This window comes from Dasypus novemcinctus, chromosome 5 (genome assembly GCF_030445035.2).
Source record: "Dasypus novemcinctus isolate mDasNov1 chromosome 5, mDasNov1.1.hap2, whole genome shotgun sequence".
NCBI lineage: Eukaryota > Metazoa > Chordata > Mammalia > Cingulata > Dasypodidae > Dasypus > Dasypus novemcinctus.
The window spans coordinates 36,308,099-36,452,277 of record NC_080677.1 but is presented as its reverse complement, the minus strand read 5'-3'; the positions used below and the strand labels follow the sequence as shown (position 1 = coordinate 36,452,277).

General features: G+C 38.2%; 1 protein-coding gene and 2 pseudogenes across 1 annotated transcript; all 3 read left to right on the top strand.

Moving 5' to 3' along the window:
• The first annotated feature begins 53,965 nt into the window (after positions 1–53,965).
• KLHL7 (kelch like family member 7) lies at positions 53,966–132,203 on the top strand. Its single transcript, XM_004461335.3, has 11 exons — positions 53,966–54,282; positions 80,610–80,712; positions 82,079–82,172; positions 82,654–82,778; positions 86,988–87,163; positions 89,322–89,496; positions 106,926–107,068; positions 122,180–122,420; positions 126,137–126,338; positions 129,636–129,733; positions 130,753–132,203. The coding sequence occupies exons 1-11, from the start codon at positions 54,163–54,165 to the stop codon at positions 131,034–131,036; spliced, it is 1,761 nt and encodes a 586-aa protein (XP_004461392.1). The 5' UTR covers positions 53,966–54,162; the 3' UTR covers positions 131,037–132,203.
• On the top strand, positions 93,384–94,053 carry LOC101432417 (myelin-associated neurite-outgrowth inhibitor-like; annotated as a pseudogene).
• On the top strand, positions 124,657–125,540 carry LOC139439023 (small ribosomal subunit protein eS1-like; annotated as a pseudogene).
• Positions 132,204–144,179: the final 11,976 nt, after the last annotated feature.

Genomic DNA, 144,179 nt, shown 5'->3' with positions numbered 1-144,179 from the left:
GTTGACATATTATAATAGGCCAGATTTTTTAAACCCATTTATTAACACTAGCTATTTCAGACATTAGAAAATCCAACTTATATACCAGGCACAGAGAGCTTAGCATTTTGCCCATGGTCACACAATTGGGCAGTAACAGAGTCAGGATTCAAACCCAAGCCCATCCTGACTCCCTGCTCATGTTATTTCTACATACTCTCAAAGACCTATTTGGTGTTGGCTCATTTAATCTTCACAGTAGATCTGTAAGTTAGATACGATTATTATCCCCATTTTATACATAAGGACACTGAGGCAGAGACAGCTTGAATAATTTGCCCAAAGTTATTCAGCCACTAAGTGGCAAAGCTGGCACTTGACCCCACACAGCCTCAACAATAATGCTTCTTTAAAAATATCACTCAAGATTTGCCTGCTACGAAATTAATTTTGACTGTCTCCCCATGGTATTCAGTTTCGAATTAGAAAACATCTCTCATTTTTCTTCCCATTCTCCTTCCCCACATGGTTTGTTATCTGTAGCAGATTAGGTCATGAGCTTAGGTTGAGCAGTGCGCTATGGTCTTTAAGTGGGCTGGTTCTGAACCTATCAAGAGGCAACCAGCTGTGTAAAATTCCTATAACTTCTCTAATGCTTAGTTACCTCATCTTAAAAATGGGGATATTTATGTAATTGTTATGAGGATTAAATATATATTTATATGGAATGAATGTAGCTCAGTGGTTGAGCACTTGCTTCACATGTACAAGGTCCTTGGTTCAATCCCTGGTACCGCCAAATAAATAAATAAAAACAAATAAAAATAAAGAATATATACGTACATACATATGCACAAATATTCTCAAACCAGTGCCTGGCACATAGTTAACATTCAATAAATAGTAGTTATTATTGTTTGTGGTGTTATTATATTGCTGTGTCACTATTACATAAGGAACCTAAAACATGATGATGAGAGTGACTTGCCATTTTTTGTTATATATTTGTGTGCCATTTCTAAAGGGAGGTACTCACACTTCCGGTCCTGTAAAAGATGACTCACATTATTCTTTCTTCAAAAACATTTGGAGCAAAGTAGTAAGAATTTGGAACAAAAATTTGCTTTATGTGAAAATACCATGTACCAAGGAATGGCAGGCATATTTTGCAAGTGAAAGTCAGAAATTTGAATCCAACTTTTTGCATTATGCCATGGAGCCGTAGTGACAGGGAAGCATTAATTACAAAGGAGGATCTTCTCCAAAACACAGGCAGTGACCCAGCCCACGCAGGTCCACTGTTGTGGGCCTCCGCACAGACGTCTGCCGCAGACTCTTGGATCCAACTGCATACTTCTCTTCTGACTTGCTATCATAAAGCCAAACTTGTTTAAATATCAGGCAGAAACATCCTCAGGGATGTCAGATGTTGACTCTGGGAGTGAATCATAATCCAGCTAAACTAATCATGGCATTCTCATTTACCTTTGTTAGTCATTGGTTTAAGAATGAGAATGTGACCCAAGGGCTACGAATTAATTGTAACAGAATATCTGCCGAGAGTTCTGGAAAATTTCTTACTCTCTACTAGGAAAGAGAAGTATGAGAAGAAAATCCTTTTCTTCTTGCTGAAGGATGTCAGATCAGCATGCCTGGAATAGTGACAGCTATCTTGTGACCAAGAGAAGAAGCCAGGAGAAGTCCACCTTCATGTCATGAGTGTCCTAGTTTGCTCTCCAGTATATTCCCTAAGGAGGTTATTGATCTAAAGGTAGAAACAAATCTGATTTTCTGAAATACTCTTCAACTAGAGCCCTGACAAATACAGTGTCTAAGTAATAGCAGCTTTTGAAAAATTCATATGCTTTATCTCAATTGTTTTCCCTAATCATATCTTCTCTTTAAAGAGCCCAAAGCATCCATCTGGTTGTATGTTAGAAGGAGAGGAAGTATTAGGAATCAAAGAGGTAGAAATCAGCTTCTGGGAAACGAACTTTGGCCCAGTGGTTAGGGCGTCCGTCTACCACATGGGAGGCCCGCGGTTCAAACCCTGGGCCTCCTTGACCCGAGTGGAGCTGGCCATGCGCAGTGCTGATGCGCGCAAGGAGTGCCACGCAAGGGTGTCCCCCGCGTGGGGGAGCCCCACGCGCAAGGAGTGCGCCCGTGAGGAGAGCCACCCAGCGTGAAAGAAAGTGCAGCCTGCCCAGGAATGGCACCGCCCACACTTCCCATGCCGCAGACGACAACAGAAGCGGACAAAGAAACAAGACGCAGCAAATAGACACCAAGAACAGACAACCAGGGGAGGGGGGGAAATTAAATAAATAAATAAATCTTAAAAAAAAAAAAAAGAAAGAAATCAGCTTCTGACATGTAAACTAGGATTTTGCAATGAAACAACTGTGAAGCTGAAAGAGGAGATGTTTTCTTTGGCTTCCCCTTGCCATGTTAGGAGCCAGACTTGGCAAACCAATTCAGAACTTTTCCTCTTTTGCCTCTATCTCTATGCCAAGAAAACATCCTACTCTGTGATAGAAAGAGGATGTGATTTTAAAAATAGTAAAGTAAAAGAAAACACCTTCCTTCCGGTCCAGAGGATAGAGGGAAGGAAAAGAGGAAACACAGAGGGAAAGATAGATGGTGAGAGACTCATGCTTCAACATGGTGCTCCTGCATCTGGGACTCTGGGAAGAGCTGTGCTGAAGGCTCCACCTCAGCACGGGATGTCCCGGCATGGTTAGGAGACTGGAGTGCTGAGATTCCTGAGAGAGAAAGCAAGGCTTCATTTGCACTCCAAAGACATTTATTTCCATGTAAGTGTGGATGAAGAGTTAGAACCATGGATTTGCTGCGGCAAGAGAGGAGATGATCCCACACTGGAAGTGTACAAAATTGACGGCCAGCCAGGGGCTGGATGGGGAAGAGACTCAGAAGGGTCTGCAACCAGAAATTGCTGAAGGGAGGCCAAACCAGCAAAGGAGAGCAACTAGATGCAAACGGAATCAAGAAACAATAGAACATAACTTAAGCAGCCACTGAAATCTGTAGCCAAAACTTGGGAAAGGCATGCGTGAACTCCAATAGATACGAACCAGTGCACACCCAGGAACCAGGACAAGGCCATGGGGACCCTTCTCACCCCAGATTGCACAGTAAACTGTATCACTCTTCCTTGTACCTTTCAGATAAGTGAGCAATGAGGAATGAAAATCTGAGAAATCTGGGAACCTGAGAATTATATAATGAGATAGTTTTAAATTACATTTAAACCAGATTAAATTGAGTTTGTTGGGTTTTGTTTTCTTTTTCCCACTACCTGCTACATGGGACAACCTAATCAGTTAAAAACTAAATAAAGAAACTACATCTCTTTTGACTTTCTGTACCATGAGTAAATTTGCAACCCTGCTATAAAAACGCTAAGATCAAGTAATAAGTTCACATCGTATTGCATTTGACTCCACAAAAACAAGAGACTTGAACTACTCAAAACTTGGCTGTAGCTGAGATCTTTTATTTCTGAGAGACTTTTTTGCGTGGAGAATGATCACTGCTATTTGGGCTTTGTTGAGAATCTGATATTTTAATCTCGTGGATTTAAGTGTGGTAGATTACATTATTTACTTCCAATTCTTCTTTCTCTCCTCACCCTTGCCATGATTCACTGTGAGCAGAATATTGTTCTCCCTCCCTGTGATGTTGGGCTTGGTCATGTGATTTACTTTGACGGATGGAATGTAGGCAGAAAAGAGAGTGTGCCGGTTTTGAGCCAACAAGGCATCACATGGTTCCACTCTCCTCTCAAACTTTTGTGGTCTTCCATGAGAAGAGACCTGAGTAGCTGCTTGTCCCAGAATAGAAACACATGGAAGTACGTAATCTTACTTGCAGCTTGAAGAAGAATGTTCCCAGCTCACCTGCAGGCTCATGAGTATGAAATAAGTGACTGAAGGGTTGCTTTTTATACATCAATATTGCAGCAGAAACCTGATGGATATATCAAGCAATTAACAATTCTTTAAATATTAAACAATTATTATTCTAAATATTCACACATTATTCATACAACTGATAATCCAAATTACATATTTAACAAGTTAAATTTTTACATATTTAAACATTGATTATAAACTTAAACACTCTAAAAATAATTAAGATCACAAATCTAATATATCAGATTCTTGCAAAAGTTTTAAGCAACTTATAAAAGAAGCCAAACACATATACACACAGTATTATATTGAGTACCAACCTTGCAGGGTCTGGATGGTCAAAGGACTGCTTCTCAAATGGATTTAGAATCATATCATACAGTGTAAAATGATTCAACTCCAAACTCCTGATTGTTAGATTAAGTCCCTATTATAGTTAAAACTCGCTTTTACTTTTAATTGCCTTTCCCATAGAGTTTAATTTTTGAAACCTGATTTCTTGCTACAAAATGTATATTCCTTCCTGTTTTTATGTCTGCAGTACCTAATCAACACTGTTATCACTATACTATAACGGTCTGGCCTGAAGGTGTTCTTGGAGATTTCTGTCTCTTGAGTAGGGTATCTAGATCAGGTTTTAGAAACTTTAAGGTGCATACACATCACCTGGATATCTTGTTCAACTACAGACTCTGGTTTAGAAGGTCTAAGGCAAGGCCTGAGATTCTGCATTTCTAGTAAGCTCTCAAGGGATAGCACTGCTACTGCTTTTTGAACCCTATTTTGCACAGTAAAGAGGGCGAGATATCTTCTGGGTAGTAAGAGGTTGAGCTTTATGAAGTTAATTCTCTTTTTTGGAATGTCTGGCTCCTTTATTGTCTTGGAACATACTCTTGCTGCATGCTTATTGTGTATGCTGATTAACTGTCAAACCTCCATTTTCCTGGTTAGTTCATGTGACTGCTGGTGTTGATCAGCCTTCCTTGTTCTTGGAACAATATCTTCTTGTTCTGGAGTTATTTGGCTTTCTCATAGTTCCCTGTTTATACTTTCCAACATACAGACTTAGAAATAAGGACATTTGTGTGCTTTAAAAACAGACTCTCCAGGAAAAAATTATGGAAGAATTGGAAATAGGGAAGAAAAAATTAAAATATTATTGGCTGTCCTTACTAGCATACCTTTCTAGGTTTCAGAGTCTTTGAGATACATAAAAACTCTCTAAGTTGTGGAAAATTAATGATAAGACAAAAGATTATTGTCCATAGAAATACAAATTAATTGTGCGATTAATCATTGCCCTGTGGATAAGTTCATTTTGCATCCATTTGTAAATTCATAATTGCTTATTGCCTATATAGGTATGGTTCTTTGAATTCTCCTTTGACCCAGTGATAACTTTGTGCTGGTTCCCTCATTTATTATTTTATTATTGAGTTAAATAAAATCTTTCAGGGGAAGCGGATGTGGCTCAAGTGATAGAGCTTCTGACTACCATTTGGTAGGACCTGGGTTCAATCCATGGGGCCTCCTGGTAAGAAAAGAAGAAGAGAAAGCGTGCCCGTGTGGCAAGCCAGTGCCCACGTGAGTGCCCGCATGGTGAGTCAGTGCCCATACAAGTGAGTCACACAGCAAGATGATGATGCATCAAAAGAGAGACAAGGGGAGAGTCAAGAACAGCAGAAACCAGGAACTGAGGTAGCATAATTGATAGGGAACCTTTCTCCCCATCAGAGGTCTCCAGGATTGAATCCTGCTGAATCCTAGAAGGGAGGAAATAAGAAGAGAAGACAACACAGACAGCAAAAACAGCAGGGCAGGAGGAGGGAAAGGGGGGGGGAAATAAATAAATCTTAAAAAAACAACCTTTTACATGGGTTCATTTTACATCTATATGAGAGGGAGTCATATAGATAAAAAGCCTCTTTTTAAAATTATCCTTTATAATACATATAATTAATTAAAGAAAAAAATTTCTTGCTTTCTTACTAATTACTTTCATTAATAAATTAAATTGAGAAATCCAATCATATTCACCATTATTCTGTCTTACATCTACCTTTTTACCTGACACTATTTTAACTTTTTTATTTATCACTGTGAATTCAAAATAATACAAATAATCATTTGAATCTTAATTTTTCAAATTTTAGCCAATGGGAACCCTTTTAATTGGCTCATTTGTCCTTTCAGCACGGATCCTAATATATTTTTAAAGAATCCTTGTTTTCTGGCAGGAGAAGGATGTTTCCAGGCCCATTTAGATCCGCCCCTCCCCACCCCCCATCCCTCAAGTCTCAGAAGCAGCTGTAGTCCAAAGTGTCGGGGCTCCTCCTAGTGGAAAAAAGTATCAGAGACCCAAATCTGCGGGTTGTGAGAACACATGCAAATTGGTGGTGAGCAAGAGCTGCTGCTAGTGCTGCTGGGCCATTGAGAAGTCACAGAGCTGGAAAATCTATGTCTTTTGACAGCCTTCATATTGATTTTCCCAAGTACATTAAGTTGTTATGCCCTACTTTTCTATAGGCTGGGGTTTCACTGATCTCTAAAATTTTCTACAATGTTCCTGCTAAACTCATAGAAAAAATGCAGAGAAACGGGTTTCCAGATGCAAAGAGGAGGAGTTTGGGGGAGGGCTATAAAACCAAAATCCTAATTTGTTACCTTGCTTTAACCCTGCACATATGAGTACTGGGACATAAGCAGGGACAGAAAGAGAGTGGTGGGAAGCTACACGGATGTGGGCAAATAGCTTTGCAGACAGAATGAACCGTAAACAAGAAAATCTAAACATTCTATCTTAGGCAATCTCTATTTCTCTGGAGTTAAACCGGGTTTCCAGTTTGAGGGGAGAAGGAAAATATTCGCTTTAACTTCCCACTTGGCAGGGACAGAGAAGTCAGTGGTCTCTGAGGACACTGTAAATGTGAGTTACATTCCCCAAGAGCTTTCTCTAAAACAGGAAATACAGTTTATCCCACTGGGGATTTTTTCTCTTTGCTATGAAAATCTGGTACGATTTGATTCTAAAGATTTTTTTCTTTTTTTCTCCCTTTAGTTGCAGTTTTTGTCAGAACAAAATTGCATCCTGCCCCACCCAGGGAGCTAGGATGATGACTAATGCCAGATAATTGAATCCAAGCTGCTCCGGTAACTGTTAAGTACAGCCATATCTGAGCTGGAGGGCTCTGGCGTCCTTCCAGTCCCCTTGTAAGGCAGTCAGAGGGTGGAGAGTGAATATGGTTCTTGTCCAAAGAATTGGTCTTTGCCTTAGCACACAGCTCATACAACCTGGGGCTGACTTCTCTCTAAAGATCTAGATTGCTTCTCAAAGACAAACATTTACTATCTCTCTCTCACTCTCTCTCGCTTGCACACACGCACATACACATACAATAGTTAAATGCTGTTGTGTTACAATAAGATTCTTCCTCCTAAGTCTATTTCACAGATGCCAAGTAAAGAATATACTTGAATGATTTTTATACAGTTTGTAGCAGTCCCAAAGAGCCCATCAGCTGTGATTATTATATTTCAGTCCTGAAAAGGGCTTCTTCTCTACTTGTCTGAAGCAAGTATCAGTGAATGCCTAGCAAGTACAATACAAAGCAACAGATTTCTACATTCATTTCTGATCACTGCAAAGTTAATACTGCCCCCAAAGAAAATCACACTTTTTTTCCTTAGACAAAATCGTGTTACATGGCATCAGTACAATTGAACAGAATATCAATTTATTGCAAGGTGGGCTATACAGTGATGTGCCATCCTTTTGTCTGTGCGAGCTCCATTACTGGGAAAGTAGCTGTTGAATGTTTGTTCTTGCACCTTTATTTCCTCAAAATTCAATCCCTATTTCAGTTTTCCCACTTGCCTAGATTTAATGATCTGCCAGACTGAGACAGAGCAGGGAACAGCTGGATGTGACACACATCAGTGAACAGCTGTTCAAAGCAGCCATCATATGTGAAGAAAGGATCCAAGCACAAGAAAAGAAAACCTCCAAATCCCTCTAGAATTTGAATCAGGTTAATCTTTGCAATACATACTGAAAGGATTTCAAAGCAATTTGGGGTCACTTAAAAAGCGGCCAATGTCTTAAATGGTTATTCTTTGACTCCTTGTGAGCCAAATTTGAGAACACTTTGTTATTAGCTCTTTTGAACATTCCTAAGAAACACAATTTGGGGCACTTACCTTCACAAATGCAGGGCAATGAAGAAATTTATAGAAAACTTTACTTACTCAAAGATGTGAGGGCAAATTGCCCTACATTCTGAAAAGATACTGAAATTTGAATAGGCAATTCACAAATCCCATTTACCCAATTTTATAACATTCCAATACCAGATAAGCATCATCAACAAGAAGCATTTAGAGTCTAGTTAGGCTTGTATATGTTATATGTTTACTTAATTTAATGAATGCCTACTATATGCCAGGACCTTTACCAGGACTGGAAGTACAAAGGTAAAGAGGAAGAAAAATCCTTGCCCTCAAGGTTTTTCTTGACCCTGGTTTTACAAATAGTTCTCTGACCTTTGCATGTAAGAGAAGCAGCATAAGTTGTGAAAGCAGCTAGAACTAACTTTAGCCTAACTAGGACACAGGTGGGTATTAAGTAGTATGGAAATCCGTTTTCTGAGAAGCCAAAAAGATTCCCTGCACTCTAAAAATCATGGGCAGTATGCCTGGACAAGCCTCCTGGAGCCCATTTACTCCTACTTTGTACACAATTCTAGCAACTTTGGTATAGGATAAAGCTCACTCCCTTACAAAGATAAACTTTGAGAACCTCCAAAAGTTAATCTTGGAAGGAGACTCTCCAGGAGGCAGGTAGAGTCAAACCATGCAGCCCTGTTTGGCCCCCACCTGATTCTCAGGGGCACTGTAACTTTGTTTCCAAAGTATATTTGACTAACCACCCACATCTGATAAAAGGGTGCTACAGCCCTGCAAATTAAGAGGTTACCCAGAAGGATTTGAGGAGGTTTTATGAATTTAGAGCTTTTAGCGAAATCAGCCCCAAAGATATTGTGGTTTAATTGCTCCATAGAATGTTGACCAGTTTTTCATCTAACTTAGCAAGGTTTTCCTTTGTTAACTGTACTTGCATAAGCATTTCGGGACTGAGCCCTTTTGCCTATTTGTCTAATTCCTGGTCCCCTCATTAAGGTTTTAGATTTTATACATTCTAGTAAATGCCTTTTTTTTTTGTTTTTTTAAATTATTCAATTTATTTATTTTTAAATTTCTCTCCCTTTCCCCTGCTCCCCAGTTGTTGCTCTCTGTGTCCATTTGCTGTGTGTTCTTCCGAGTCTGCTTGTATTCTTGTTAGTGGCACCAGGAATCTGTGTCTCTTTTTTGTTGCATCATCTTGCTGCATCAGCTCTCTGTGTGTGCGGTGCCACACCTGGGCAGGCTGCACTTTTTTCATGTGGGGTGGCTCTCCTTACTGAGTGCACTCCTTGCGTGCGGGGCTCCCTTACATGCGGGACACACCTGTGTGGTATGGCACTCCTTGCACACATGAGCACTGTGCGTGGGCCAGCTCACCACACGGATCAGGAGGCCTTGGGTTTGAACCCTGGATCTCCCATGAGGTAGGCAGACGCTCTATCTGCTAAGCCAAATCCACTTCCCTAGTAAATGCCTTTGTTCAAGAATTTTGCTTTTAAAGCTCTGCACCATTCCACAGGTTATCTGAGATACCTACCTACCCTTCAGTCCACAAAGACTAATAGAATTCCACAGGTACTTGATTTATGTCACTTTCTCCTTAGATATTAGCCTGTTAACAGAAGAAGGGGGTCATCTTATATCCACCCCTGGCTATGACTTAACATCCACCAAGGCTTGGATTGGTCTTAAGTCCCTCAGAGTCATCATCTTCTAGAGGTAGAGAGGTGGAAAAAGAATGAGGAGGAGGTAGAAAAGGGGATGATGGGACATATAAATGTTAGCAGTCAGGGATTTTCTGGGAAATGCCAGTCACCCATGTCCCCTTACTACAACCTATGAATTAACATCCTAGAAGCTCTGAAGCAGGCTAGTAAGATGGGGAATCAATAGAAGGATCTGGAACCTGGCAGGAAGTCCATATGGACATCAATAACCCCAAGATGGTTGATGGAAGACTCATGTGAGAAATCCAATTCAGAATAAGATTTCCTCTGGAAGCCAGGGGAAACCCTGGATATTCTCCTCTGGCCTTATTATTGGGCCCTCCTATGGGACAATCAATCAAAATGTGGGACAATCAATCAAAACGGCAAAGAGTTGGGACTCCTCCCCTGCCATTAGCAAAGAGGTGGAATAATTAATGGTTTAAAAAGCAAGCATAAAGGCTGAACTCTCTCTCCCTTGCCTTTTGACCCCTGTTCTTTCCTTCTTTGTCCTGCTCCCACCATGTCCCCCTGCATAGATCAATACACAAGTAAAACCTGGGCATTTATAATCTATAACGGGAAACTGTAGTCTGTAAATCAGTCCACTTTATCACTTTTCAGCCCCTGCCTCTCTACCGGGGACTCGTGATCTGTTATTTTCTCCTATTTCACTTCCCTCCCTACCTTAATAAGTTACTGGCCTAACTAACCTGACGTGATCCTGAAATATATTTCTGCAGCATAGTCAAGAACCTAGACAGAATCCTGTTACAGCTCTCTTTTATTTGGGGAAGAAGCTGGGGGTCCCTCACTCTTGCTGGGCTTTTCAATGGCCTGGGTTCTCAATTGAAAGAGAGATAAATTGCCAGGAAAGTTTATGAGAGAAACTGGGGGCCCCAGCATCTTTATGCTTCACATCTTTAACTGCCTTTATTGGCCAGAAAAATGGGAGGATTAACTGAGAGATATGGTAAAGATAGAACTCCTTACCACTTTTCTATAGTCTGTGCCTGGACCCCTACTCGTCCTTCAAAACACAATTCTTTTAGTTTGGACACTCTCCACTGCCCCAGCTATGGGTTCTTGCTCTGGGTTCCTAAAACAAGGTATATCCATGCTAAAGCCTTATTACATTTTTATTTACATACATTTTCCCCATGCCCCATCACCAACACAAAACTCTTCTTATTGCCCAGGACATAGTAGATGTATGATAACTGTTGACTGCATGACCTACATCAACACTGGATTAGGCTGGTAAGGGTAGTAACCAAGTAGTCAAGAGCTAAGAGCTAAGCTGGATTCCTGACTTCTTACCCAGAAACAGGCAAGAGAGGAGGCAACAAGTGAGGAGTCCAACCAGAGCTAGAAGGAAAGGAGGGAAGGGATGGCTACATGGCGGGAACTAAGAAAGGGGGTTTTAGTATAGGGTCCAAAACCACTGAGGAACCAGACTCACTTGGTGGATGGGTGCCTAGAAACATTGGAGAAATGCCTGCCTCTCTATTTGAGGGCAGTATAATAGGGTAAAAATGAGGGCTTCTGGGGTCAGACTGCCTGGAGTTGAAAATTGGTGTTGCCACTTTCTATCTCTGTGTCCTAAGGCAAATTGCATAATCTCTCAAAATCTCAATTTCTTCATCTGTAGATGGCTATATTATCTACATCATATTTTATTGTTCCCATTAAATGAGATAATGAATGTGGATTGTTTAGCACAGTGCCTAGCACGCAGAGAGCACCCAATATCTGGTATCTGTTTTACTATTCTGGCCACAATTTTCCATCTGCCTTAAGGAGTAGTGCTATGCCCTTCACCACTCAATTCACTCAACAAGAATTCTGGCATCAACAATTTGGAAAGTGCCTTTTAGCACTTAGCTATTCAATATAATCAACATTTAAATGCCCACTGTGCTATGTAGTTTATGGCAGTAAACACTAATTATTTTATTAAATGAATTACTAAAATGACTTTGAAAGGAAAAGTTATTAGAAGGAAGCTAAATAGTTCACTAATGTATTCAACAAGAAGAGATTCCATTTGCAAATCAATTATAGTGCCTAGCCTAGCTTAGAGCTTTGCATAAATATTTATTGACTTGAATCAGGATGACTGAAATATTCTGTGCTGATTTTAAGTCCTCAGGAAATCCAGAGGCAAGCATTTGCACTCATCTAGAAAATCTGAGGTAGAACTAAATGCACTGGACTGAAATCCTTTCATAGAAGGATTCATTGTTGTGCTGTCTTCTTGAACTAAAATAGCATTTCAGTTACAAGCTGTGGCTTCAGTGAATTGGGACCCATAGGCAAAACAGTCAATTAAGCAATTATGAGAAATGAATTGACCTCCTTGGCTTTCCCCTCTGTCCAAACAGTTTCTTTAGGGTATTTGAGATACTGCTTTTCATTCCTGAGTCTTTTTCACCGAGCCCCTATGTAATTCGTATCTTTTCAGATGTGATTATATCTTGCTTTGTTTTTTCTTCACCTGATTTAGGAATCACATGAGTTTGGAAGAAGAAATTTGTTTGGGACTTTAAATGGGGGGAAAAGTTTGTTGGTGGGTGTGGTCACTTGAATTGGCATATTGGCATATGGACTGAAGCCCACCACCTTGTCAGTTTCCAAAAGCTTTTGAAAGAATGACAACTCCTTATCTTTTACTTTCAAGATCAGATTTTCTCTTTGAGATTCAGACAAAAAGTCAGCAGTTGTGAAGGACATTTTTCTACTCTTCTTGCCTATGTATGAATTTGTTTTTAGAGTATGACATTGGGAACAGCAAGGCAATCCAGTCACCCAGAAAGCCTCAAATTTGTAGAAAAAGAGAAAATAGTGCTTAGCAAGTGAATCCTTGAGAGCATAGGCCAGTTCTTCTGGCTTCTTCTCCCTTCATGTTCAAGGCTCTTCAGTCAGATCTAGGATAGAAGTAGGAACAAATAAAGTGTGTAGGAAACATGGGAAATGAGCAAAACAGATCTGTTTACAGCTAACAAAATAATAACTGCAACAACACACAGGGTTTTCTGATTGCCTACTATGTGCCAATACCACATTAGGTACTCTAATTCCCACAATAACCCTACAAGGTATGTGTTATTATCTTCATTTCCTAGCTGAAGAGCCTGAGATCCGGAGAGGTCAGCATGCCTAACATTACACAGCGAGTAAAAGTGGAAGCAGGATTGAATTAAGTTGGTTCTTTTCCATGATGATACCTTGCTCCTTAACATTTAAAGCAATGACAAAAACTCTTCATGAAGTTTTTCCTGAGATAAGGGATGGGCCCAGTTTTGTGGAGCCTAAAGTTTATATAATTTGGAGAAAAGAGCTTCTTTAAGAAAAATAATTTTTTAAATCTTTCTTTTGCAAATTTCACAAAAACGTGTGGGCCTGTAAACACCAGTCTTTTCTTACCCCTTGGGAAGGGCACATTAGGGGTCTTGATGCTTAAGCTTCATTAATGTCTTGGTAAATCTGCCTGTGGTGGGGAGTAAGCATTTCATGTTACTTTTGCCTGGTTAAGAGAGTGAGAGAAGGTATTTTCTGTGTTGCAACAGGACATTTTGACAGCACCAGACACTCCGCTTCCCTCCCCACATATTCATTACTGTAGAAAATTTAGAAGCTGCTGGGAATGAGGGTGTTGGTCAGAAGCCTCAAAACATTCCTCTTGGGAAGAATGGAAGTGAGAACCCATCTCTTTCCCCCTCAAATTCAAATGAATCAAAGTTTTTTGGTGGACTTAGGGGTTTCCAACCCAACTTCCAAAACAGTAAAGAGCAACAAGATCCCAGGGAGATAATTTACTGGGAAGATGGAAAAGAGGCCAAGAGATCAGCCAGGAAAAGTAAACCTTGTATCTGGACGCATTAGTGAAGCCACCCCCAATACTGCCATCCTGACAGCAACCTTGGAGCCTAGGGAGGTGTGAGCATGAATCATAAGAGTTTGAAGGTGGTGAGGCTGGACCAGTTTGGGCGTAGATCCCATTTGACTAAGAAGAATTGAGTATCCCTCCTCTGCACAACGAGGAACCATCCTAGCCTGGGTTGGGATCTGCAATATCGCTGGTGGCATTTATTAGAGCAGGTGGCCCACTTGAGCCTCAGCCATCTGGCTGCTTGGGGTCAGCAGAAAGCAACATGAGGTTCCGCTGGAGCAACAGTAGTAATGATGTGGGAGGTCGAAGGGCAATGAGAGCATGGCCTGGTCAAGGGCATGTCTTCAGACTGCCCAGGGTTCAGAAGGCAGTACACAGGCATTTTGGTCACTCTACCAGTAACATGTTCTTGAGTTACAGTACTGGGGCAGCTCTGAGTTCTCTATTCTCAAGACGGCATGTTGAGTTTTGGGTACACTAAGCGAAAAGCAAGAAAGACACTGTGACATAAATTAGCACCCCAAGGCCTTCCTGTGTATACTTGGGGAGGAGAATTAAAAAAAGACTGGACTTCTGGTAATCAAGCTTGCCACACTAAATTAGATAGTAAAAGGAAGTATGACTGGGAAGGGTCATCTGAGGACATGTTTTTCCAGGTCATTCTGAATATGTCTTTGCCTCTGCTGAATCCTTTTCCTCTTTGAGCTGTGTTTCACTTCTCTGCTTTTGCTCTTTTGTACTCTTTTCCTTGAAGACCTTGTCCTGCATCTTCAATAATCTACTGGACATTTTTACATGTACATTACCTAAATTCAATTTGTCTAAAATGCACCTTAAAGAACACCTACAAATCAATAAGACAAAAAATCCAAAAGAAAAATGGACAAAGGACATAAACAGACAATTCACAAAACAAAAACAGAAATGGCCAATAAACAGGTAAAAAAACTGCTAAATCTCATAAAGAATTTTTAAGGTAACACTGAAAAATCATATTTTGCCTGTCAAAAATGATGATTTCCAAAATCCAGGGTTCAAATGTCATAATTGAGATCTAGAGCTCTTTTTAAACAGGTTATCTCAATGGCTCCAAGCTTGTCCAACTGGGACTTTTCCCTCCTGGTGAATCATCCTTCCACTCATCTACTATCTTCACAAAAGGAAAAAAGGTTTTCTGATGTTTAGAAAACGTAACAAAACAACATGGGTCCAGCAAAATCAACTGGATCTATTCCAAGTTTTCATTCATTCATTCACTCCTGATAGGAACAGGGGCTAGAGATAATAAATGCTGAAAAGGCACAGTCTGAGAAGCACATAAGAGTCTCACACTCATGTGACTATTCTCACTACTTTACATTGTTTTATGCTTTCAGGTGTCTTGTGTTGCTAATTTAAATCTAAGCTTTTTTTTTTGGTGAGGTGAATGGGAGCAGGAACCATGTCATATTTCTTTGAATCCCCTACAGCATCTGACACATAGAAAGTGCTAAATAAATGTTTACTCATTTCTTGATTACCACTCAGTAGCAATATTTCCAAATTATATACCAATAATATATTCTTGATTACCACTCAGTATCAATATTTCCACCTCAAGGAGGCACACAGCATGACTGTTAAGTGCCTGAGCCTTGGAATTGAGCAGATTTGTTTTCAAATCCTGGCACCGCCAGGCTATATGTGACCTGGAGCCAAGTTTCTCAACATTTCCTAAACCTTATCTCCTAATCTGTAAAATGGGGAGAATAGTATTAAAGTTATTCGACAGAGCATAAACACTCAATAAATGCTAGATTTGAGAAGAGGCCTTGTAAAGAAGCTGTGATACTTAAATCTGTTGAATCTTTGGATGCTTTTCAAAAATAAGGCAACTCAAAACAGTGTTGTTGCTCATTTCTACAAAAGCTTCCATGACCTAGAATTCTATATAGATGGAATCATACAATATGTACTCCTTTTTGTCTGGTTTCTTCTTTTCACCATAATTATTCTGGTATTCATCCATATTATTGCATGTATTAATAATTTACTCCTTTTAAATACTGATTAGTATTCCATTGTATGGATATATCACTTTTTTAGAAATCCCTTCACCTGTTGATAGACATTTGGGTTGTTTCCAGTTTTGGGTCATTACAAATAAAACTGCTATGAAGATGTGTGTACAAGTCTTTGTAAAGACATGTGCCTCCATTTCTTTTAGGTAAATACCTAGGGATAAAATGTTTGAGTCATATAGTAGTTGTATGTTTAACTTTAAGAAACTGCCAAACTGTTTTCCAATACATTTTACATTCCCCCTGACAGTGTTCTTCCATATCCTCCCATACTTGATATTGTTGGTCTTTTGAATTTTAGATGTTCTTTTAGGTGTATCTTATTGTGGTTTTAATTAGTATTTACCTAACAAATATGATGGTAAGCATCTTTTCATGTGCTTACTTACGATCCAAAAATATATTCTTTGGTGAATAACCTGTTCAAATCTTTTGCCTGTTTTGTTTTCTCAAATGGTTTGTTTGCTTTCTTTTTAGTGAGTTTTGAGAGTTCTTTATATTTTCTGGATACACGTTCTTTATCAGATATGAAATTTACAAATAGTTTATCCATGCTGTAAATTGTGTTGTCATGCTTTTAAGTGTTTTTCTAAGAACAGACGTTCTTAACTTTGATAAAAGCCAAATTTTCTTTACCTAGGTCTGAAAGCCATGTAAAGATGGAGGGAAATAATATAGAGACAATATATAACAGTGATTGGCACATAATAAGTACTCAGTAAATGTCAGTGGTTTTTTTTTTTTTATATTATTGAAGGAAAAAATGACTTAAGATTTTAGTTGGCTTAAATCTCTTATATCTTTATTATTTGTAATTGTAAGCCATATTGGGTATCTAGGTAATTTTCTGGGTTTCTTTATACACACATACCTTTATAGCCATGGGTAACTCTCTTTCGTTGACAATGATAAAATTCTTCTCAGTAGACAAAAGCATGTACTAAATGATTTCAAAGCATTTTACTTTTAACAGATATAACCTAATGGAAACCATAACAGCTATTTAATATTAATCTAAATGATTGTGAAGTGGAAAACAGACCTTAGTTCTTTTTTTCCATTTTCTGACCTTATAATGAATGCAAATGAATTATTCCTGGTAGGGAAATCACTGGGTGTCAATTATATTTAACAAGAGACATTTAACTCCTATTCAAGTAATTCCTTTTGTATCATTTCAAATTCTTTTTTATCTGAGTCATTTTCTGACAGCTATAGAGCTATAGTAGCTAGTAAAATACAAAAAAAAAAAATAGAAAAAAGGCGTAATAGAAGGCACTATACATTATCTTTGAATCCTGAAGAACAAAAGGAATATTTATTTCCTGTCACTCCAGGACAAAAGGGACTAGTTTCACTGAAGAGGGAGGTATGTTGAATGATATGTGCTGCTGGGGTGCCAAATAATGTTTGAAGTTCAGGGCACAGCTTTGGAAACCCTGCCACTAACTCACCTCTCTCCTGGAATCCCAGAAGATAAAAGTTACCCATATGAGGAACAAGAGTTAAGGTGGAGAAATGCCAGTTATGAACAGCTGGGCAACCACTTAGCCCCTCAATGCAGAGCTCTGGTAGAGCCATACTAGGGCCTGGAACCCCACAGAAAGCCCAACTCCCTTCCCCTCTAACCTCACTCAGATTGGAAATGGCTGTATCAGAGAAGAGAACTCAGCCTGACTCACATGTCTAGTTGCAGGCTGGAAGAAGCTGAAATAGATCTGCCCAAGAGATCCAAGTCCTGCTAGAGTGTCTTTACTATTATCTCATAGAGGAAGAAAATGAAAGGGTGTGGGTTCTGATTGTTAAGTATGTTATGAACCTACCCGCTTGCAAAACAGGGCCCAGGACTCTCACTCTGACCAAGTTGATTAACTAACCCTCCTTCCTTGGAGTGGAGCTATTTCAGGAGTTAAGAAAAGGAGATGTTTGGGAAAGAAACAAAATGTTTTGGCTGAATGGGTAAGAGTACATAGATATGTTCCTCCTACCTCCAAAGAGCACCTTTTGGCATGGGCAGGTATATTGAAGCTGTAGCATTTGGTAGGAGAAAAAAGCAAATAGTGGGTCAGGGGACTAAAAATTAGAATGTTATCTAGTCCTACATCAATTTATCAAGTAACTTTGGTCTTTCTATGGTCATTTCCCATCTTTAAAAGAGAAATATAAAATATTGTAAGAAATAAATATGCAAATGTTTTATGAGCAATAAAAATAATATAAAAAATATAAGGAATATTATTTCTGATAGAGCAGACATATCTAAAGTAAATGTTGATTTGTGATCTAAGGAAAAGGAAAGCCCAGAAGTAGGTAAGTACTAGACCATGTAGTTGGAACTGAGAAAACTGATATAAACAAATCCAAATTAAAAACAGAAACAACTGAAAAAATATTTTAGATTCTGATCTATAAATACTCTTTCAAAAACATTAGCCTAAATGATACAAGAATAGTAGTGTTTGTTTTTAGAGTGGTGGGGCTTTGAGTAATCTTTCCTTTCTATTTTCTATGTTTATTGCATTTTTTGCTATAGTTTGTTTTTGTTTTATGCTATATAACTGCTTTAAAATTATATAAGGGAAGCAGATGTGGCTCAAGGGATAGAGAGGACCCGGGTTCGATCCCTGGGGCCTCCAGTGAAAATGAAGAACAGAAAGCATGCCTGCGCAGTGAGCCAGTGCCCACGCAGTGAGCTGAGTGCCCATGTGGTGAGAGGGCCGGCGCGGTGAGCCAGGGCCCATGCAAGTGAGTCACACATCAAGATGATGACGCAACAAAAGAGAGACAAAGGGCAGAGTCAAGGTGTAGCACAGCAGAAACCAGGAACTGAGGTGGTGCGGCTAACAGGGAAACTCTCTCCACATCAGAGGTCCCCAGGATAGAATCCTGGTAAATCCTAGAGGAGAAAAAATGAGAAGAGAAGACCAAAAAGAGAAATAGACACAGAAGATCACACAGCAAATGGATACAGACAGCAAAAACAGCAGGGCAAGAGGGAGGTGGAGGGAAAGGGGGGAATAAAATAAATAAGGGAAATGGACTTGGCCCAGTGGTTAGGGCGTCCGTCTACCACATGGGATGGCCGCGGTTCAAACCCCGGGCCTCCTTGACCCGTGTGGAGCTGGCCCATGCGCAGTGCTGATGCGCGCAAGGAGTGCCGCGCCATGCAGGGGTGTCCCCCGCGTAGGAGTGCACCCTTAAGGAGAGCCGCCCAGTGCAAAAGAAAGTGCAGCCTGCCCAGGAATGGCACTGCCCACACTTCCCGTGCCGCTGACGACAACAGAAGTGGACAAAGAAACAAGACGCAGCAAATAGACATAGAGAACGGACAACCGAGGGGAATTAAATAAATAAATAAATCTTTAAAGAAAATAAAATAAATAAATCTTTTAAAAAACAAACAAAAATTATATAATAAAATGTTTTAAACATGCAACCTGCATCACAAATAACCATATGATATACCTAGCATCCTGCTTAAGAAAAACAAAACAAAAATACAAGCATATTACCAAAACTGATGAAGTTCTACATTTTCTTATCCAAAAATTTATCTCTCACACACAATTAAACATTACCCTAATTTGTTATTATAACTCTCATTATTATTTATAATTTTACTATATGTGCATTCCATAAACAATTTGTTGATTTGTGTATTTTTCTGCATCTTGCTTTCTCTCCTCAACCTTATATTTGTGAAATGCGTCTATGTTGATACTTGTGGCTCTAATTCATTCATTTTTGTGTTGCAACATAATTTTTATTGTACAAATACCCATTCTTTTCCATTATCCTATTAATAGAAATTTAGGTTGCTTCCACTTTTTCTATTACCCAAAACTGCTGCCATGAACATGCTATTGCTTTATGTTTCTTCTTGCATATATGCATAAGATTCTATATGGTGTAGATAATTAGGTATTAGGTGCATACATTGTCAAATTTACTAGATTTTTTTCAAATTACTCTCTGTATTAGTCAGAGTTCTTCAGAGAAACAGAACTCAGGAGAAGCTGGCCGAAGTACAGGAAGAAGTTCTTTCTGAAATCCTCAGTTCTGTCTTTAAAGACCTCCAATGGATAGAATGAAGAGACTCCCCTCATTGCTGAGGGTAATCTCCTTTGTGGATTGTAGATGTAATCAGCTATAGATGCAATCAACTGACTATAAATGCAAATCCAAACACAAAATACTTTCCAAGTAACAATTAGGTTGATACTTGCTTCACCAAACAACTGGACACCAAAACCTAGCAAAGTTAACACATGAAATTAACCATCACACTTTCCAAACTGGTTGTACCAAATTATATTCCTACAAGCAATGGATAAGTGCTCAAGATCCTCAGTAATATTTAGTATGGTAAGCCTGTAACATTTTTGCCAGATGGATGGATATGAAAGGCATGCAACCTGTGTTACAAATAGTCGTATACCTAGCGTCCTGCTTAAGAAAAAACAAAACAAAAAATACAAGCGTATTACTGTTGTGATTTTAATATGCATTTCCCAAATAACTAATAAACATTCTCATATGTTTACTGGCCATTCCAATTTTGGTTTGAGTAAATTTCCTATTATATATTTTGTCCTTTTAAAAATGTTTTCTTAATTGACTTTTAAGAATTGTTTACATAAACTAGATAACAATTTATTCTTAGTCATATGTACTGCAAATAGTTCACTCAGTCAGTCTTCACTTTTTCAATTCTATTTAATAGGACCTTACCATGAGGACATAAAGATAGTTTCCATTTCCTTCTAAAGGTTATTTGTTTTACCTTTAACATTTAGGTCTTTAATTCACTTGAAAATGGTTTTACATAGGGTGTGAGGAAGGAATCCATTTTATTTTATATTTTATTTGGATAAGCATTATCTCAATATTGGTTATGGAATTGCTTATCCTTTCCCCACTGATCAGCAGGGTCAAATCGGTACTTTATCAATTTTCCATAAATGAGTAGAACTCTTTCTGGGTTCGTTAGTCTGTTACATTGATCTGTTTATTTTAATTATTTTATCATTATAATCAGGTTTTATGTCTATTAGGGCAAACCACTCACCTTCCTTTTTTTTTAACGTTTGTTTAAAATTTGTTTATTAGAGAATTGTAGGTTTACAGAAAAACTATACAAAAAATACAGAGTTCCCATATTACCACACACACATGCACATGCAGTTTTTCCTATTATTAACACTTTACATTAGTGTGGTAGCTTTATTACAATTGATGAAACAATATTACTACTATTATACTATTAACTATAGTCCATAGTTTGCAATAGATTCACTGTTTTTGTCTTCAAGGTTCATCCATGCTGTCACATGTATCAGAACTTCATTCCTTTTTATGGCTAAATGATATTCCTTTGTATGAATACATCACATTTAGTTTATCCATTCATTTGTTAATGGACACTTGGGTTGCTTCCATCTTTTGACTATTGTGAATAAGCTGCTAATAACATTGGCATCCAAATATCTGTCAAGTCCCTGCTTTCAACTTTCGGGTATATACCTAGTAGTAGGTTTGCTAGGTCGTATGGTAATTCTATACTTACATCTCTGAGGAACCACCAAACTGTTTTCCACAGCAGCTACACAATTTCACATTCCCACCAAAAATAACCAAGTGTTCCTCTTTCTCCACATCCTCTCCAACACTTGTTATTTTCTGGTTTTTGTTTGTTTGTTTTATTTTTTTAATAGTAGATATTCTGGTGGGTGTGAAATGGTATCTCATTGGAGTTTTTATTTGTATTTCCCTAATGGCTAATGATGTTAAGCATCTTTTGCTAAAGGAACATCTTCTTTGGAGAAGAATTTTGCCCACTTTTTAATTCAGTTGTTTGTCTTTTTATTGTTGAACGGATAGGATTTCTTTATACATTCTGTGTGTTAGTCAGCCAAAGGGGTGCTGATGCAAAATACCAGAAATCTGTTGGCTTTTATAAAGAGTATTTATTTAGGGTAGAAGCTTGCAGTCACAAGGCCATAAAGAATAAGTTACTCCTTCACCAAAGTCTGTTGCCATGTATTGGAGCAAGATGGCTGCCAGTCTCTGCAAGGGTTCAGCTTGCCTCTTCCTTCCAAGGTTCTGTGGTCCCATCTTCTTCTAATCTCTGCTGTTGGCTAGCATAATATTTATCTCTCTCCCCAGGACTCATTTATTTCTGGACTTTCTTAGATGTTCAGGGCTCTGGTCTCTTCAGCTGCAAACTATCAGGTGAACAGCTTGGCTCTCTTCCCCCAGGTTCCAGGGTCCCAAACTAAACTCTTTGTATTCTCCTTCTCTGTGTATTTACTTCCCTGTCTTTGATTACACATCCGTTTATACAGCCCACAAAGGGCGAGATGGCAGGGACTCAAACCCAGTCACCCTAATGATGTGGTCAAATAAAAGCCCTAATCTTGATTTGATAAAGTAAAACTGAAACCTCTGAATCTAATACAATCTAATACTCCCAGAGGAACAGACCAGTTTACAAACACAATCCAATACCTACTTTTGGAATTCATAAATAATACCAAATTGCCACATTCTGGATGTTAAAACCTTATTGGTCATGCAGTTTCCAAATACTTTCTCTAATTTTGTAGGTTGTCTGTTACTCTCATGATAAAGTCCTTTGATGCATGAAAGTTTTTAATACTGATGAAGTTCATGTATCTGTTTTTCATTTTGTTGCTTATGCTTTTGGTGTAAAGCCTGAGAAACCATTGCCTAACACAAGGTCCTAAAGATGCTTCCCTAGGTTTTCTTCCAGAAGCTTTATAGTTTTGTTTCTTATATTTAGGTCTTTGATCAATTTTGAGTTAACTTTTGTATAAGGGGTGAGGTAAGAATCACAGCCTTTCTTTTGCATGTGGATATCCTGTTTACCCAGCACCATTTCTTGAAAAGACTATTCTTTCCCCATCGAGTGGACTTGGCACCCTTGTCAAAAATCAATTGAGGGGAGTGAGCATAGCTCAGTGATTGAGGGCCTGCTTCACAAGTATGAGGTCCCATGTTCAATCCCCAGTATCTCCTAAAAAAAAAAAAAATCAATTGACCATGGATGTGAGGGTTTATTTCTGAACTCTAATTTGATTTCATTGGTCTATATGTCTGTCCTTGTGACAGTACTATGCTGTTCTGATTAACGTAGTTTTTAGTAGGTTTTAAAATCAGGAATTGTGAGTCTTCCCACTTTGTTCTTTTTCAAGATAGATTTGGCTCTTTGGGGCCATTTTCCATTTCTTCAAAGAAGGGTGTTGGAATTTTGATTGGGATTGCACTGAATCTGTAAATCACTGGGTAGAATTGACATCTTAATAGTCTTCCAATCCATGAACATGGAATGTCCTTCCATTTATTAAGGTCTTTGATTTCTTTCAGCAGTGTTTTGTAGTTTTCTCTGTAAAGGAGTTTCTTTACACCTTTGGTTAGATTTATTCCTAAATATTTGATTCTTTTAGTTGCCACTGTAAATGGAATTTTTCCTTGATTGCCACTTCTGATTGTTCATTAACAGTGTATAAAAACACTACTGATTTTTGCCTGTTGATCTTGTACCCCACCACTTTGTTGAATTCTTTTATTAACCCTATTGGCTTTGCTATGGATTTTTTGGGATTTTCTATATACAGGATCATGTCATCTGCAAATAGGGAGAGTTTTATTTCTTCCTTTCCAATGTTGGGTGCCCTTTATTTCTTTTTCTTGCCTGATTACTCTGGCTAGAATTTCCAGTATATTGTTGAATAACTGTTGTGACTGTTTTTCTTTTCCTGATATTTAAAAGGGTAACTTTTAGTCTTTCACAACTGAGTATGATGTTAGTTGTGAATTTTTCGTATATACCTCTTACTGTATTGAGAAAGTTTTCTTCTATTCCTAGTTTTTAAAAGTATTTTTATTAAGAAGGGGTGCCAGATTTTGTGAAATGCCTTTTCTGTGTCAACTGAGATGCCATGTGTTTTTAAAATTCTTTTAATAGTGTGTATTATATTAATTGATTTTCTTATTTTGAACCACCCTTGCATATCTGGGATAAATTCCACTTGATCATGGTGGATAATTTTATTAATGTGCTGTTGGATTTGGTTTGCTAATATTTTGTTGAGGATTTTGGTATCTTAGTTCACAAAAGTTATTGATCTGTAATTTTCTTGTGGTATGTTTGTCTGGCTTTGGTATGAAGGTGATGTTGACCTCAAAGAATGAGTTAGGAAGTGTTCCTTTCTATTCAATTGTTTTGGACGAGTTTTATCAGGATTGGTGTTAATTCTTCCTGGAATGTTTGGCAAAATTTAACTTTGAAGTCACCTGGTCTTGGGCTTTTCTTTGTTGGGAGGTTTTTAAGTACTGATTCATCTATCTACTTGTTATTGATCTGTTGAGACCTTCTACTTCTTCTTGAGTTAGTATAGGTAATTTGTGTGCTTCTAGGAATTTGTCCATTTTAGCTAGGTTTTCTAATTTGTTGGCATACTATTGTTCATAGTATCCTCTTATAATCTTTCTATTTCTGTGGGATCAGTAGTCATGTCTCCCCAATTATTTCTGATTTTAGTTATTTGCATCCTCTTTCTCTTTTTTATTTGTCAGTCTAGCTAAAGGTTTGTTGATTTTATTGAAATATTCAAAGAACCAATTTTTTGTTTCATTTATTCCCACTATTGTTTTTTTTTTCCCCTCATTTCAATATCTCTGCTCTAATCTTTGTTTTTCCTTCCATCTGCTTGGTTTGGGTATTATTTTTTTTTCCTTCTTTATTTTCTTTTAAACATTACATTGAAAAAATATGAGGTCCCCATATACTCCCTCCCCCCTCCCACCCCAACCCTCTCACATCAACAACCTCTTCCGTCATTATGGCACATTCACTGCACCTGAATACATTCTGGAGCACCACTGCACCACATGGACAGTCGTCCACATTGTAGTCCACACTCTCTCCCAGTCCACCCAGGGGGCCACGACAGGACACACAATGCCCAGCATCCATCCCTGTAGCACCACCCAGGACAACTCCAAATCCTGAAAATGCCCCCACACCATATTTCTTCTTCCTTCTCCCTACCATCAGCAGCCACCATGCCTACCCTCTCCACAACACTATTACAATTTCTTCCCTTACTAATCACAATAGTTCCCCAGTAGAACACCAGTAAGTCCACTCTAATCCATACTCCATTCTGTGGACCCTGGGATGGTTATGTCCAGTCCCCCTCTACATCAAGAGGGGGCTTAGATTCCACATGGATGATGGATGCAATTCTCCTGCTTGCAGCTGTAGGCACTCTTGGCTCCCTGGTATGGTGGTTGACCCTCTTCACCTTCTTGTCAGCTGGCCAGGGTAAGTCCAAGAAACCAGAGGGCAGGAGCTGCAAGTCTGCTGAGGCCCAGGACCTGGACATCACATGGACAGTCCAGAGATTCAGGTCTCCTGAGTATACACCAACCCAAATATCAACCACAGGTCCGGTAAAAGTAACAGAAGAGGCATGTGTAGAAAGGTCATATCTGAGTCCAACTCCATCACATTCAGAAACACAAACTCCAAAGTAGGGCCAACTGACATGGCCCTGAACTCCAGAGCCATCTGCCATGACCATAGAACCTGTGGGTCTCTGCAGCCTTCAGGAGAACCAGCACCTGGGTTTCCATCTACCTTGGCTGTCTCTGGCACCCTGCTGAGGCATACATAAGCATTACCCCTCTGATGACCTCCCAACTCTTTTTTGGAGACTCAAAACCATATAAACTCACTTGTCCTTTCCATTTCTCCTTTTTATCCAAAGTCAAAAAGCAGTTTTTAACACCTGATATTACATGTAGGCTGAGATATTCTGCTGATCTGAGTTGACCTCTTTATTCAAGGTCTTTTTCTAGTTACATCATCAGCTGGTGCTTGGTAGTAATCCCTCGGAATCAGGGAAGCTCATCCCTGGGAGACATGTCCCATGCTGGGGGGAAGGCAATGCATCTACATGCTGAGTGTGGCTTAAAGAGTGGCCACATTTGAGCAACATGGAGGCTCTCGGGATGTAACTCTTAGGCAACCCGCAACTCTAGGCCTAATTCATATTTCAAGCACACAGGCTCATAATCGGAGCCATCAGTATCAAGGGCTCATCGTTGGACCATTCATCTTTGTTGGTTTTTGCCATTGCACTTGGGGGATTGTTGCTGTTCCATTGGGGAATGTGATAGAGCTCCCCTGCCCAGGAACTCAGCACTCTCTCAGCTGTCATTTCCAACTGAAACCACTATGAAAATAGCCAAACATTTCTATGTACCCTGTATACATGCCCTGGAGAACTCCCTCCCAACCGTGTGCCCCCCACCAATAACACCCCACACAAGTACTCCTCTCTTGCCATAGTTGAACCTCTCTGTAGTCCAAAACTTCTTCAAAAAGGAAGCCCAATATATTGCCAGGTTCCATTAATAGTAAAATGGAATATAGTGATAGGTTTAAAGTTAGGTATAGAATATATAGTAATTTAGAAAAATTAAATAAAGGAAAAATAAATTGGGGTATCAAAAAAATGGAAAAATGAAAAAGCTTTGTTTTTGACATTTTGCCTTTTATCACTGCTATCGGTGTTGCCCTGTATGTACAGTGGCAAGGCAATTTCTTCCATTTCTTCCTCAGTGTCTACCTCCTTTCTTTTTTTCTAATTATTTTGTCTTCACATAAGTTTTAGATCACAGAAATTCACATATACAATATATGGTACTCCCACTGGGTATTCTTTTTTAGATCTCTGGTTGTGAGGTTAGGCCTCTAATTTGAGCTCTTTCCTGTCTTTTATTTTTTTATTTTTTATTTTTTATTTTTTTTAAATTTTTAAAATTTCTCTCCCCTTCCCCCCCACCCCCCCCAGTTGTCTGCTCTGTGTCCATTCGCTGTGTGTTCTTCTGTGTCTGCCTGTATTCTTGTCAGCTGCACCCAGAATTCATGTCTCTTTTTGTTGGGTCATCTTGCTGCTTCAGCTCTCTGTGTGTGCGGCACCATTTCTGGGCAGGCTGCACTTTTTTCATGCTGGGCGGCTCTCCTTATGGGGTGCACTCCTTGCGCATGGGGTTTCCCTATGGGGGGGACACCCCTGTGTGGCACGGCACTCCTTGTACACATCAGCACTGCATGTGGGCCAGCTCATCACATGGGTCAGGAGGCCCTGGGTTTGAACCTTGGACCTCCCACGTGGTAGGCGACGCTCTATCCATTGGGCCAAATCTGCTTCCCATCTTTCCTGTCTTTTACATGAAAGGCTTTAGAGCTGTAAATGTCCCTCTCAGAAATGTCTTTTGTCTTTTTTTTTTTTTTTGGAGGTACTGGGGATTGAACCCAGGACTTGTACATGAGAAGCAGGCACTCAACCACTGAGCCACATCCAACCCCCAGTAAGAGCTGGCCCTTTCATTTGTTTGTTTGTTTTTAGGAGATACCAGGGATTGAAGCCAGGACCTCACATATAGGAAGCAGGTACTCAACCAGTTGAGCCATATCTGCTCCCTTGGTATGTTGTATTTGAATCTTATTTGCCTCAAGGTATTTCCTAATCTTCCTTGTAATTTCTCCTTTGATCCACTGGTTATTTAAGGGAATATTGTTTAATTTCACATATTTGTGAATTTTCAAATTCTTCCTCTGTTATTGATTTCTAGCTTCGTTCCATTGGGTCAGAGAAGATACATTCTTTGATTTCAATATTTTTAAGTTTATTGAGAATTATTTTGTGACCTAACATATGGTCTATCCTGGAGAATGGCCCATGTACACTAGAGAAAAGTATGTATTCTGCTGCTGCTGGCTGAAGTGTTTTATATGTCTGTTAGGTCTATTAGTTTATAATATCTTTTATTTATTTATTTATTTATTTATTTATTTATTTATTTATTTATTTATTTATTTATCCCCCCCCCCCCATTGTTTGGGCTCACTGACTGCTCTCTGTGTCCCTTTGCTGTGTGTTCTTCTGGGTCTGCTTGTCTTCTCTTTAGGTGGCTCTGGGAACCAATCCTGGGGCCTTCAGGGGTGGGAGAGAGGAACTCAATAGCTTTTACCACCTCAGCTCCCTGGTCTGCTATGTCTCTTAGTCCCTTATTATCTCTCCCCTGTCTCACTCTCTCTCTCTCCCTTTTTTTTTCATCATCTTGCTGTGCCAGCTCTCCACATGGGCCAGCACTCCATGCAGGCTAGCTCTCTGCAAGGGCCAGCTCACTGTGCAGGCCAGCTTGCCTTCACCAAGAAGCCCTGGGAATCAAACCCTGGACCTCCTATATGGTAGATGGGAGCCCATCACTTGAGCCACATCCTCTTCTCAGTTTTTGTATCTTTATGCATTTGCATTTTAGAATCCGTAAGAAGTAAAAAGTAGAGTTACATACCAAAAAATACATTACAATAAGACAGGTGCTTAAAATTACCAAATTGTGTTTCATTGAGCTTCTTCAATTTGTTTTGTTTTGTTTTTTAAAGATTTATTTATTTATTTAATTTCCCGCCCCCCCCCCCCAGTTGTCTGTTCTCTGTGTCTATTTGCTGCGTCTTGTTTCTTTGTCTGCCTCTGTTGTCGTCAGCGGCATGGGAAGTGTGGGCGGTGCCATTCCCGGGCAGACTGTACATTTCTTTCACGCTGGGCGGCTCTCCTTACGGGTGCACTCCTTGCGCGTGGGGTTCCCCTCCACGGGGGACACCGCTGCGTGGCGCGGCACTCCTTGCGCGCATCAGCGCTGCACATGGGCCAGCTCCACATGGATCAAGGAGGCCCGGGGTTTGAGCCGGGGACCTCCCATGTGGTAGACGGACGCCCTAACCACTGGGCCAAGTCCGGTTCCCTGAGCTTCTTCAATTTGTATATTCATGTCTTTCATTAATTTTGGGAAGTTTTCTACCATTATTTCCTTAAATATTCCTTCTGCTTCTTTCTTTCTTTTCCTTCTGGGACTCCCAAAATGGTATGCTTAATGGTGTCTCACAGTTCTCTTAGGCTCTGGTCAGTCTTTTTTCTTTCTGTTCCTCAGCCTGGATCATTTTAATTGTCTTGTCTTTGAGTTCACTGATTCTTTCTTCTCCCAGCTCCAATCTGCTTTTGAAAGCCTCTAGGGATTTCTTCATTTCAGGTATTATGGTCTTCAACTTCAGTATTTCTGTCTTGCTCCTTTTTAAAATTTCTATCTCTTTATTGATATTTTCATATTTATCATTCATCATTTTCCTGATATCCTTTAATTCTTTCTCCATGTTTTCCTTTATCTCCTTGAGCATATTGTAGATAACTTTTAAATATTTTTGTCAAGTATGTCCAGAGTCTAATCTGAATTTTTATCTTGTTCCTTTGGACAAGCCATCATTTCCTGTTTCTTTGTTTGTCTTGTAATATTTAGTTGCACACTGTACATGCCAATATTTTAAAGTGTTAACTCTGGGATTTAGTCCCTGGGGTCTCTACTCCTTAAATTCTATTCAGACAATGATATGACAGATATTTTCTTGAATGACAGTAGCTGACAAAAACAAACACTCCAATGCAAACAACATCTTTCTAGTCTTTTGCAAATTGGCTCTGTGTTGGCTGGTACTCTTCAACAGAGTTTTGCCCTACTACCAACATCAGCCTGAGGTGAAAGTAGAATTCAGAGTCCTCTCTATCTTTTCTGAGACTGAATCTTATCCTGGGCTTGTGCACTCTCATGGCCTTATGAATTCCACTGTTTATGGGAATCCAAATGTCCCCTCGATTTCCTATGAAAGTCTCCCCACCCCCACCCCATATACTTGTGCACTATCATATATCTTAAAGGTGGTAATTCCTTACCTCAGATCACTTTAAGTTCATTGTTTCCTATACTGCCTAAGCTGCCTGCAAGTTGATTCTGTCTGCAGGGCAAGTTCTAGGACGGTGAGCCAGAGAGGAGTTTCCTGGTTCAGTCTTTCATACTTCCACCATTAAGTTGGCATCAACATACAGGTCCCCCAGTATGCACACAGCAGCTACTCTGCTCCCTCTAGAACAAGGCCAGGGATTCACAGTGGAAGTGCAGGCTGAGTTTGAGGGAAGGGTCAGTAAGAACACCACAGACTTCTGCTATTTTTATAGCTGCATTTTTAAAAAATTTGGCACTCACCTAGTTACTGCAGCTTTTAACTGTTTTCCAGAGTTTTAAGGAAGATGGTTCAGCCAATTTTTGCTAGTTGTTCAAAGACTCTGTTGGGGAAACAGTATTCTGGAGCATCTTACACCACCATCATGGTTGACAGACACTCTCCCCTTCTTCTTCCTTTTTTTTTTTGACTTCGAAATTGACTATCTATACTTGGATTTGCTCTTTCAGGTACATTTCACAATAAACTTGACAAAATTCAAAGAAGCTGTTCTTGAGCGCATAAAGGAATATGAGGAAAATGTATTGGAAGCTGGAGGGAAGAGGACTCTTTGTTATGTACTGGCACAAAGTTTGGCAACACGTTGCCTACAGGAATTTAGAAAATAGGAAATGTATCTATTGAACTCATGATCTAGCTAAATTTCTAGGCAGAATATGGAAAGTGCCATTGCCTCCTTACTAGAGCCTATGGTAAAATATGAAAGGAGAAAGGTATGCTAAAAATTACTTAAATATAACATATATTTAATATATGTAATATAAATACAACTGTTAATATAAATTTGCTAAGTTTGAAAGTAAAACTGTTTTTCATTATTACCCTATCCATAAGGAAAACAATGCCCAAGGTAAGAGATGCCTTCAGAGAAGACATCAAATCAAGGGTGCTATGAAGAAAGACTGTGCATCACGATCCCAGCAACCCTAGGGCCCAACGGAGAGGGCGGGGTGGAGCAGACAGCTATCTAGGTGTCCCTGAAGTGCCCCACCACCTTCCGTGGGATCCAGTTCCCCGTGCTTTGACCTAGAGACCTACCTGCAGCAGAACTGTGACTGGGGACCTGGAAGTGTCCTGTCTGCAAGACTCTTGCTGGAGAGCCTGGAGGTAGATCAGTACATGCTGGTGGTTCTTATTTCTATTCAAAATTTGAACTACCAGGAGATCTCTACAGGTCAACCCCGTGTGACTGGAAGCCAGAAAGTATGAAGCTGGACCTGCACTTGAAGGAGGAGGAGGACGGATTGGTGCTGAAGCCTGCAGCACTGTGAGCCAGGCGCAGAGTGCCAAGGAGATGATGGCAGTCCTGGGTCCAACTCCTCCTCCTTTGCCCCAATCTTTAGCAACTACCCTTGTCAGGGTTCTGACTTCTTGGGGTCTGCTCACGACACCCAGTACCCCAACCCTCCCTGAGTTCCCCCTGGTGTCCATCAATGTCCTACCAGTCCAACATTCCAGCAGCCTCCTGACTACAAAGAAACCTGCTTCTTGCATCCCAGGTGGGATGGCACGTGGGGGCCACTTGGATCTAGCCCATAACCTCCTCCCTCCACAGGGCCCCACCTACACCACCAGAATCCTCCCTGGGGCACATGTGGCCCACGAGCATGTCAGGGATGGGAACAGGCTCTGGACCTGCTCCAGGAACTGACCAACCCCTATGAACTGCTGTCATACCTGGGCCCGCCTGACCTCACAACAAATAGCAAGAATGACCTAATGTCACTCTTGAGTAACACCTGGTAGACTCCATGTTCACCCCAACCCCACAGACTCATGCTGGCAGATCCAGAAAGGCCGTCTCAGCCCCAGATGGGCACACGGTCATCCTCCTTATTCCTCCTCACATGCACACACAACCCAGGTGCCAGCTGCCTGACCACTGCCCCTGAACTTGGAATGGTCCGACAACCATCGCAGGGGGCTGCCCGACCGGTAGCTGTCCCTTGCCTTGTTCCTTCCATCATCTTTCTGCTACAGAAATTATTTTTGTTGAGGCGTCCTGCCCTCCCCTGCTTGCCCTGCCTCATTCACACTCTTGCTGCCACTTCCCCTACGTCAGGGGCCCCAAACCACATCCTGTTATTCATGCCTGCTATCGCCCAGGCCCGCACAGTGCTCCACCATCAGCTCTTCCCTTGACTCCTTTACTGTGTCAGAGCCAGCACGCAGCCAAGCTTGCCCTGGCCAGCGGCCTGTAGGGGCATCGGATGGCTCCTGGCCGAAGCCCCTATGCACCAGAGCCCCTTGTCTGGGAACCATGTTGAATCTGGGCCTTTTTGGAGCACTGGAGCTCTCCCAGCCCACACCATATGCAGTGTCCTCCTGTTGTTCTTCCCTACCCTAAGCTTAGCTTGCTGGTGGTGCAGAGGGGCTATAAAGCACAACATTGTACACAGTGTAGAAACACTACAAACTGGAAAAAAGGGGACACACTATGCAAAGGAAGCAAGCCCCTCTCTTGTATAGCCAGGATTTTCTGTGCTTCTTCCCCTGTGCAGACAGTGCCCAGGGGACAGTGAGATGTGGGGGTCTTGAGTGGAAGGGTGTTTTTTGCATATGATAGAGATGTAAATTGTTATAGCCAGAAAGAAGACTGCAAATTGTATTTTCCAAAGATGAACACCATGATACGTCCCATCACACAGGTTGTTACCACATGACGTTGACACTCCTCCCATCAAGTGGTAAGGTCTATGTCCTGTCTTTTTTTTTTATGTCCTGTCCTTTGGACCTTTGTGAATGGCTCCATCAACAGAATATAGTAGAAATGATGCTTTGTAACTTCTGCAGCTAGTTCACAAAAATGTCATGTACTTCTGTCCTGTTCTTTTGGGACTCTTTATCTTGAAACTTAGCCACCATGTAGTAAGGAAGCCCAGGCAACACAGAGAGGTCATGTGTCATGGATGACAGCCCCATTAAGATCCCTGCCAAGTGCTAGCATCAACCACCTGATCTGTGAGGAAGACTTTAAGATGACTCCAGCTCTATCCAACAACTGATTGCAATTGCCTGAAAATCCCTAAGTGGAAACTTCCTAGCTGAGTCCAGTCCACCCTCAGAACCATTTGAGATAGTAATAAAGTGTTAGTCGTGATTTCAAGACACTAAGTTTTGAGGTGATTTTTTACACAGCAGTAGTTAGAACATATTACATATGCATTGCCTTATTAATGAACATGAAGAGGAATTTTGCCACTGGACCACTTCTTTTTTTCAGCCATTTTTCTGCATAGGTGGTAATTTTGCATGTTGATTTGTCTTGGTCCTGAAGACTTTATCAGGACATGCTATATTGTATCTGTTAGACATCATCTAACATGCTAGGATGCATAAAACATGAGACATCATATGTAGACATACTTACTCATGGTAGTATACTACAGGTTTGTGCCACACAAGCACAGTAATTCTGGTACTTCTATTTCATGCAACACCCTTCAAAAAGGAAAAATGCATAGGGCATTTATAATTTTTAGTAATAGTTTTAATGAGATATAATTTGCATATCATTCAGTTCACCATTTCTAAGTGTATAATTCAGTGGTTTCTAGTATATTCAAAAAGTTGTGCAGTGATCACCATTACCTAATTCCAGAGTGTTTTTGTCATCCCAAAATAAACACTATATCTTTTAGCAGTCAATCCCCATTCCCATCCTCCATCCACTTAGTGGCAAACACAATCTACTTTTTGTATCTATGAATTACCATGGCATTTCCTATGAATGAAATCATAATATGTGGCTTTTTCTGTATGACTTCTTTCACTCAGCAAAATGTTTTCAAGGTTCATACACGTTGAAATATATATTAGTGTTTCATGCCATTTTAGGTTGAAAAATATTTCATTGAGTGGATTATACCACCTTTTGTTTATCCAGTCATCCATTTTTAGACATTTGGGTTGTTTCTACTTTTTGACTATTATAAATAACGCTGCTATAGACATCGTGTACAAATTTTATGTAAACATATGTTTTCAATTATCTTGACAGTATACAAAGGAGTGGAGTTGCTGGGTCAGATGGTGACTCATTTTCAACATTTTAAGATAACTGCCAAACTGTTTTTCAAAGTGGCTGCAGCATTTTAAAATTCCACCAGCAATTTATAAGGAAATCAGTTCCACCATAACTGGTGATACTTGTTATTATTCTTTTTTTTAAAATTATAAAAACCCTAGTGGGTACAAAGTATCTTGCTGTAGTTTTGATTTGCATTTCCCTGCTGACTAATGATGTTGAGCATCTTTTCAGATGCTTATTGACTATTTGTATATCTTCTTTAGAGAAATGTCTATTAAATTGTCCATTTAAAAAATTGAGTTATTTGTCTTTTTATTGTTGAATGTAAAAGTTATTTCTGGATATCTATTAAGTATAGCAGATACATGATAAGCAAATATTTTCTCCCATTCTTGGAATGTCTTCATTTTCTTGATGGTGCCCTTTGAAATACAAAAGTTTAATGATGTCCAGATTATCTGTTTTTCTTTCATTGTTGTGCTTTTGGTGTCATATCTAAGAAACCATTGTCAAATCCAAGGTGATGAACATTTATGACTATCTTTTCTTCTAAAAGATTTATAGTTTTAGCTCTTACATTAGATTTCTGATCCACTTTGAGTTAATTTTTGTATATTGTGTGAAGCAGGTGTGGTTATCCAGTTATCCCAGCAGTGTCTGCTGAATATATTCCTTCCTCATTGAATTTTCTTGGTCCTCTTGTTCAAAGTCAATTGATCATAAATCCAAGAGTTTATTTCTGCAATTTCAAATATATTCCATTGATCTATATTTCTAGCCTTATGCCTGTATGACATGTCATCTTCATAGTAAGTTTTGAAATCAGCAAGTGTGATTCCTCCAATTTTGGGTTGCTTTTTCAAGATTGTTTTGGTTATTCTGTGTTCCTTGTATTTCCATATGCATTTTAGAAACAGCTTATCAGTTTCTGGGGGGGAAAAGTCAGCTAGGATTTTGATATATGAATTATGTTGAATCTGTAGATCAATTTGGGAAGTATTGCTATATTAACAATATTAAGTCTTCCAATCCATGAATGTGAGATCTTTTCCTTTTATTTGGGTCTTCTTTAATTTCCTTCACCATTGTATTTTTCAGTGTACAATTTTTGCAATTTTTTTTCTTGAATTTATTCATAAATTTTCATTCTTTTTGATGATATTATAATTTCTTAATTTCATTTTCAGATCATGTCATTGGTTTTACTTCTTGCTTTCCAATATGGATGCCTTTTATTTCTTTTTCTTGCTGAATGCCCTTGCTAGAACCTCTGGACAATGTTGAATAGAAGTGCTGAGAGCAGACATTCCTGATCTTAGAGAGAAAGCTTTCAGTCATTAGCTGTTAAATATAACATGATATTAGTTGTGAGTTTTTCAGAGATGACTTTATGAGGTTAAGGAAGTTCCCTTCAATTCCTAGATTAGGTTTTCAGTTTGAGAATTTTATTTTTTAATATAGGTGTTTGCAGCTATAAATCTCCCTATAATTGCTGCTTTGCTGCATCCATTAGGTTTGGTATGTTATAGTGGCAGATTAGGTTATGTACCCCAGTTTTTAAAAAACCACACAAAAACATGTTCTTAATCTTAAAGCATTCTTGTGAGTGTGAACTCATTGTAAATAGGACAGTTTGAGGTTGTTATGTTTAGTTAAGGTGTGTCCCAACTGAATGAGGTTGGGCCTTAATCATATTATGAAAGTCATATGGAAGAGCAAGAAGCTGGAAGTAAGTGGAACCTGGAAGAGAAAGGAGAGGACATTGTCATGTGATAGGAAAGCCAAGGAACCCAAGGATCACCAGCAACCAGTACCAGAACACCAGTCATTGGGAAGAAAATATCACCATGCTGATGGCTCGCTTTTAGACTTATAGCCCCAAAACCATGAGCCAATAAATTACTGTTGTTAAGCCAACCCATTATGTCATAGCAGCCATGTATTTGTCATAGCAGCAAGGAAACTAAGGCAGTTTTGTCTGTTTTCATTCATCTCAAAATATTTTCTAAATTCCCTTTTGATTTCTTCTTAGACACTGTTAATTTAGGAGTGTGTTGGTCAATTTCCACATATTTGTAAATGTCCCAAATTTCCTTCTGTTATTTATATATAATTTCATTCTATTGTGATTGGAGAACTACTTTGGATTATGCCAACCCTTTTAAGTTAACTGAGACTTATTATGTGGTCTAACATATGGTATATTCTGGGAAATGTTCTGTGTGCACTTGAGAGGAACATGCATTCTGTTGTGGCTGTGTTCTATAGATGTCTGTCAAGTCTAGTTGGCTATAGTGTGGGCAAGTGTTTTAAAACTATCTTAGTTTCCTAGGGCTGCAGTAACAAAGTACCAAAACTGGATGGTTTAAAACAACAGAAATTATTGTCTCACAGTTCTTGTGTTAGAAGTCTGAAATCAAGGTTCTGGCAGGACTATGCTTTCTCTGAAGTCTATAGGGTTTTTGTGGTGGCTTGCTGTCAATCCATAGTGTTTTCTATTTCTGTAACATGGTTGTCTTCTCCCTCCATGTCTGACTGTCTGTGTCCAATTTCCTCTTTTTACAAAACACTGGACATACTGGATTAGAGCCCACCATAATCCAATTTAGCTTCATTTTAACTAATAGTATCTTCAAAGATTCTATTACTAAATAGAGTCACATTTACAGAACACAGAGTGTTTCAGTTTCCTTGCTGCACAGGCAAATAATATGCAATGGGTTGGCTTAAACAAAGGGAATTTATTAGCTCACAGTTTTGAGGCTAATAAAAAGTCCAAATCAAGGTTATGCTTTTTTCCTGAAGACTAGCATTCTGGGGCTGGTTGCTGGTAGTCCTTGGTCCTGCGCTCCTCTGTCACTTGGCAATGCACATGGGCCTCTCCTGGCCTCTCCCTTCTCTTCTGAGTTCTGTTGACCTTTAGCTTCCTGCTTCCCATGGCTTTCTCTCCATATGATTTTTATCCTCTTATAAAGGGTTCCAGTAATAGGATTAAAACCCATTCTGATTGAACTGGACCACACTGAACTGAAGTAACCTCATCAGAAAATCCTACACACAATGGGTTCACACCCACAGGAATGGATTAAGTTTAAGAACATGTTTTTCTGGAGTACATACAGCTCCAAACCACCACAAGGGTTTAGAACTTGAACGTATCTTCTAGTGGAACACAGTTCGAACCATAACAACACCTTTATTGATCTGCCTAGCTTTTCTATGCATTATTGAAACTGCGGTATTGAAGTTTCCAACTACTGTTGTTGAATTGTCTAATTTAAAGCAATCTGGTTCAGATTAGTAAAAACTTAATTTCAATAGTATATAAAAACTTTGCTCCCATAGCTCCATTCCCTCCCTTCTCTTCTGTGCAATATTGCCATTTAAGTTACATCTTTATGTAAGTCCAACAACACAGTTTTATACTTATTACTTAAGAAATTGTCTTTTACATTAGATTGGAGAAGAAAGTAAATATACACTAAAATATATTTATACTGTCTTTTATATTTACCTATGTAATTACCTTTGCCAGTTTTCTTTATTATTTCATGTGAACTTGGGTCACTGTGTAACGTTCTTTCATTTCAGCTTTAAGGACTGCCTTTGGTATTTTTTTATATGGCAAATCTGAGAACAACAAATTCTCATTTTTTATCTGGGGATATTCTAATTTCTCCATTTTTTACAAACTTTTTATTGTAGTAACATATATACAATTCAAAATTTCCCATTTCAACCACTTTCATATGTACATTTCAGTGGTAATAATTACATTCACAATATTATACTACCATCACCAATATCCATTATCCTAACTTTTCTATCACCTCAAACAGAAATTCTGTGCACATTAAGTAATAATTCCCCATTCCTCTCATCTCTGGTCCCTGATAACTTGTAATCTACTACCTGTCCATGTGAATCTGCTTATTCTAGGTATTTCATGTAAGTGAGATAATATAATATTTATCTTTTTTAATCTGGCTTATTTCACTCAACACAATGTCTTCAAGGTTCATCCATGTTGTCACAAATATTAGAACTTCATTTTTTGGTTGAATAATATTCCATTGTGTATATACCATGTTTTGTTGTTTATTTTTTTTTTTTTTTGATGAATCTTTGGGTTGTTTCCACCTTTCAGTTATTGTGGATAATGATGCTACAAATGTTGGTGTACAAATATCTATTGGAAGCCTGCTTTCAATTCTTTTGGGTATGTACCAAGAAACGGGAATGCCAGGTCTATGTTAACTTTCTGAAGAGGAGCCAAACTGATTTTCACAGTGGCTATACCATTTTAAATCCCCACTAACAATGTATAAGGGTTCCTATTTCTCCACATTCTTGTCAACACTTTGGTTATTTTATGATTAAAAAAAAAAGAGCCATCCTAGTGGGCATGTTTATTGGCCATTTGTATCTTTGGAGAAATGTCTATTCAAGTCCTTTGCCCATTTTAAAATTTGGGTTATTTTTATTTTTTTGTTTGTTGTGTTGGATCTCCATTTTTTCCATAAAATTTTATTCACAAAATTAAAAATATTATAAAGTTAATAATTGAGTAAAACTTTTTGTAAGATAGGTCTATCTGCTAAAGAGAAGAATGAAATTCTTTTTAAAATAATATTTTTCTTAATTGGAGTTCAAACTTAGTTTTTACTATCATCAAAATTGTTCGCAAATGCTCATCTCAATGTAAATCTGCAATGAGATTTTGTGATTTCTCTTTGAAAATATCTCTCATACAGGTAAGTTCTGTCACATACTGATGATACATGAGCTTGAAATTTTTTAATTGAGACAAAATTTATATAACAAAATTTACCATTTTAAAGTGTACAGTTTATAATATAATCACAATGTTGTGCAACCATCACCACATCTAATTCCACAATATTTCTATCACCCCAAAAAAGAAACCCTGTACCTCCAAAATATAAGCCTGTAATTTTGCTGAGCATATTCATCACATAGAAGGCATTTATAGAATTCTAGTAAAGGGGGAAGCAGATGTGGCTTAAGCAATTGGGATGCTGTCTACCATATAGGAGGTCCAGGGTTCAGTTCCAGGGGCCTCCTGGTGAAGGCAAGCTGGCCTGTGGGGTGAGCTGACCTGCATGGAGAGCTGGCCCATGTGGAGAGCTGGCACAGAAAGATGATACAACAAAAGAGACACAGAGGAGAGACAATAAGAGCCACAGCAGACAAGGGAGCTGAGGTGGCAAAAGAGATTGAGCACCTCTCTCCCACTCCAGAGGGTCCCAGGATCAGTTCCCAGTGCCACCTAGAGAGAAAGACATGCATACACAGAAGAACACACAGCGAATAGACATAGAAGCAGAAAATTATGGAGGGGGGAGAGAAGAAAGAATAAATATTTTTTTAAAAATTGTATGAGATTCTTCTCTTGATATTTGCCTTTTAGCATGTTATTACATTGCAAATTAATAACATCCGACTCAAGGTTAGGTAGATTCTCATCAATTGTACAGTTAAATGGAAATTTTATTTGCATTGAGGTCCAAAAGAGAGTTCTAGAGCTATAATTTGAATCTGGAAAATATATTTACTGAAAATTTGTGTAGGAATAGAAATCACATTCCCTTTTTATCAATTTTATTGATACATATTAATAAAGCATACAATTCATCCGAAGTGTACAATCCATCCAAAGTGTATAATCAATAGTTTTTTATATAATCCCATAGTTGTGCATTCATCACTTCAATCATTATTAGAGCATTTTCATTATTCCAATAATAATTTTAACAATAATGATAAAAAAAAAACAAATAGAAAAGCCCTACCCCTTAATAATCACCTCTCAATCTTTCTATATTTCCCCTGCTGTACATAGCTGCTATTTTGTTTCCATCTTTCTATTTGTATTTGCATTTTGTATAGATGGAGTCAAACAATATGTAGTACCTCTTGTGTAGTTTCTTTCACTTAGTATATTTCCCTTTTTTTTTTTTACCCTTAATGGAAGATTATTAATATATTACTATACCCTACAGTCTGTATTTTACTTTGGTTGTATTTTTGCCTAATATTATTAAGATTATTGTACATTTGTTAGGTTTTATTCCACTGATCAATGTGTCTGTCTGTTGTGGGAAAACAGTAAGGAACATGGTTTGAAGTTGAAACGTTTCCATAATGCAGACAAAAGGTGCAGGCTTAAGAACACTGGGCCAGCTATGATCCCTCGTAGCTGGCCACTTGTTGTTATTGATTTAAAGGACTATTTCTTTACAATACCTTTGGCTCCCCAAGACTGCAAGAAATTTGCATTCTCAGTGCCTTCTTTCAGTAACAAAGAACCTATGAAACAGTTTCAGTGGAAATATCTTCCTCAAGGAATGCTTAATAGCCCCACCATATTTCAAAAGTTTGTAGCTAAAGCCTTAAATCCAGTCAGATTTGCTTTTCTTTCTTGTTATATTATACATTACATGGATGACATATTGTGTGCTGCTTCTTCTTCCCAGACTCCAGTTTTAGCATATCAGGCCTTAGAAAAGAATTTAACTACAGCAGGGTTAAAACTTGTCCTGGAGAAAATTCAAAAGATTGTTCCTATTTCTTATCTTGGGATTATTGTTGATAAAATTACAATTAAGCTTCAGAAGGTTCAGATTCATAGGGTCGCTATTAAAACTTTGAATGATCTGCAGAAATTATGAGATATAAATTGGCTGAGGCCCAAAGTGGGCATTTCCACATATGAACTGTCTAATCTTTTTTCCCTATTACAAGGAGATCCTCAATTAAACAGCCCCCAGTTCTAACAAGAGAAGCAGAACAAGAATTAAAATTCATAGAGAAAAAATTTCAAAGTGCCCAAATTGAGTGCATTAATCCAGAACAGCCACTGCAACTGATTATCTTGCCTTCCTTACACTCCCCCACAGGAATCCTTATACAACAAAATCATACTGTGGAATGGATATTTTTATCTAACAATGTTAAAACTTTATCTCCTTATGTGGATTTTATGGCCCAAATTATACTTAAAGGCCATGAACGCACTTGTGCCCTTCACGGACAAGACTTTCTCATATCATTCTTCCATTTTTGCCAAGGAAATTGAGGCTTGCCTACAAAATCACTTACAATGGCAAATAGCCTTTGCTGATTACATCGGACAGATAATTATTACCCTAAAAATCATATATTACAATTCATAAAAAGCACTCAGTGGAATTCACCAGCATAACTAAGTTTCAACCAATATTTGATGCCCCTACAATATTTACTGACGGGTCTGGAAAGGGTGCAGCTGGGTATACTGGGTATAAAACTAAGGAAATTCCTACTGGATTTTCAGCTCAGCAAGCTGAATTAATAGCAGTACTTACTGCTTTGCAAGACATACCAGAGTCCATAAACATCCTTTCAGACTTGGCATATGTCATCCAAGTTACTCAATTGATTGAAACAGCTCTTATCAAACCTAATGTAAATCAATTTCTTTACAAGCTTTTTCACAAACATCAACAGATAATTAGAAATAGAAAAAGTCCATTTTTTATCACTCACATTCGATCTCATTCAAATTTACCTGGCAATAATGCTGCTGATAAGTTAGTGACTCCTGTTTTACAAGAAGCTGTTCATTTTCACAATCTAACCCATATAAAAGCAGCTGGCCTCAAAGCTCATTTTCCTTTAACATGGACACAAGCTAGGGACATTGTTCAAACTTGTCCATCCTGTCAAATTCTTAATAATCCAAAACAACTGGAACCTGGAGTAAATTCCCATGGTTTAACTGCTAACTCACTGTAGCAAGTGGATGCAACTCATATCTCCTCCTTTGGAAAATTACATTATGTTCATGTCTCTGTAGATGCTTGCTCAGGATTCATTTGGGCTACAGCTCAGATGGGAGAAACTGCTCGACACATAAGACAGCATTTGTTAGCTTGCTTTGCTGTAATGGGACTCACCCAGTCTCTAAAACAGATAATGCTCCTGCTTATACCAGTGTCCCCCTTAAGAGACTTCTAGATACTTGGAGTATTTCACATATTAAAGGATTTCTGTATAATTCCCAAGGGAAGCTATTGTGGAGCAAGCAAATCAAACCCTTAAACTGATGTTACAAAAACAAAAGGGGGGAGAAACACCGCAGGTGCAGTTATATAAAGCACTATTCACTCTTAATTTTCTTAACTGTGGAACTACCATAGAAGGGACAGCAGCTGAAAGACATTTCCAAAATAATTTAAAAACTCAAACCCAAACTCTGTTTGAAAAACCTTTAATTTGGTGGAATGATCCACTGACTAATGAATGGTCAACAGGGAAGCTATTAACGGGGACAAGGGTATGCTTGTTTCCTCAGAAGATGGAAAATATCCTGTGTGGGTACCAGCTCATTGAATAAAACCATATTATAAATGCCAAAAGATGATGAAAGTTCCTGTGGAACCCAGAACCTCCAATCATGCAGATAGAGGGAGTGATACTGGAAACCACACAGCTGGGTTCCACTCTGAAAACCAGAGCAGCTTCACCCCCCCACATGGGGGCAAATTAAACATCCTTGTCAAGAAGCCTAACAACAGTTGGGAAAGGAGAAATTGCCAGTTACTGCTACTAGTGTGCTGGTAGCTATGCTCACCATAGTAACAATAACATCCTGAGATGCATGCAACAAACCCTCTGGGGTATGAAATAGCAAGAAATCACCGAACGTGCCATCACTGCTTTGCAAAAACAAAAAGGAGGAATTGTGGGAAAACAGTAAGGAACATGGTTTGAAGTTGAAACATTTCCATAACACAGACAAAAAGTGAGGGCTTAGGAACATTGGGCCTTGACTGGATAGAACACCCTCTGGTCGGCATGAAAAAATGTTTGTGTGAGGAGGCATTTGAGCTTTGTATAACCTATACCTTATTATTGTAAATGTTGCATCTGTCCCTTGTTATAGGAAACAACAAACAGCTGCTTGTTAGTTCCTAAATAAATATGATGTGGAATATTTATTATTTATTTAATATTTATTATTCCTAAATATTATTCCTAAGTATGATTTAGTTCCTAAATAAATATGATGTGGAAACTAGGGTTGAGGCTCTCAGTTTCAGAAGCTGTGAGTCCCTTAGTCCCATCTTTATTTCCTTTCTTGTGTCTTTCTTTCTGTCCTTTTATTTCTTCAGTTTTGCATCACCTTCTCTTTGTGCAAACCCAGTGCTGAGCTGGTCTCAGCATCTGTCTTTATGCCAATACCATGTTTGGCCATTGTAGCTTTGTAATATGTTTCATGGTCAGGTTGTGAGAGTTCTCCAACATTGCTCCTTTTTAAAAGGATATTTTTGGTTATTTAAGTGCCCTTTCCCTTCAAGATTAAATTTCATAATGGCTTTTTTATTTCTTTAAAGTAGGCTGTTGAGATTTTTATTGGGATTGAATCAAATCTATAAATGAGTTTGGGTAGGATTGACATCTTCATGATATTTAGTCTTCCAATCCATAAACATGGAATGTCTTTTCATTTGTTTAAGACTTCTTGGATTTTTTTTTTTAGCAGTGTTTTGTAGTTTTCTGAATATAGGTCCTGTACATTTTTGGTTAAATTGATTGCTAGGCATCTGAGTCTTTTTGTTGTTATTTTAAATGGATTTTTTCCCCTGATTTCCTCCTTAGATTGGTCAATACTAATGTATAGAAATATTACTGATTTTTGTCTGCTGATCTTATATCCTGTCACTTTGCTGAACTCATTTATTAGCGCAAATTGCATTGTGATAAACATTTCAGAATTTTCCAAACACAGGATCATGTCATCTGAGAACAGTGAGAGTTTTTCTTCTTCTTTTTTAATTTGGATGCTTTTTTTTTTTCCTTGTGTAACTGCTCTAGCTAGAAATTCTAGTATAATGTTAAATAACAGTGGTGACAGTGGGCAAACTTATCTTGTTCCCATCTTGGAAAGATTTTAACCCTTCTCAATTGAGTACAATGTTGGCTGGGGGATTTTCATATATGTGTTTATCATATTGAGAAATTTTCCTTCTATTCCTATCTTTCAAAGTGTTTTTTATCAAGAGGGTATTGGATTTTGTTGAATACCTTTTTTGCATCAATGGATGATCACATGGTTTTCCCCTTCAATTTGTTAATGGTATACCTCTTGTGTATAACCACCCTTGTATACCAGGAATAAATCCCACTTGGTCATGGGGTATAATTCTTTTGATATGTAGTTGGATTCTATTTGCAAGTATTTTGTTGAGAGTTTTTGCATCTATGTTCATTAGAGAGATTTGTCTGTAATTTTCTTTTCTTGTGGTATCTTTACCTGACTTTGCTATTAGGGTAATGTTGGCTTCATAAAATGTAATTTTATGAAGGGTAATTTTCTCTACTCTTCAATTTTTTGAAAGCATTTAAACAGAATTGGTGTTAATTTTTCTCAAAATTCTTGATATAATTAACCTGTGAAGCCATCTGATCCTGGATTTATCTTTATTGGGAAATTTTTGATGACCATTTCAGTCTCTTTAAATGTGATTAGCTTGTTGAGTTCTTGTATTTCTTGGAGAGTCAATATAGGTTCTTTGTATGTTTCTAGGAATTTGTCCATTTCATCTAGGTTGTCTAGTTTGTTGGCATATGGTTTATTATGGTTTGGTTTTGATTTGTTATTTTCTCTATTTTTTTAAATACTCAATTTCATTTATTTCTACTCTAATCTTTATTTCTTTCCTTCTGCTTGCCAAATTTGGGATTGGTTTGCTGTTGGTTTGCTGTTGCTTTTTCTAGTTTCCCCAGGTGTTCAGTTAGGTCTTTGATTTTAGCTCTTTCTTCTTTTTTATAATGAAACAAACATTTAGGGCTATAAATTTCCCTCTCAGCACTGCATTTGCTGTATTCTATATGTTTTGAAGTTGTGTTCTTGTTTTCATTTGTCTCAAGATTTTTACTTATTTTTCTTACAATTTCTTCTTTGACCCACTGATTAGGAGTGTGTTTTTTAGTCTCCACACATTTGTAAAATTTCCCTATTATTCATTTCCAACTTCATTCCATTATGATCTGAGAAGGTGCTTGGCATAATTTCAATCTTTTTATATTTATTGCAACCTATTTCTCCCTTCAGTTTTGCCAGAGTTTGCCTTATGTATTTTGGGGCACCCTGGTTAGGTGCATAGATATTTATGACTGCTTGGTGGATTGTCTCTTTTATTAATATATAATGGCCTTCTGCATCACTTAAAACTTTCTTGCATTTAAAGTCTGTTTTTTTGTTTTGTTTTGTTTTGTTTTGTTTCATTTTCTGACGCTAGTATTGCTACCCCTGCTCTATTTTGGTTACTGTTTGCATAGAAAATCTTTTTCCAACCTTTTACTTTCAGCCAATTTGAATCCGTGAATCTAAGATGAGTCTCTTGTAGACAGCATATGGATAGTCGTGGTTTTCTGTTTGTTTTTTATCTATTCTAGCAGTCTGTATCTTTTGATTGTGGAGTTTAATCTAGTCACATTCAAAGATTGTACTGTAAATTTATTTACTTCCACCATTTTATTCTTTAGCTTTCATATATCATATCTTATTTTCATCTGTCTTTTTACTCTTTTGGTAATCCTTTCTGCTATTCTTGCCTTCTACACTCTTCTTCAATCCTTTCTCTCCTATCTTTTTCTCCCTTTAATGCTTCCTGAAAAACCAGATTCATTTTAAATGAATTCTCTTAGTTTCTTTTTCACTATTTTAAATGCATCTTCATATCTGAAGGACAATTTTGCTGGACAGAGAATTCTCAGCTGGTAATTTTTCTCTTTCAGAATCCCAATTTTATCATATCATTGTCTTCTCACCTCCATGTTTTCTGATAAGAAATTCACCCTAAGTCTTACTGGGCATCCCTCAGTAAGAGAAAATTGCTCTCAGAATTTTCTCTTTATCTTTGGAATTTAGCATTTTGATTAGCATGTTGTCTTGGAGTAGGTCTATTCAGATTTATTTTGATTGGGGTATACTGTGCTTCTTGGACATGTAAATTCAAAGAGTTGAGAGAATTTCAGCCACTAATTCTTCTAATACTCTTTCTGCCCCTTTTCCCTTCTTTATCCTTTTGGAACTCCCATGACACATATGTTGTGTTCTCCATGTTATCATTCAAATCCCTGAGCCCCTGCTGATTTTTACCCATTCTTTTCTCTCTCTTCAATTTCAGGTGTTTTGTCTTCTGCATCATTTATTCTTTCTTCTATTATTTCGAGTCTGCTCTAATGTGTTTTTGATGCCTCTGATGCATTTTGTTTGTTTGTTTTGAGTGCATGATATACTAATCTGTTTTCTTTTATTAGGCACTGCCTATGTTCTCGGGAAACTCTTGCCCCTCTATTTGAGAATATAACATGACTCCCCAGGATGGGAGTTTAATATTTTCTCTGATTTTTTAAAAAAATAAATTTCCATTGTTTTTTTTTTTAATTTATTTATTTCACTTATTTCTCTCCCCTTCCCTCCCCCCACCCCCAGTTGTCTGTTCTCTGTGTCTATTTGCTGCGTCTTCTTCTTTGTCCGCTTCTGTTGTTGTCAGTGGCACAGGAATCTGTGTTTCTTTTTGTTGTGTCATCTTGCTGTCAGCTCTCCATGTGTGCGGCACCATTCCTGGGCAGGCTACACTTTCTTTCGTGCTGGGCAGCTCTCCTTATGGGGCACGCTCCTTGCACGTGGGGCTCCCCTACACGGGGACACCCCTGCATGGCAGGGCACTCCTTGCGCGCATCAGCATTGTGCATGGGCCAGCTCCACACGGTTCGAGGAGGCCCAGGGTTTGAACTGCGAACCTCCCATGTGGTAGATGGATGCCCTAACCACTGGGCCAAGTCCGCTTCCCATCTGATGTGTTTTTCATCTCACCTATTGTTTTTCATTCCCATAAGCTTGGTTATTTTTCTATTCAGATTTTCAAATTCTTCTTTGTGCTTGCCCAGAATCCTCTTGATGTCCCTTATCTCTTTAGCCATATTGTCTTTCAACTCATTGATTTGATTTAGGAGATTTGTATCAACCTCATTGATTAGTTGTCCTCATCCTGTGTCTCATCAGGGTTTTGGTATGTTCCCTTGCATGGGCCGTATCTTCCATTTTCTTAGTATGGCTTGTAATTTTTTGCTGATGTCTAGGCATCTGATTCAGATAGTGAGTATACTCTGATAATTTCTCTCTCTTTCATAGGGATTTATGGTGGTAGGCTGTGTGTTACTGCCATTCTTTAATTCTTGGTTCAACCTGTTTTAGCTCTTTAGGATTATCCCTGTTTAGTTGTTCAAATTCAGGCCATGGACCCAGTAATGGTTTTCAGACCAAGGGCCTTAGGGAGGGAGGTTTTAAAGACCCAAAAATGCCTCTCTTAGTTACTTCTAATTTTCTAGTATGCACTTCCTTGGTCTGCCAGCAGATGGCACTCTTTGACAGCCCTCTCAGTTCAAACCTTGATCAGAAAGGGTTCACTGCAACCTCCAATACAACATGACAGAGGATCCTGCTTCAAGGCTATTCCAAGCCTGGCAAAATCAAACTTTTTCAGAGGCTGTTCTCCAAACTTTGCCAGCAGCCCCCTCCCTTTTGTTAAGTAATAAAGTATTCCACTCCCCTCTGTGTCCTCAGCAGCCAGTCTAGGTCAGTAGGCTGGGTGTTTGTAAGAGTTGGATCTCTTTCAACACCTACAACTTCCAGGGCAAACAATGGTGTGGTCCCAACTGGCCTGGAATGGCCCATGGGACACAGCAGACCAAATTTGTTAGCCAAAAGCTGAATCAGCCTTAAGCTGCATCCCTGTCTCTCCCCTTTCCTGGGGAGGTAGATCCCTGTGGCCCCCCTTGGCCATAGCCACCAGCCAGAGGCTGGAGAATTCAAAGCTCTCTGCTCCGATGGAGGGGGGATGGGCACTGGCAGCTGCAGCTGCAGCTGCAGTTGTGATTCTTTTCCTTTGACCCTCTCTCTTCTGTTGGTGTCCAGCCTTCTCCTGGTTCCCTATAGCCTAAAACATTTTTTCAGGCTGCTTTCTGTCTGTCCTCTAGCTATTTTTCTGGGAAAGAAGTGGGTCCTTTCATACCTCCTTCATTTTTGAAGTATAGTTTTACTGATACAGAATCCTTGGTGGACCATCTTCTTTATTCAGGACATTAAATATATCACCCCACTGCCCTCTGGCCTCCATGTTTTCTGATAAAAAATCAGCTGCTATCTTATTAAGGATTCCTCATACATGATGAACCGCTTTGCTTTGACAAATGCCCTGTGAATAGGACTGTTTGCACAGAGCAAGCTCTGAGTCAGATCAAATAAAAACAAGCCCTGATAACAGGGTTAGACTCATTTATCGGATCTCTACATATGACTCTTCTGGTCCTTTTATTTAAACCCATAATTAGCACTATACTTGATAAGTATATGTCCCAGAGACTTAAATCTTTGGTCCATCTCTGTGCCAGGTGAGCCCTGAATTTCAGCAGAGTTGTAATACCTACTCTCCAGTTCATTGGACTTACCCAGGACAGCTAACAAGGAGACGATGATGGACCATCCCAAGGAACAGAGTGTCTGCAAATGCAATCAAGACAACCCCATCCATCTGCCCCATGGGAATCTAAGGTCCCTCTCAGTCTCAATTAGAAGCAGAGTAAGTACTACCATTCCCAAACCCTCAAGATTGGGGAATGAACAATGGACTAAAGTAGACATTCCATCTAGCAATGGAAGAACTCTTATCTTTGATGTAAAGGCAGTGGCCACTAGAGGTTCTGAGAGATGGAAGAGGGGAGAGTAGATATAATATGGGGGCATTTTCAGGACTTTGAATTTGTCCTCCATGACACTGCAGTGATGGACACATGCCATTGTATATTTTGTCATAACTTACAAAATTGTGAGGGACAAAGGCAAACTATAATTTAAGCTGTAGTCTATGGTTAGCAGCAATGTTTCAACATGGGTTATCAATTGTAACAAAGGTACCACACTAATGAAGTATACTGTTAATATGGGAAAGTGTGGGAGAGGAAGGAAGTGTGGCATATGGGAACCCCTTATGTTTTTAATGTAATAGTTATATAACCTAAAGCTTCTTTTTAAAAAATTTATTAAAAAAAAAAAAGCCCTAAGAATGGAAATTTTCAGAGAGTTGCCAGATAGATCAGATAGTAACAATTCTCTGACAATTTTGGGGTGTTCCAAACCTGCTCTGCCTCCTCTGGTGACTGCTAGGCTGGTAGCTTCTTGCCTACCATGCTTGCAATGCTGGTTTTTTCTTTTTAAAGATTTATTTTTATTTATTTCTCCCCCTTCTCTTGTTATTTTGTGCTTGCTGTCTGCTCTGTGTCTGCTTGCTGTGTGCTTGTCTTCTTTTTAGCACTGGAAACCAAACCCAGGACCTCCTACATGGTAGATGGGTGCCCAACTGCTTGAGCCACATCCACTCCCCACCCCCCTTTTTTTTAGGTACTGGGTCAAGGACCTCATATGTGGGAAGTCAGCACTTAACCTCTGAGCCACATTGGCTCCTACTGCTGGCTTTTAAGGCTACCACAGAGCTGGAGAGAGGGAGATGGGATTAGGGCAAATTAAAATGCTACATCTCACTGTTCTGATCAATATTCAGCTGTTTTTCTTGAATAAGCACATCTTGGATTGTTGCAAGTCTTTATTTAATTTCTGATAGTTTTCGTGTTTGTTTGTTTTTTTAATTTTTAAAATTTTGCCAGTGTTCTTGCTGCTGTTATGGAAGAATGGATTTTCAGAGGTCCTTACTCTGGTCTAGAAATTGAAGTTATTTATATGCTGTATTATCAAGTATACTATGCCAAGTTTATTTCTTCAGTTTTTGACTTAATGAGTACCAAATCCTCTGCTTACAATTTTATATTTGTTTACAATTTTACATTTACATTGAAAGAATTTTCCACAGCCAACTTCTGGTTCTATAAATTTCAAACTTGTCCTCCTCCACTACTTACATACTTTCCATTCTGGGCACTGTAGAACATATAAAGACAAGATTTCTGTCCCTGAATCTTTTTGTTCAACACAGAGTTGGAAGAGTGGGCATAAGGAGTATTCTTGGAAAGCATTCCTATGTCAGAATGGCTAAAAATAACTTAATCATAAGTGAAAGTAACTATTATCTACAAAAAAACATATCCCACTAAACCCCAAAGTGTATTCCCAACTCAAATTTATCCTTAGCCAGATTCCAAAAATATCCATGGCCACTCCAACACCAATTGATAGTAAAAGAAGTTGACAGATTGAAAATTGGAGTAGGAGACAGCAGACTCATCCTGTTGCAGTGAAAATTTTACAAAACCAAAAATACTTTACTAGGACCCTGGCCTTGAAAGGGGCCTGTTCAAGTGAAAGGCCCTGAAATCTTAAGCTTAGCTAACCTTAGCTAACCTCACTCTAAACCCCCGCCCCCTCTCTCTCACACAAACACACACACATACACACACACACATTCCACCTAGTTCCTAGTTTATTGTCGGACTTCTCTTTGAGTTTCTGTTTTAACTTTTTTCTTTCTCTGAAAACTGCCTTTTTTTTTTTAAAGATTTATTTTTTTATTTATTTCTCTCCCTCCTCCCCACCCCCCAGTTGTCTGCTCTCTGTGTCCATTCACTGTGTGTTCTTCTGTGACCACTTCTATCCTTATCAGCGGCACCAGGAATCTGTGTTTCTTTTTGTTGCATCATCTTGTTGTGTCAGCTCTCCATGTGTGTGGTGCCATTCTTGGGCAGGCTGCACTTGCTTTAGCGCTGGGTGGCACTCCTTACGGGGCACACTCCTTGTGCATGGGGCTCCCCTACGCGGGGGACACCCCTGCGTGGCATAGCACTCCTTGCGCGCATCAGCACTGCACATGGGCCAGCTCCACACGGGTCAAGGAGGCCCGGGGTTTGAACCGCAGACATCCCATGTGGTAGGCAGATGCCCTATCCACTGGACCAACTCCACTTCCCCCAAACTGGCTTTCTTTGCTTACCTACATACATGGTGCAAAAAGCCCTGAGACCCTTGTACATACTCTTAGTAGAACTGTCATACACCAGCTCACCAACATCCTTATGTCCAGTCTCTAGAAGGAATCTGATGGTCTTCACCCCAGATTATTAATTGGTTTTGATTCAGGTATTCAATCTTGACACAATAAATTGAGACTATATAGAGGTCAGGTCTCACAAAACAAGTATAGCTTGGGGAGCCCCCCCCATGGGTACTTAGAAAATAATAGAAAATGGAGATGGGCTGAGTTTACACCTAAAAAGGCAGTCTACTACAGCAAAGCTGAATAGGTTTCTTTACTGCAAGTTTTGTCCGAATATTTCATATGCAAATATATTTTTGGATCTTTCCAAGAAGAAAATATTTTATAATTATTTCTCAAAGTTGTATTCCCAAGGAAACTATTTTGAGTGGGGGTGGGAGTGGAGTGTTCATAAGACTGGTATTCTTAGAAATATATTTTGGGAAATTCCAGATTAAATTATAATAGTTAATACTAACTCAGTAGAGTAAAACTGAGTGCTTACCTTATGTTGGCACCATTCAAAGCAGACTGTAATCCTTATGTAAATTTTATGTCATAGGCTCTATTATCCTATTTTACAGATTAGAAAACAGAGGCACAAGAAAAACTAAGCAGTTTACTCATATGTCACATTTCTAGAAAATGGGAGTGCTTGACTTTGCAACCAGGCAGCTGGCTGCCAGAACCTCATGCTCAATCTCTGTGCTAATCTCTTTGAGTTTTGAATCCTATGATTCTTCCATGACCTACGGTGTTCTGTATTCTGAAACACGTAAAAGGGTTGTTCCAATGTCAAGTACTAAGGATGCTGCTTCTTGTTTCATTTGCTTTCTTATGGAACCAGTAAATAAAATTTTCCTCATTTCTAATTTCACTAGGAATAAAGGGTTCCTATTACCAGGGTCTATTCTAAATCTTCAAATGATTGACTAGTCAAAATAAAAGCACGTTTGAGAACTTCTAGATAAAAAAAAAAGGGCACGAAAAAGTTATGAATGTCTTCCTCTTTCATAAAAATGGTGACATGTGGCTCTTGCTCTCTCATTTGTGTTATATTGTATCATTTGTTCTTACTAAGAGAAAGCAGAATGTTTCAAAAGTGTAAATTATTTTACATAAAGCTTGTCTTTATATATTCCTAAATAGATCTAGATAGAAAATCAAGGGGATATGTAGAAAGTTTTCAGCACGTAAAATAATATTCAATTTCAAATAGCCCAATATTAAACTAAACACTAGAAAAAACAATTGCTTATAGCTACAAAAAGCACTTTCATGAGTGCTGTGATTATTTCTATTCCCTTAGAACACTGGAGAAGCCTAACTAAAGGTGTCTGGAGCTGACTGACACCTGATCTCAGTTTCAAATACTGAGCAGAAGTAAGCCAGCCTAGAAGACAAGCATTCCATGCCAAAGGGGCATCAAGTGGACTGCATGTTCTTGTTATACGAACCTCAAGAAAATAAACCTTTAGTAGCAATGCTTCAATATTTGGTCATCAATTGTTAACAAATGTACCATATTCATGTAAGATGTTATTCATAGGGGAAAATGTGAGAGGGGTAGGGGATGATGTAAATAGGAATCCCCTATCTTTTCTGTGACTTTTCTGTAATCTAAAGCTTCTTTGAAAATAAACTGGGGGAAAAAAAGTCACTGGGAGAACATACAGTACCTAGTGAAAGAGGACAGACCAATATGCTTGTCCCTTGATAGTAACGCTTGTACTTATCTTATTCTTGTGAAACTGAAATTTAGCCTAGTAATATATATTGCTTAAGAGTTACCTCCTGAAAACCTCCCTGTCATGCAAATATGGCCTCTCTCTAAGCCAAACAGCATAGGCTGACTGCCTTCCCTGCAGCGTGGGACAGGACTCTTAGGGATGGGCCTCCCTAGCACCGAGAGATTATTACCAAGAACCAACTAGTGATGCATTTGTAAAAATGCCTTGACCAAAAGGGGGAAATATTAAATACTAATGAGTTTTATGACTAAGAGATTTCAAAATGAGTTGGGATGCCATTCCAGAGGTTATGCTTATATACTTCTCAGGAGGACCTTACTGACTGCCACAGTAAACAAAGCCTCAAGCAGGGGTGCTCCCAAGGGCTCTAGAGACACATGGACACTATAGGCAGGGCAGATAACCCCAGGAAATCAGTACCCCAACATCAGGCCTTAACTCAGAACGTATGCCTATCTCCCCAATGTAACAAAATTAGATACATTTATAATTTCCTTACATTGTTCTTCTGTCCCTTTTATTTGAACCTATAATTAGCAGTACTCTCTTTAAATATATATCCCAGAGACTTAAATCTCCGACCTGTTCATATGCCAGTTGAGCCCTAAATCTCAGCAGAGTTGCAGCCAACACATATTCTCCAGTTCATTGGACTACTCAGGGAAACTAACAAAAGGATGATGATGGACAATGCACATCCCCTAAAACAGAGTGTATCTACAACTGCAAGCAAGACAGTTCCATCCATCTGTCCCATGGTAACTAAGTCCTCTTCTCAATTGGAAGCAGAATGCATATTCCCATACCCCGATCTTCAAGATTGAGGAATGAACAAATATAAATGGGGAGTGCAACTATGAACCAAAGCAGACATTATTTTAGTAAAGGAAGAACTTGTAACATTGATATAAAGACAGTGGTCCCCAGAGGTTCTGAGGGGAGGGAAAAGGAAGAATATATGTGACATGTGGCATTTTGGGGACATTGGAATTGTTCTGCATGATACTGCTTTGACAGATACAAGCCATTATATGTTCTGTCAAAACCTATAAAATTATGCGGTACAAAGTAAACCATAATGTAAACTATAGACCATGGTTAGTAGCAAGACTTTAAAAAAAAAAGAAATTTTACGCTCCATGTAATAAGCCTATAATTTGCAGTATGCCGTACCTTTTATTCATCCAATAAATATTCGTTGAGCGCCTACAATAGGCTCTGCTGAAACTGTGAAAAGCGCCAAGCTTGCTCCCTTGTAACTTACACTTGTGAGAGACACTTCAACGTTTTTCTGCCACCCAATAACCCAAAAAAGAAAATATGTCACGTAATCTAAAACTAGAAAATCAATCGTTTTTAAGGCCAACTAAATAACACGCACGACTCTGGACCAACTCCAGAGCAAAATCAAACCGGCGCCGGCCGGGGAGCAGGTGGCTGCAGAGCCCGCGCGTCGCGCCGCTGTGACGCACAGGCCCCGCCTCCCGCTCCCGCGGCGCCCCGCCCCCTGAGCCCAGTGCGCAGGCTCCCCCCGCCGGCTCGGGCAGTGCTGGGGCCGCGACGTCTCCTCCCGGTGAGCTCCTGAGGGGGCCGGCAGGCCTTCTCTTTCCGCAGTGGAGGAGCATCTTGACCGGTGTGTTTGGTAAACAGAAGCCCCAGAGTGTCCGGAGCGTGAGCCGAGCTGAGGGAGGATGGCAGCCTCCGGGGTGGAGAAGAGCAGCAAGAAAAAGACCGAGAAGAAACTTGCTGCTCGAGAAGAAGCTAAATTGTTGGCGGGCTTCATGGGGGTGATGAATAACATGAGGAAACAGGTACCGCCTCTGTGGGGGTGACGGGCGGCGGCGGGGAGGTGGTGCGGATCCCGGGCCCCTTTCTCCTGGGCCGAACCCCGCGCCCTGTGGATCGCGACCCTCCTCTCACTTTGTCCTCTCCCTTGGCGCGCAAGCGGAGCTGCTGTTCGCAGAGGGTCGCCTTAAACAGTTCTCGAGCAGAAGCGCTTCCACGTCCGCTGCTGATGTGGCTCCAGAGCCAGGCTCCTGGGGCGCTCCTCGGGCGGGCGTTCGGCCTCCGGGTGTCGGTTGTATGACAGCTCTGCCCTAGTTACCTCTTTGTGAGGCGAGGATCCTGCCATTGGCGAGGCGTTTTCGTGAGATCTTGTGCGAGGAAGCCCATTGGCACAGCCCAGTCCGAAGCCCCCAGAGAAGGAAGAAGTGTTGCTGGCCTGAAATCAGCTACTCTTAAATAAAGATCCCCGCCCCGCTTCCCGGTTATCCGGGTGGAGCTTGTTGAAGACAGATCCTCCGTGGGTATTAATTTAGAGGAGAAACAGTCATCGATAAACACATGCTATCTCTAAGGCACTGAGCACCCGGGTAATTAAGAGGAGCTCTTTGTTCTGTCTTTGATGTGTTTTGGTGCCTTAATGAAAGTCTTCAGCACATCCGCGAAAGGTGGGTTATGAAAAGAACGGATATGAACACTGGGAAAGGTAGATAAGAGAGGTTTTACATTTTTAAAATTCCATAACATCTAATTTACCAATAAGCATAGGAAAGTCACTTGGCTACTTTTTTATTTATAGAAAATACACGTCTAGGGAGATTTATGGGAATTTTTCAGTTTTGTGACTGTGGTCCGGTTTTCCAAGAAGACTAAAGGAGGTATGGATAAGAGAATTGCAAAACGTAGTTTGCTTGGGTAGTAATTCTTAAGAGAACACGGACAACAATAGGGGAATTCACGATTTTTATAAAGGTATCAACTTCTGGTTTCTTTAAACAAACTGACTGCCAGCTCGTTGTCTTTGTTCACCGGCTCCTGGCACAGTGAGTACAAAATGCCCGGTGAGTGCAGTAGATATCTATGGGAATGCCTTGTATCCTTTACTGGCCTTTGTGCTGAAGTAGTTGTGTCTGAATTTATTATTTTATGTAGCTTACTTTTATTTATGTTTTCACATTCATGTTCCTCTCATGTGAATCTTTGTTTTTAAAACACATTGACTTCATATTATGCGTTTAACTGGTCTGCCTATAAACTGCAGTTTGCTCGTGCTCAAACTTGACGACTCTTTATGGTACCCTCTCTCTCCCCCAAATGTGGTGTTTTCATCCATGAACATGAGCATTGCCCCTTTCCTTAAATAGATAAGGTGCACCTGGTTTGCAGCTGCTACTTGAGGAGAGAATTGTCTGAGACCCTAGATTTAGGTCCTTGGGTTTAAAAATTGATCCACATCCCTGTTTTAGACTTAGCTTTAGACTGAGTTAACACCTTTTTATTTATTGTTAAATAGAAATGCAGATATTACTGTTACTGAGTAGGAAGGGGAAAATGGATACTTTGGGGAGCAACCAGGAATCTCTTCCACAATGGTTAACTGACCTTAATCTGCCTAATTGTCCTTTTGTCAGTGGCTTTGCGCGTGATCCAAGCGGTAGGAATCCTGGCGTCTTTTGCAAGATTTACAGTTTCACTTTGCAATTGATTTACATTGTATTTATATTGTAATGTATTGTTCTGTTTAACACAGGAGAGATTAACCAAGACTGACTGACAAGGGTAGTTGCTGGAAATTGGCAGAAATAGAAGCTGCTGTGAGCCAGTGGAGGAATGTTTGAGTGAGGCCCAATTTTATAAATTCACATTCTTGAGTGACTGTTTTTGTGTTATGATCATTTCTGCTTCCCCTTATGATTTCACAGCTTTTAGAATCAGGATAAGTTCCTAGATGACAGGGACCCCTTCTTTTTACACCCGGAGACATTTTTACAGTAATTTGAGAACACTTTGTGAAATTAGAATACCTGAATTCCAATCCCCGCTCTACCATTAATTGTCTTCTTGATCATTTCATCTCTCTTTAACATGGCATCCAATCCCATACATAGGTGAAAGGGATTTCTGCAGAGGCAGCAGCGTCAGCTTCTTATGGAGTCTTTTCCTCTACCCCTTCTGTCATTTGTAGCTTTTAGTTTTCAAGTGAACTTTCTATTTAAGTGTTAAATACATGGAAGAGGGCACAAATCATAACATAAGGCTCAGTGAATTATTACAAAGCAAGCATACCACCACTACCAAGGAACAGAACATGACCAGTGTGCCAGAGGTCCCCTCTTATAACTCATCCGAATCACAACCCTCCAACAGTAACCTCTATTCTAACTTCTGTCATCCTAGATTTTTTTTTCCTGTTGTTGAGCCAATATAAATAAGTGAAATCATACAGTATATATTCTTGTGTCTTGATTTCTTAAAACCAACATTATGCTTGTGGGATTTATCTGTGGTTGTTGTGTTTAACCCTAGTTTGTTCTCATTTTTACATGGTATTCCAGTATGAATATGCCACCATTTATCCATTCTGCCATTAAAGAAATTTGGGTTATTTCTAGTTTTGGGCTATTAAAAATACCACTACTTTGAAAATGTTTGTACATGCCTTTTGGTACGCACCTATATGCATTTCTGTTGGGAAATATTGAAAAGTAGAGTTGTTGAATCATAGGGTATGTGTAACTATTTATGCTGATTAAATGCTGATAATTATTTGCAAAATGTTGCTTTGTGTTCTGTTTGTCTAAGTTTTAAGTAGCTTCTTAGTAACAGCCATCTTTGGTAACATATAATATATCCAGAATTTAAGTATTTGTTCACATATGCTTTCATTTGGTCTATTCCATATTTTAAAGTTGCAAGGGGGAAGCGGACTTGGCAGTGGTTAGGGTGTCCGCCTACCACATGGGAGGTCCGCAGTTCAAACACCCGGCCGCCCTGACCCCGTGTGGATCTGGCCCATGCGTGGTGCTGATGCGCGCAAGGAGTGCCGAGCCACGCAGGGGTGTCCCCCGCTTAGGGGAGCCCTACGGGCAAGGAGTGCGCTGAGTGCGCCCGTAAGGAGAGCTGCCCAGCGCGAAAGAAAGTGCAGTCTGCCTGAGAATGGTGCCGCACACACAAGAGCTGACACGTCAAGATGATGCAACAAAAAGAAACAGATTCCCGGTGCTGCTGATAACGATTGAAGTGGTCACAAGAACACACAGCGAACACACACAGAGAGCAGACAACTGGGGGGAAAGGAAGAGAAATAAATAAATAAATAAAAAATAAAGTTGCAAGGACCACATGAGACTTAAAAAGACACTCAAGTTTAAATTTTAAAAGGCAGTAGAGTATTACACCTCCCTTAGAGGAAGAAAAAAGAACTTCTATAGCTAGATGAAAATTCATATATAACTGATTGCTTTGATAGCTCTTCATAGATAAAACAGACTTTTTCAAGGGTCAGGAAAGGTCTTAAAACATTGTACCAATAATGAAGGTATATTGGTTTCTAGGAAAATATTTGCTAGTACTTAATAGTTAAAAGCTCTGCTTCATTTTTTTCTTCAAAACCAGCCCCCTGAAAGGCAACTATTATTTTTGTTTCCACTTTATAAGAAAAGAAAATGAATATCAGAAAGGGTATATGATTTACCCCATGTCACAGCTATTAAGTGGCAGAATTGGCTTACTGGCTCCACATCCTGTACCCTTTCCATTGTAGAATATAGCTACTACATAAGATTGTGATTGCAGCCTGTTTATCATACCTGATTTATGCTTTTGAAATGCAGTTTGTATCTTAACGCAACTTTTTTTTTTACATTTATCTTTTTTGGCACTTGAAATAGAAACTTAAATTTGTTTGTGTTGATATAAACTTAGTTATGGTAATTAAGGATTTGTCAACAATTCTGCCATGAGAGCATGAGTGCCTGCAGTCTCTCTAAGGGAACTTATTTTGACAATCCTGTGAACCAGCTGTTTTCATCTGTTCCATCCATGGTCCTCTGGTCATCTTTTTTTTTTTAAATTAATTAATTTATTTATTTCCCCTTCTACCCCCACCCCCCGCCCCAGTTGTCTGTTCTCTGTTTCTATTTGCTGTGTGTTCTTTTTTGTCCGCTTCTATTGCTATCAGGGGCACCGGAATCTGTGTTTCTTTTTGTTGCATCATCTTGTTGTGTCAGCTCTCTGCGTGTGCAGTGCCATTCCTGGGCAGGCTGCACTTTCTTTCATGCTGGGTGACTCTCCTTAGGGGCGTATTCCTTGTGTGTGGGGCTCCCCTGCGCGGGGGACACCCGAGTGGCACGGCACGGCACTCCTTGCGCGCATCAGCACTGCGCGTGGGCCTGCTCCACATGGGTCAAGGAGGCCCGGGGCTTGAACCGGGGACCTCCCATGTGGTAGGCAGACACCCTAACCACTGGGCCAAGTCTGCTTCCCTGGTCATGGTTTTTGTCCTATTCTCTCATCCTTGCAATGCTCTAATTTGTTCTCCACTGACTGTCTTTTTTTTTTTTTTTAAGATTTATTTATTTCTCTCCCCTTCCCTGCCCCCTTCCCTCCCTCCCCTCCTTGTCTGTTCTCTGCATCTATTTGCTATTGTTTTCAGCGGCATGGGGATCTGTTTTTCTTTTTGCTGCGTCATCTTATTGTGTCAGCTCTTGGTGTGAGTGGTGCCATTCTTGGGCAGGCTGCACTTTCCTTCGCGTTGGGCGGCTCTCCTTATGGGGCACACTCCTTGCGCATGGGGTTCCCCTACACAGGGGACACACCTGTGTGGCACGACACTCCTTGCGTGCATCAGCACTGCACGTGGGCCAGCTCCACACGAGTCAAGGAGGCCTAGGGATTTGAACCGCGGACCTCCCATGTGGTAGACAGACACCCTAACCACTGGGCCAAGTCCACCGCCCCCAACTGTCCTTTTCTTCCTTCAAACCTTCCCTGTGCCCTTTGAGACTTGATGTTCTTGTATGTTGACAACTCTCTAATCTATTATTATTGTTGAGCTGTTGTTTTATATTAATATTTACAAAACTATAGTTTTCTCTGGGTTTTTTCCTCTGTTTAGTCTTCCTCTGTTTAGCCCAAGTACCTCAAGGAGAGGAGGTGGCCAGTATCCTTTTTGCTTTCTCGTGATGCTTCTATACCCTTACTCATCTCCTTTCTTAGGCAAAATTCCTCCTTTGAGACAAATATCCTTTGGCTGGTCTGCATTCTGCCCCTGCTTGTTGCTCTCATGTAATTACTTCCTTGGTAGTTCCTTTCATTTCTTGATTATTTTAATACCTCACTCACAATTTTCTTTATCCCAACTATGGCTGTACTACTGCAGTACTTCCTTATTCACATAGAGGACTCATGCATGTGTTTCCCCAGTTGCTTTGACCTCATCCCTAGTGGTTTTCTCTTCCATTCCTTCTCAGCTACCCATTCCCATGATACTTGGACCTTGCCATCATAGGAAATAGTTCTTCTTTGAAAATTTCTTATTTTATGTCCCATTCTCTGACCATAACCTTTCCTATTACTTTTTTGACTCCCATCATCCAATCTGTCCTCTTCTTAATGCTCTTCTGTCTTCCCTGTTTTGTCTGCCCCGCTTAGGAGATATTGTCTGTTTTTCCCCCCTCTTTCCAATGTCCAAGCTTTCTTGCCCTTGTGTCCTTTCTTCTTGTCCATCTGGTAAAACTTCAGCATGGATGACTATTTACTTTTTTGTGTGTAAGACTTCCAAGCACAAATGGGAAATAATCCATTACTGAACAATCTTCTGCCATGTAACTTCTCAGCCAATAACTTCAACTGGGCTTCCAGTACTGGTTGGTGTACAGTCCTACTTTCCATTCATTTTACTAATTTTCCCAAACCTGAGTTCATTCTTTATACTCTCACTTTTGGCAGGTCATACCTCCTTTGACATCACAAAATAAATAGAAGTCATTTGTCTGGAATTATCTTTTAACTTGCTACCACCAAATCTATAAATCTGTTTTGGCACCTTCCCTTTTGTCTTTGCTCCTACTAACATGGAGAGGCTGCTTTTTTTTTTTTTTTTTTTTTTTTTTTTTTTTTTTTTTTAATGTCTAGTTCTTTTGCCTGGACCTTGGCTCCCTCAGAACCATTGGTTATTACATCTCTAATGAATATCTTTAACTTCTTCCCCTCTTCTGGGTTCTTGTTACCATCATTTAAGCATTTGTAACCTCTCCACATTTTATTTTTATTTTTTTAAAGATTTATTTTTTATTTATTTCACTCCCCTTCCCTGTCCCTCCCCCCCCCACCCAAGTCTGCTCTCTGTGTCCATTTGCTGTGTATTCTTCTGTGTCCACTTTCATTCTTGTCACCAGGAATCTGTCTTTTTGTTGCATTATCTTGCTGCATCAGCTTTCCGTATGTGCAGCGCCACTCCTGGACAGGTTGCACTTTTTTCAAACGGAGCAGTTCTCCTTACGGGGTCACTGCTCATGCATGGAGCTCCCCTATGTGGGGGACACCCCTGCATGGCACGGCACTCCTTGCATGCATCAGCCCTGTGCGTGGGCCAATTCACCACACAGGTCAGGAGGCCCTGCATTTGAACCTTGGACCTCCCATGTGGTAGGCAGACGCCTTATCCATTGAGTCAAATCCATTTCCTCCTCTCCACATTTTAAACCAACGGACCCATCCAGCATTCTTATTCTCCTCATTCCCCTCTAAATAACACCATGTATCTCCCTCAAAATCAAAATTGTGAATGCAGTGAATTGGGTAGATTCACTGCCATTCTTTGCTCTCTGTTTATTCCTCTATCCACTTCAGTCTGGCTTCTATTCCCTAACTATCATTCAGATGAATACTTACTGATAACCCACTGTATGTTAGGCATTGTGTTAAGATTCTGGGGTTGTAATGGTGAGCAAAATTCAACAGCCCCATCCTCATGAGTTATATAGTCTAGTAGGAGAGAGAGAGGTGTTTGTCAAGCGATAAAAATAAAGGTAAAATTGCATAAGTATTATGAATGGGAAGAACATGGTGCAATGAGGGCATGTGGTTGGGTGAGTGGACTATCAGGGAGTCTTTTTCTGAGTAGTAGTTGAACTGAAAGCTGAAATAAGAGTAGATGTTAACTTTGCAAAGAGGAAAAAACCTCTCAGGTAGCAGGAACAACATATGCAGAGAGAGGCCCTAAGTCAGAGGCCAGTTTAGGATAGAATGGCAAGTACCAGAGATTGAGCAAAGAGATTGGTGTGACTGGATCACAAAACAGAAGTTGGTGAAAGATTTGAAAGAAGTTTGGTCAAAGAAAATTGGGGAAGTGGCAAGTTGTTAATAAATGTTAGTCTTTTTCATAACTTGTGATGGAGGTGGTTGCTTGGGTGCTAAGTGTGTTAGTTTGCTAGGATGTGATGACAAATACCCACACAATAGTTTGACTTAAGCAACAGGAATTTATTGGCTCACAGTTTTGAGGCTAGACGGAGTCCAAAATGAAGATATCAGCAAGGCTTGCCTTCTCCTTGCCAGCAGTTCTTGGGGTTCCTTGGCTTATATCTCTGCTTCCCATCATTTGGTGATGTCCTCTCCTTTCTGGCTTCTGTGAATTCCAGGCTGTCTTTTTAAAACCTCCAGTAATCTGGATTAAGACTTGCCTTCATTCACTTGAGCCATACCTTAACTAAAAATAACATCCTTTAAAAGCCCTATTTATAATCAGCTCATGCCCACAGGGATATAGATTAAGAACATGTATTTTTGGGGTACATAATTCAACCTGCCACACTGAGGAAGGCAATATAAGGTATCACTTACAACTTCTAGGGTTCTGTAAAGCATGACATCATTCACTAAGAAAAGAGATACTAAAAAATAATCAAGGTTTGGGGGGAAAATTATAATTTGGGATTTAGATATTTTCGGTTAGAGAAGCCCATAAGGTATTGATGTATCTATGGTGAGTTGACAGGTTGGAGCTTAGAGGAGACTTATGGGTTAGAAGTGAAAGTCTGTGAATTTTCTGCATAGAGAAGATCATTTATTCATTGAAACTGGAAAGTCAAGAGCCTAAGGTAATGGCTAGGTAAAGAGCCTGGAAAGGTGTCAAAGAAAGAATGTCTGGAAGGGTAGGGGGAAAATGAGAGTTTTAAGAATCAGAGAAGAAATTGTTTCAGAAGGAGGATGATTTGAAGATTTGAAGCCAATGAGAGGTCAGAGTAAGACTAAAACTAATAATGCTCATAGGATGTAGCAACATGATGGGGTTATTGACTATAGTGAGTTATTTTGAAGGCAGGACAGTTCCTCTTCCATTAGAATGGGAAGGAGGAGAGGGTTGGTAGATAGGTAGATAGATTATATATTTGGAACTACTAGGGTGAAGGAGTTTCTACTTGGAGTTTTCTCTTTTCTCTGAAAAGACTTGGGAGGAGATAAGAGCATGTGCTAAAATGAAGGAGGAAGAAGGTGGGTCTGAAGTTTAGGGAAAGTCCTTTTTGTGAAGAGTGGATATAGTCGGATGTTTTTGAAGATCCATTGGAGGTTAATTGTCATTAATTTGTATAATACCTTTCCTTAACCTGGCCTTCAAATACCTGTCTGATCTTATCCCAAACAACTTCTCCAGGCACATCTCATGCCATTTTTCCTTTCCCATTCTACTTCGGGCACCTGTTTTCCTTTCAGACCCTAAAATGTATCAGTTCCTGAAGCTCTCTTCTACTACCCATGCTTCAGTTCTCACTTTAATGCCACTTCCTCATGAAGTCCTTCCTTGAATGCTTTAGACTTTGTCAGGGTCTTCTGTTATGCACCCTGTTCCTTTCCTTCGTTCACTTATCTCTTTATAAATACACTAATCATATTTTAGTTTAATATGTGTCTTTGATACTAAACTCTAAGCTCCATAAAGGCAGAGACTTTGTTTTATTCAATGATAAATTGCCAACAACTAGCACATAGTTGCTTAAATATTTGTTAAATAGTTAAAATCATAGGTTTGGCTGATATCATCTAGAGGATGAAGGAGGAGTAAGAAAAAAAGAAGAGGGATGAAAACCTGAAGAGCATCTTCATTTATTTTAAAGGACAGGCAGAAAAGTGCTTTGGAAATTAAGGAGGGAAAGGAAGAAAGAACAGGGAGTAATGTCACTGAGATCAAAATATGAGTGAGTTACAAAGAAGTCGTAGTGGTTAGGTGTATCAAATACCAAAGAGGTTATATGTCCACTGGATTTGGAAATTACTGATCTCAGCAAGTGATGTTTTAATGGGATCATGGATATATAAGCAGATTTTAGAGGGTTAAGGAGGAACAGAGTAGTGCATACATGGAGAAGGACCTGCCTTTTGTGTAGCCTTTCTCAGCTTTCCAGGTTGGGATTAACTGTTTTTGCTCTAAACTTCAGTAGTATCAAATAGATACTGCCATTGTGACACTTACAACATGTTGAATGAATGAGTACAGAAGTAGGTCTTAAGGGAAGACATGACTGTATTAAAATTCCCTTCTAAGGAGAAAGGGGCAATCAAGACTTGGGAGGGACAAGAATTAAGGAAGCCCGGAGGAATTCTGTACTTTTTCTCTAGAATACTCCCTTCATTACAACTCAGCTCTGACTACTCCCAATCTGTTTCTATTTCATAGTTTCATATTGCTGGGGAGAGAGGATCTGATCAACCTAGTTTTGGTTAAATATTAATCCTTTGAATCAGTTATCTATGGGAAGGAGAGCAAGACCTTGTAGTATAACATGACCATAAAAGGCACATTTTGTATATTTGGGCCATTTCCTGAGAACGGGAAATTGTAAATCAGGTAGCTACCCCAATTGGTGTGAACTACAAAGATTTGTATCAGTGAAATAACTGGTGTATTACATATTTTAATACATAATAATACAGCATATAATTTAGTTACGTTCTCTTGAGTTCCTGTCAGAAGTGTGATTGAGGTGATTAATATTTAAGGAATACTTTTAGGAATATGCTAACTATGCTAAATGCCATGTATCCTATACCTGTAACAGGTTAGATGACTGGAAAATGATGTACTAGGACTAAATTAGTCTAGTTCTTTCTTAGACCTTTTATTATTACTACAGTTAAATTGAATTACAGTTTAATATTGTAAGCTTTTATTGTGAAAAATCATAAAAAATTTCTGTCTTCTGAAAACTTTATAGTAATGTCTTTAGTCACTCATTATTGTGGGATACAGCATGCTATAGGGGAAATAAAGTGAACTTTGGAATCAAACAAATCTGGGTTTGCATTCAAGCTCTGGTACCTTACAAACTGTGTGACATTGGGCAAGTCACAATGTTTTCAGCCTTATATACTAATCTGCACAACAGGAATCGTAATATCACACTTACTTACTAATGTTGGGAAAAAAGTGAGCAAAAGAATGTGAAAATTTTTAATAAATTATTCAGTGCCATCCAAATATTGTTGATACTTTTACTACAGTGATTCTGATAGGGTTTGTGGCGGTTTGGTATTGTTTATGAATTTTGAAAATAGATATTGGACTGTGTTTGTAAACTGGTCTGCTCCTCTGGGCATATTCAGTTGTATTAGATTCAGAGGCTTCGCTTTTATTTTATTAAATCAAGATTAGGGCTTTTATTTGACCATGTCATTAAGGCATGCACAGTTGATTCCCCACCCCGCACCCCCCCTTTGTGGGCTGTATAAATGGATGCTCAATCAAAGACAGGGAAGTAAATACATGGAGAAGAAGAACACAAAGAGTTTAGTTTTGGATGTTGGAGCCCCAGGAAGAGAGCCAAGCCGTTCACCTGATAGTTTGCAGCCAAAGAGACCAGAGCCCTGAACAGCAAGAAAGCCCAGAAAGAAATGAGACCTGGGGTGAGAGATGAGCCTTATCCTACCGCTGAGATTGGAAGATGCTGGGACCACAGAGCCTTAGGAGGAAAAGGAAGGCTGGACCCTCACAGAGACTGGCAGCCATCTTGCTCCAACACGTGGTAACAGACTTTGGTAAAGGAAGTAACTTACTCTTTATGGCCTTGTGACTGTAAGTTTCTACTCCAAATAAATGCCCTTTGTAAAAGCCAACAGATGTCTGGTATTTTGCATCAGCACCCCTTTGTCTGACTAATACAGAATTCTTGGTTACAAGTAACAGAAATCTATTCTTTCTATTTTAAATAAAGATAAATTACTGGAAGACTATTGGGAGCTTACAGCATGGACTGCAGACTGGAAGATGAGCAAATGTGGCAAGTTAGCAGAAACTAGGAATTATCTGGAAGTTAGGCTGTAGGAACCCTGAGTCAAGGTTACAATGCAGAAAGTCTTGACCACTTGCGGCTGCTGCTGCCATAAAGATGATTTTCCTTCTATCTTTCTATCATCGCTCAAGATTCAGAATACTGTAAATAGGCATCTTATTGACTGGGTATAGGTCATTTGCCAGATCTTGGCTCTTCTAAGGAGTGAATAGAAGAAATAACTGTTTATTGTCTTCTATATGAGATTCAGGCTCTGAGACTTGCCCTCTCACCAAGATAGTTCATAGTGAGGAATTTTTCCTGAATTGGAAGCTTGGAGTTCTTATGGAAAAAGGAAGTTAGGTGCTAGATGGCCAGAATCCATAAATGTCCATGGCAGTTTAGCCCCTGACTGTCCAATCATAACACACTTATTTTCATTTCTATACTTAAAAATTGTCACAACAAATTCCTAGAAACAAACAAACAACCTACACTGACCCTACAAGAAATAGAAGACCTTAACAAACCAATCACAAGTAATGAGATTGAAATGGTCATTGAAAATCTCCCAAAAATGAAAAGCCTAGGACCAGATGGTTTCATAGGTAAAGTCTAACAGTCGTTCAAAGAAGATCTAATACGCATCTTGTTCAGTCTGTTCCAAAAAATTGAACAGGAGGGAATGCTAACTCATTTTATGAAGCCAACATCACTTTAATAACAAAGCCAGGCAAAGGTACTATGAAAAAAAACCACATCTATTTCTCTAATGAATATAGGTATAGAAATCTTCAACAAAATACTTGCTAATCAAATCCAAAAGCACATTAAAAGAATTATATACCACAATCAAGTGGGTTTTATCCCAGGTATACAAGGGGGTTCAATGCAAGAAAATCAACTGGTGTAATACACTACATTAATAAATTGAAAAAGAACAATCGCATGATCCTCGCAATTGATGCAGATATGGCATTTGACAAAATATAGCATTCTTTCTTGATTTAAAAACAAAAAACACTCCAAAAGATAGGAATTGAAGGAAACGTTCTCAACATAGTAAAATACATATATGAAAACCCACAGCTAACATTGTCCTCAGTGGTGAAATTGCTGAGATTGGAAACAAGATAAGGATGCCCACTGTCCCCATTGTTGATTCAATATTGTGCCAGAAGTTCTAACTAGAGCAATTAGAAAGAAAAAGAAATAAAAGGCACCCAAATAGGAAAGGAAAAAGTAAAACTTTTACTATTTGCTGATGATATGCCCCTATACCTAGAAAATCCCAAAAATCCACAACAAAGCTACTAGAACTAATAGACGAGTTCAGCAAAGTGGCAGGATACAAGATTAATACACAAAATCAATAGCATTTCTATACACTACTAGTAAGCAATTTAAAGAAGTCAGAAAAGAAATTCCATTTATAACAGTGATTAAAAGAACCAAATATTTAGGAATAAACTTAACCAAAGACATAAAGGACCTGTATTCAGAATACTACAAATCATTGCTAAAAGAAACCAAAGAAGACCTAAATAAATGGAAGGACAGTCTATGTTAATGGTTTAGAAGACTAAATATCATTAAGATGTCAGTTACACCTAAACTGATTTATAGACTCAACACAATCCCAATAAAAATTCCAACAGCCTTTTTTCAGAAATGGAAAAGCCAATTATCAAATTTATTTGGAAGAGTAAGGATCCCTGGGTAGCCAAAAATGTCTTTAAAAAGAACAAAGTTGTAGGACTCTTACTTCCAGACTTTAAAATATACTACATAGCTTCAGGGGTTAAACACACATACACACACACACACACACACATACACACACACACAAGAAAAACATGGTACTGGCATATAGATAGACATATTGGGGAAGCAGATGTAGCTCAAGTGATAGAACTTCCACCTACCATATGGGAGGACCTGGGTTTGATCCCTGGGGCCTCCTGGTGAAAAAGAAGAAGAGAGCATGCCCGCGCAGTGAGCCAGTGCCCATGTGGTAAGTCAGTGAGCGCAAGTGCCCGCGTGGTGACCCAGGGCCCACACGAGTGCCTGTGAGGTGACCCAGTACCTGTGCAAGTGAGTCACACAGCAAGATGACACATCAAAAGAGAGACAAAGGAAGAGTCAAGGTGAAGTGCAGCAGAAACCAAAAACTGAGGTGAATTGACAAGGAACTTCTCTCCACATCAGGAGTCTCGTCTCCAGTATTGAATCCTGGTGAATCCTAGAGGAGAGAAAATGAGAAGAGAGGACAACATGGACAGCAAAAAACAGCAGGGTGGGAGGAGGGAAAAGAGGAAAAATAAATCTTAAAAAACAAAAAAAAAGGCATATTGACCAATGGAACCAAATCAAGAATTCACCCTCACATCTATAGTCAAGTGATTTTTTTTTTAAGATTTATTTATTTATTTATTTCTCTCTCCTTCTCTCCCCCCACCCCGGTTGTCTGTTCTCTGTGTCTGTTTGCTGCGTCTTCTTTGTCCACTTCTGTTGTTGTCAGCTGCACTGGAATCTGTGTTTCTTTTCGTTGCATCGTCTTGTTTTGTCAGCTCTCCATGTGGGCGGCACCATTCTTGGGCAGGCTGCACTTTCGTGCTGAGCGGCTCTCCTTAGGGGGCGCACTTCTTGCACGCGGGACTCCCCTATGCCGGGACACACCCCTGTATGGCAGGGCACTCCTTGCGCACATCAGCGCTGCGCATGGGCCAGCTCCACAAGGGTCAAGGGGGCCTGGGGTTTGAACCGTGGACCTCCCATGTGGTAGATGGACACCCTAACCACTGGGCCAAGTCTGCTTCCCTAGTCAAGTGATTTTTGACAAGGCTCTCAATCCCGCCCAACTGGGTCAGAACAGTCTGTTCAACAGATGGTGCTGGGAGAACTTGAAATCCATAGGTAAAAGAAAAAAAGAGAACCTCTATCTCATACCTTATATAAAAATTAACTCAGAGTATATCAAAGACCTATGTATAAAAGTTACAAACCATAAAACTAGAAGAAAATGTAGGGAAACATCTTGAAGTTCTTATGGTAGTAGGTAGTGGTTTCTTAAACCTTACACCTTAAACCTTAAACCTTAAAGCTTACACTTGAGCAATGAAAGAAAAAAATAGATAAATGGGACCTCCTCAAAATTAACACTTATGTGCTTCAAATGACTTTGTTAGGAAAGTGAAAAGAATCTGGCTCAGTGAGAGAAAATTTTCAGAAACCACATACCTGATAAGGGTTTGATCTCCATCTTATATAAAGAGAGCATATAACTCAATGGAAGAGGTTGTTGATGTGGGAGGAGTGGGGTGGGGGGTTGGGGAGTATATGGGGACCTCATATTTTTTTAATGTAACGTTTAAAAGAAAATGAAGAAAAAAAATAAGTTATTATTGTAAGTAAAAAAAAAAAAAAAAGACAAGCAAACCAATTGAAAAATAGGCAAGAGACTTGAAAAGCAGTTTTTCCAAAGAATACAAATAACCAAAAAGCACATGAAAAGATGCTCAACATCACCAGCTATTAGGGAAATGCAGATCAAAACTACAATGAGGGAAGCAGACTTGGCGCAGTGGTTAGGGCATCCGTCTACCACATGGGACGTACACGGTTCAAATCCTGGGCCTCCTTGACCGTGTGGAGCTGGCCCACGCGCAGTGATGATGCACGCAAGGAGTGCCATGCCACGCAGGGGTGTCCCCTGCATAGAGGAGCCCCACGCGCAAGGAGTGCGCCCCATAAGGAGAGCCGCCCAGCACAAAAGAAAGTTCAGCCTGCCCAGGAACGGCACAGCACACACGGAGAGCTGACAGAACAAGATAACGCAACAAAAAGAAACACAGATTCCCGTGCCGCTCACAACAACAGAAGCAGACAAAGAAAAAAGAACACACAGCAAATGGACACAGAGAACAGACAACTGGGGTGGGGGGGAAGGGGAGAGAAATAAATAAAATCTTTAAAAAAAAAAACTACAATGAGATATCATTTCACGCCTTACAGAATGATCATTATTAAAAAGGCAGAAAACCACAAGTGCTGGAGAGGATATGGAGAAATGGGAGCACTCCTTTTCTGTTGGTGGAATGTAAAATGGTGCACCCTCTTTGGAAGACAGTTTGGCAGTTTCTCAGGAAGCTAAATATAGAACTGCTGTATGATCTGGTAATCTAGCTACTAGGAATATATTCAGAAGAATTGAAAACAAGGATGTGAATGGACGTTTACACATTGATGTTTATAGTGGCTTTCTTCACAATTGCTAAAAGGTGGAAACAACCCAATTGTCCATCAACCAATGAATAGATAAACAAAATGTGGTAAATACATATAATGGAATACTATCCAGGTGTAAGAAGAAATGAACTTGGGATATATATAGACAACATGGATGACATCATGTTGAGTGAAATAAGCGGGACACAAAAGGCCAAATATTGTATAGTCTCACTAATATGAACAAAATATGATGAAGTAAACTCATGGATTTTAGAGTACAGGTTACTAGAAGATAGATGTGGGTTGAGAAGGGGGAGCTGATGCTAAATGTATGTAGAATGTTTAATAAGAGGGATTATAAATGGGGGGAAATGATTAGAGTCGATGGTAATATATTTTAGTGAGTAAAATCAGCACTGCTGATTTATAAATGTGATTGTGGCAAAAGGGATAGTCTAGTGAGGTTAAATTCAATTGAAAGAAAGCTAAGAGGATAATATAGAAAGATAGACAATAATATAGAGATTTCAGTGGTGGGCGATGGTTGTGGTTAACAGTACTAATACAAGAAAGTTCCTTTTTTTTACAAGGTATTAAGAATATGGTGATACATGGGGGAAATATAACTAATGTAACATGGACCATAGTTAACAATAATCTTGTAAGATTTTATAGCAATAGCAAAGAAGACACTATGTCAATAATGGGGACATGTAAGTGGATATGGGATTTTTCCTTTTCGAGTAATGAAAATGTTTTGAAATGTTTTTCTTCACAGCCAGGGCCACGCACCTAGCCAAGTGCAACTCTCTTGTTCTTTTTACCCAAAGGCATGAGGAGGCCAAAATGGCCTGGTATCAGTCTTAACTTCTATTTTAGCGGAAACATTGTTAAAACTTACAGTGGAAGCATTCTTCTTTTGTATACCAGAATCTCTAAATTAGAAGAATCCACTGTTGCTGGGTTAGGAAACAAAATTTTTGAAGTTAGTCCTGAAGTGTAATAGTGAAAGAATCCTGTTTCTTCCATCCCTTGGTTTTCAGGCTATTAATTCTGGCTATAGAGAAACCATAGTCATTTGAAAACCACTGATATAAGACATTTTCAGATATTTCCTGTCAGTTCTGTTTCCCTAGAGAACCCTAACTGATACAGAGTATACAGAGAGAGTGAAAGTGAGAGAGAGAGAGTGAGAGAGTGACATGTTAGGAGCAGAAAGAGGCGTAAGAGCTGAGGGAATTGGGAGCGGCAAACTTTGCTGACCTTTATCTCACCTAAGGTAAAGGGAATGAAATATTTCAAGTACATATCTATATCTCTTCCTGACTTTGCCCAATGGGAGAGGAAGTTGCAAATCTAATTAAGTTAGAGCTTAAGACTTTGCTATTTTATTAATGGTGAGATTACTCTGTTGTAACTCACATTCTTCAACTTAAGATCTCCATGTGCTATGCAGGTCAGGTTGGGTGAGTCCAATGGTGGGCTCCATAGCTGGGTTTGGATCCAGCCTTTCTACTCCCCCGCCCCCTCCTTTATTTTCCTTCCTTTGCAGTACATGTAAGTATGCAGATTCTGAGATTTAGATTTTAGTAACAAGACATGCAGGAGTGAGTAAAAAGGCCAACATAGGCTTCTCAAGCAAAGCTTCATTTCCCAACTTTGTTTTACCAGAGAAGCATTGCTTATGGGGGATTACCAAGTATTTGCCCATCTGTCAGTAGTGGGTTTTATGATATCTTATTTGGCCATTGATTCTAATATAAGATCCCTGCTGTGAGACTCTCAGAAGGCTGAGTGGTAGAGCCTCAGGCACCAAAGCCCCACCTCAAATCCTCAGCAGAAGTTAACAGGACCAAGTACCTATAAATTCTTATTTACAAATTTGCCTTGTCTTGGGTTTTCTGTTTCTTGCTCGCACTAGGAGTGCTTTGTTATAACTTAAATGCCTTAGACTAATTGTTCTTTTTATCATGACAAGCTATGCAGGAACTTTCAATAGACTGCTAAAAAAGAGTTGGAACAAAATAAACACTATGAGAGATATAGCAGTACTCTGTCCTACAACATAAGAATTTTCAGTTCCTTTCACAGCTACTTGACACCTAGGGCTGGCAGCTCTTATTCTTGCTTCATTAGAAAGATCATCACTGTCGCCCCAAATGACTAAATGAGAATTTTGCATCCGTCTACCACCTAGCCTGAGGTCTCTAACATGTCTGGGCTATGTATGTTTTTTAACAAGCCAAATCTGTCTAATATTGAACAATGAGATTAACTTTCTTGTTGGTATTAATTATTCATCCACAGGAGGGATGTAGAAAAGGATGGAAGCTTTTTCCTATCCTCTTGGAAGTATTTTGAACTGTTGGTATGGGGGAGAGGAGAAGGGCTCCCTCTCCATACCCCTAACTGTTGGTTCTCTAACCCAGCCTAATACCAACCTTGGGTATGCCTGTCTCCTGGATAGATCAGCATTTTGTCAGGACAGTACTGTTTTTTTTTATGAAGCTGTTCTTCTATACCAATAACTGTTCTTTTGTGTGTCTTCCTAAAATCAGCTTAGGAAGTTATTTAAATTTTGCCTTCAGAAAGCTTTGAAATGGGTTACCTAGGAAGTAAACTCTAGGCTTTGGAGATACCATAGACTGGAAGTTCACTTCCCTTTCCCATTCTCATTTTTCACAGCCAAGATGTTATTCATAGCTCTCCAGATGTTTTGCAGTGAACTCAAATGAGCTTTAGGCACTCCATCAAACTCAATACTAGCAATATAACCCCTCCCCCCAAATTTGATTGTTATGAACCCTCTTATTAAATTTTCAGAAAGAAAGTCCCGTATCTGTGATCTCCCTCTGAACTAAAATGAACCACAATTGAAATCCAAATGTCTGCACTCCCTGATTTCTTATTCTGCACAGCCTCAGCCAAAGGCATTCACTTAAATTCTTGAGTAGAGTCATAATAGCTTCTTCAGTGACTGCAGTCTGGCCTGTTTTCCATTGGGAAGGATTTAGTTAGTTTAGTACTTCAAATCTGAATTTCTCTAATTTCCAAGGATAAAAAAATAAAAAATAAAAATTTCCAAGGTATTTGGTGCTGCAATTTTTCTATGTCAAAGGTTCTTTGGGACATCATCCCCATACCCACAACCTAAAAAAAAATACAAGCAAATCTCTCATCTCTCTAGTAAGAGGTTAGCACAGATGCAAACATTATATAGTCCTAACTCACATTGTTGTTCCCAGCCCAAAACAGAGTAGAAACGTGTTTCTGGGGGACAGAGAGAGGGTTTTAAAATAAAACATTCTTTTGAAATGTTTTTTGGCTTCAACAGTCTGTTGTCTGTGTAAAATCTCTAGTCACTAAAACTAAACTCAGCTGGGAAAATTCATCAAGAAGTTAATAGCAGGGAAGTAGATATGGCTCAAGTGATTGAGCTCCCACCTACCACATGGGAGGTCCCAGATTCATTTCCTGGTGCTTCCTGGAGAAGCAAGACAGTGAGCTGGTGTGATGGGCAGGCACGATGACCTGATGCAACAAGATGATACAACAAAGAAGACACAAAGAGGAAAGACAGTGAGAAACACAACAAAACCCAGGAGCTTTGGTGGCTCAAGCAGTTGAGCCTCCCTCCCACATGAGAGGTCCCAGGATGGGTTCCTAGTACCTCCTAAAGAGAAGATAAGAAGACACAGAGAGCAGACAGCAAGTGTAAACAACTGGGGGGGGGGGGAGGGGGCAAGGGTGTGTGTGTATGTATAGATAGATAGATAGATAGATCTTTAAAAAACCAAAATAAGAAGTTAATAGGGGCATTATGCTTACCATATGTGGAAAGAATTTCATCTTTGCATAGTGATGCTTCTCTGGCATAGGACACATCCTTTTCTTGGCAAAATGTTAGAAATTTGCTAGGGTGATATAGTCAGCCACTAGGTCTCCTTGAGTTTCTTTTCTTTCCTTTGTTGTCTATCCATACATTTAAAACTCAATTTTCATTTGCCTTTGAACCTTGTATTCCCGACAACTCAATGCTGCAATGATTTGAGTTGTGTTTAGTGACAGTCTTCTCTCTTGAGAGAAGAATGATCACATTTGTAGCAGGGAGTTCTGCAGGGCAGTCTTTGTGACCTTGCATTTTCTATATTTCTGATTTTCTGATTGTTCTGTACTTTTGTGTCTCCAGCATAATCCTTTTCTCTTCTGGCATTCTTTCATCTGTGAGTTCCACCGGTCCCTTTTCCCATCCATTTGCCTCAGCTGGAGAATGACCTTCAACATTTCTCAGGTCTGTGGTCATGTTCCTCAAAACATTGCCTACCTCAATATTTGAATTTTAGAGGTCTTGAAACTCAATGGCACAGGCATGTTCCTTTATGTCACCTATTTTGTTACAATGAACTGTGTCTCTTGTGTCCTGTTTTGCTCTGTTGTACATCTATTCTCTTCAGGCAACTGAGTTGTCTACGGAAGTAGAATCCTTCCCTCTTTACCTCATGTGGCGCTAACATTGTTTACATCAGAATACTTTCCTTCCTTTTTTCCTTTTGATTTTAGGCCCAAGTGTTTGTTTTGCTCACACACTCCTCTAGTGCCTTTCTTATAGGGTTTCCCATGGTGGAAAATATGAGGTCAGTGTGTTTAGGATGGATTCAGTTACTACCAGCCTTTACCACCCTCAGTAAAGTATTCCAATTATGGGGAAGTCCAGCATTTAACTTAGGCCTCGACTATGTTTGGATTTCTTAGCATCCCTTTAACATGACCTAGCAGCCTCCCTTAGAGTATTATTTTCACACACTTCCCAGATATGTTCCATGATAGTGTATGCCATTCCTGTCTTCCCAACTCTATCACCTTGAAAGTTATTTAATAATGAATGAAATGCTCTATTGCTGATCTTCTTTTTCCCTCTCTAAATCTGTCTGAATTTACTGTAATCAACTATTACAGCTCTCCTAGTCTTTAAGGGCAGTCCTCTAATTGTTTTATTGATTCTTTAGCTTTAGGTGGGAATCTTACAAAATCTTCATAGATCCAGGCTCTTTCTGAGAGAACTATTTTAGTCTACTCCTAAATTCATACTTCTCTCCCTCCATTATATCTCTTTTGTCCATTTCACCTTCCTTGAATTGGTAACAACAAATATAATCCATTTTTCCTAGTTCCATCTTTTAAAGAGCAGTTTTACCCAAGTGTATCTCCTTTTCCTGTCAAAGCTATTTGGCCTGGCTTGTCATATGTTTTCCTTAAGGAAGGATATACCCCTTTTCCTCTGGCTTAATCTGAGCACCTTCTTTTGTTTTTCTTTCACTTTCCCTTTTGCCTTATTCTAGTTGTATGTGTATTTAAATTTTCTTTTAGCACTGGATTTATTATGGCTTTATTGAGGCTATCTCAATACAGGAAGGTGATTCAATTTCCCTTTTCTATACATTGATTTAATTCTGCCACCCAGGTATAGGTGAATCTACAGTCTGCTCATGTTTTTAAACCCAAAGCCAACTTGAAATCATACTGTAGGGCTGATTGCAGAATCTTGTTGACAAGCCACATAAATCTAAAGGTTAGTCATTCCTCATTTCCCTCCTTTGGAATACTATGAAAAACAGAATTTGGGACAGCTGATTGCATGCCTCCTACTACTGTATTGTTAAAAGGCTGTAATCTCATAACAATACTTTGTAGTATATGTGGAAACTAGCTGTCTTCTGCAGTTTCAAGTCCCAGCCTGCAGTCCTACCTGACAAACACAATAAAAAAAGCAAAAGTTGGGAACCAGATGTGGCTCGACTGATAGAGCATCTGCCTACCATATGGGAGGTCCAGGGTTCGAAACCAGGACCTCCTTGCCTGTGTGCTGAGCTGGCCCACGCGCAGTGCTGATGCACGCAAGGAGTGCCCTGCCACGCAGGGGTGTCCCCCGCATAGGGGAGTCCCACACGCAAGGAGTGCACCCTGCATTAAGCTGCCCTGTGTGAAAAAAGTGTAGCCCGTGCACAAGTGGCGCCACACACACGGAGAGTTGACACAGCAAGATGACACAACTAAAAGAGACACAGATTCCCGGTGCTGCCAAGAATGCAAGCAGACACAGAAGAACACACAGCAAATGGACAAAAGAGCAGACATCCGGGGCGGGGGTAGAGGGGAGAGAGAGGGGAGAGAAATAAATTTTTTTAAAAAAGAAAGTAAAAGTCATTTTACCAATAGTTGTTGCCTAAATGCCTACCGGTTTTGAGGTGAATCATTCCTAGAACTAAAGAACTCATTCCAGCAAAGGCCTACCAGACTGGCAAGTACAAAAGCTGCCACCAAAATTTGTCTCCCCCTATAGCTTTGAGTGTCTGTGCATGAGTCACCCGTTTCTACTACAGGATCTGAGTACTTGAGAAGTAGACTCAGGAGACAGATAAATTTGTGCTGAGGACAGACTAGAGAACATTGACCTTGATCTGAACATAAAATTGGTCTTCCTGTTCTTTCTCTTCTGAACTGAACTTGCCCACCCACCATATCCCTAACCCACACAGTCTGAGTCAGAGCTGCTGAAGAACAGGAACAAGCCTTCCACTGGCACAGGGGGAAGGCCTATCCACATGAGTTTATATCCTTATGGGAGAAGAAAGAGCCAGGGAGCCTGGCCACATGTGGTCAGTGACCTCAACCACAATTTTGCCCATCTTGTAGTCACTCTTCCACAAGTGAAGATTGGAAAAAAGGGCTGGAACTTCATTCCCCATATATACCTTCTCCAGAAGAAGAGGGAGTACATCATGAGTGAGAAATTTAATGTTTCCCCCAATTGGTTAGCAAGTTACCTCAGTATCTTTTTTTTTCAATTATCTACCCTCACCACATTTTAAAAATAGTGCCTATAAATATACCAAATTCCCACCTAATGTAGATCCCTCACATTTTTTAAGTTATTTCTTGCTGCTTCTGCAACTTGGGGTTTTGTTTTTTTTTAACTTCTCATTTGTGTTTCCTTGTAATTTATTACACATAGATAGGATAGCTAATTGTTTTTTCATATTTATCTCATTTGTATCTGGCCATCTTACTGACTTTTCATATTCTACAAATGTTAGGTTGATTTATCTTTATTTTCTTACTGATTTGGCTAAAATTCCCAGAATTTTGAATAATAGTGACGAAAGAAATGTATGCTTTGCTTCCAACTTCAATGAGAATGCCTCTTGTGTTTCATCATTAAATATGATGTTTCCTGTTGGTTTCTGATGAATGACCTTCAGTATTGAGTACATAAATACATTGTCTTATTTCTATTTATTAAGGATCTCAGGAAATCAATTTTTAATTTTATCAAATACCCTTTTGGTATCCATCAAAGTTTGTCTACATGAAGTTTTTCTTTTTTAACCTGTAAATATAATGAATTGCATTAATAGAATTATCGTTCTTGAACCTCCCTCCTTAACATTTCTAGAATGGTAGTTGATTAATACCCTCCTGGATTCAGTTTGCAGATATTTGATACATGTATAAGTAAATCCCCAAAGGAAGAAAAAAATACAAAGAAAATGTGATCAGAATAGCAATTGGCAGTTAAAGAAAAGAGACGGCAGCAAAGAAACATAATAACTAGCATAAAATAAGGCAAATGTAAGAAAATATGTTGTCAATAAAAATATGAAAATAGTAAAACCTACTAAAAATAATTTTAGGTGGTAAGAACTTCAGGCTAAGTCACAGAAAATCTATGCTGTTTATGAGAGATACTAAAAATTCAAAAGATGAGAATAATAAATATGAACAAAAGGATTATTGGGTGTTTTTTTCCTTATTTTATCCAGTGAACATGTATTGCTTAAAAGTTGTTGGTTTTTTGTTGTGTTTTTAAGTTTCTCATTCTTCAACTCACCTAGGACTTATTACCTTTCATATTCTCCAATTTATCTGGGTCCCTTCCCTTCCCATTTCCTGTCTGTGGAAGCACCTCTTCCCCAGATGATGAATACCAGAAGGGGCCTCTCACTAGGTCAGTCCCATCTTATAGAAACCTATCAATCTATTGTGTACAGTCAAATAAGTGTACCATTTGGATACAAAAGACTCGTCCTAGTCCTACCTCAGCACCACTACCACCACCCTGCCCACAACATTACTACCTAGCTGGAGATTGTTAGATTAAGAATACTCAGTTGCCATATGAAGAGCTCTCTTGTTCTCCAACTTCCTTCTGTTCTCCAACTTCTATTAAAAGTCCCTATTCCTGACTATTTCTTGGAAATATTTTCGCCAAATTTCAGTTTAGCCCTATGTTTCTTGGAACTTCCCGCCAGCAGTCGTAGATCTCTAGGATCTTATTTGCTTAATATTCTTTTTCTTTTCCTTCATTCCTTCCTTTCTTCCTTCCTTTTTTTCTTCCTAGCAATTAATCAGCTTGTGTTGCTTATAAGAAATAAACAGTTAGCTGTTTTTGCTCCTTGGTGTTTTATGGAGTAGTATGTGGCAAAATCACCTAAGAGATGTACCTATTCCATAATGCCTCCCCAAGTAAAAGTAAATACAAATTTAAGACAAGAAAGATAACCATGAGCATAAACTTAGCTGTAGTGTAAATAATCTGCATATAATTTCTAAGCATTAATCTATAGTCCTTATTTTTAAATATTCAAATAAGAGGTAAAGAAATTTTGTTCAGCTATAAGCCTCCTATTTGAGGCCCATTTTCTTCTCTCATTCTAAGCATCACCATCTCTTACCATCTTAGTTGGATTTTTATTAATGAAATAATAGAGTAGGAAATAGCAGTGATTTATCTATCAAAACCATTAAAAGCTTCAGTAAAATACATTGAATTTGCAAAATGCCATATCCTCAGAGTTCCTAAGCCATCATTTGTGAGTGATAAACAGACTTCTTATTCTGAATATATTATTTGCCTTGTATTCCTAGTGCCTAGGGACAGTGTCTGACACATCATAGGCACCAACTTTTCTCTGAACCTAACCTGCACATTGTATTTTTAACTTCATTAAGAATTAAAGTTTTCTGCAACTGGAAAATGACCTTATACGGAAGGTTCAATGCGGATCAGCAGAATATCCATGTCTACATAAAATACCATGACTTTAAAATGCTGTTTGACCTAAAGTAAGGGGGAAATGGAAAGGAGAAATGAGTTTATATGGCTACGAGTTTCTAAAAAAGAGTCTGGAGGCTGGCAGAAGGTTTGCCCTCATGCACAACTGAGCAGAGTCAGAGAGACAGATAAAGCAGATACAACCCCCAGATATTGGTTCCTTTGAGGGCTAAAGAGACCCATGGGAGTTATGGTCATGGCCGATGGGGTTAACTACCAGGGCAGATGGCCCCTCTTTGGAAATGGTGTTTATGTGTGATGAATCTGGACTCAGATGGGATCTCCCTTCATAAGACTTTCATGCTAATGTGCTGGAGGTGCAGTTAATGTTGGGGTTTAAGATATATTTAGGGGATTTGAATCTCTGGACTGACAATGTGATAGCCAGGTCCTGAGCCTCAACAGACTCCAGCACCTACAATCTGATCTATTGGACTTACCACACTCAGCTAAGATGGAGTTGAAGAAGGACAACCACCACACCATGGAGCCTAGAGTGATTACAACTGAAAATGGGAGGATTGCATCCAGCATCCAGGTGGAATCTGACCCTCCTCTTGACATAGAGGTGCAATGGACACAACCAATCCAATGTCCACATAGAAGAGGTGGCATTGGATTGGGAAAAGTGGACATAATGGACAAAGGGTATGGGGAAAGGCAGGAAGAGATGAGAGGTGGAGGCGTCTTCGGGACATGGAGCTGCCCTGGATGGTGCTTCAGAGGTAATCACCGGACATTGTAAATCCTCACAGGGCCCACTTGATGGAATAGAGGAGAGTATGGGCCATGATGTGAACCAATGTATATGAGGTGCAGAGGTGCCCAAAGATGTACTTACCAAATCCAATGGATGTGTCATGATGATGGGAACGAGTGTTGTTGGGGGGGGGGAGAGGGGGGGTGGGGGGGGTTGAATGGGACCTCACATATATATTTTTAATGTAATATTATTACAAAGTCAATAAAAAATAAAAAAATTAAAAAAAAAAAAAGAATTAAAGTTTTATTTGACAAAAAGGAAATTTATTTTTCCTTGAAATTCATCTTTAAGTGTTCTAGTAAACCTAAATCTTTATTTCCTTTAGTATTCCATTCTAGCTATGCCTTCTTTCTGTAGAGTGACATTTTGAATCATGGTCAGAAATCACAATTTAAAACTGGCTGCTTTCTGTCTCCTATCAGAAGTAGATTTGAGTGAAAGATTGCCATAGGGACATTCAGTTCATCCAGTCTATGTATTCTGAGTTATTTCTGTTTCAAGTTAGATATATGGAAGGTTACTTTCTTGGGAAATACAGTGTGTGCTCTGGATTTTATCAAGGATAGATAACTGGAGGAAACAATCATGAGAACAGGTTTCTGTGTTTGAAAAACTGTTAAAGACATTACCATTGTGTCACATAATGTCCCCATAAAAGCTCATCATGAGAAATTTTTTATGATTTGTGTCAGGAAAAAACTTGGGCTTTCCAGAAAGTTTAGTTGATTTCTACCTATCTGATTATAAGGAACTTTTGCTTTTTTCTTTTTCCCACTGACCTTTGAGAATCTCAGTGCCAAATTTTGATAGAACATGGCAGCAACTCTATAAGACCTCTTATAGTCTTATATTGTAAACAAATTCTGTGATGGAAAAAGACTGGATTTAAATAGAAAATAGTGATATAAAGCACCTGTTTTGTATGTATTGCTGAACCTGGCCTAGTGAGCTCCTTTTACTTTTTTATATTTCCCTTTTGATTAGAAAACTTTGTGTGATGTGATCCTCATGGTCCAGGAAAGAAAGATACCTGCTCATCGTGTTGTTCTTGCTGCAGCCAGTCATTTTTTTAACTTAATGTTCACAAGTAAGTATCTTACGGTAAAACATGCCATTATTTTTTCTTTGAGAATGAAGTGGGGTCAAAATGAAAATATGGAAAAGTGGTCATAATGATGACTGATCAAAGGAAAGATTTCATTTAATTATACCTAAGGACCTTATGCCTTTATTGAATGAAAACACACCTTCTGTTAATACTTGGATGTGCAGGATTTTCTTCTTAACCTCTAGTAGAAAGGCAAAGCAGCAGCTAAATCTCATGACATTATTTTTTAAACTAAGTTAAACTAAAGAAAGAGAGAGAGAAAAAGAGCACACATTATACTCAAAAAAAGTACCTTAAATTTGGAGTTGAAAACTGGGTCCAAATCCTGGTTCCTCTTTTTAGTACTGTTTTATGAGCTTGATCAGGTTATTTAATATGTCTACCTCAAGTTTTCTCTTTGTTGCTCTGGCTACCTACCAGGATTTTTAGGAGGAGGTGGAGGGAGAGTTTTGCAAGCTATAGATATGTACATATAATTATCATTGTTCTCCTAGGTTGTTCAAGTTCTATAACATGCACTTTTCAGTTGTTTGTGAATCTTTGGAAATGAATAGAAATAGTTTAAGTATATCATGGTATTTGCAACTAGCAGTGCTATTGTATGGGTATGACCGTGGTTAAAAGGGAAAGTTTAAGGTCATGTATATTACTAGAAGAAAAACTAAAAACTGTAACATGGGACTGTATAAAATAGTAAAATCTCATGTAAAATACAAATATGGGGGAAATTGCATATATATGACTGTTTTTACAAAATATAAATACAAATATACTAGAGAAAAGGAAAAAAGAGTAACAGCTATGTACAGCAAGCAAGGCATAGAGAGATTGAAGGGTGATGAGTTTTGTTTGTTTCCTTTTGTTTATTATTATTGAAATAATGAAAGTGTTCTGGGAATGATTGCGGTAATGAATACACCAATATATGATTACACCGAATATCATTGATTATACTCTTTAGATAGATTTATGCTTTATTAATATGTAACAATAAAATTGATTTGTTAAAAAAAAGATGCACTTTTCTTGTCACAATTTAAAAGAATGCTACTAAATTATTTTAAGAGGTGGGGGAAGACTAAATCTAGTTTTTTTGTTTCTGTTTAGTTGGGCTTTTATATTAAAGAAGAACACTAATTTCTTAGATTTTTAAAAATGTAAGGCACAGCTCAAGTGTGAAGATTTAATTTGCATTTATTATAGTAATATTTGATTTTCTGGGGTATTTTCTTCCAGAAATATTTGTCCTGTTATTATTTTCCATATTTAACATGACCTGGAATATTCTGTTTCCTCAGTTAAACTGGTAATACGATTCCATTTGTATTTCTTCTTTTCATTTTAGCTAACATGCTTGAATCAAAGTCCTTTGAAGTAGAACTCAAAGATGCTGAACCTGACATTATTGAACAACTTGTGGAATTTGCTTATACCGCTAGGTGAGTTAAGAAGAATCATTTCTGTTTTAGAGGCATAAAGTTGGGACATATCATGGCAAAGCATTGTTGTAACAAATTGATGTGCTCCAGAGTCTTCGAAATGATGAACTACAATGACAGAGGAGTTTGAGGAATCTATGCTATACTAATTCAAAGACTGAAAAGTTTAATTTTTGTTTAATTTCAGGGGCTTGTAGAATAGGTTCTATAGAACATTATTTTTATCTTCTATTTATTTATTACAATTGATGAAAGCACATTTTTATAATTGTACTATTAACTATAGTACATGGTTTTCCTTAGGGTTCACTGTGTTAGTACAGTAGCATGGATTTTTTAAAAAAAATTTTATCTAGTAACATACATACAACCTAAAATTTCCACTTTTAACATCTGAATATATAACTCAGTGCTGTTAATTACACTAACAGTATTTAAATAATAAAATATTTTTGAAAATGAATATTCACTTTATTTGCAGGATTTCTGTGAATAGCAACAACGTACAATCTTTGTTAGATGCAGCAAACCAGTACCAAATTGAACCTGTAAAGAAAATGTGTGTTGATTTTTTGAAAGAACAAGTCGATGCCTCAAATTGTCTTGGTAAGAAATCAAATTCCTGTTCCAATTTTTAAAAAATCCTCAATAATAAAGGAGGGGGAGCATAAGTATCCTCACTGTAAAAATATTGTCCACTAGAACATTTTCTAGCAATAAATTTTAAGAGGAGCTTGGGAAGATGATTATTACCATGGGCAGCAAGAAGTCCATTAAATATTGTATCAGTATTTTCCAGAATATGAATTGGCTTTAACAGTAATGGATTTTCATGTGTCTAGAACCAGATCAGGCAGAAATGTGCCCTAGATAAATTAGCCTGCCTATCACCAGCTATGTGACTGAAGCCATCTTAGACCTATTCAGCAACCAGCTGACTGCATAGATCAGCCAAGCAAGCCCAAATCAGAAGAAACACCCACCTGAGAAATAATAAATTTTTGTTATTTTGAGCCACTAAGTTTTGGGGTTGTTTGACTTATAACAATAGAAAACTGATAGAAGAGGTTACTTAGAAAAGACAGAGAATCAGAATCTATTAATTTTTTCATCTGCTTCATGAAGTTAGAAGATAGTAAGTAGCACAAGGTTTGCAAATGATAGGGGGAGAGAAAAGGACTTTATTCCACAACATCATTTTTTTGGGATATTGAGAGGACAAAATTTATAATCACCTATATCCCTTCTGGCCAAGTATTGGGCGAAATACTCCAACTAAGTAAGAGGTAGAGGTGTACTAGTGACGTTTCTTAGTTGCAGGCAAAGTAAACTTACTTTTGGTCATTTATCAGAAAAGGAATCTATTGAAAGTCTTTTTAGTTGCTTATAGACTTGCCCAGAAGTCTCAAAATTCTGACTTGCAAAAGTATAAGGATTTGGGTAACACAGACTTATTTAGATAGATATCATAGAATGTTTTATCTAGTAATCAGAGAATACAATTTGTTTTCAGGTGCCTTGGAGTATTTACAAATACTAATCACCAGCCACAGAAAATCTTAAGCACCCGGAAGGGACACAGGCCACATCCTCTGATTACAGTGCAGTCAAACTAGAAATTAACCACAAAAGGATAGCTGTTTACCCACTGCCACCACGTTTTATGCAGTTGGAAATTTAACTGAAAAGTATATATTAAAAAATGAACTTCCAGAACTATATAGAAACATATGATAATAAGCACACAATAAATCAGAACCTTGGGAATGTGACTAAAGTATTTCTTAAGAAATTTATAAAGAGGTGTGATATGGAGGCATTATCAGGACTTGGAGTTGTCCTGAATGATATTGCAGGGACAGATGCAGGACATTATATATCCTGCCCACTGAATGGACTGGGGGAGAGTGTAAATTACAATTATAAACTATAATCTATCCTGTGTAGCAGTGCTCCAAAATGTATTCATCAAATGCAATGAATGTGCCACACTGATGAAAGAGGTTGTGTATGTGGGAGGAGTGGAGGGGTGGGGAATGGGGTATATGGGAACCTCATATTTTTTAGTGTAACATTTTATGTGATCTAGTATCTTTAAAAAAAAAAGACAATAAAAAAATTTTAAAAGCAATGTAAAGGATAAAAGATTAAAAAAAAAAAGAAATTTTGTAGTCTTAAGTGTTTTCCACCTAAATGCATTTATTTTCACTCTTTTTTTTTTTTTGACGTAACTATTCTGCTCAAGGGATTAGGAAAAAGAATTTTTAAAACACCTAATGAAAGCAGAAGAAATACTCTTTACATAAATCAATGAAATAGAAATATATAACCAGTATCCTGTAGACTTGGACAGAAAAACAAAAGCTGAATAGTTTTAAAGAACATTATAAAGTAGTCATAGAGTTAACAAGTTTGATCAAGAAGAAAAGATAAAAGAATAAACAACATCAAGAATTAGAACTAAAGATATGAAAACAAAAGACAACCAAAATTAACATAGAAAGTGGAAAACATAAAATCAGTAACCTCAGAAACAATTGAAAAGGTAAAATCTGTTCCAAATAAATACTCTAGGTTTGATGGGCTTATAGTTAATTCTACTAAACTTTTAAAGAATAAATTAATGCTTATGTTACTTAAATTTTTCTGAATCATAGATAAGGTTAGAAAATTTTTCCTAGCACATTCTACTAATATATGATTATGTGATGCCAATATTGGACAAAGAACATGTGTTTGCACCTATGCAAACACACAGAAAAACTTTATGCTAGTTTCCCTTAAATACAAGAGGCACAAGGGCCCTGCACAGTCAAGCGATACACAAAAACACCATGATGCAACCAGACAGAAAAAAAAAATTTACTGACAAGTTGTGAAAGAAAAATATTTACTTATAATCATAGCAACAGATGCCAAAAATGCATTTAACTCCTCTGAAACTAGAAACAATACCTCAGTAACTTATAAGTATCTGAAACCTACAGAAAATATTCTTTACAGGGAAACATGCTACTGTTCAGCTTTGTGTTGGAGATTTCTGTCAGTGCAGTCAGTCAAGAAAAAATAAGCTAATAGAAAAGGTTTTCTTCTCAGGCATAATCAGGACCATAGTTGGTTGGCTAATTAAAAATGTCATTAAAGCGGTAAATAATTAGAAAAGAGATTATCTATTGCAAAGGTTTTGCTTCAAAGTAATACAAGTAAGTATACCAGTCTTCCAATCTTTGACTATAAATATAGAGCCACTGTCAGTATTACATAAACCACACCAATAATACATCATCTATGATTTTTACTTTTGGTTTCCTTAAAATGAACTGAGAATGTAGCAAGACAGTATGCATACATAATCCTGGAATTTTTCAGCATCTTTCCCAATCTCATCAGTTGTCTTGGTCATGGCCAGTTTGATAGCTCTGTTTTCAAGGTCTGTCTTAATTCTTCAGATTAGTTTTCATAGAAACAACTACTCTTTTCACATTTATATTTCATTGGTTTTCATGATATTTAACTGAATTGCAAAATTACAGTAAATTAACTACCAAAAATCAGTTAATAAATATTCTCCTGATCTAACTGCATTCCCACCAAGTCAACTGTCCAACTCATTTTTGTGTTTTCTTTCAAATCTATGTTTTTTTTAGCCTTTGACTTCTCATTTCACTGGCCAATACCCATGCCATTCTTAAATCAAGAGCAGATAGGAGGAAAGCGGATTTGGTTCAATGGATAGAGTATCTACGTACCACATGGGAGGACCAGGGTTCAAACCCAGGGCCTCCTGACCCGTGTGATGAGCTCGCCCACGCACAGTGCTGATGCGCACACAAGGAGTGCCGTGCCATGCAGGGGTGTTCCCCTCATAGGGGAGCCCCATGCGCAAGGAGTATGCCCGTAAGGAGAGCCGCCCAGCGCAAAAAAGTGCAGCCTGCCCAGGAGTGGTGCTGCACGCACAGAGAGCTGATGCAGCAAGATGATGAAACAAAAAGAGACACAGATTTCCTGTGCCACTGACAAGAATGCAAATGGAGGCCCGATACATCAAGATGACACAGCAAAAAGACACAGATTTCCCATGCTGCTGACAAGAATGCAAGCAGACACAGAAGAACACACAGTGAATGGACACAGAAAGCAGACAACTGGGGGGAGGGGAGAGAAATTTAAAAAAAGAGCAGATAGGCACATGATATCAGATATCCATTGTTAAAAGCAGAATATTTAAATAAAAGTCATCTTTTGCCATTTATTCATGGTCATGAAGATCAAGATGACATGGATAAACTAAAACATGTACATTTCCTAAAAAAATAATTCTGGGGCATAGTTTACATTTTCTCTCTATCCAGAGATACTCTTCTGAGATGTATAACCGACGGTAAAATTGAAGAAAAAATTTTAACTTTGTCAATCACCTGCATGTATCTATCAAGCAGGCAGAAGGTGCCTGCTGGTGGGCATTTTATTTTAACAGAGCTGTAATTATTCTTTGGGGTACCTTCTTTCACCTATCTGTTCATTTAAGAGAGAATGTTTTTATTCAAGGCAACAGTGATTTTAGAGAATTTTCAGGTACTTTATAGAAGTCTTTGGAGGATTATTACAGAATTGATAACTGAATTAGAATATTGTGTCCTTCCTATAACTTTTTAAAAAATAGGCAATTATCCAAAGAAGTTCTTTCCCTCAAGATTTGAATTTTGAAATTCAGTCAGTCTTTTTTATTTTTACTGAAGTCATACTTGATCTTCAAAGTATATTTGGCTTTTCTAAAAGTGATTTTCCATTCTTTTATTTTCTTTCTGTGTTTAGGTATAAGTGTTCTAGCAGAGTGTCTGGACTGTCCTGAATTGAAAGCAACTGCAGATGACTTTATTCATCAGCATTTTACTGAAGTTTACAAAACTGATGAGTTTCTACAACTTGATGTTAAGCGAGTAACACATCTCCTCAACCAGGACACTCTGACTGTGAGAGCAGAGGATCAGGTGACTAAATTGCCTTTCCATTTTTTTCTTAGAAAAATGTCCTTATTGACTTTTTATACCTCATGTTTGGATACATGGTGAGAAAAAAAGGTAATTATGATAGAATTTGTTATTTACACTAAACAGGGTATTACAAAGTCTATTTCATAGGAAAAGTGAGTTTTGGGTGCATGTAAGGGCTTGCTGTTTGAGAGGTAGGCCACTTGGTAGAGATAAAGCTGCTGGGTAAATGGTAGGCAGAATAATGTGTCCCTCCACCCACCCAAGATGCCCATGTGCTAATCCCTGGAACCTGTGTGAATGTTTACCTTACATGGTAAAAGGAATTTTGCAGATGTGATTAAATTAAGAATCTTGAGATGGGGAGATATTCCTGGATTATCTGAGTGGCCCCAATGTAATCACAGGGGCCCTTAAATGTAGAAGAGGGAGTCAGAAGAGTCAGTGTCAGAGGGATACAGTGTGAAAAAGACTTAGTGGGCCACTGCTTACTTTGAAGGTGGTGGAAGAAGCTACAAGCCAAGGAATACAAACAACATCTAGAAGCTGAAAAGGCAAAGAAACAGATGCTTCCCTAAAGCCTCCAGGAGTGTAACCATGCTTACATCTTGATGTTGGCCCAGAAAGATCCATTTTGGTCTTCTGACCTCCAGAACCATAAATTTGTGTTGCTTAAAGCCCATTGTCTATGGTAATTTGTTAGAGCACCAATTGGAAATTAGTACAGGTACTATAAGAAAGTCATAGACTTTGAGTTACTTTTGCTCTAAAGATAAAAAGTTTATACTAAGCTATCTTTTTTTGCCCAGTCTTCTTTGCAGGTTGAGGTTTCGTGACAAGGCCAAAAGAAAAAATTCAAGTCTGTGATCAAAATTAACTAACTCATATACAATGTGGAACGGGTGGGGGGAGTAGCTTTAGAGTGGGGAAAGCTGATAAACATACCTCAGTCAGATGGCCAAAGTTAACAGCATCAGTGACAAAAAGGAATATTAGGTAAAGGAATCAGAAAAAATTTATTAGTTTCAATTAATGTATCATACTAATGTAACATCTTAACAACTAAGTGCGAGTGTATGGGAACTCTATATACTGTCCTTGCAACTTTTCTGTAAATCTCAAACTATTCTAAATTTATTTTTAAAATAGACCAACCCCATTATTATTATTATTATTATTATTATTCTTGGAGTAATGAAAATTCTCTAATATTGATTGAAGTGATGAATGCACAACTCTGGGAATATACCAAATACCATTGATTGTATACTTCATGAATATATTTCAATAAAATTGTTTTTTAAAAAAATAGACCAACTCCATTAATTAAAAACAAAAACAAACTGACACATGGGGAATCAGAACTTGGGCCTTATTAATACTACCTCATAACTAACTGATTTAAATAACTCAAACATATGTGAGTATGTGATAGATACGTGTGTGTACAAGTAACAGATTTGTTTTCAGTGTGTTTAAAATAATGTTTTATAAATCATGTTAATGAACTTGGACTTGTTCAGTGAAGCTAAATGAATGCTACAGTATTATTTGGGAAAATAATTCTTATGTAATATAAATATCCTGTGATTTGTTTTTTAAGTATAGAAGTTTTAAGTATAAATTTTAAGTTTTTAAGTATAGAAGTCTTAGTTTATAGAAAGCAGATATGTTTATCAATTCAGGATTCAGGAATATAAGACTGAAATAAAGTTGTAGATGACCTTCACATCTCCTGGTGTGGAAGACCTCTTGGGAAATTAACCATTTCCCTGGTACCATGAGTATATTTTGAAACTATCATTGACAAATAGTTATGTTTTGTTTTTTAGTATAGATGTACATCAGATCTCCTTCTGAAAAAGAAGCTCTATTTTTTTAAAAAGAATAATAACCATAAATTCGGCATTCTTCCTGTCATTACATTATGTAGTAGTAGTTCTAAAAACCAGATTACCTACCAAAGTCATTAGAGCAATGTAAAAACTATTTTGAAGTATAGGCAAGTGTTTGGGAATGAAAGCAAATATCTGAATAAAATACTGGAAATAAGTGATTGTCTCTTTATGAGGTTCTGGCCCTTCAGTGTGAGGGTAACCAAAAGTAATTGGAAATGCTGCTGCTGAGAACTTTATTATGCTGTTTCTTTCACCCTTAGGTTTATGATGCTGCAGTCAGGTGGTTGAAATACGATGAACCTAATCGCCAGCCATTCATGGTTGATATCCTTGCTAAAGTCAGGTTTCCTCTTATATCAAAGAATTTCTTAAGTAAAACAGTACAAGCTGAACCACTTATTCAAGACAATCCTGAATGCCTTAAGATGGTGATAAGTAAGTTGCCGTAATATCCATTTATAACCTGCTCATGTAGCCAATTTCCCCTGGCTTAAAAACCCTTAGAATGGGTCAGATTCAGTAACCAGGCAGAAACATTCAAGACTTTATGCTTCTGGATACTTAATCCTTTGAGTTTCATAGTCTTACATCTAGAGGGGACTTAGCCTCAGCCCTTATATTTTAGGGGCATTGTGCTAGAAGGTGAAAAGGACTCGGGTTTTTTCTATTTTTGTATGCAATAGCTTTCCTATGCTTTATTCTGGTGGTTCCTTTTTTAAAATTTTATTTAGTCAAGTACTGTACTGTGATCACATTTCCTTGCTTAAGCAGCTTTTTTATTTTCTTTCTTGGAGATAGTATATTGCTGCATTGTTTTTCATTTGCTTGATTTTCTTGATTTGCAGGCTAAGTTCCAACCCCTCAACTCCACTGTAAAATGTCAATATAATTGTACAATTAAACAGTTCATTGCTCTTAATTTATTTCTTATGAACATTCTTCCTAGAGCCCTCCTTCTGCCTATTCCAATATGGATTGTTTGCTCCCTAGGCTTGAGGTACAGTTATTATCCTGTGGCTTTTCTTTGCCATCATCCTAGAAAGTCCTTTCACTCCTCTCCTATGTTAGCTATACTGTCTTCTTGGATCCCAGGTCTTCCCCTTTCTTAATTTAGTCTGTTTCATGGAACATGTTCTCTAGGGGGTTCCTGAAGAATAATATATGATCAATAAATATTTGGAGACTTGAAAAACTTCTTATCTTTATGATACTATAAAACACTGAAAAATAGTTAGACTGGATATAGACTTAAAAATCATTTTCAGTTGGAATTGCTCTATTATTTTCTAGTTTCCATCGTTACTTTTGAGAAATCTGATGCCAGTCAGTTCCTTTTCTTTATTCTTTAAATTAGAGAAATTGTTGTTCTGTAGAAAAATAATGCATAAAATACCAAATTCCCATTTACCTCCCTATTTTTAACATCTTGCATTAGTATGGTACATTTGTTACAATTGATGGAAGAACATTTTTGTAATTGTACTATTAACTATAGTCCGTGGTTTATCTTAAGATTCACTGTGTTGTACAGTCCTATATTTTTTTAAATTTTTTATTCTCGTAACATATATACAACCTAAAATTTTCCCTTTTAACCACATTCAAATATATAATTAATCGCTCTTCATTATGTTCACAATATTATGTTACCATCACTGCCATCCATTATAAAAACTTTTCCATCAACCCAAATACAAACGCTGAAGAATTTAAGCATTAACTCCCCATTCCTTAATCCCACCTCAGGCCTTGATAGCCTACGTTCTAGTTTCTTGCTCTTTCAATATACTTTATTCTAGTTATTTCATATCAGTGAGATCATACAATATGTGTCCTTTTCTGTCTGCTTTATTAACATTCAACATGATATCTTCAAGGTTCATCCATGTTGCTACATGTATCAGAACTTCTTTCATTTTATGGCTTAGTAATTGCATGTATATTCTACATTTTATTTAGTCATTCATTAGTTGCTAGACAGTTAAGTTGCTTCCATCTTTTGTGAATAATGATGCTATGAACATCAGGTCTGCAATTATCTGTTCAACTCCTTTCATTTCTTTTGGGTATTAACTAGAAGTGAGGTTGCTGGGTCATATGATAGTTCTATACTTAACTTTCTGAGGAACTGTCAAATTGTCTTTCATGGTGACTACACCATTTTACATTCCCACCATCAATGAAATGGGTGTTCCTAATTTCTCAGCATCGGTCTAGCACTTGTAAGTTTTTATTTTATTATAATAGGAGCCATTCTAGTGGGTATGAAATGGTATCTCATTGTAGTTTTGATTTTTATTTTCCTAATAATTAATGATGTTCAGCATCTTTTCATGTGCTTTTTAGCCATTTGTATATCCTCCTTGGAGAAATGTCTATTCAAGTACTTTGCGCATTTTTAAGTTGGGTTGTTTGTCTTTTTACTGTGATTTGTAGGATTTCTTTATATATTTTGGATATTAAACCATTGTTGGATATGTGGTTTCCAAATATTTTCTTTCATTGAGTAGGTTATCTTTTCATTTTCATGATAAAATCCTTTGCACAAAAGTTTTGAATTTTGGGGGGGGGGATACATTTATCTATTTTTTCACTTATTGCTTGTGTTTTGGTTGTAAAGTCTAAGAAACCATTTCCTAATGCAAGACCTGAAGATGCTTCCCTACATTTTCTTGTAGGAGTTTTATAGTCCTGGTTCTTATATTTAGATCCTGGATCAATTTTGAGTTAATTTTTAGAATATGGTATGAGATATGGGTACTCTTTCATCCTTTTGCATATCGATACCCAATTCTCCTAGCACCATCTATTGAAAAGATTATTCTTTCCCAGTTCAGTGGACTCAGCAGTCTTGTCAAAAATCAGTTGGCCAGGGAAGCGGATATGGCTCAACCATTTGGGAGCCCGCCTACCACACGGGATGTCCTGGGTTCAGGTCCCAGTGCCTCCTAAAGAAGACAAGCAGATGCTGTGCTGCTGCAATGAACTAGATGCCACACCCGCCACAACGAGCTGGATGCTGCATTGAGCAGATGCCTAAATGAGCAGATGCCACAAGCCTGCAGACATCACAGCCCACAGAGAGTAGATGTGGCTCAGTCTGTTGGGCACTCACCTCCCATGTGGGAGGTCCTGGGTTCAGTTCCCATTGCCTCCTGGAGAGGGTGCACAAACAATGACAAATGAGAGAACCATCTGGGGTTGGGGGGGGATAAATTTTAAAAATAATAATAATAAAGTAAATCTAAAAATTAATAATTTAAATTTTTTAAAAAAAATCAGTTGGCCAAAGAAGAGGTCTATTTCTCAACTCTCAATTCAAATCCATCAGTTAATATGTCTGTCGTTGTGCCAATTTCTGTTGTTTTGACCACTGTAGCTTTGTAATAAGCTAAGAATTTGTCTGTTTCATCTATGTTGTCTAAATTGCTGGCATGCAGTTGCTCATAGTTTTGAGGTACTACTGGAGCCAGAGATTGAACCCAGAACCTCATGTGTGGGAAACCAGCACTCAATCACTGAGCCACAACAGCTCCCTATAGTATCTTCTTATGATCCTTTTTATTTCTGTGAGGTCAATAGTAATATCCCTCCTCTCATTTCTGATTTTATTTATTTGCATTTTCTCTTTTTTTGTTAGTCTAGCTAAGGGTTTGTCAATTTTGATCTTTTCAATGTACCAACTTTTGGTTTTATTACTTCTATTGTTTCTTTTTATTCTCAATTTCATTTATTTCTGCTCTCGTCTTTGTTATTTCTTCCCTTCTGTATGCTTTGGGGTTAGTTTGCTGTTCTTTTTATAACTCCTCCCGTTGTGCAGTTAGATCTTTGATTTTAGCGCTTTTTTTTCCCCAATAACATTTTATTAAAGTATATCATTCATATATGTACATACATAAACAATATGTGTATAGTAAAAGTTGTGAACTTACAAAACAAATACAGATATCATCATATATGGCTCCCATACATCACCCCACCATCATCACCTTGCATTATTGTGAAACATTTGTTACAAACTATGAAAGCGCACCATTAAAATATTCCTAGGATGCGGATGTAGCTCAAGTGGTTGAGTGCCTCCTTCCCATGTACAAGGTACCAGGTTTGATTCCTAGAACCTCCTAAAAACAAAACTAACAGTCTGGCTCAGTGGTTGCGCAGCGTCGGCGGGAGCGCGGGCTGCGGAGAGGCGGGCGGCGGGCCAGGCGGACCGCGGCAGCAAGAAGGCGGCGGCGGGCGCGGACCGCTGAGCACCAAACCGCGGCGAGCAGCGTCTGCGCAGCGTGCCCTCTCCGAGCCCCGGCCGAGCCCCTGGCCGGCGCACACAGGTCGCCGAGGTCCAGGCCGCCAGCGCGGCCCGTTCTTGAAATCATGAATCCTGTTTATAGCCCTGGATCATCTGGGGTTCCCTATGCAAATGCCAAAGGAATTGGTTATCCAGCTGGCTTCCCCATGGGCTACGCAGCAGCAGCTCCTGCATATTCCCCTAACATGTACCCAGGAGCAAATCCTGCCTTCCAAACAGGCTACATTCCTGGCACACCTTACGAAGTGTCCTGTTCTCCTACCAGTGGGGGATGCCACCGTACTCTTCCTCTCCCAACCCCAACCAGACTGCCGTGTACCGCGTGCGAAGTGCCTACCCCCAGCAGAGTCCGTACGCACAGCAAGGCAGTACTACACGCAGCCCCTGTTCGCAGCGCCCCCGCACGTCATCCGCCACACCACCGTGATGCAGCCCAGCATACCCTGGGCCCATCGCCCCGCCCAGGGGCAACGGGGTCACCATGGGCATGGTGGCTGGGACCACCATGGCGATGTCAGCAGGCACTCTGCTGTTTGCTCACTCCCCAACTCCTGTCACCCCCCACCCCGTCACTGTGCCCTTTTACCGGGCCCCAGGAACACCCACATACAGCTACGTGCCCCCTCAGTGGTGATCGCCCTCCAGAGGTCTGAGGATGGAGCTGTGCAGTCACGTCACGGAGGTTTCCCGTCTGGTGCTGCAGTCCTCGTGCCTCCAACCAGGACTCTCACTGCTCTCCACACTTAGCTAGACACTGGCCCTCTGGCTCAGCAGGCCCCCACGCCGGTTGTCTTCACCTAACTGTGGGTGGGTCTGACAGCAAATCCTGTTTTGTGTGGACTGCCTGCAAATTTTTTAGCTAACTATAATCATAAAAAGGGAGTATTAATCTATTCTGAATCATATCTAGTTGAATGAATGTTAAAAAACACAAAAACAAAGCTTGCTCAATCTACCTGCTGTGACTGATGCAAAACCATCATATGCAAAATCCAAAGGAATGGAAAAGTATTTTACAACCTGTATCACTAATGCACTGTTGTAATGTATGCAGTCTTAAAGTTATAAGTGTAAAGTGAATTTTTTCATAGAGCATCTGAAATGTCGTAGATGATTCTGCAACCTCTTGGGGTTGATGTGAGTTGACAGTTAGGAACTGGGACTTTTGGTGTGGGCAATCTGTTTCTTGCCATGACTGTACTGGGATTAGGTCCCAGTAGGGCTGGGAGGGTGGGGGCTGCAGCTGCTCTAATACAGCCTCGTCAGCAGGCACCACCATCCCTTTCTTTCCAGTTAGGCTGGGGCCCTGTGTACCGTGGAAGTTCTTACTAGAGTTGTGTGGCCGGGAATATTAGGGTAGGAGTGGTTTGTGTATTAGGAAAGCAGTTTTCTCTGTTATGTAAATTTTCATTATAAATCTATTACAAATTAGAGATGATATTTTATATATCTTCATTGAAGAAGTCCTATATAGACTAAATTAATTTCCTGCAATGGAAGATAATGTGTAAGAAAAAGCCACACCTGGAGGAGGTATTGGCCTCTGTTTTATTTAGCTTAGGAGATCATTCCATTTTTTTTCCCCTTGAGAAATGTTTGAGTCTGCTGAAAACATTCGTAGGCACTGCTGTCCCTCCCCTCCCCACCCCAAAGAGGGCAAAGATGTCAGCTGTCTATTATGAAGCAAGTTGTGTATTTAAGAATTATTAAAAGGGAACAAAACTTTATTTAAAATTCAAAAAAAAAACACAAATGAAAAAAATCAACTCTCAGTGGTTGACTGCCTGCATCCCATGTATGAGGTCCTGGGTTCAATTTCTGGTACCTCCTAAAATAAACATAAATATGTAAAACATATATATAAAATTACTAACTATAGCCATTATCTTACATTTAGATGTATTTCCCCCAACCCATACGATTATTAACATCCTGTATTTGTTCGTATATTTATTATAGTGCATGAGAGAACGTTCTGTTAACCACAGTCCCTCTTCCACCACTGCATTCCCTGTATAGTCCCATGCTTTGTACAATCCATTCAGAATGTACACTCAGTGGCTCTCATTTTCATCACAGAGTTGTGCTATCACCTCAATTTTGGAACATTTTCATTACTCCAAAAGAAAAAGTCCTGTACCCCCCAATACCCCTTATTATTGTCCCTTATAATTCATATACTATCTTCTTTGTCATTGCTGCAAAAATATTATACTATTACTGTTAATTGTCCTCCATAAGTTATATTAATTGATCCTGTGTATCATGATATTCTTAACACTTTCTAAAAGAACATTCTTATATTTATACTATTAACCACGATCTTCAGCCACCACCAAATTACTGTTATACATTCCCTCAGTTATTCTCTAGCTTCCTTTCAATTGACATTTATATCCACAGACTACCCCTTTCAGCCACAATCACATTTATATATCAACATTCTTAGTTATGTCTAAATTGTTACCATCAATTCTATTCATTTCCACATTTTAATAAGGTTTATCTTATTAAAATTTTTGCATACATTAAGCATCAGCACCCATTCTCAGCCCACATCCTTTCTCCTAGTAACCTATACTCTAGAATTTATCTCCATGAGTTTACTCATCGTATTTACTCCATGTTAGTGAGACCACACAACATTTGTCCTTTTGTCTCTGGCTTATTTCCATCAACGTTAATATCCTCTAGCTTCATCCATGTTGGCATATACATCCAAATTTTATTTCTTCTTACAGCTGAATAGTATTCCATTGTATGAATATACCATGTTTTGCTTATCCATTCATTGATTGATGGACACTTGGGCTGGTTCCATATTTTCGCAATTGTGGAGAATGCTGCTATGAACATTGGTGTACAAATGTCAGTTCATGTCCTTGCTTTTAGTTCTTCTGAATATCTCTCTAGTAATAGGATTGTTGGATCATATGACAATTCGATACCCAACTTCTTAAGATACTGCCAAAGGTACAAAAAGGTACCTCAATATTTTCATCTTCATTTCTGTAATAGCTAGTAATGTTGAGCATTTTTTCATATACTTTTTGGCCATTTATATTTCCTCTTTGGAAAAATATCTATTCAAGTATTTTGCCTGTTTTTTAATTGGTTTGCTTATCTTTTTATCATTGCATTGTATGATCTCTTTATGTAATAGGGATATCAAACCCTTATCAGACATTTGGTTTCCAAATTTTTTTCCCATTGGGTAGGCTCCCTTTTTACTTCTTGACAGAGTCTTCTGAAAACTAAAAGTACTTCCTTCAACCTATTTGTCATATCCCTTCTCTTGTTTTCATTCATCTCAAGTTTAATTTTGAGGAGGCCCCATTTATCTGTTTTCTTTTTCTTTTATTGTTCATGCTTTGGGTGTAAAATTTTAAAACTACCATCTACCTCAAGATCTTGATAATGAAGTTTCCCTACATTTTTTTCTTGGAGTTTTTTGGATGTAGCTTTTCTGTTTAGGTCTTTGATATAGTTTGAGTTAATTTTTGTATAAGGTATGAGATAGGAGTCCTCCTCCTTTCTTTTAGCTATGGATATCCCAGCACCATTTGTTGAATAGATTGTTCTGGCCCAGCTGGTTGGTTTTGAGAGCCTTGTCAAAAATCACTTGACCGAAGATGTAAGGGTCTATTTCTGAGTTCTCGATTCAGTTCCATTGATCAATATATCTATCTTTATGCCAGTACCATGGTTTTTTTGTTTTGTTTTGTTTTGTTTTGTTGGTGTGTGGGGTTTTTTCATTGTTGTTGTTTTTCGGGGTTTTCTTTTTACCACTACAGCTTTGTAATATGCTTTAAAGTCAGGAAGTGAGAGAATTCCAACTTTGTTCTTCTTTTTAAAGGCGGTTTTTTTTTTGTGGCTATCTGGGGCCCATTACCCTTCCAATAAATTTGATAATTGGCTTTTCCATGCCTGCAAAAAAGGGCTTTTGGGATTTTTAGTGGGCTTGCATTGAATCTGTAAATCAGTTTAGGTAGAACTGATATCTTTACAATATTTAGTCATCCTATTCATGAAAACGGAATATCCTTCCACTTATTTAGCTCTTGTTTTTTTCTTTTACCAATGTTTTGTAGATTTCTGAATATAGGTCCTTTATGTCTGACTTCCTTCTCATCTTGCTCATCAGTGTTGTATAGAAACACTACTGATTTTTGCATATTAATCTTGTATACTGTCACTCAGCTGAATTCATCTTTTAGTTCTAGTAGCTTTGTTGTGGATTTTTCAGGATTTTCTAGTATAAGATCATCTAGGAATAGCAAAAGTTTTTCTTCTTCCTTTCCTATTTGGGTACCTTTATTTCTTTATCTTGCCTAATTGCTCTAGGTAGAACTTCTAGAACAATATTGACTAGCAGTGGTGACAGTGAGCATCCTTGTCTTGTTCCCAGTCTCAACCGGAAAGCTTTCAGTCTTTCACCGTTGAGTACAAGGCTAGCTGTGGGTTTCATATATGCACTTTATTGAGAAAGCTTCCATCTGTTCCTATCTTTTGGAGTGTTTTTATCAAGAAAGGATGCTGTATTTTGTCAAATGCCTTTTCTGCATCAATTGAGAGGATCATGTGATTTTTCTTCTTCAATCTATTAATGTGGTTTATTACACTAATTGATTTTCTTGTGTTGTACCACCCTTGCATACCCGGGATAAAACACACTTAATCCTGGTGTGTAATTCTTTTAATGTGATTTTGGATTCAGTTTGCAAGTATTAATATTTTGTTGAGGGAAGAGGATGTGGCTTAACTGATAGAGTATCCGCCTACCATATAGAGGGTCCAGGGTTCCATACCCAGGGCCTCCTGACCCGTGTGGTGAGCTGGCCCATACACAGTGCTGACGCACATAAGGAGTGCCGTGCCACACAGGGGTGCAAGGAGTGCGCCCTGCAAGGAGAGCCTCCCCGCGTGGGAAAAAAAAAGCACAGCCTGTCCAGGAGTGGCACCGTATACACGAGAGCTGATGCAGCAAGATGACACAACAAAAAAGAGATGCTCTTTCCCTGTGCCTTCTGATAATACAAGCGGATACAGAAGAACACACAGCAAATGGACACAGAGCAGACAACAGAGGGGAAGAGGAGAGAAATAAATAAAATAAATCTTTAAACTATATATATATTTTGTTGAGGATTTTTGCATTTTTATATTCATTGTAGAAATTGGTTGTATTATCTTTATATGGTTTTTGTAGAATGAGTTTGGTAGCATTCCTTCCTGTTCAATTTTTAGAAGAGCTTGAGCTACTCTGGTATGAGATCTTTGGATGATTATTGGAATTCACCTGTGAAGCTGTTTATTCCTGGTGTTTCATTTGGGGGAGATTTTTGATTACTGTTTCATTCTCTTTACTCATGATTTGTTTGTTGAGGTCTTCTATTTCTTCTAGGGTCAGTGTAGGTTGTTCATGTGATTTGAAGAATTTGTCCATTTTGTTTATGTTGTCTAGTTGGTTGGTGTACATTTGTTCATAGTATCCTCTCATAATCTCTGTAATATCTGTGGGGTCAGTGGTAATGTCCCCCCTCTCATTTCTGATTTTCTTTATCTGCATCTTTTCTCTTTTTCCCTTTTCAGTCTAGCTAAGGGTTTGTCAATTTTGTTCATGTTCTCAAAGAACTAATGTATTAGTCTGCCAAAGGGGTACCGATGCAAAGTACCAGAAATCTGTTGGCTTTTATAAAGGATATTTATTTGGAATAAAAGCTTACAGTTACAAGGTAGTAAAGAGTCCAACTCAAGGTTGCTTTCTCAGTGAAGTCAGCTGCCATATGTTGAAGCAAGATGGAGGGTGATCTTTGCTGGGTTTCAGCCTTCCCCTCTGGGCTTCCTAATCAGTCTTGGCTTTCTTTCCAAGGTCAGCTGTAAGCTATCAGGCAAATGGGCATCACTTCCCAGGGTCCCAGGATCAAAAATGACATAGCTCTCTCTCTTCTCATGTATCTTCTTGAGTGAGTGTCTGTTTATATCAGCCCACTAAGGGGGTGGAGACGTAACATGAGTCATGCCTTACCGACATGGTGGAATCAAAGCCCTAATCTTTTTTTTTTTTTAAAGATTTATTATTTATTTATTTATTTCCCCTCCCCTCCCCCGGTTGTCTGTTTTCTGTGTCTTTTTTTGCTGCGTCTTGTTTCTTGTTTCTTTGTCCGCTTCTGTTGTCGGCAGCGGCACGGGAAGTGTGGGCGGCGCCATTCCTGGGCAGGCTGCTCCCTCCTTCGCGCTGGGTGGCTCTCCTTATGGGTGCACTCCTTGCGTGTGCAAAGCCCTAATCTTAACAGATAATTTAATCAAGGACTCCTCAACTGAATCCATAATAATCAAAGGTTGTCATCCCCAGAAGAATAGATTAGTTTATAGACAATCTTTCTCTTTTTTGGGATTCATAAATAATCTCAAACTATCACAACCAACTTCTGTTTTTGTGTGTTTTTTTTAACCTTTATTTTCTAAGAAGTTTTAGATTTCAGAAAATTACATAAAAAATATAGGGGATTACCATATATGCCACTCTCTTCCTCTCTCATATCTTCCCCTATTAATAACATCCTTCATTAGTGTGGTATATTTGTTGAAATTGATTAGCAAATATTGAAGCATTACTAACCATGGTCTGTTGTTTACATATGGTTTACACTTTGCACTGTACGGTTTTACAGGTTTTGACAAAATGTATAATGGCCTGTATCTATCATTGTAATGTCATGCAGAACAATTCCAATGTCCCCAAAATGTCATATGTTACACCTATTCTTCCCCTCCCCATGAACCTCTGGTGACTAGTGTTTTATATCAGCGTTAAAAGTTCTTCCATTACTAGAATAATAATAAGTCTACTTTGATCCATGGTTGAATCCCTCCCCTTATGTTTGTACATTCCTCAATCTTGAGGGTTTGGAGACGGTGATGCCCATTCTGTTTCCAATTAAGTGGGGGCTTAGATGCCATTGGGCAGATGTATGGAACTGTCTTGCCTGCAGATACTTTGTTTTTTTTGGGATGGGCATTCTCCATCCATCATCATTTTGTTAGTTGTTGTGGATGAATCCGATGAACTGAAGAGTAGGTGTTGGCTGCAATTCTAAGACTCAGGGCTCAACTGGCATATAAACAGTCAAAGATTTAAGTCTCTGGGACATATATTTAAAGAGTATAGTGCTAATTATAGGTTCAAATAAAAGGGGCAGAAGAACCATGATATTATAAATGAGTCTAGCTCTGTTACATTGGAGAAATAGGTTAACATGTATTCCAGGGTAAGGCCCATCAGCAGAGTGCCGATTTCCTGGGGTTGTGTGCCCTGCATATCGTGTCCAGATGTCTCTCGAATCCTCAGGAGCACCCCTGCTTGAGACTCTGTTTACTGTGGCAGTCAGTGAGATCCTTCTGAGACATGCATAAGCATAATTTCTGGAATGACCTCCCAACTCACTTTAATAGCTCTTAGCTGTAAAAGGTCTTAGTCCAAATGCATTGCTAGTAGGTGTTGTATGGTAATAATCCCTTGGTACCAGGGAGGCCTATCCGCAGGAGTCATGTCCCATACCGGGGAGGAAGGCAGTTAGCTTATATGCTGAGTTTCACTTAGAGGTCACATTTGAGTAATAAGTAGGTTTTTAGGCGGTAAATCTTAGGCAATATATATTACTAGGCTAAGTCTTAATTTCTCAAGAATAAGGTTTCTCAGTATAAACATTAATATCAAGTGCCTGGTATATTGGTCTCTGTGGTACTAGGCACTGCCTATGTACCAGAGATATTCTTGCCGCTCTTATTAGAGACTGTAGCAGGACTCCTCAGGATGGGAATTTAATATTTTGTTGGTTATTATGTGGGTCTCCACCCATTGTGATAACACCCCATTACCACTTGAACACATTCATATTCCATAGAGGCATGCTCCAGGTGCATCCTTCCCCACACATCCCCCCACCACTGAAACCCTGCACCAGTGGTCCTCCCCTACCATGGTTGTATAATCCAAAACCTCCCCCAAAAGCAAAAAAAATTTCTGGCATTGTGCCTTTCCTCACCGTAAGAACTATCTTTTATGCATATTTACAATTTCTTCTTTATGTTCCCCCAGTATCTTTTTCTTTTTTTCACTTTATTTTCAAAGAAGCTTTAGGTTACAGAAAAGTCACTTCAGAAATATAAGGGATTCCCATATACCCCACCCTCTCACATTTTCCCCTATTAATAGCATCTTATATTTGTGAAAATTGAACAAATATTGAAGCATTGCTACTAATCATGGTCAGTTGTTTACACTTTGCACTGTACAGTTTTATAGGTTTTGATAAAATGTATAATGGCCTGTATCCATCATTGCAAAATCATTCAGAACAGTCCCAGTGTCCTAAAAATGCCCTGTGTTCCACCTATTCTTCCCTCCCTCTCCCCTTGGAACCTATGGTATCCACTAAGCTTTAGTTTTTCAAGAATAAAGTTCATAGTTACATACATTAATTTTTTTTTTTTTTTTTTTAAAGATTTATTTATTTATTTAATTCCGCCCCCCTCCCCTGGTTGTCTGTTCTTGGTGTCTATTTGCTGCGTCTTGTTTCTTTGTCCGCTTCTGTTGTCGTCAGCGGCAGGGAAGTGTGGGCGGCGCCATTCCTGGGCAGGCTGCTCTTTCTTTTCACGCTGGGCGGCTCCTCACAGGCGCACTCCTTGCGCGTGGGGCTCCCCCACGCGGGGGACACCCTTGCGTGGCACAGCACTCCTTGCACGCATCAGCACTGCGCATGGCCAGCTCCACATGGGTCAAGGAGGTCCGGGGTTTGAACCGCGGACCTCCCATATGGTAGACGGACGCCCTAACCACTGGGCCAAAGTCCGTTTCCCAACATACATTAATATTGAGGGCTTGACATATTGGTCTTTTTTCTTTTATTGGGCACTGCCTGTGTACTTGAGAGATTCTTGCCCCTCTATTTGAGAGCACAGCTGGGCTCCCCAGGATGGCAGTTTAATATTTTGTTGTTTATTTTGTGGATTTCCACCCACAACTTTTGGTTTTGTTGATTCTCTCTGTTGTTTTTGTTCTCAATTTCATTTCTTTCTGCTGTGATATTTATTATTTCTTTCCTTCAGTTTGGTTTGGGATTAGTTTACTATTTTTGTGTGTGTTTTTTTTCCCTTTAACATTTTTTTTAATTGAAGTATGTCATTTACACAGGAACACACATAAACAATAAGTGTATAGTAAAGATTGCAGACTTACAGAAGAAACATACATAACATCACACAGGGGTCTCATACATTACCCCTCCACCAACTCTTTGCATTGGTATGAAACATTTGTTACAAACTATGCAAGAGCATTGTCAAAATATTACTACCAACTATATTCCTTTCCTTACATTTGGTGTCTTTTTTCCCCAACCCATAGTATTTTTTTTTTAAGTATTTTTGTTACAGATATTGTGAACTTGCAAAACAATCATACAGATGTGTAGATTTCCCATACAACTCCACACCCTGGTGGAACATTTGTTACAGATTATGAGATAATAGGCTGTTCTTTTCTGTGTGCAGTTATACATCTTTGATTTTAGTTCTTTTTTTTTTTTAAGATTTATTTATTTATTTATTTATTTCTCTCCTCTTCCTCCCTCCCCCGCCCCCCAGTTGTCTGTTCTCTGTGTCTATTTGCTGCGTGTTCTTCTTTGTCTGCTTCTGTTGTTGTCAGCAGCTTGGGAATCTGTGTTTCTTTTTGTTGCGTCATCTTGTTGCGTCATCTTGCTGCGTCAGCTCTCCGTGTATGCGGCACCATTCCTGGGCAGGCTGCACTTTCTTTCGTGCTGGGCGGCTCTCCTTACGGGGTGCACTCCTTGAGCATGGGGCTCCCCTACGCAGGGGATGCTCCTGCATGGCACGGCACTCTTTGAGCACATCAGCACTGCATGTGGGCCAGCTCTACACGGGTCAAGGAGGCCTGGGGTTTGAACCGCGGACCTCCCATGTGGTAGACAGACGCCCTAACCACTGGGCCAAGTCCGCTTCCCTCTTCTTTTTTAAGGTAAACATATAAGGCTATAAATTTTCCTCCCAGCACTGCCTTTGCTGCATTACGTAAGTTTTGATATATTGTATTCTCATTTTGATTCAGCTCAAGAAATTAACTGATTTCTCTTGCAATTTATTCTTCAACCCGCTGATTGTTTAAGTGTGTTATTTAACTTCAACGTATTTGTGAATTTTCCAGTTTTCCACCTGTTACTGATTTCCAGCTTCATTCCATTATTGTCAGAGAAGATGCTTTGTATGATTTCAGTCTTTCTAAATATACTGAGACTTGTTTTATGACCCAACATGTGGTCTCCCTGGAGAATGATCCATGAGAAAAATGTATATCCTGATGTTATGGGATGGATTATTCTGTGTATGTCTATTAGGTCTAGTTCATTTATCCTTTTATTCAATTTATTGTCTGTTTCCTTATTGATCTTTTGTTTATATGGTCTATCTATTGATGAGAATGATGTATTTACATCTCTAACAATTATTGTAGGGGTGTCTATTTATTCCTTCAGTTTTGCCAGTATTTGCTTCATGTATTTTGGGGCACAGGCACCATGGTTAGGTACATAAATATTTATGATTGCTATTTCTTCTTGGTGGATTGCCCCATTTATTAATCTGTCATGACCTTTTTTATCTCTAATAACAGATTTTGTCCTGTATTAGTATAGCTAACCCAGCTTGTTTTGGACTACTATTTGCATGGAATATATTTTTCTATTCTTTCCCTTTCAACCTATTTTTGTCTTTATGTCTTCTAAGGTGAGTATTTTGTAAACAATATATAGTTGGATCATGCTATTTTATCTTTTCTGCCAATCTATGTCTTTTGATTAGTGAATTTTTTCCACTCATAGTTATTACTATAAAAGCAGTACTTAATTTCAGCCTATTTATTATATCCTTTTTTTGTTTCTCTTTTCCTTTATTGCAATCTTCTTTTCTGTAGAATTGATCTTTTGTGATGTATCTGACTGATCCCTTTTCTCATTTATTTTTCTGTATAATATTTAAATACTTTCTTTGTGGTTATCCTGGGGTTTATATTACACAACCTATAAATTTTGAAAGGTAACCAATGTAGCTTCAATAGCATACACATTCTCTGGTCCCATATCCCTTTGTTTCCCCCTTTTATGTTGCTTTTGTCCCACTTTACCACTTTATACTGTGTGGGTCCATTGTAGGAAATATGGCTTTTTCTTGTTCAACTGTATTCTGACACTTGTGAATGAAAGAATAGAGGTGTATATTGAAGATACAGTACTATTGGGTTTTGCATTTACCCTTTTAGTTATTTTTAGTTACCCTCAGTGAAGAGCTTCATTTCTTCACACTACTCCAATCCACTCTCTCCTGTCTTTTCCTTTCAACCTGCAGAACTTCCTTTAGTAATCCTCATAGTACAGGTCTTCTGTTGGTAAACTCTCTCAGTTTATCTGTGACTGTTTTAAACTTCCCTCATTTCTGAAGGACAGTTTTGCTGGATAAATAATTTTTGGCTGGCAGTTTTCTCTTTCAGTACTATAAATATGTCATACCACTGCCTTCTTGCCACCATGGTTTCTGATGAGAAATCAGCACTTAGTCTTCTTGAGGATCCCTTATATGTGATGGATTACTTTTCTCTTGCTGCTATCACAATTCTCTCTTTCTTTGGCACTTGGCATTCTGATTAGTATGTGTCTCAGAGTAGGTCTGGTAGAATTTATTCTGTTAGAATTCATTGCTCTTCTTGAACATGTATTTTATGCCTTTCATAAGAGTTGGGAAATTTCAGCCATTATTTCCTCAAATATTCCTTCTGCCCATTTTCCCTTCTTTTATTCTCCTGAGGAACCCATGACATGGATATTTGTGCACTTTATGCTGTCATTCAAATCCCTGAGACACTGCTCTTTTTTTTTCTATTCTTTATCTGTTCTTCTGACTACATGACTTGTAATTTGCTAATTCTTTATTCTGCCTGTTCAAATCTGATGTTGCAATTAATGTTCCTTTCACCCCATAAATTCTGTTATGCTTCTTTTTAAACTCCTGCCAACAGTTCTGCTTCTAGCTCCTGCCTCTGTGCCACTCCCAATCTGTGTGCGAACTGAATGAGGTGGAAGGGTGCAGACCAGCAGGTCTGTGACAGAAATTTCCTACCTGATCTTGTAGATTCTTTTTCTTTTTCTTCAATTCATTGTTTATGGAGTCCTTCTCCAGTGACTAACATCTTCCAAAGTTTGAAGCAAGTAGGAGTTGTCCTTTTATCAGCTGATTCTGAGGAAGACTTTTCCAAGGAAGTCTTACATCAATATGTTGATGACGCAACTGTCATTGTCTTTAGATTTTCTTTATTCTGTTTGCTATACAGTAATTTAATTTTAAAACATTTTTATGTAATAAGCCCATGATTTTTTTCCTGACTTGGGGTTTTGTGTCATTCTTAGGCATCTGCACTCTAGATTTATTTTTTATTATTCTGTTTTTTTTTTAATATTAAAATATTTGATTGATATGAAATTTACATAAAAGTAAAATATGAGCTAAGGGTACAATTTTTTTCTTCATCTTGTTGTCTAACATCATTAACTGAGTAGTCCACCTTGCCAGTGCTGATTTGAAATGATACTTTAAAGAGTTTTTAATTTTAAGTTACACTTGACAAAATTAAGGTATTTTGAAAGAAAAGGGCCATGTTACATTTAGAATCATCTAAGGCAGTGCATCTCAAAGGTTTTTTATGGAGGTACTGGGGATTGAACCCAGGACTTTGTACCTGGGAAGCAGGTACTCAACCACTGAGCTACATCTGCTCCCCAATGAGAGTTGGTTTTTTCATCTGTTTGTTTGTTTGTTTGTTGTTTGTTTTTAGGAGGTATCAGGGATGGAACCTGGGACCTTATACATGGGAAGCAGGTACTCAACCACTTGAGCTACATCTGCTCCTCTCAAAGTTTTATATGCACTGAATTACCTAGGGATTTTGTTAAAAATGCAGGTTCTGATTCAGTTGGTCTAAGGTAGGGTGTGGGTTTCAGCATTTGAAACAGGTTCACATGCTGAAGCTATTGGTTTGAACCAACATTTAAGTGGAAAGAATTTAAAGAGTTCTTTAAAATACCACTGTCTGGGTCATACCACCAGAGATTATTATTTAATTGGTCTAGGGTAGGCCTAGGTGTAGATTTCCTAGGTGATTCCAGTGTACAGTCAAGTTTGAGAACCACTGGGTTAGGAGATCTAGGTTTCAATAATTATTCTGGTAGCTATTTTTGAGACACCAGATAATTTATTAGTAAATCATATGAGGGTAGCTATCTTAAAATAGTGGTGATTGCTGAGAATAATAAGGTGGTTAGGGCTCAGGTCCTTATACATTACTCCTACCTCTCCCTCCCCCTCACTTTCCTCTCTTTAGATGCTATAGAGGGATGATAACTGTAAGTAACAGAAATAAATGTCTTGTTATGCCTGTATATTAAAAGTATCTGACGTTCTTCAAGAGCTACCATGTATTTTTCTACAGGTGGAATGAGGTATCATCTACTATCTCCAGAGGATAGAGAAGAACTGGTAGATGGTACAAGGCCTAGAAGAAAGAAACATGACTACAGAATAGCCCTATTTGGAGGCTCTCAACCACAGTCTTGTAGATATTTTAACCCAAAGGTAACTAATTTTAATTCTTGTTTTTGTTTTCCTAAGTACTGAGCAAATAAATTCTCACTACCACCAGTAATAATAAGTTATGCCTTTAGAGGTATTATAATTTATAGTGTGCATTCACATACCTTATGAGTTACATAGTTATCATCTTTATTTTACAGATAAGACAACTGAGGCTAAGTAAGATTTCAGATGTTTCCATAATTCCCCTGAAGTACTGTATAGCAACCACTATCCAAGCAAATGGAAAACTAATTCTCCTATCATTTCTTTTTGTTTAGCAACTCCTGGCTTTCATTACATGCCTTTTTTAATGAAAAACTACTTCTGCGATTAGATGGTTTTTCTATAGTAATTATTTTTGTAGTATAAAATGGTAGTCATTGGGGAGCAGGTATACTTCAGTGGTTAAGCACCTACTTTGCATGTACAAGGTCCTGGGTTAAATCCCTGGTACCTCCTTAAAAAAAAAGTCATTTAGAAAATTTGAAAAACCTAGAAAAACACAAAGAAAAAAAGATAAAATTACCTTTGATCATCAATTTGAGTGTGTTTTCCAGTGCATATTGTGCCATTCAGGCCAGCAGAGCCTGAATCATAGGTATAAGAACACAATTTTAAAAATTTGATCATTATCTATAACCTTGAGAGAACCTCTTGTTTCTTAGACCTGTGTACTTTGACTGTAGGAGAAAAAATACCATATTTTGCTAGTATTTCGTGTATTGCTGGGGCAGAGCAAACACCACAGTTTAAAGATAGTGTCCCAGACTTGCAAGGTAGTATCCATACGTGGTGTTGAATCCAGGCACACAATGGGCTCTTTGATTTTGCAGGCCTTGTTTGATTGACAGTAGGTATTTGATGAGAACAGAGCATCCTACTGACATCAAGATACTTGTCTTGGGGAGTGGATGTGGCTCAAGCAGATGAGTACCTACTTCCCACATGGGAAGTCCCTAGTGACACCTAAAAAAAAAATACTTGACTGGCACTAATTTCTCTGGATCCTGGTGATACACAAGGCGTTCATAAAAACACATATGGTGGTACTATGAGGGGTGTAAAAAACAGCAAAGAGCAATCCATATCCAGGATAAGTATCTGTTCCAGGGAGGGAAGATCACTGACCCTTCCACAACAGAAGGGACCCAGTATAGATAGCTTATTATTAAGTAGGTAACTGATTCCCTCAAAGTAAGGCAACAAATCAAGGGCTTAAGATTGGGCAGTATTGCTGACCAAGTGTGCAAAGGCCTCTAGTGGGTAGCCACATTGTCCTTAGGGAGGGAAATCCATTGGCTTCTAGAGCTACTGGCTTATGTAGCTTCTACCAATGCCACTGTGGTCACTCATAAGTCCATTAAGTAAGCATCAGGCAGACTAGGGAGGGAAGATAGAATTGCTGTCTTATCCACATGACTATTAGGAGATTCTTCCGTGGTTGTGGGCACTCTGTTAGAATTTATAAGTGAGACATAAATCTGTGTGTCCTTTCTGTTAGGTCGATCTACATCGCCCTTCCTCAGATCCCCTTGTCAGCAATCTTCTATTATTATTTCAAGTCACATTCATCTGGGCAAACCATCAGCTACTGCCCAAGGGTTGATAAAAATTGACCCTAGACCTTCCCTCCTGAAAAGTATAATGGACAATGAACTGCTGAAAATTCTGCCAAATGAGAATATTTTCCTTCTGTATCGTCCTTCAAGACCATTCCTGAAGGAGCTGTAATACTTTAGCTAGATTTAGCTAAATCTACTTTTGGTTAGTCCTATCAAAAACAAGCCAAGCTCAAGTCTCTCCAATTTATCAGCTGATTTATAGGGAACACCTCCACAAAGACAAACCTTGATTGAGAATGAAGACAGAGAATCAGGTGAAGGCCTACTGGGTACAGTCTGTGATTATCCTGTTCAGGTATTCTGTGCCTTTGGGACCTTCATAAATCCAGTCTTATATTTATATACCACATTATTAGTTAAAGAAATGCTATAGACACTTCTAAATTTGTGGTTAGGTAGATCCAGTAAAACTGTTCCATGTGGATTATATTATCACCTGGTATCGCTTGGTTTCAGACATTTGTTGTCTGTCAGAATCTAGCAGGCAGCCAGGAGCTGTTTACTGACAGAATGATAACTGTTTAAAGAAACTTGGCCTTGCTCCAAAACCTGAGATGCATGCTCTGTGATCATATTGGGACATGCCTCAGTATATGCAGTATCCTAGTCAGCATCTTGATACCCCAAGATCACTAATGGGGGGAGCAGATGTAGTTTAGTTGTTGAATGTCTGCTTCCCATGTAGGAGGTTCCAATTCAATCCCTGGTAACTCCTTAAAAAAAAAATCACTGGATGTCTAGACAACTGAGCCATGCTATTGTAGCCTGTCCCACTTAGAAAGCTTTCTCCTGCACTTGATTTTACTTGGCACTTGCAGCTTTTGGGTTTACTAAGTGAAAGTATATAAGAAGGACACCCATATCTGGAACATGTGCCATCTCTAACATGTAGGAGGTGATTGGGGTAGTAAGCTGTCCTTCATTTCCAAGATGTTATACCAACATGTTGTAAACCAGGGGTCAGCAAACTTTTTCTATATAGTAAATATTTTCAGCTTTGTAGGCCATATGCTCTCTGTCACTACTCATCTCTGTTGGTGTAGTGAGAAAGCAGCCATAACACTACATAAACAAATGAGCATATCTGTGTTCTGACAAAATATTATTTACCAAAACAGACAATGGGCTGGATTTGGCCTGTGCCATAGCTTGCCAACTCCTGCTGTAGAGCTGTGGACTCTGAGATCACCAACACAGCTATTTCAGGGTCACTTATCTCTTGTCCTATAAGCCCATGTTTTAATAAGACATTAAGATTCTTTCTAATTTCTTAACTCCAGGACTGAGCAGCATTATGACATCAATATAGGAGACCAGTATATAACTACCTTTGGGAAGGTGAAGTGATCTAGGGTTCCTGCCACTTAGATTAGGTCATAGAACTAAAGAGTTGAAAGATCCTTGAGGTCAGACCATGAAATTATTTTACTTTCTCTATTAGCTGAAAAGAAATTCCATCTAAGTCTACTGTAGACAGGAAAAAAGAAATACACATTACCCAAAGTGTTAGTTTGCCAAGTTTTAGTGGTTGTATTAATCTGGTCCAGTAAGGAGAACATGTCTATTACTACTGCAACAATTAGTCACCAAGTAAACTTTTGGAAAATACTAAGATTGTTAAGAACCCAACAGGCACTGGCACTGGACAAACCTGGGTAACTGAATGATGAGATGAGTTCTTCTGCACCACTCAAGTCTTTGATAGAGATTTCATTTCTGCAGTTCCTCTAAGGCAGAAGTTCCTCTTCCATTTTAGTAGAGAAAGATATGTCCAATAGCCCATAGAATAAAGGATATACTGCCAAATACCAGAAATATCTCCCCCTAGAAGGGTGGATCAGCTTAGCTTGATTAATCACCATCATATTTGGACTGTCCCTAATGGGCTGCTATCAGCTCAGACATCCATCTCTGATTCATCCTCCCATCTTTAGAATAGTATGTTGTCTTTTTACTAAGAAATTTGGCTTCTATCTATAGAAGACTGAGTGACTGGCAGGTGCCATGACATTTTATGGCCTGTCCAATATAATCTTGTATTTAATTATGTCCTTGGTGTGCATAACTGGTTGATATATCTACACATCTGTTTTATACCAGGTAAGATTAAGCCTGTTGAAATTTCAGTGGCTTTTTACGTTTTTTAATTCAAAAATTTTAAATAATCATCCCAAGCAAAACTTGAAATTATGGGTCAGTTTAAATTATAATTCTGCAAACTCCTAGCTTTTAGGTGTTATCAGTAGTTATACCACATTTATTTCTGAAAACCTAATTGTGTGAAAACCTAATTGTGGTGTTGATTTGAGCAGTTTTAAAGCAATTAAACCAAGATTTGGTAAGTAAATGTTTTATTTTAAAATAAAGTAGATTACTATTTTCATGTACAGAGGGACAAGGAGAATCTTGATTGGATTTACAAGGCAGGTAGCATTACATTTAGAATACGGTAAATGTGGAATGACTCTTAGCACTTTGTCTGTCTTTGGTCTGTAGTTCTAACATTTTCCTTGATTTTTTTTTATTGGACAGTTGAAAAGAGATGCATATTCTACACAAGCCTGGAAGTGAGAATATAACTTCAGAATTCTCATTTTAATGTCTTGCTTTGCACTAATAAATGACCCATATTTAATTGCTCTTTTGTATACTTAATCACAAATTTTTTTACTTCCAATGGAAAATTTAAGTAATTGAAGAATTAAATACTGATAAAAACTTCCTCATTCCTTCAATTATCTCTTATCTTTACAATATTTATTAAATGTTTTTTTTTAGAAGTGCCGGCCTCTTCCCTTCTTTTTGCTACAAAAATTCATCCTAAAAACTTCTGCCATTTCCTATGATTTGTATTTAATTTTTTAATATGAGTTGATTAATCCTGATTATTTCTAATATTGAAATAATTGGGGAAAACTAATAATAATAATTGGGGAGGCTGGCTTCATTATAAATTATTTCCCTTGAATCTCCCAAAGTTAACATTATTTCATAGTATAATTCAAGTAAACTGCTTAATAAGAATTACTGTATAGGAATTATTTTATTTTTAATTTCTTGTACTTAATATTTTCAGAAATGTTTAAATGGTTTTAACCTTCATTAAATGGGGGCTATTCATGTATGTCCTAAACCAACCAAAAATGGTGGTAGTTTTTGTTGACTCAATCTCTTTCAAAGGGGACATTTTAAGCAGTATTACTTAATTGAATTATCCAGAATTAAGCCAATATCCCTGTAAGTTATTATCTTTAGATATTTATTGGATATCGCCTGTAACAGAAGGCAAATAATTGTATTAATTGTTGGGTTTAAAATGATAGGGAAAAAAACCTTAACCTTTTTTCCGAGTATTGACAGAAAAAACAAGTCTTGGGTTGCTATATTGAATTTAATTATTATTCTTGTTATGGTCCTTTTATAGAGCCTACTGTGCCTCCCTCTTTCCCCCTTCACAGCTGTTTTTAAAGTTTGAGTGCTTAGAGATTACCAAAATAGTTATCTGTTTTCAGTGCTTTGTCTATTTCTCTCAGTGTTGGTGTTCTCAAATTGTAGAGTGAGAATGTCTTTTGATACTGATGCCTTAAATAAAAGTTGACTTAATTGACCAGTTTTTATTCAGACTCTTCCTGTCCTTGAAATGATGAGCTGAGGGCTTAGAACTTTGTTAGGGTCTCAGCTCATTGCATTCATATGGTAGAGAAATGCAAGACTATGCCTTTAGAGAAAAGGGAGTTCTGCATATTTCCTGCCAAAATAAGCAAGGAACAAGACCAGAAGGGTGAGGGAATGAGTCTGTAAAGAAGGCAGAAAACCATATGGCACCATATTTCATGGGACCATCAGGATCACATGGTTTACACTGAGTATGTTGTCTTCCTCCAGACTCTGAAATAGAATCATCATTGAGCTTAGTGCCTGGCACAGTGTGGGTACTTAAGTTTGTGAAGATTAATGAACCAGTAAAACTATGTGGCATTTCACAGGCAATAGTCAGTTGGTTTTATAGGACTAGACCTATAGTCCTATAGATGGACCCTAAGTTTTGGGATTGGTGGTGGGGAATGAGGTTATCTGCAGTTCAGAACACATTTTCCTGTTGGAAATATGGCTTATTAAAGTTGTCTCACAGTATCATAGCCACCTTCCCTTCTTAAATAGGCCTAGAATCTCTCATTAAGGAGAATTCCCACCCTGTGATCAGGGTAAAAATGGGCAATTATTCATTGTGTGAGCCAACCAAGCCTGTGATTTTTAAAGATCATGTGCATAAAAGAAGTAAAACTTTAAAGGAAAATAGTGTTAAATTTTTTAAAAGTGGCTTTTATAAGAGTGTATCAGTAGTGCTTACAGCCAGTGAAAGCGTTTATAGAAGTATTGCCAAAATGATCAGGAGCACCTACAGAAACAAAATGAGCAGCAGGCAGTCATCCCAGGTGGACTGGGTCCCAATGACTGATATTGCTAAATGCAAGTGTGGATCATCATTAGTATTCCTTAAGCTTCCTTAGTTTCAGTGTTAAGTACCCAGTGGTCAAAACAAAACAAAAACCCACAAATAAACGGTGTTCTTTGCAGCTTGTGCACAGTAAGCCTTCTTTGTCCCTAATAGTTTGCAGGCAGTTTTGATTAGACAGGCCCTCACATTCATGTGGAAAAAGAGATTTAAACATTTTCTAAAGTAAATTCTCAGTTGAGTGCTTTTCCTTCCTAGAATGTCTTCCAAATTAGAAATATCAAGAGTCTCAGTCCATTTCTTTTCAAACATTGGATTTGTAGTTTTGCCCTAAAATCAACCGACTGCCCATTCCATCCCACCTAGGTACAATGCCTGAAGTCCCCACTTTCAGAAATTTGTTTCCTTTTATGTTGTCACTGCATTTGTAAGAAACTCTCAGTGAAAATGTGACTAACCCTGGAAGGGATGATAAACTTATTTTCTGTAGGCCTCTACCAGCCATAATTACAATAAATTAGCAGATCAGCCCCCTAAAAAGGCTCTGAGAGAATGGAAACAGAGCTGCAGGTGTTGGATTGAGGACTCTAAGTGGGGAGGAATGAGAGAACTAGGAATGGTATCTGTGCATTGATGTTTGAAGAGACTCTTATCTTACTAGAAGTAGCTGGAGAGGAGGGACAAATGAGTGCAAAGGGGTGGAGGGATTAAAGTCAGGCTGAGAGTAACCATATGGAAGAAGATAAATTATCTCTATTTACTCTACCATGTCACCAGAAAATTGCTATTGGCCACCTTTGGCAATTTTTGTTTACTTGATAGCCCAAAGGTACAGTGAAATCTATCATCTCAAAAGCATTAAATCATGTTCAGTATAGGTTTGGTGTGGACTTTGAAAAATTGGTAATGGGGTCATAAGAGATAATCATCATCAACTGTTATGAAAAAGAGATTGTTTGACAGCATATTATATTGTTAGCTGGTTGCAAAAGTATAATTTAAGCACATAGTATTTTAGCATATATTGCCAGAATTACAATTCATCAAGAATTTGAAATTTCTGGCACAAGTGTCAGACCCCAGCAGGAGATATGTGAAAGACACAGCCTTGTACTCAAACTCACAGTGTATGAGATTGCACACTAAGCGTGAAGCAGTTAGCATAGAAGCTGAGGCCAGTGAGGTGCTCGACTGAGTATAACCCATTAAATGTCATGATGTGTGATAGGCAGTTATGGCCTTGGTGGTATGGAAGATAAGAGATACCTCTGGGTTGGATTTATCAAAAGAAGCTGCATGGAGGTTTTCTTAAGGGACACTTATTGGTAGAGTTTGGATAGGAAGGAATAAAAAAGACTTAAGAGTATATTGAATCCTGAGTATGAATGCATCTTTTTGGCTTGATAAGTATGATTACTTAAAATTTTCATAAAAGCTCCCAGAAGTATTATTTAACTGTATGAAATCTAACTTAACTTTATGTTTTAAAGCAATTAGACATAGAAAAACCAAGGACTAGGTAATTCACCAGTCTTTTTTTTGTGAGGCCTTTTTTAGGGAATGCAACTCTTCAGAAGAAAGAGCAATACAATTTTAAGTAAGCAAGTCAGCCTTTCTAAACTTCAGTTTTCTGATCTAAAAACAAAAAGTTAAAATTTCCTCTGGTTTTGAGTGACAATAAAATGAGAATAGAAATTAGTTTCACCTGATTCCCTCTTTTTTTTTTTCTTTGATATTCACTCATTTCTCAGTCAGTTCCTCCCTGCCTTATGTTTTCTAGTTATCCCATATTTATATGGAAAAAAAGACTTATTTTCCCCACTTTTTTCTCCTCTTCACCCTCCCTAACTTTCAGAATTCTTGGCCACCCGCATTATCTCCTATACCAAGCAGGTCTGTTAGTAAACAGTAGATATTTGTCCCAGGGCAGGAACATTTTATTAAATGCATATGCTATTGCAGTCTAGAGTTTGAGACAATTATTTAATATGAGAATATTCCTTGTTTTACTGACATTAAAATTTTCACGTCAAAATTCACTTAAAGGCATATCTTCTGTTTAGATAACTGTATAGCACATACTTTCCCTCTATTTATTTTTTACTGAAAGGGAAGGTGCTGTTATTGTGTATAATATCTGTGTCAGATTATACTTTCAGCTTAAATTTTATTTCATGCTTATTTTCTTAGATTTGCATTTTGTCTTTTGGTGGTATGGTTTTCGTTTGAGAGTGCAAAGTGGAAGAATATTTTGTCACTTTTTACAGCAAAGTGGTTCTTAATTAGTAATTTCGTTTGAACTGGTGTGTGGCCTCACTTCTGACTCCTTGCTAACTTTAATCATTAACAACTGCAGAGTGTCCATTTATTTGTTACTAGTTAAGCATACAAAGGCAAGTCATGTTTCCTCCAATTGTGGGAGCCTTTTATTATCCTGCTTTACTTGTTGAAGGACTTAAATTACAAGATCATTTTCTCCTTATAGTTGATTACTAAATCTCTGTTTTTTCAGAACTTTGGGAGATTAATATATTTCCAGCAATATTTCTGTGACCCTATGAAAATGGATGCAATCTGTAAAATTACTTGGCATAATTAAGTATTTACTTCTGGAAGACCAGATTAACTTACTAAATATGTTATTAGGAAGGAAGGCAAAGACTGTTTCTAATATATCCTCTAGTTGAAATTCAGCCAAATAACTGTGTTTTTCAATTCTTAAATTTTTTAACTTAAATTACTTTTAATGTCACATTTCTGTTAAAACTTTTAGCATTATTATGGGTTTATGCTTCTCATAAGCAGTTATTTTCCTTGCACCCATACTTTAGGTATCATTTGTCCAGTTGTTAAATTTTATTTTTTCTGTTTAAAAAAAATCAGAACACATGTTCATTGTAGAAAATTCAAATATAACAATATTTAAAGAAGAAAGCCAAAGTGCCCCCAATGTCTGAAGACATCAGTAGTTTAGTGAATGTTATTTTAGTCCTCACATTTTTACATATGTAGGGTCATACTACACATGCTGTTTTGCAAACCTTTTTTTACTTGCACATATCTCCATAAGAGATATTTCCCACATTAATAAAAATATCCTTTTGAAGGACTTCCTAGTATTCCATCATAAGATATACCATAATTTATTTAAAGTTTGCCTTTTTGATGAACATTTGGCCTATTTCTAGTTTTCTTCTGCTAAAATATGTCTACAGTGAAACACCTAGTATATGCCAACTTTGCACAGTTGTCCAGTTTTTTTTCTTAAGAGTAAATTCCTAGGAGAGGAATTGCTCTAGCAAAGGATAAAAATGAAAACACACACACACACAAATAAGATGAAAGCTTGGCTCCCAATACCAGGTACTGTTTGTTGATCAGTTTCCCCTGGTTCTAAGTGGTTGGTGTTGCCACCAAAGGAGCCACAGAAATATCAGTAGCAACTGCAGCCACCGCAGGACTGGGAATCATAGTGACAAGAAACCAGTCAGTGTCATTTAAGGATAGACCTGCCATGAGGAACTGGTTCAGACTAGGAGCAAAGTGCAGTAACCACAGTCTTCTGACCTTTGGAAGGTCAAAAATGAAGGTAGCCCAGCTACCTTAATTATTTTCTACAAATGTGGCCTATCACCCAGTAAAATCATCCCCTTCAATATCTTGAGTCCTAAGCCAAATACTACTCAAAGACAAGGAGAAAATCCCTATTTTTACAGAAGCTATGCTTTTTATGACTGAGCCTTGTGTTTTTAAGTGGTAAGATGTAGAGATTGTGCAGGACCACTGAAACCATCCGGCCAGCTTCCTTTCCTAATTTTTCAGATGAGGCTGTTAAGGTCCAGCAATGTCAAGTCAAGTGCCCAGAGTTACTTAGCTAGGAGCACTGCAGGGACGAGAAAAGCCCAGCTTGCTGTACTCAAAGTTCTTTCTAGTAGGCCAGGTAGAAAGATTTTTAGAGAAGCAGGGCAGTGTAGGGGTTAAGAGCACAGCTTTGGAGTCAGGTAGATTTAGATTTAAAATCTTGGATAACCATCTAACTGTTTGACCTTTTACAAGGTACTTAACATCTCTGAGACTTAGTTTCCTTATCTGTAAAATGAGGATATCACCTCATAGGGTTATTGAGAAAATTAAAGTAGATAATGCTTTAAGATAATTCAGCACAGTTCCTGAAAGATAAGTGCTCAGTAACTAATAAATTCATAATAGTTTTTTTTTTTGTTTCGTTTTGTTTTGTTTTTTAGGAGGTACCAGGGATTGAACCCAGGATCTCGTACATGGGAATATGGGGAGCAGGCACTCAACCACTGAGCTTCATCTGCTCCCCCAAAATAGCTATTTAATGATACATCCTAAATCATTTGGATCCTATAATCATTGGATTTTTAAGGCTGAAGGGGAAGGGACCTTAGATCTTTAGTCTTTTTGATTTACAGATAAGGAAGTAATGACTTAAGATGCACAGTTCCTCCATACAGATCCTAGTTTGGAGCCCATGTTTCCTGGCACCTTTGAGTTAATGTTCTCTGTGACTTTCTGAAATGAATGAAGCCTAAAGTGTATCTGTGTATTGTTCATGAAACTTCTAGAAATGTTCTGGCATCTGGCAAAAACTTGCTTTCTCTGTGGACCATTACCATAATTCTGTCATTTTTTGTGTTGTTGTACTTAGAAACTAAGGTAAATCAGATAATTGCTTACGAGAAAATACTTATAATTTGATCATCTGAAGCTGAGATTGGATTGGCTCCCTATGGTTCTGTAAGATGTCTTAAATTTTTTTCCATTCTGTTAATTTCACTTTCCTTTTTTTTCTAAGATGCTGTCTTCCCCAATTTGTCTTGGTTTCCTCCCAGAATGATCCAAAATAAAGTTCTCAAGTCTTAAAAGTATTTTGGTTGTCTTAATTACTAAAATCTATATCTATAGTATTTCTATTCTTTGAAGATCCATGTATGTTCAAATACAGATTATATAAAGTGAATCCTTACTCTCAAGGAAAATAGCAGGCTGATGTTTTTGCCTTAAGAAATTTAGAAAAAATACTAAAGCCTCTCATCTGAAGAAGATTGCCCTTGTGAGCAATAAAACCTGTTTACAGCTAGAAAACAACACACTGCAAGTTATAATGGGATGCTTAATCATTAAATCCAGATTGGTGTGGTAGGGATTCAGAAAAAGGAAATAAGAGAAGGCTACTAAAAGAAAAGGATTCTTGAGCTTGAAAACAGTATAGAATGTGGCATATCACAGCAGAAGTAAGAAAAACTGACAAAGGCCAAAAGTGGACAGAACTTTATACATGGATGTTCTTCATGAATATACACATATGAGTGATGTGTCAAAACTTATGTCTTCTACCCAGGTCTATCCAGGCTTTTTAATATTCACATTACTTATCTTCTCAATACTTAAGCACAGAATCTTGCATGGAATGAGTATTCAATAGGACTTAAATGGATTAAATCATATTTTTAGGTTAACAGTTCCCTACCCACACGTACATGCTTTGTCATCTATGACTCTAATAATGCTATTCCTCCATCTTGTTGCCAACATGAAAACTGCTTGTTCCTCCAGCTTACACTGTAGCCTAGGAGTGTAGCAAGCTGCCCATAATCGTCCCTCCTCCTGGGCCTCAGGCTAGGAGTGGTCTTATCACTAGGATACAACCTAACACTCATATCCATTGAACTTATAAGCCTGACTTCCCATCTTTTTTTTTTTTGCCCTTTCTCCTTCGCTTCTGAACTATATGCATTACCTCCTAGTCAATATAACCACTTATCATAGAGCAAACATCAAATACCTTCTCAGTATCCTGTTTTGGGTGAGGAATTAAATGACTTCCCAGGGGAAAAAAAAGATCAGTCCTACACACACAGCCAAAACCAGGTATGTTCAAACTTAGTTGTATTTAAATAAGTCCAAATTTAAAACATTAAATTTTAGCTGAAATGAAGTCTTATTTTGCATTCTAGGTAGGAATTCTTACAAAAAACATTTCATTTCTCTGTCTACAAGATGAACTCCTAGGCATTATATTGTAGTGAGTATTTATCAACCTTACTAGTATCTGACATGTACAAGAACTATGAACAGTATTTAGAGAGTTAGAAAAGATTTTTAAAATTGAGGATTTCAGAACTGTGGCCCAGATTGCTAGTAGATAAATGCATGTGCCTGTTCTTATGTCACATACACATATCTAGACTAATCTTTTTTTTTCTCATTGTCTGCTCGTTGTCTGCTTATTTTTTCTTTAGGAGGCACCAGGAACTGAACCCGGAACCTCCCATGTGGGAGGTGGGTGCTCAACTGCTTGAACCATATCCACTCCCTCCATTATTTGGGTTTTTTGCTCATTGTTCGTTGTTTTTTCTTGTTATCTGCTCATTATTTTTGCTTTATGTCTGCTCATTGTCTTCTTTAGGAGGTATAAGGAACTGAACCCAGGACCTCCCATGTGGGAGGCAAGAGCTCAACTGCTTAGGCCACATCAGTTCCCTCGGCTAATCATTTTTTTCCTCAGGTTTACATCTCCAAGAAAGCAGTTTATTTTAAATCTAAAGCATAACCAAGGCCTATATGATATGCACAACATTCCTTATTCTAACCCCTGAGTAGAATTTGAAAGAACTATTTCTATTACCACAACTTTTAGGATTATTTCATTCTTTGGAACTTCGTATACTATTCTTTAAATGTTTAAGTGCATCTGGCTAAAAGATAAGATGGTTGTGTTGTTTTTTTAAAAAATCCCAACTCCCACATGGCTGTTATTTTTTATCTGAAGAGTAACACATCTTGGAAATCACTTAAAAGAATATACGACCAACTTTCTCATCCTGAAATTAATTAAGAAGAGCATGGAAAAAAATATTCTTAAGGATATCTTTAGAAATTATGGAGAAGTTCCTATATTGTTCTCTAATAGTAAATATCTTTTTTTTTTTTTTTAAAGATTTATTTATTTATTTAATTTCCCCCCCTCCCCTGGTTGTCTGTTCTTGGTGTCTGTTTGCTGCGTCTTGTTTCTTTGTCCACTTCTGTTGTCGTCAGCGGCACGGGAAGTGTGGGCGGCGCCATTCCTGGGCAAGCTGCACTTTCTTTTCACGCTGGGCGGCTTTCCTCACGGGCTCACTCCTTGCACGTGGGGCTCCCCCACGCGGGGGACACCCTTGCGTGGCACGGCACTCCTTGCGCGCATCAGCACTGCGCACGGCCAGCTCCACACGGGTGAAGGAGGCCCGGGGTTTGAACCGCGGACCTCCCATATGGTAGACGGACGCCCTAACCACTGGGCCAAAGTCCGTTTCCCTAATAGTAAATATCTTAAGTCAGGTGTAAGGGTGGCAAGAGTTAAGATTCACTAGGTTAATAATGCACCTAATTAATGAATTTTTATTCTCTGCTAGTGAATGTGGTCAGGGAGGAATTAGGAATTAATTTGTAGAATATATAAGAAAATCATTTAGTTTACCTCTGAGGTATTGCTTCCTATGGAATGTGGTCATTATTTTTTCTTTCTTTCGTTCTGTAGTATACAGTTTCTTTAAGAGAATCAATGAAAACATTTCCCCTAGTTTCTCAGTGTCCTTTGAGTAAAAATAAAACCTCAGGAAGATGTTAGATTTATCCTATAGTTTCATGTGCCTACCACTAGGTATACCACAAAGTAACTTAAGATACATAAATCCCCGTTTAAGAAGTAATTCCTAAGGGATTATGTCATACCAGTCTTTTTTAGGGATTCCAGTTAGGAAAGTCAGTCTTAAGGATCTGTCGTCCTGGTCACCTACAAAGCAGACTTTTCATCATCATCAGGAGTCAAGGAATTCTTCATTTAGGGGCTCTTTCAGGGTAGATTCAAGGAAGGGCTACTTTTCCTAAGAGACCATCCCTTGATGGTCTTTTGATGTTCTATGATGCTTTGGTCTACTTGGATGGATGCTGGATACTGGCATGATACAGTATCGGTCAGATTTCCTAAAAGGAACTCAACAGTAAATAATTGGGCATACTGCTTTGCTTAGTGAAATTTGGAATTATTCGGACTGCTCTCTTTTCAGCAGTTTTCAGAAAGTAACAAACACTGTAGCTTCCTTTCTTAAAAATGAGGAGGATCCAAGATGCTGTAACTCCAGGACATATCCCACATATAGACATGGAAGAAGGGACAGGTGTCCTCTGGGGTCATCAGTCATAGTGGGAAGCAGCCCTTATTGTGAAGTTCTGATATGATGCCATAGGTGCTCATTTCTAAAAATTGGGAAGAAAAAGTGAGTATCCAGGCCACTCAGATCCAGTTACTCAAGTATTTTATTATAAATACCACAGTTTTTTTATTTTTTTATTTTTTTATTTTTTTTAGGAGGCACCAGAGACTGAACCCAGGACCTTGTACATGCAAAGCAGGTGCTCAACCACTGAGCTACACCTACTCCACAATACCACATTTTTAAGATTCCTGCTGACTAGATTGGCTCAACTGAATATTAGCAGAAAATTAATATCTCACAAAAGTGCACAAAACACTTTCTTATGCCTTCTGGCTTTTGTCTTCAGGCATCAGTAAGATAATGGCAGTTTGGACTTCACGTTATCCAAGGATTCCTTATATCACTCTATAGGCATCTGACAGGGAGGGGATGAGAATATTTATATTTGAAAAGGAGCTTTTCTAAACAACAAAAACTTACTTTAGAACTTTCTCATTATCCTCAGTAACTGAAGGGAATAGAAAATAGAGTGGTGGTGATATATCCACTGTATTTGAATTCATTTCAGAGCCAGAGAGGAGCCAAATAAGTAGTTGCATGTCTCATTCCTCGTGGCCTCTGTCCCAATTAACTAATATTCTGAAGAAATCACACACAATAAATGGGATAAGTCTCAGGCCAAACATTGTTATGAGTACTGTAGTAAAGTAACACATTCTTGTATTTTGTACTTTATTGACTGTATCTTTGCTTTATCCTTTTCAATTATATTATTCCCTTACTGAAAGCTTCCTGTCCTTTCATGTTACAGGATTATAGCTGGACAGACATCCGCTGCCCCTTTGAAAAACGAAGAGATGCAGCATGTGTGTTTTGGGACAACGTAGTGTACATATTGGGTGGTTCACAGCTTTTCCCCATAAAACGAATGGATTGCTATAATGTAGTAAAGGATAGCTGGTATTCCAAACTGGGCCCTCCAACACCTCGAGATAGCCTTGCTGCCTGTGCTGCAGAAGGCAAAATTTATACATCTGGAGGTTCAGAAGTAGGTAAGGAATTGGTATTTGGGTAGGGGTATATTGGAGTTCTTTATATTGGTTTGCTATTATTTTTGCAACTGTCCTTTAAGTTTGAAGTTATTTCAAAAAGAAAAAAGTAGGGAGTTCTTGAGTACTTTTGTTTGGGGAAAATGCTTTAAAGCTAAGTATCTTGGCTTTCATATTTAAATAAACAATTGGTATTATTTACCCAGATTCTTTTTGACATAATTTAAATACATTTCTGTAATATTTTCGAGCCCATTTCCCTGAATGTTTACCTAATCTCTCTATTAATCATTAATTTACAAGAATTTCAACTTCCTAGAAGATATTAATTTTCCATTTTTTATCATGATGAAGCATTATTTGATACCATCTGGATTTTAGTTCTAAATTAGTTATTTTGGATACAAAATATTGCTTTAAAGATCTAAGAGTTTGGTTTACTTATAGACCCTTTGAAAACTCTTTATTGCATATGAGATTTTAAAATCTATATTCTATGATTTGTATCAGAAAAAAGTAAGAATGATCTATTTGCTTTATTAAATTTTTAATCCAATAACTGGTAGTGGTATATTATGCTTATTGCTCAGAATTGGGTGTGGGTGTAAAAACCTTTCTCATTGATGAATTATTTGTTAGTGTCCAGTGGTGGTCTCTTTCTAAATGAAGAACTTTTCTAAATAAATATTCCAGGTACAGACTAGACAGATAATAGCTTTTATATGCTTTTATAAGCTTTTTTTTTTTTTTTAAAGATTTATTTATTTTTATTTAATTTTCCCCCCCTCCCCTGGTTGTCTGTTCTTGGTGTCTATTTGCTGCGTCTTGTTTCTTTGTCCGCTTCTGTTGTCGTCAGCGGCACGGGAAGTGTGGGCGGCGCCATTCCTGGGCAGGCTGCACTTTCTTTTCACGCTGGGCGGCTTTCCTCACGGGCGCACTCCTTGCGCATGGGGCTTCCCCACGCTGGGGACACCCCTGCGTGGCAGGGCACTCCTTGCGCGCATCAGCGCTGCACATGGCCAGCTCCACACGGGTCAAGGAGGCCCGGGATTTGAACCGCGGACCTTCCATATGGTAGACGGACGCCCTAACCACTGGGCCAAAGTCCGTTTCCCTATAAGCTTTTATAATGAGCTTATAAAGAAAAGTGGGAAGATCAACTAAACCTAAGGTATAGAATTTAAATGCTAATTAAGTCTATTTTCTTTGATGATTTTGATATTAACCCATAGACTGTTACTTCTAGTCAGCATATTTATCTTTATATTTAAGTTTTTACCCCATTACATGTTAACTTAACACAAGAAAAATTATGCTTCCCTGAAAGTGACCCAAGAGGTGACTTTTCCCATCTTTAAATAGCAATCTTCATACACTTTGGATAGATGATATGGTATATGAATATAGCTCAGTAAAACTGCTTAATAAATAAATAAGTAATTGTACAAGAATAGCCAGAGATAATAGCTATGTACAGCAGGGAGGGAAGCTTGGATAGATTGAGAAATGAAGAATTTTCATGTTTGTTTGCTTGTTTATTATTATTATTGAAATAATGAAAATGCTCTAATGATGATTGAGGTGATGAATGCACAACTATGTGATTATATAATATACCATTGATTGTACCCTTTGAATGAATTATATCCTTTATTAATATATATCAATAAAATTGATTTGTTTAAAAAAAACAGGGAAAAAACAGTCTTCACAGAACTTTGTAATACAGTATATTTCAAGTACAATAAATCCTGAAGGTGATAGAAAGTAACTGTTACTACTAATAATAGTAAATAAGTTCATTTCTTCAGCATTTACTTAGTTGTTGTTTTTCCTTAGTTTTTTGTATATCTGCTATATACCTTGTACTTTCCTCTAGTATCCACTAACTGAATCTACAAAATTGGAAATGTTCAAAAAGTTAAAGAGAACTTTTTGTTGTTCATGGGTCCTTCTTCTGTTTGTTATTTCCTGATATTTTTCTTCTCATAGACCTTGGTTGTAATGGAGAATTGTAAGGTTTTCTGTGTTTGCTTTGTTTTTTTAATGCCGTGGCATTTGCAAAGCCCAGCAGAGTGGGAGGTATGGAATAATTTGTAAAGTTCTAACCTCTTTGTTCTTGGAGAGAAAAAAGTACTTAATCTTTATTAGTATTATTTCTAAAATATTCATTGAGCTTCTACAATGTGCAGAAGTTGTAAAGCAGGATGAATATATGCTTTGCCCTTAAAACTGATAATCTACTTTTGGCTCTCAGAGCAGCACCATAGCAGTTGGCAAGAACAAGTGCCTTACAAAAGGTGGCATAAAGGGAGCCAAGGAGAAAGTAGTTGATCCATTTTCTAAGAAAGATTGGTATGATGTAAAAGTGCCAGCAATGTATAATATAAGACATATTGGGCAAACACTAGTTACAAAGACTCAAAGAACCAGAATTGCATCTAATGGCCTTAAGGGTCATGTGTTTGAAGTGAGCCTTCCTGATCTGCAGAAAGACGAAGTTACATTTAGAAAATTCAAACTAATTACTGAGGATGCGGAGGACAAAACTGCCTAATAACTTCCATGACATGGATCTTAACTGTGACAAAATGTGCTCCATGGTCAAAAAATGGCAGACCACGAATGAAGCACATGTTGATGTTGAAACTATCGATGGCTATTTGCTTTATCTCTTCTGTGTTGGTTTTACTGAAAAATACAACAGTTGGATTTGGGAGACCTCAGCACCAACAGGTCCGCCAAATCCAAAAGAAGATGATGGAAGTCATGACCTGAGAGGTACAGACAAATGACTTGAAAGAACGATCAATAAATTGATGCCAGACAGCACTGGTAAAGATAAAGAAAAGGCTTGCCATTCTGTTCTCTCCATGATGTGTGTATTAGAAAAGTAGATATGCTGAAGAAGCCCAAAAGTGAATTGGGAAACCTCATGGAGCTTCATAGTGAAGGTGGCAGTTCTGGAAAGGCTACCAGAGATGAGACAGGTGCTTAAGGCGAACAAGTTGATGGGTATGAGCCACCAGTCCATGAATCTGTTTAAAATTCAGACTTTTAAGGTGACAAATAAAAAGTCTTTTTGTGGGTAGGTGGGGGGGAACACTGAAAATCCAATTACAGCAGAAACATTCAGTAATACCTTGAGAGTATACATAAGAATTTGCCAGCATGACTTCAGGCCTTACCCATACAACCACTGAGAGTAGTCAGGAAGTATAGTCTTGTTGATGTTACCATGGTTGTTACAGAATATTAAATATAAGCTTTATAAGATAATATTAACATATAATGGTTTCCATATTTCAAGATGGAATTTACCATCTGTAAATAGCTATGCTTTTTCCCGCTATATAAACAAACATTTGAAGTTTGAGTAATTTCTATCATGCATCACTGAGCTTGAAGACATATATAATATTTCTTATATAATTTTTCTTTTGCAATCAAACCAATTGTTTCTGAAGTTAATTACCAATACATAAAATTTTCCAACAGATTCTTCTTTGGAAATATCTCAAGGTCTTACAAACAGGGCTAGTTTTTTCTTTGTAAGTGAAAAGTAGGAACATTTGCATTTTTGAAAAACTACTTCTACATTTTTGTTGTTGGTTGAGTATAAAAATGACTATACAACCCTATATCCTTCCCTCCCACAACTAATGAGTCAGTTCTACAGTAGTTTGTTTGAGGCATGATGTGGCCCTGTTCTTTTACAGGAAACTCAGCTCTGTATTTATTTGAGTGCTATGATACAAGAACTGAAAGCTGGCACACGAAGCCTAGCATGCTGACTCAGCGCTGCAGCCATGGGATGGTAGAAGCCAATGGCCTGATCTATGTTTGTGGTGGAAGTTTAGGGAACAATGTTTCTGGGAGAGTGCTGAATTCCTGTGAAGTTTATGATCCTGCCACAGAAACGTATGTATCAACTTAAAGATTCTTATTTCACAGTCAATTTTATTCTATAAGGTCAGTGGAAGGGGATGTCAAAAGCTGGAAAGAACCCAACAAAAGAATTTCGTTCCTGTATGAGGAATGTCCATATGCTTTTGAATATGCTTAGGTCACCCAGTGGCATGTTTACAGTCTGGACCTCTACAGGTGATGGTCCTACCTCTTCTCCCTAAGAAATGGCCCAAACTTATACCCCATGAAACCCTACTCTATCTTACTTGGGCAGTAAATGCCTATGAATGAGATAAGCCTGATTAATTTACGAGGAAATGTAGGGAAGGAAGGAGGAAAAAATACTTAGGAGCAGTAGTAACTTTGATCAAATAGGAATATCATATATTATTGATTTGTGGTGTCACTAAATCATACCAAGGTATAGTGTCTTTTTGTGTTTCTACTTATTAAAGTTTGTTTGGATGCATATTTACTAAATAAAATTATTCTTGAATCAACTGAGAAGCAAATGACTGTTTTCAAAAAGACAAAATGCTAAAGAAGTAAATAGCCAGTGTTTCTGACCTTATAATTAATGATGGAATCCATTAAGTGTAGCCAAAGGAAATGTGCTGGATTTGGTGATTGTGTTAAGTGCAGTGACATTAAAGCTAAGGAGGAAATGGACATGGATGATATCCCATCTATACCTTTGTTGATGCTTAGATCAAAGAACATTGGTAAGAAAAGTCACTTGCTCTTATGGCTGGATTGCCCTTTTTCTTCCTTTACCACAACAAGTTATTAGGTAAATATATTCAACTTAAATATTAGGCCAAAAAGTTGCACTAAAATTCTCATACTGCAGTATTATGCTTACAAAGGATTACCAGACTAAGAAACAATAGACGTATTCACCTCCAGCTATCATATTTTTAATTGAGACAAGAAATTAATTATGAAATATGATTTTAATCATGTGTGTTTGTGTATAATCAGTAACTTCTTTCCCAAGCAAAAGTGCATTTACAGCCATTCTTTTCTCATTTTTTGCTCAACTGGGCACCAATGTAAGGAGTAGATGTAAAAAAGCAACTTTGTTTTTTGAAACTTACCTTTGCTAAAGTATTGAGACTAAGAAATCTCTTGAGCTCATCAAATTTACTGCTTTCCAATGTTTTTCAAAGTATACCTTTGTACTTGTCTGGGTACACCGGGGATATCCCTTATCATATCTTCTTTCAGTTCAGCTGTCTCTTCACCCCATCTTATCCCAAAGCAAAAGGTGTATGTGGGTGTGTGTATATATGTATTTGTACCTACCTTTCTCCCATAACTCCTGTGCTCAAAAAGTGTTACAGCATACTAATTGGAAAACTGTAGTCTGGTTTGTCCTGCTACCTGTTATTTTTTCATTTCTAAAAATCACTTACAGTGGAACCCATAACTATCTTCAGGCTTCTAAATGTTGAAATCTTTATTCAAGCATTATCATTGTAGATCAAGATATTCTTGAAGATATTCTTGTTCATAGTAGCAGAGAAAAAGTGTAAAGAAATTCTGCAACTTCAATATTCTAACAATAGGGAGATATATTCAGTTTAGAGAATATTTTTAAACTTACAAGGCCTAGCATTTCTTTTGTTTTGAATATATTGAGTTTATGTATTAAGTAAATTATGCAGGTTCTCTTCAAATCACTTAAATTTTCATAAATGAAAAGCTAGTATGAATATAAAGTATCCCATAGTCAAAATGAAAAATAAGTTATATACTATGTTTTCCTTTCTGAAATGTGGTCTAACGATCCAAGTTATTTTTTATTAGAATTTTCCTTTCCAATTTTTGGCATTTTTCTTAAATGTTTTGTGATAGAATATGTTTAATAGGACACTAAGGAATTAAGCCTATGAAACAAGATAGCCCATTTTGCACAATTAGAATTTTAAGAAAAGCTTCAAAACTAAGCATGAGGTTGGAGAGAGCAGGGATCTAGTAGATTCTCTGCATGTAAATGAGGGGAGGAAGTGTTTGGTGAAACTTCCTTACTCCTAAACATTCAGGAGATTTCAATATACATAAAAATATGCTCTCACTGATGTTTTCCTCACTTTATCTTATTGACATATTTGGAGAAAAAGAGGTATGTAAATTGAATTTTGCTAAGCCAAATCCTGTGGTGATGCCCTGTGGGAGCTCACTCTCTAAAGCTCACTGTATGGAGAGGCTGTGGAGAGGCAGTAGAGGCCCAAATTCTGGCCCTCTCACTTCCCAGCTGCTGCGCTGGTCACTTCACCTGGATTAGCACATGTCTATACCTGAAAAGCAGGAGCACTACCTGCTCACCACACCTGCAGAGTGCTCAGAGAATGAGAGGGGTGATCATTGGACCAAGTTTATATGGAAGGCAAATCCGTAATTTCAAAACAAGAGAATTATTAATATTTTCCCAGATTTAATAATCATGTACTAATTTATATTTTAGAAAGTGAAATTTACCAAGTTGTTTCAAAAGAAGAGTGATAAATAACCGTGTTAAAGAGTGACTCTTAGGCCGCATTTCTGTCTTGTTTGTTTTTTTGGTTTTTATTTTATCAGTTGTGTGTATGCGAGTTTAAGTGGACAAAAGGATTGAATCTCATAGAAAAAATAAACACAGTTGTCTGTATATATGTTTGATTGCCACCTGTGAATTAGTACCCTTCAACAATTGTATCCACATTTATAGTCTTAGTCTCATTACATACAGCAGTGGCTATAAATACACAGGCTAATAAGTTATTAAAGTTGGCAGAATGATAGAGTAAGTACTTTTGTTATCAGAACCGCCTAAAGTTCTTAGTATAGATTTGAGGATGGCCCTGTAAATAGTTACAGGTTTGACTAATTTGCTGATTGCTGGAGGCTTATAAGTTTGTGTTTTACTTACTTATACATAAACATTAATTAAAACCACATGTAGCTGAATTACTGCTCTGTAGTCTCTGTCTACTTTTTTGTTGCTATTTTACAAGTTACTGTGAACCATAGGAAATGAATTTCTTCCAAAGATGTTACTGGTCTCCAGATATTCTATATTTCTTATATCCTATATTGGTTGAAAAGAATAAAATCCCTATCTCTCCCACTTTTAAATAAATTACCTATAACCACCAGTAAATCTTAGATTTCTAGCCTTCCAGATGTGTTTCTCTGTGTTTGTGTTCTGTATATACATGAGTGGTAAATGAGTACTTAACTGGGAAAACAGGCCTTTCTTATAAATTAGTATGAGTCTTTTTACTTCCTATGAACAAGAACACTAAAATCTTTCTTCTGTGGTTTCAGGTGGACTGAACTGTGTCCAATGATTGAGGTTAGGAAGAATCATGGACTGGTATTTGTAAAAGACAAGATATTTGCTGTGGGTGGTCAGAATGGTTTAGGTATGTGGTGTTAATTCATTGTTCAGCTTTTCCAGTGAATCTACTGATATTTCCTTATCTCAAATTATTGAAGCATTTCTTAAAATCTAGAGACAAGCATTTATCACATACATTGTTACACCTGTTTTTACAGTTTCTACGAACTAACATATTTTATGAAACATTGCAGGACATGCAACATCCCTGCCCATAAAATGTCATTAATGGCACCAGTCATTGTGACAATATCAGATGACTCCAACTGGATTAAGAACTATTGAGCAATAGAAACACTTGCACCTCTAAAAATTTTTTAAATACAAATTTTAGGAACTTATATCCAGGTCCTGAATGGCAAAGTTTCCTAAATATCAATATTACTATTTTTTATTGTGGTAACATATATATATAACATAAAATTTGCCACTTTAGCCATTTTTAAGTGTACAGCCCAACATTACTATTTTTTAAATTAATAGGTTTACCTTTTTATTGTTTTAAATAATGATGTGCAAAAGAATCCTAAATAATTGTCTTAAATATCTAGACTGAATCTAAATATAGTCCACAAATTTCATTTTAGTCAGTACCTTTAAGAAGTACTCAAGCATAACAAAGAAAGAACTTTCCCTTCTCCTGTCCCATCCATTTGCCATTTTCTGTAAAGTGCTGAGTAATAAATGGTAAAAGGAAAAAAAGACATTTGATTAATTATAATCAAAGTTAATCAGAGGGAAATCCACTGATTGGTTCACGTTTTGACTTTCCAAAGCACATAGAACTTCTTTTTTTATGGTTCAGCTATCAATATTTATGTTTATTAAAAAAAATATTAAGTTTTTATTGTGCTAAAGTAAGACTAGCCAAGTGTTAATAATGGTAGGATTTAGGTGGTGGACATGTGGGCAATTCATTGTAAAATTCTTAAACTTTTCTGAATATTTGAAATTTTTCATAATGTTGGAAAATATTACTTTAAGAGATCTTTGAATTGTTCATGTAGTTTTTCATGTTGTTGATATTGTTTTATTCTCTTGAAGGTGGTCTGGACAATGTGGAATATTATGATATTAAATTAAATGAATGGAAGATGGTTTCACCAATGCCGTGGAAGGGTGTGACAGTGAAGTGTGCAGCAGTTGGCTCAATAGTTTATGTCTTGGCTGGTTTTCAAGGTGTGGGTCGTTTAGGACACATCCTTGAATATAATACTGAAACAGACAAATGGATCGCCAACTCCAAAGTCCGTGCTTTTCCAGTAACAAGTTGTTTAATTTGTGTTGTTGATACTTGTGGAGCAAATGAAGAGACCCTTGAAACATAAAAGAGTGAACTTCAAGACTCGTCGGAGACTCAAAAATATGGCCACCAGTGCTTTGTTCCAAGATTTTGGTTACAAAGTTTTGGTTTAGTGTTTTTTGGGGTTTTTTTTTTTTTTTTTTTAAGAAAGTTTCAAGTAAAGTAAGGTCTCTATAATATAGATGTTTCTTTTACATGGATTCCCTTAATTAGAAGATCATATTTTAGCTGGCCTCATAGCCAGGAACATATCTAGCAAGAAAACTTGAAAAGTTTAAGCATTTGGTGAAAATAAGAATTCTTGAATGAGTTTCACATTTGTAACTCTGATCATGGCAGAGTGGGTGATTGGCTTGTCAGTAAAGCAGCCTCATCTTAGCTCTAGATTCTATTTTCATACATCATAGATCTGCTATGTAGTTTTGTCTGTTTGTTTCTGCTTAGTCAATAACTAAGGAATACTATAAATTACCAGTCAAGGCAGGCAACTCTGATAGAGCAGCTTTGTCTCATATAATTTTGCTTATTTTCATCTGCTTCTTTTAATGCCAAATGTATTCCATTTTAAAAGTAAGCCCAGAGTGAGTAAAGGCACATACACACTTGCAAAATGTCATTAACAGATTCTGGGAATTTAAAATGTGCCCAACTCCTCAGGAAATATATCCAATCCAATTAAATTTATTCTGCCTTTTTAAACACAAAATGTCAAGCTTAGCACCCATCATTAATTTATTTCACTTTTTTACACAGTGGTTAAAAAGGGATTCTGCTTCTTCAGCTCTCACTGTTCAATAAAATCTAATCCTAATAAGAATTAACTAGCAAAAGATAAAGCTATTTACAATAAATTTTTAGATCACTAGAGTAGATAGTTGTACCACAATATCCATGGTGACTTTTAACTTCTTAAGGATTCCAGAAAGATATATGATTTTTCCTCTTTAGCAGGATACATCAGAGAAATAGTCAACCCAGTGATCTCTTAAAAGTTTTGTAAAAATTTCAGTTTTAAAATTTGTCAAATTTCATATTCATTGCTTTTATGTGGTCAATAAATCTTTTACAAACCCAACTACTCATTTCTTTCCTAGTAATGTTTTGCCCTTTACACTATGTATGGAATGAGCCATGTAAAGCTGTCACCATCAATGTTTTTACCTATTAATATTAAATATTTTTTAGTTTAAAATAGACTGCTTAATTTATTCATCATTTTAAAGTGTTAGGTAATGATTGTTTTAAAATCTGTGACGCAGTGTTTCTATTTTAATTTTCATTGTGTTCTTTACATGTGGTTGGTAATTGTCTTGATTCCTAAAACTTTTTACATAAAAAGGGAATTAGAAAAAGCATAATAGGACTTTTTATGTGTATAACAGCTTTATTGAGCTATAAGTCATATACCATTCAATTCACCCACTTAATATATACCATTCTCTGGTTATTAGTATATTCATAGAGCTGTGCAATCATCATATCAATCTTAAAACATTTTTCTACCCAAAAAAGAAATCCTGTACCCAGAAACAGTCAACCCCATTTTCCCTCCAACCACTTATCTACTACTCTTTGGTTTTGCTTCTTCTGGACATTTTTATGTAGTGTTTTAAATTGTGTACTCCATTGAAAAATATAGCTAGTTTAGTTTTTTTTGAAGGCAGAATATCTTTTGCCATATTACCATATGGTTATATTACTTAATTTAGTAATATCACTGTTTGAGATATTTTTAAATACCCTAACAAAGTGTATCAACTGACTAAAACACAACGAAGTATGTAGACAGGTTGATGTAGGTGATAATTGGTGGCTGTTTTGTGCCTTAGAGATAGTATACCAAATTATCAATACCAGAATAATGAATTAAATTACAATCTATCATTTCTTATTACCTTTTCCCCCAATAATACCTATCCTGTAAAGAGCTTTGCCTTTTTTTTTTTAAGTAGACATTTGATATGTTCCAGATTGAAGGAGACTAAAGAAGCAAGACAAAGGCAGTAACAATTCTCAACTGGATCCTTCTCCTTTAAAAGACACTATTGAGACATTTGACAAAGTATAAAGGGAGTATGAGGATTAGGTGTAGTAATGCATCAATAATGGCCTGATATTAATGATTGTATTGTATGTAAGAGAATGTCCTTGTGTATAGGAAATGCACAAAAACAATTTGGGGGTGATGGGGCATCAAGTCAGCAACAAAGTCTCAAATGGTCCAGGAAAAAAAGTTCTTTGTACTGTATTTCTAACTCTTCCATAAGTTTGTTTTTAAAAAGAATGACAAAAGAGTTACTAAAAAAAATAGTTTGTACCAGTTATTCCCAGGGTTAATGCAGATTCCAATGCCCCCAAGCAAACAATGTGTTTTAGCAAGATGACTTAGTCCTAGTTCCATCATCCTAAAACCACCAGGGATAAACCTTTAATCCAACAAACTCAGATTTATTGACTCATTGCAGTGAATGAGGCTGCACACCAGAGGACCTGTAAGGTGCCTTGCCATACAAAGCAAAGAGTTATTGTAGGATTTGGTTGGGGGGGGTGGGGTGGGGAGGGAAGGCCGTTAGGAAAAAAAGCAAAGATTTGATAGGCTCAAAAGTAAAGAGAGCTCTGTAAAGGCGGTTTGGTCTGAGAAATGGATGCAGGATCATGTTTCCTTGGGAATTACAAAGTTAAAATATGGGGAGCAGATGTGGCTCAAGCAGTTGAGTGTCTGCTTCTCACATGGGAGGTCCTGGGTTCATTCAGGTACCCCCTAAAAACAAACAGACAAAAAAAAATCAGACAAGAAAAAAATCTCAGGGAGCTGATGTGTCTCCGTGAGTGAGTGCTGGCTTCCCACATACAAGGTCCCAGGTTCAATCCTGGCCCTGATAACACAGAAAAAAGAAAATATGGAATGTTGTTTTCAGAAGCCCCTTATCTGAAGCTCTGCACCTAGTAGAAACTAAGACTTTACCAAAAACTGCTCAAAGAGACTTAGAGCCTCCTTTCATTCATATTGATATAATTTTAAATGGTAACGTTTATGTGAAGTTCAAAGAATAAAGTTTTCTCAGTGCATAAGAATATAGTAGTCACTCAAAGAGGGTTGTTGTGATACTTTTCAGCTGCAGGGTGCTTAAAAAGAAACATTGTTTCCTATAACTACAGCTGGCTTTATCTGACTGTTAGACATCTTGATGAATAACTGGTGATAAGTAAAATAAAATGGATGCCTGAATGGGGCATTGCCAGGAGGGACCCCTTTCTTAGAAAGGATTTCCCAGAAGACAAAACAAGTGAACTGCAGGGGCTTTCCAAAAAATCAAACAATACAACACATTCTACAGAATTGCAGATAAGCAACACCTGATGATAAAAACAATTTCAGTTCAGTAGAGATAGCTTATCAGAATGGAAAAGCACACCATACTAACCAATGTATATCTGCTCCCCACTTTGTAAGACACCCCCTTATGTAAAATGGAAACTTAGCATCAGTCAATCAGAATACTTCCTCACTTCCTTCTGCATTTGCCCCTTATAAGCTCCCCCTTCCCACTCCCTAGGTGGAACTCCTTTCCATTTGTGGTTTGGATGCTCCCCAATTCATGAATTGTGAACTACTCAAATAAACTCCCATAAATGATATCTTGCCTAATATTTTATTTTAGAAGTTTGGCATCAGAAGTGGGATCCAAAGGAGACCCCTGATGGCCCCCGGAGGCAGCAAGAAGACTAAAAGTTACCCACTGAGGCCTCTGTGCTCTCTATACTCTTGCAGTGCCGGGACGTCAATGGGTAAGTTCCTCTCAGATCTGAGCTCCTTAAGTTGCACTGAGCTCCCTGTGTGAGCAGCGCTTAAGTCTGGGGATCACACTAAGAGTCTGTTCGAAGTTTGGATAAAACAAGTATGGAGGTCAAACTAAGAGTCCAGTTAGAGTCTGATAAAACAGGTCTGGGAATTGGGCCATAAAGACTTGAGATCGCTAATAAGTAACATGGGCTCTTCTTTGTTGGAAAAGTCCAAATCTGGGGTTCCCCTAGCTGGGACATCAGCTAGGTATGTGTTTTAAAACTGGAATAAAAACTTGTCTACATTTATAAAAATGGTCAGACTTTATTAAGGATAGCTTAGAGTAGCTTGGAGCTATTATGGCCATGATAGGAAAGTTCTAGTTTAAACAAGGTTATTCATTTGAAAGGCACCCTAGAAAAAATGATCCTGGATACCCCAACAGCAATTAAATTCATTTTTTTAAATTGGTGTACTGAGGCAGCAAAAAGAACAAGTGATAACAAAATAGCCTTATTAAAATAATTCCTTACAAAAGCCAATAACAACAAAAATAGATAAGAAAGGAGAAGCCAAGGCAACCACCAAGGATTGTAGATAAACTGACTTGACATCTACTGTGTCTTCAGCAGCTTCTTTTTATCCACCTTTGCCTAGACTCTGAATCTAGTAACTCTCATTTACCTTTTTAAATTGGAAGATGAAAAAGAAAAGGAAATTTGACAGATGTCCTTTAAGGTTAGACTTTCCACAAACCCTGGTGTTCCATCCACTGCCACCATTAACTCATGGTCAAATGGAACTTAGAGACATAAGTATTTGTAGGAAAATTTAGAAATCTTTGGGTGTGTGCAGTCCAGAGTTATCAGCTTTTACACACGTTGGCCTGAACCTCAGATTCTAAATCCTAGAAGGCAAAAGCTGATTGGACTGATGCAGAAAGGAAACTACAGCATCCTTCTTTTCATGATAAATCTGAGGATCAAATAGGCCCAAGAAATAGCGCACAGTTTTTATAAGAGTACACATCAAGGGGGAAAAATCTTAAAAGTTTCCTCTACAAAAAGTCAGTGGGAAAAGAAAAAAATGGATAAATGGGACTTCCTCATTTTTGTGCTTAAAGAACTTTGTCATGAAGATGAAAAGGCAGCCTATTCAATGGGAGAAAATATTTGGAAACTACATACCTGATAAAGGTTTGATTTCCATGCTATAAAAAGATAGCATACAACTCAATGATACAAGGGCGAGCAATCCAATTTAAAAATGGACAAAAGACTTAAATTGACATTTTTCCAAAGGGGAAATACAAATGGCAAAAAAAGCCCATGAAAAAAATGTTCAATATCACTAGCTCTTAGGGAAATGCAAACCAAAACTACAATGAGAGAGGAGAGAGGGACAAGATCAGCAGAGTAAGGAGCTCCAAGAGTCAGCTCATCCTACGATGTGGTTAGTAATCACCCAGAACTACCTAAATCACCTGTTCGGGGCCCCAGGCGACCGCAAGACCATCCTGCAACATCCTTGAAAGAATGGAAGGAGGAGACTGCCCATCTGTAGTTAAGATTTGTGAGTAGAGCCCTCCATGCCACAGACACTGGGGCCCATCCCCTGCTGGCGGTGCAAGACACCTTCGAAGCCATTACCTGGCTAGACTTGGAAGTTTCCTTTCCCAAAATCAGGGGAAGATGGTCAGGCACCAACTTAAGCTACTAATTAGTAAATTCAATTGGCATGAAGTCCAATCCTAAGAACAGCTAAAGTTTGAATCTTTCCAAGTCAGAATGAAACTGGTAGCTTCCATTTTAACTCCATCCCTTCCATGAGGGGAAGCGGGGCTGACTGAAAATCACAGTGACGTTAGGAGCCAGTTTCTTTCCACCTGCGTCAGATTGCTGCTCTAGCCTAGACTATAGCCCTGCCTCTGGCAGGGAAGAAGCTGGGGGGAACTGCACCAGCCTCTCCAGGCAACTGCAGGCACTTTTGGCCCACATGGACTAGACTGTCGGACACATACGTGGCTCCATCCCCCCAGACAGGGGAGGAAGGAGCATAAAGCTTATCAATCTCTTCAGGCAACTACTGACAGTCTTGGCCAGCACTGCTTGGATTACTACACACGGCTATGGCTCTGTCCTTACCCCTGGCAGCGGAGAAAGGTGGGAGAAGTTTCACTGGTTCCCGGAGCAATGCTAGGAGCTTCAGCCTCCACAGGTTACAGTACCAACCCCAACCTCGGCTCCTACGCTGCAACCAGCAAGAAAGAAAGGGCAAGAAACAAATGAAAAAGAGCTGAAAATAAACTCAGACTGGCTAAACAAAAGCCACTATAAAATTCCAGATTAAGTTAAACCAAACATCTTTTTTTTTTTAGTAGGCACTGGGGATTGAACCCAGGACCTCATACATGGGAAGCAGGCAGTCAGCCAACTTAGCTACACCCGCTCCTTGAACCAAATATCAAAGAGGGGCTGTTGCACAAAGCCAATCCAGTAGAAAGTCCTAGACTAAAGAAGGCCCAGAATAAATACATCTAGTAAATCAGATGCCGAAACATGAACAAACAGTGACAATCCATGCCAAAAAACAGGAAGATATGGCCCACTTAAAGGAACAAATAAAGCCTCCAGATGACATAAAGGAGATAATTAAGATAATTAATCATAGATGTTGAAACATATTACTAAATTCAATGAGATGACTAAAGAGATTAAGGATATTAAGAAGACACTGAGTGAACACAAAGAATAATGTGAAGGCATACACAGAAAAATAACAGATCTATGGGAATAAAAGGCACAATAAATTAAATTTAAAATATACTAGAGGTGTATAACAGCAGATTTGAAGAGGCAGAAGAAAGGAAGTGTCCATCAACCAATGGATGGATAAACAAAATGTAGTTAATGCATACAATGGAATACTATGCTGCATAAAATGAAATGAAATTGGGACACATATGAAAACATGGATGAAATTTGAGGACATTATGCTAAGTGAAATAAGCCAGACACACAAAAAGGACAAGTACCATATGGTCTCACTAATTTGAACTAAATACAAAGAATAAATGCATGGAGTTAAAATCTAGACTATAGGTTACTAAGAAATAGGATGAGACTGAGAAAGGGGTACTGTGCTTAATGTATGTAGGATTTTTAATTAGCTTGACTGTATTAAGTGTGGAAATGAATAGAGTTGATGATAACATATTATGTGAGTATAACTAACACTGCTGGTTTATAAATGTGATTGTGGCTAAAAGGGGTAGTCTTGGGATGTAAATGTCAATTGAAAGAAAGCTAGAGAATAATCTTGGGACTGAATAACACAGTGAACCTGGCAGTGGATGAGGGCTGTGGTTAATAGTACAAATACAAGAATGGTCTTCTATGAACTAGAACAAATCTGTGTCTCTATTACCAGATGGTAAGAATATGGTGATGCATGGGAAAAATACAATTAATATAATAACTTATGGACTATAGTTAACAGTAGTATTGTTATATTCTTGCAACAATGTCAAAGAAGGTACTATATCAATGCTAAGGGTCAGTAATAGGTGAGTATGGGATTTTTTCTTTCGTACTAAGGAAAACATCCAAAAATTTACTGAGGCAATGACTGTACAACCTGTGATAAAAGTGAGAGCCACTGAGTGTACAGTTTGGATGGATTGTAAAAGGCATGGGGCTGTATAACACATGAACCATGTGGTGGGTGATGGGCTGGTTAACAATACAAATATGAAAACATTCTCTCATGAACTATAACAAATGTACAATAGTAATACATAGTGTTAATAATAGGGAGGTGTATGGGAAAAATATACCAAATCTATGCTATGGACCACAGTTAGTAGTAATATTTTGATGATGTTCTTTCATAACTGTAACCCGTGTTCCACAACAATGCAAGGTGTTGGTGAGGGGTGATGTATGGGAATTCTACACATTATATACATTATGATTGTTTTGTAAGCTCATAACTTCTCTAACTTTAAAAATCTATATATTTTTTTAAATAATAGGAAAGTGTTAACCTTCATATTATGTACATAACCTCAACTTGTCCCATCTGCCAAGAATAAAAATCTGATTAAAATATGAGTGGGGCAAGGACAGAAATCCAATTATTTATATAAACTAATAAGTTTTATATTTCTATGTTTTCTGTGTTTTAATGTGTGGCTCATAGCTGAATATTTATTATTGAGACTATAAGCTCTCCATTTGTCTGTCTGTATGTCTGATGTATATTTTCCTACCTCCAGATGGTATTACCAAATAACATAAAATTCCTTAAAGGACCTCTGTTTAAATTGGCTTAAAGAAGAATAAGCACTTATATATAAATTTTTTCTCTTATATATAAATTAATACTCCTAAAGTCCCAGAAATTTAGGAAACTGAACTTCTATTATTTCCAATGACAAAAGAGTATTTATAGAACTACATCCAAAGTTTTTTTTTTAATTCAAGTTTATATAATTTAGTAAGCCTTGGGCAAACACTAGTTTAATATTGTTAGTTAAATAAAAATAGCTGTCTTCTGAGTTATCATTATTAAGTACAAATATAAGAATACAATTTTATTCTACCTAGGTATGTTCATACAATACAAGCACACAATTTTATAGTACCTGGGTGTTTTAGTTTGCTACAGGGCTGCTAAGGCAAAATACCAGAAATGGGTTGACTTTCATAACAGGAGTTTATTTAGGGTAAAATTTTACTGTTTCAAGGCTGAGGAAATGTCCAAATCAAGGCATCATCAGATATATTGTCTTACCAAAGGTCGGCTGCTAGATCCTGGACTCCTGCCATGTGGTAAGGCAAAATGTCAGGCTTGCCAGTTTCCTGCTGCCGTCTCCACAATGCTCACATTCGCTTTCAGCTTCGAGCTGCTCCAAAGGCCTACCCTCCTGGGATCCTTGTTGCTTCAGCTTCTCCACTGATTCCAACCTCCGGCCTTATTCATAGCCTCTCAGGGTTTCTTTGCCATTCTGCAGCTGTAGGTGATCCTGGAGTTCTTTCTCACATGGTAGGGTAAGATAGCAGCTGTCTTTCTCTGTGCATTTCTGCTTTCAGTTATCTGCTCATATAAGACTCCAACAAGAGGACTGAGACGCAGCCTGGGTCACACCTCACTGACATAGTCCAATCAAAGACCCTAACTGAATCTAGTGCAGTCAAAGGGTCCACACTCATAGGAATGGATCAGTTCCGAGAACATGATCTGTTCTGGGATTCACAAAAGCCTCAAACTGTCACATTTGCTATGTATATTCTTCCTAAATTTATACAGGTTGACTGATCAGATAAACTAGCATTATATCTACTAAATGTGTAAGATGTACATTTTTATCAAATTGAGTTATTGTTCTCATAAACTTTATTTTGAGAGTAATTGTGTTTTGTAGGATGTTGACTTGCAGAGTTTCCAAGATCCTTTTGGTAACTGAAACTTGTAAGGTATGCAGGATGTGTTTTTTGTTAAGGAGAAAGAGAATAGTTTTGTCCTGACGTATAATGACTGGTAACTGACTAGTTATTGCAAAATGAGATACAGAAATGTGGAGGACAAAACCTTAATGGGTACAGAAAGTTGTAGAAAGTTGGCAGAAAAGGAATTTTATTTGTCATGGTCAAGGTTGGCTAAGATTTGACAGATTTATAAGATTTTTAAGAGTTTTAATTTGGTTTTCTCTGTTAAAATGACATTTCTTGTATTATTGGTCTGCTTTTAGTAAGCTTTTTAGTAAAAGCTTTTTCCTAACCATCAGAATACTCTGCCTAGAAGGCAAAGATTCTGTATTTTCTTACAATAATTTCCTGTGCTTTATATCATCCTTTATTATTTACAAAATAAATCTTCTTACTTTTGAAAGAACTAAGTTTGCTTGTCTATTTTTCCAATCACATTAACTCCTCATTTCCTTTTTTATCTTTTCATTGTTTCATAGTGACTTATGATCCTTTTTTTTTAAAGATTTATTTTATTTCTCTACCCCCCCCGCCCCAGTTGTCTGCTTTCTGTGTCCATTTGCTGTGTGTTCTTCTGTGACCGCTTCTGTCCTAATCAGCGGCACCCGGAATCTGTGTTTCTTTTTGTTGCATCATCTTGTTGTGTCAGTTCTCCGTGTGTGCAGCACCATTCTTGGGCAGGCTGCACTTCTTTTGCACCAGGCGGCTCTCCTTATGGGGCGCGCTCCCTGCACGTGGGGCTCCCCTACGCAGGGGACACCCCCGCATGGCAGGGCACTCCTTGCGCAACATCAGCACTGCTCATGGGCCAGCTCCACACAGGTCAAGGAGGCCCTGGGTTTGAACCGCAGACCTTCCATGTGATAGACAGACACCCTATCCATTGGGCCAAGTCTGCTTCCCTGATCCTATTTAACAAAATGCTCAAACCTAACAACTTTTGACATTTTGCCTTCCCAAAATCAAAACAAAAATGACATCTTCTTGATCTCAAACTGTCTTTGGGATTTTCCAGAGGGCCCCTGGAAAATCACAAAAGACTTGTTCTTGGGAAGCAGATGTGGCTCAAACCCTTGGGCACCTACTTACCACATGGGAGGTCCCAGGTTCAGTTCCTGGTGCCTCCTAAAGAACACAAGCAAGATGGCAAGCTGATGCAGCCAGATGATGATGCAAAAAGATGATGACACAACAAGATGATGACGCAATAAGGAAACACAATGACAGACACAAACGGGGAACAGAGGTGGCTCAAGTGATTGGGTGCCTCCTTCCCACATGGGAGGTCCCAGATTCAAAGTGCCTCCTAAAAAGAAAAAAAAAAAAAAAGCCAAGCAAACAGCAAGCACAAAACACGGCAGAGGGGGGAGGGAGAAATAAATAAATCTTTTAAAAAATTTGTTCTGTCATCTTGTAAAAAGAGAGGTGTTAGGAATATTTAGGTTTATTTGATATATTTTGAGTTGCATAGGAAGTATTGTCAAATTACAAAAGATTTTCCAAACTTCATTGATTAAATTTGTATGGGTAAAATGTTATTGATATAAATATTTCAGAAATGATGTAAAGTTCCTAAAGATTTATCATTGTCCTTACTGTCCATGAGATGTCCCAGTACTGATATTTTATTAGAAAACAATACAGGGAAGTGAATATGGCTCAAGTGATTAAGCTCCTGCCTACCACATGAGAGATCTGTGGTTCGGTTCCTGGCACCTCCTAAAGAAGACAGTGAGCTGGCGCAATGGGCAGGCATGGCAAGCTGACACAACAAGATGATGCAACGAGCGACACAAGAAGGAAAACATAATGAGAGACACAACAAAGCAGGGAGCGGAGGTTCCCAGTAAGACAAGCAAGACGGCGAGCTGACGCGACAGCAGGTGCGGCAAGCTGACACAAACAAAATGATACGACAAGAGACACAAGAAGAAAAACATAATGAGAGACCCAACAAAAGCTGGGAATGGAGGTGTCTCAAGCAATTAGGCACCTCTCTCCCACATTGGAGGGCCTGGGTTCAGTTCCCAGTGCCTCCTAAAAAAACAAGGACGATGAACAGACACAGCAAGTGCAAACAACAAGGGGTTGGGGAGAAACAAATACATAAAATAAAGCTATTAAAAAAAAGAACTTATCAAGAGTGTCTACAGCTGCAAGCAGGAGAATTGCATCCATCATCCATGTGGAATCTAAGTCCCCTCTCGATATTGAGGTGAAGTGGACATCACCATCCCAGGGTCCACAGGATGGAGGAATAAAATTTGGATTACAGTGGATTTACTGGTATTCTACTATAGTACTATTTTGACTAGTAATGGAAGAAAGTGTAGCATTGATGTGGAGACAGTGCCACGGTAGTTGCTGAGGGCAGGGAGAGGGAAGAAGAGATGTGATGTGGGGGCATTTTTGGGACTTGGAGTTGTCCTGAATGATATTGCAGGGACAGAGGCTGGACATTATATATCCTGCCATAATCCATTGAATGTACTGGGGGAGAGTGTAAACTGCAATGTAAATTATTATCCATGTGATGCAGCAGTGCTTCAGAATGTATTCACCAAATGCAGTGAATGTGCCACAATGACGAAAGAGACTGTTGATGTGGGAGAAGTGGGGGGTGGAGAAGTGTGGGGTATATGGGAACCTCATATTTTTTAATGTAACAATGTTTGTGATCTATTTATCTTCAAAAAAATACAATTAAAAAATGATGGGGATGGGGGTGGGGAGTCGGGTATATGGGAACCTCATGTTTTTTAATGTAATGTTTTGTGTGATCTATTAATTTTTTTAAAAGATAATTAAAAAATAAAAAACAACTTATAAAAAACAGTACAAGTGTTATTGGTCATAACTTCAGTTATTTATATTACTTGCCACAGAAACAACTAAATTTCCTTCTCAATGGCATTTTGTAATGAACGCTCATTAGAACATTCACTTTTGTAAAATGGTAGAGGTTAACCACGGCCATTTAAAGTCTTTTGTCACCTATAGATCATTTTTTAAAAATATATATATATATAAAAATATTACATAAATGTTACATAAAAAATAAAGGCGATTCCCATATGCTCCACTCCCTGTAACTCCCACATTTTCCCACATTAACAACATCCTTCATTAGTGTGGTACATTCGTTTCAATTGATGAACACATTTTGGAGCATTGCCACTAAACGTGTATTATAGTTTACATTGTAGTTTACACTCTCTCCCACACAATTTCTGTAGGTTATGGCAAGATATATAATGGCCTGTACCTGTCATTGTAATGTCATTCAGGACAATTCCCAAGACCCGAAAATGCCCCCATATTACACCTGTTTTTCTCCCTGCCCTCAGAACCTCCAGTGGCCACTGCCTCCACATCAATGATATAAATTCTTACATTGCCTTTTATTCTGATGCTTCCCTGAAAACACCTGCAACCGCTACAGGCCAGAAAACTTCAACCAAAAGAACTGTCTCAGAGACCCATGGAAATAACAATGCCAGAGACCCTGGAGTTCAGGCATTTAATGACATTGCTTAAACAACTCTGAAACAATGTCATTGGACCAAGTCGAGCTCCAGAATTCTAGTGAAGAAGCCAGTGGCGTCATGAGACTGCTAACATACTAGATCAAACAGAACAAGGATTAATGACCTAGGACTGAATGAAATGATAAAAAAAAAAAAAAAGATTTTAGGTTTTGTTTGAATTATTGCTCATGTTTTAATGTTCTATTTTCTAGATACTCTTTTCCCTTATGCTATCTGTAATTCATAAAACATTTATCTTTTTCTCCCTGACTGATCTGTCCAGAATTTGGAAATTCTCATTGAATATTCTTGTTTTTATGGCAAAATAATTATTTACATTAGCTCAGTTAAGAACCTGCCATAATCCC

What these genes read in the sequence shown, in the direction of transcription:
- KLHL7 (XM_004461335.3), top strand. Translation starts at nt 54,163, where the DNA reads ATGGCAGCCTCCGGGGTGGAGAAGAGCAGCAAGAAAAAGACCGAGAAG. An exon ending in CTGTGAGAGCAGAGGATCAG is followed by an intron (nt 87,164 to 89,321) that starts GTGACTAAATTG and finishes TTTCACCCTTAG; the next exon opens with GTTTATGATGCTGCAGTCAG. An exon ending in GGGTGGTCAGAATGGTTTAG is followed by an intron (nt 129,734 to 130,752) that starts GTATGTGGTGTT and finishes ATTCTCTTGAAG; the next exon opens with GTGGTCTGGACAATGTGGAA.